Source organism: Strix aluco, chromosome 15, assembly GCF_031877795.1.
Source record: "Strix aluco isolate bStrAlu1 chromosome 15, bStrAlu1.hap1, whole genome shotgun sequence".
Lineage (NCBI taxonomy): Eukaryota > Metazoa > Chordata > Aves > Strigiformes > Strigidae > Strix > Strix aluco.
Window position 1 is genome coordinate 5,213,930 of NC_133945.1, and position 114,375 is coordinate 5,328,304.

Genomic DNA, 114,375 nt, shown 5'->3' on the forward strand with positions numbered 1-114,375 from the left:
GGTAGCGCTAATGAATCTGTATCTAAATCCATAATTACACATCTTTCCCTTCATCAAGTCTAGCTGAGTGCTGGTCGATGACTGATGGTGGAGATGATAGTGATGATGATGGCTGATGGAGCTGTCATGGAGAGCTGGTGGGGGTCAGGGGGGGCTCATGGCCAGACCGGCTGCACCCGGTGGGCTGTGTTTGGGGAGCAAAGGTGGGGGCAAGCAGGAGTTGGGACCTCCAGCCGCCGCTCTGGGCTGTGCGTCTCCCAGGGATTGCTCCGGGCACAAGCCTCGCTCTCTGCCCACCCTGGGGCTGCGCCTGTTAAGGGGTTAAAACCTTTGCCCTCCCAAGTGTTAGGTCTGTTGGTAATTTCCCACCCTGTCAGGGGGCTGGTGTCAGGAGGAGATGGCATCTGGGAAGTCCCATTAGCTGTCACCTTCCCGGTAAGCTGCAGCTAAAGCTCCCTCACACCAAAAATGACTGTGCAGAAGTTAGTTGGGGCTGCACCTCCCGCTTTCACAATTATTCATGTTAATTAATGCCTCCGAATTATTTCTTTACAACTGTATGGAACGCACCCCTCACATATTTTCTGGGCTGTTTACTTGATTCAACCCCAAATTTCCCGATATATTTACTAGTTCAACCTATCGAGTAGCTTGGCCAGGGGGTGAGCAGGGACTGTCCCCCGAGCTCAGCCCAGAGCAGAAGTCACTTGCCTGGGGATAACGAACCGTCGCATCCCCGGGGGGGGCAGGGGGATGCTCCGGGATCACCAAGGACAGGCGGGAAGCGCGTCACCGGAGGACCCGCAGCCCCTCCTGCTCCTGCAGCGCGGGGGGCTGCAAGCCCTGGGACGCCTCCGGGGCAAAACCCCTGACGACCCGCCGGGGGTCTCAGCGGCTCTCAGAGGGCGGCCGGGGGCTGAGCACGGAGCTGCCGGAACGGCCGCGCAGCCGCCGCCACCGCCCCGGGGCTGGGCCCGCTGCGACCCGCCGGGGTGGGCGGGGCCGGGAGGGGGTGGGCGGGGCCAGGAGGGGGTGGGAGCGGCCTGGGTGGGTGGGCTAGGTCAGTGGTGGGCGGGGTCAGGGGGGAAGTGGGCGGGTCCGGGGAGAGATGGACAGGTGGGGCCCGCCCCGCCGGACAGAGCCGAGCAGAGTCGGGTGGAGCCGAGCAGACCCGAACGGAGCCGAACGCAGTCGGGGCCGGCCGAGCCGAGCCGAGGTGACCTGTGAGGGGAGGTGGCTCCGCGCCGCCCCGGGCTCCCGGCGATGGGTCCCCGCAGCCGCCCCCCGCCCGCCGTGCCCGGGGGACCCCGCCCGAGCGGGGCCGGGCCGGGGGCTGAGCCGCGGCCTGGGCGGGCCCGCACGGCGGCGCGACCTCTCTGTTTCTCTCCCCCCGGTAGAGCCCCGGGACCGGCCGCGCTGCCTCATGGCTGGGAAAAAACTGATCGTGGTGTTCGGGGCAACCGGTGAGTGCTCGGGGAAACGTCCGGCCCCTGCCCGCGCGGGCCGCCGCACCTCCGGGAACCGCAGGGCTGCCGGGCTCCGCCCCGGGCCGGTGGGGAGGGCGAGAGTTGGGCCGAGCCCCGGTGCCCTGCCCGGCGGCGGCGGAGGAGGAGGGGGAGGAAGCGGAGGGTCCCCGCAGGTGAAGGCAGGGGCGTCCCCCGCTCCCGAATCGCTCAGGCTCCGGAGCCCCGTGGGGGTTCTAGGGGGCTGGAAGGCGCCCGCCTGCAGGAGCGGCTTTTGTTTTACCAGGAGCGGCTGAGGGAACTGGGGGGGTTTAGTGTGGAGAAGAGGAGGCTGAGGGGAGACCTCATCGCCCTCTACAACTCCCTGAAAGGAGGGTGCAGAGAGGGGGGATGAGTCTCTTGAGCCAAGGAACCAGCGTCAGGACAAGAGGGAATGGCCTCAAGCTGCGCCAGGGCAGGGTCAGACTGGCTCTTAGGAAGGATTTCTTTGCAGAAGGGGTTGTTGGGCGTTGGAATGGGCTGCCCAGGGCAGGGGGGGAGTCCCCATCCCTGGAGGGGTTGAAGAGTCGGGTTGACCCAGCGCTGAGGGATCTGGTGGAGTTGGGAACGGTCAGTGTGAGGTTCATGGTTGGACTGGAGGAGCTTCGAAGTCTTTTCCAACCCAGATGATTCTGTGAGCAGCCGCACAGGGAAGGGGCAGTGGGGCTGGCAGGGGCCCAGGGATGAGGGGCTGGTCCTTGTGCCCCAGGGAGGGTGCGGGGTCAGGCAGCTCTGTCTCACGGCCGCGGCTCGTCCCAGCTCCCGTCAGCAGCAGAGCCCTGTGCGGCGTCGGGGCTCTGCACGGCTCTGAACGGCTCTGCACACCCAGGGGCTCAGGGGGGCTGCGTGGCCCGGGCTCTGCTGGAAGATGGGACCTTCAGGGTCCGCGCAGTGACACGGAGGCCCACAAAGAAGGAGGCCAAGGAGCTGAAGCAGAGGGGAGCTGAGGTTGTGAAGGCGGATCAGGACGATGAGCCATCGCTGGAGCTGGCCTTGGCGGGTGCTTACGGAGCCTTTGTTGTAACCAACTTCTGGGAGCACTGCAGCAAAGAGAAGGAAATCGCGCAGGTACCAGTGCTTGCTTTAACTGGGACCACATGTGGAATGGCCTGGGAGGGGGGGATCAAGGGACAGCTGTGTGGCATTGGGGTCATGGGACAGCTCTTAGTGCAGCCATGGCAGCCCTGACAGTTCAAGTGGCCGGTCCAGAAAAGTCCTGAGGCCTCACAAACAAACCAGGTCCCAGTTCTTGCAAAGCCAGAACTTGTTCCCTGTTCCCTCGCAGTCACGTGGCTCCAGGATCTGGTGCCTTCAGGGAGTTGTTAAATGCTACAAGACTTGGCATGGAGGAGAGCACTGCCCAGGAGCAGGAGTGGGAAGACTGGGCTCCACAGAGCCTCCAGGGGCTGAGCCAGGGCTGCCTGCGGTCCTGTAGTTCTCTGCACTTGCAGCTTTGGGGCCAAATGTGTATCAGAAATGCCAGGGCCTTCCCCAAGGGCAGTGTTCACCCCAGAGCAGATCTCGTAAGGTGGCATGATGACCACGCCTGGATGGCAGCAAACAAAAGATAAGCATGTTAGGGCAGGTATGCTGGGCCCGGCAGATCTTTAGGGGTGGTGTTTGTATGCTTGTCAGAGGAGCTAGCATCAAAGCTGGGGAGGGTGTGACCTTTCTAATGTAGGATGGTGTAAGCAGAGGACTCTGCCCCACCTGGCAACTCACGGGGCTCGCTGGGTCTGCCCAGCCCTGGTTCCAGCTGAGGGGCTTGCTCAGCTGGCACATGTCGGATCCTGCCCAGTGCAACAGCAGAGAAGTGGGGGGGATGATGAGAGCCCCTGCGCATCCCATTCCCCTCTTCATGGCCAGCTTCACCCTTCACCCAGGGAAAGCGACTTGCTGACCTGTCGAAGCGCCTGGGTCTGCGCCACGTCGTGTACAGCGGCCTGGAGAACGTGAAGCAGCTGACGGGGGGCCAGCTGGAGGTGCTCCACTTTGACGGCAAAGGTGTGGTGGAGGAGTACTTCCAGAAGGTTGGTGTTCCCACCACAACCATCCGACTGCCGTTCTACTTTGAGAACTTCCTCTCCATCTTCAAGCCACAGAAGGTCCCGCAGGGAGATACCTTTGTCCTGGGTAAGAGGGGACTTCTTGCTCTCCTGGTCAGTGTCCTGTAGTTCTCATCTGCTCCCACTGTGCAGAGGCTCACTGAGAGGTGGAGGAGCCACCAGGGCTGCAGACTGGTGGGGAAGAAAGGCCTGTGCCAGCTTGCGCACAGCGAGTTGCAGCTGCATTATGGTCCTTCAGACCTGTTTGGTGGCCTGCAAGAATTAAGTGGGATCCCAGTCCTGTTTCTGGCACTGAGGGCTGCTCTGCAGGTCCCAGAGTGTCTCTGGACAGCCCAGCTCCCAGCAGTTGGGATGTTGGGGGTCAGAGGTGGGGCTGCAGATCCAGGCGAGTCACAGTGCTGCTCAGGAGCTCAGCCCTGGAGGTGCTCTTGTGTCTTGCCACACTGATGGGTGCTCTCGGCTCTTCCTCACCTCATGTTCAGAGGCTGGGTGCCCAAAACTCCAGCTGCACCTCCTCAGAGCTGGGCTCCCTCAAGCAGGGCTGCACTCTGGCTGGCATCAGTCTCTATCCCATACAGAGTTGCCCATGGGGGACACCCCCATGGATGGGATGGCGGTGGAGGATATCGGGCCTGTTGTACGTTGCCTGCTGAAGTCCCCAGAGGAGTACGTAGGCCAAGTGATCGGGCTCAGCACCGGCAAGCTCACCGAGGCAGAGTACGCTGCTGTCTTCTCCCAGCAGACGGGCAAGACAGTGGAACCCAGCAAGGTAGGAAGCGTCCCTTGGTGGTTTTGGTGTTCTTGAGGTGAGGGGAAGCTGGCTCAGGGTCCTGCAACCTGCCTTGAGGTGGTGGGGGGATGATCCTTGCACCTTCCCAACAGCTTCACGCTCTGCAGGTCCCTGCCCAGGCTGGGCTGCTGTTGGCTGCGGGTGGGCACCCTGGGGAGCAGCACACCCAGCCTCTCCCGTTGGTCTGGAATACTGGGGGGGTCTGTACAGGGGCTGAGCACACACAGCAGTGGCAAAACGAGCACTGCTCTGCCCTAATAGCAAGGTGGGGAGCTGTTGGGACGGAGGGCCCTCATAGCTCAGTGTACAGGATTAGTCCCGCTGCCCCCGCATGCGGCTGGAGCACACATTGGCACCAAAACTGCCTTGTTGGTACTGTTGAGGAGGCAACTTGTGCTGATGGAGCACGCGGTGCACCCAGGCGGGTCAGTGCCTGGCTCTGGGGAGTGGCTGAAGTGGGAGGTCTCCAGCAGAGCCAGGGGCCAGGCAGTCGCTGGGAGGGCTGGGCACCTCCAGAGCAGGTCTGCTGCTGCCCCTCCCTTCAGCACGTCTGCCCCGAGGGCCTTGCTGTGTCACCCTTGCAGCACTCCTGGCCTCTCAGTGTTCCAGGACTTCTTTTTTGTTTGTGCTTTGGCTGTGCTGCTCCCCTCGGGCGGCTGATACAATGGAGAAGGGGTGCAGCGGCACTCTGCTTTGAGAACAAAGCACGTTTCAGCAGAAACGAAACACCTCCAACGCTCCCTGCAGGTTCTGCTCTCCCAGGGACAAATAAGAAGCTCTTTTCTTCCTGGGGCCCCAGGGCAGTGCAGAAGCAGTGGTCGACCCTTTGATTCAGGCAGGGAAGGAAGTGCTGGGGTGCCAGGTGGCAGCCTGTGTTGCTCAGGCTCTCCAGAGCTCTCCTGGACCCCCCAAGCCTGTGTTTCTAGAACCCCTCAGCCACAGCTTGTGCCCTGGTGCAGGGAAGGGCTCCCTTGGAGCTGCTTTGGTCCTCTGCCACTGGGGAGAGCGTGTTGCGTGCCAGAGCCGGGTGCTGGCCCGAGGCAGGGTGGGCTGTTTCTGCCAGGCAGGGCTGCTGGGTGCTCAGTGGCACTGCCCTGCCCATGGCTGTGGCTTCGGGGAGTGGCTGGCTCGGGGAAGATTCAGAACAAGCTCCTCAGCATCTCTGCAGCATGATTTCCCCACCGTGACCCCTTCTCACGCTGCGCTGGAGGAAGGGGGGGGGTCAGCTCTGACTGTCAGACAGGGCTCTGCTGCATCCCGCCTCCCACCAGCGTGCTCAGGCACAGACTTTCCTCCGCCTTGCCCTCACGCCGCAGGGCTGCTGCTTCCTTTACACCACCCTGACCCAAATGACTTCCAGAGCAGCAGAGCTTCCTCACCAGTGGAGATAACGTGGCTCTAATGCAGCCCTCTTCAGCTTCCCTGCATGCTCTAAGGGAAACACCCCAGCAGACTCTGCCCTATGACAACACTTTTTTTCCCCTAAATTTTTTTTGCAGATCTCCCCAGAGGAGTATGAGAAACATGACTTCCCTGGGGCCAAGGAACTGGCTGCCATGTTCCGTTTCTACGCCCTGAAGCCAGACCGCAACGTGGACCTGACCATGAAACTCAACCCCAAGGCCCGCACCTTCCCTCAGTGGGTGGCAGACAATAAGGCTGCCTTCTGACCCTCCCCTCCCTCCTCTGCTGCCCGACTGCCTCCAGTAGTGCCCTGGTGAAGGGCTGACCCTGCAGGGCTGGGCAGAGCTTTGGTCCCTGGGTGCACTCCAGGGCTCTCCTGCTGCCCTGGTGAGACTGTTCAGAGCAGTGCGAGAGGAAAGGCTGCACAGCTGCAGGCAGACGGGCAGGAGAAGCGCTACCTTTGCACGCTGTCTCCAGGGAGGGGTGTGTTTAGTGATTCTGGGTGTTTTCACAGCTGTAGGGTGGTGGTGGGTTGTTTTCCCAGGATCACGCTTTCCCCGGCAGCTCTGACACATGGCACCAGGCCGTGGGCTGAATGCCTCATGCCTCTGGCCCCTGCAGGTACCCACGGCCAGCGCGGGCTCCTGAGCACCCACAAAACACGGGGGGTTCTCCACAGCTCAGGTGAGGCAGGGGGCAGAGCGCTGTGTTAGCACCACCCTGGCCATGGGGCACTGTGTAACACAAAAGCTGAGCTTAATTCCTAAATCAGACAGCGCAGAGCTGTGGCCTGGCCTAGAGCTAATCTCAATTGCTGCCCCACCCTAGGATTTAAGACTCACTTAGACTCCTTCCCCCACCCCACCCTATGCTTTAGGTACTGCTCAGATAACAGCTCTGGGATGGGGCAGTCTCTGTCCATGCTTAAAGGCCCTCACAGCCCCCAGAGCTGCTCAGGACATCCAGCCCTCTCTGCTCCTTGTCTGAGAGACCTTCCTGTTACAGGGGAGGGAACGGGGGTGACAGACAAGGCTGGGAGAGTAGACAAGGCAGCAAGGCACAGCACGTGTTAAATATCTTTATGAAGTCAATCTTATTTACATGGATACAGAATCACTTTACAGACAGTTTAATCAGGAGGCAACACGTGCTTTATTTCAGCAAATTAAGAAGGGCAAGACTATGACATGTCCTTGTTTAGCTGGTCGATTAGTATGTGGGCTGATGGTACCTGCACGGTAGAACTAACAACAGCAGGCTACAGTAACCATGAAAACACTCACTGCAAGAGCTCGACTCCACCTGGAAGGAGTGATCCACTTCACTTGTATTCTCACACATGTAGGAACAATGACTCTTTGACCAATCATTTATGCTACGGGTGTTGCACTAATGTAATAAAAGACTTTGTCCCAAACTGACAAAGGGCTTGGTGATAAACTTGTACCCATTCAGAAGCGACAGCATTTGTGTTGTAACTTCAGTTAATTCGGGGGGTAAGGGAAACCCGTGGCAAAGCCCCTTTTTGTGGAGGAAATCAGCAGGACTAAGAAACCCCAGGGCTGCGGAGGGAGCCAGACAGCTGGGCGGGCAGTCCCAGCCCCAGGGAGATCTCCCCTGAGAGGTGTGCAGGACAGCGAGGAGAGCTGTCGTGAGGACAGGGCTAAAACCCACGGACCCACCAAGTCTCCTGGGAGAAGAGAAGCAGTGCTAAGTTCGCCAAGCACAGGGCACCTGAGTGAGCAGCAGCCATCTTGGACTCCACCCAACACTCTGTGCTGGGAGGACAATTTTTATTTCACATTTCCAATGTTTCAGATTCTAAATAAAATTTCAACTTTAATTTTTACCAAATAAGCTTCCAGCAGCAGTAGGGACTGTGGAGCAACCCCAAGAGAGCGCCGCGTATCTGCAAAGCTGGCCTTTCCCTTCATTACCAGTGCCTGGGGCGGTGGGTGGGTTTTCTATCACGATGCTTGTTGGTGCCTCAGTGGTCTGTAGCCTCTCCAGCTGGGATCCACACTGTGCTGCTGACTGACGTCCTTCGCTCTCCGGAGCCCGCTGCCAGAAACTTTCATTCAAAGATGATCTGCTGCTGCTGGCTCTTAGTTTCCAGTAGAACGTTTCCCTGCAGTTGAGGCAAGAGAGACATTTGTTTCCTGAACGAGTCGGCCTAAGGCACAAGCGCAGGCACGAGAGCACTTCCCCCCCGCCCCGCGTCACGCTCTGTCAGCCACACAGAGCAGACAAGTTTGAAGCCCGTGGTGACAGGAAGCCGAGCCCCTGCAATCCAAGACACCAGCGTCTGCCAGAGAAGATTTCAAGCCCGCAGCGCTGCCTCAGAGCAGGCCAGTACCACTGAAATGCTGCCCCGAGTTCTAACACTGCTCGTTTGCGTGGCACAGGCTTTGCAGTGCTTTACAAGGACTGATTCCTTCCAGGTGCTGTAAGCCCGTGGCAGGAGCAAGTCCAGCCTGAGCACACCAGCCCCTCCTGCGCCTCTCAGCAAGCCCAGGCTCTTTGTGGGCAACAGAACTGCCCAGTCCCAGCTTTACCAGGCCAGTAACACCCTCGGTGCTTTGAGTCGGGTACAGCCACTGAGTGGACATGGAAGCAGAGCTGCAGGGGAGGCCAGCAACCTCCCTGAAGACATACCCAGCATTTTTGCTGCTTTTTGCTGTAGCAACGATGCAATTTAGTCCCTGGCTTTTTGCTCCAGGTCACAGGGGACAGCTAGGGCTTTTCACACCAGTGGCTGGAAGGCCTGAGGCTAAGTGAGAAGCAACACTGTGCTTTTGCTGCTTCTACCTCCCAAGAAGTGCAAATTCTGCTCAGTGTGTGGGAAAGACGACGATAAAACACAAGAGGCCTCCTACCTCAGATAGGGTGTCAGGAGCTAAACATTTTCTTAAGTTTGGAAAGGAATCCCTCCTTGTTCTCCTCAGCCTCAGGCCTATCCCCGCCTGCGTCAGCGCTAGCCGTGGCCCTGCCACCTGGACACAAACAGCAAAGGGCTGCAGTCAGATACATCTCCCACCTGTAGCCACCACCCCTGACAAAGTGAGCGGGTTATTTTAGACAGGGAATGGTCAAGGCAGCTGTGAGGGAATTCTCATGCTGCAGAGTCAAGCCAGGGACCCCACAGGCTTCAGAAACAAGCACTTGGAATTGAGAGTCTGCCACTAAAAACAACTTGACCACAGCCAGCCATCCAGCCATGACTTTACAGACAAAAAAAAAGCTGCATTGGTGTCCCTGGAACAACCTCTCTTCCTGTTTCATGGTCATATCATGATCCTTTAGAGCAAAGCAGTGCAAAACCACACTCGGACCCTGCTTCATGGAATTTCAAGCAATGCTCAGACAAACAGTATCAAGGAGAAAACGAACTCAGGCTAGAATGAAAAAGGCTACAAGTATTTCAGAACAAGCGTCCAGATAAGGAATCTCACTGGCAGCAGCAAGCATAGTTCTCCTGTATAAACAGGTCCTGAGAAGTTTGTCCCTCCAGAAGTGGCTACAGCAAAAACAAAGGAGACCTCTTTGCTAATCTCCTTTTATTTGACAGTAAAACTGTCAATAAGAGGACCCCCAAATCCTCCTCAAGCTTTCTTCACGCACAGAGAAAACAAAGTCCAGTCCTCCCCATCCTCCCCCAGCTGACTCCTGAGCTGCCTGATGCAATGGTATGAAATACTGAGGCCTGCAGCAGAACACGCCTCCAGCCACTCAGCGTGTTTCTGCTTCCCAGAGCAAGGACATGCTCTGAGCAACAGCCTGTCTCTATATTGCAAACTGCTGGCATTGTTTGTAATCCACCTTGCTGTTTAATTGTAAAAAACAGGGAACGTTTTTGTCCTTTGGCACAGAAACGTCTTTAAAAAGCTGGAACGCACGTTCTGTGCTTGGAGATCTCTCCCCTTCCCCCAAGGCTGACCTTTAATGCTTACCCTCAGCAGGAAAGATGTAACTTCTGTGTTAGGGAAGCACTATAAGACATAACATTGGTAAGTATTTGGCAGATACTGCCTTCCAATATCCTGAACTCCAGCATATATTCCTCAGGCTTTGGCACGTGTAGTAGAGAGGACTCGAGTTCCTGGGATCATTTAGCAGCTTTGAAAGACTCTCACCTTTGCCTAGCTGTACGCAGTCATAAACGCCCTTTTTGGTTTCAAGTGTAAGAAGAAAGACAACCAGCTTTAACAAGTTCACTGTTCCAATATGAGCAAAGAAAAAACTGTTTTCCAGTAACAAAAGACAAAGCTCTTGCCTTACTGTTCTACCATGTTTTGCCTTTAGCTGCCACTGATGCCAGGTACCTCACCCCTGAAACTTAAAACAATTGCTGAATCAGAATTCTTGATCCGGAGCCGAAAGAGCAGCTTTGCAAAGCTCCCCACTGATGTTGTTCCCTCTGTCACACTGACACTGTCTACTGACTCAGCACCAATGAACATTCCCATCCCAGGTTCCCCCATGTGCACAGGTATGGCTTAGAGCAGCTCTGACAGCAGTGCTCCCCTCCAGCTTTTAAGGAGAAACATTCCCACTTCAGTCAGAAGCACAATGGATTAGCTCACACAGAAAGTTGGCCTGAAGCACATTCTTTTTCTACCTCTGCTACTAAGACAAGTTACTTCTGGCACGGGGGCAGGAGCAGGGAGCGGAAGGCATTCATCACCACAGCGACTCACCACAACCTGTCAGGACCCCCAGTACCTCAATACCCACACTCTAGTCATGCACAGATCTGCCCAGCAAGTATTTGAGTGAAGCTTTCTGGAAAGAGGCTCCCTCCTTGCTTTGTGCTACAGCCTATTAACGCCAGACTAGAAGTATTTCCAAAGGAGCACTAATTCCCCCCACTCACCCGATGCTGTATTTGTGACCCCGTTCACTGTGCCATCCACATCTGCCTCGTCCTCGGCATAGCTCATCATCAAGGCTCTCTGGCGATCTGTCAGCCTCCTGCAGGTCAAAGACAGAGGTGTTGGTTCTGCCTGTCTTTAGGGACAGTGTCTCTACAGACCTCCTTAACCTTCTTCAGCAGCATGCATGAGAGGCAGCAGCTACTGGAAGTACAAGACAAATACAGCTGGCAGACGCTGAGAATCCCTACAGTGCTCTTAAAATGGGCCATCTATAAAGAAAAAGCCCCAGTGGAAGAGGAGATATGCATTTCACCAAACTGCAATGAAAAATCAAAGTATTTTCAAGTGCTGAGAAGAACCGTGTGGAGCTGCAACAGAACACACATCTGGTGGGGAGACCTCAGGAAATGAACTCCCTTGCCAAGTGCAGCAATACAAGCTAAAAAGTTTCCTTCACCACAGGAGCCAAGGGTGGCCAAGCAGTCTGAAAAGCAGCTGCCAAGGACTTCGGTTCCTTTAAGCTGTAGGTGTGAGAGCACAGACACTTTGTAAGCCACAACACTGAATTTATGTAACCGGGATCCAGACAGAATCACAGATAGCCGGGCAAATACGCAGGTGCAGAACTACTTATGCATTTGCAGGGTTTAGGATTTTTAGAGCTGGGTTGCCAAATGGTATTATTAAAAAAATGTACCTCACACTAGAATAAAAAGCAGAGCGAGAAATTAATCATCTTCATACAGCAGGCATTTTCACAAAAATCTTTCTGAACAACATGTTTTGCAAAAAGTTCAAGATTTCACAGAAACTTGCATTAGCTCTACTTACTGAGGAACTTTTATCTTTATGTGAATGTAGTGGTCTCCGTAGCCATAACTGTTAACCTTGGGAATGCCTTTCCCACTCATTCGAATTCTCTGGTCTGGCTGAATACCAGGGGGTATCTACAACACAGAGGTGTCACATTTATTACTTTAGTTTAACCATTTATATAGTAATTACATGTCTATAAAAGTTAACTACTCCAGCAAGCTTCAAAGTAGGATGGGACAGATCTGGTACGTTCATGCATCTGGACACATTCAGAAGCTGTCAGTAATGACAGAAAAGCTTTTGAAGGAACAAGTAAAGAACCTCGCATAGTCTGTAGAGCTTGGACGGGATTTGTCCAACAATCCACCAGCCCTTCCCCTCCCTGTCCCTACGCAGCAACAGGAAAGGAGGCGTGACCAAGCAGGTCACAAACTACCTGACACTCAATCCTGAACAAGTCCGAAACACAATACTGGCAGACTTAGGAGATTTGCACCATCTTTGCAGTAAAGGGGAAGTCTCTGCTGTCCCACATCGAATTTATGCCCAAGCTTTTCCACATCAGCATACTTACTGTGATATTGATTGTCTCGTACAAGCCTTGACATCTGGCTGTGCCTCCCAGAACAGCCTGTGCTATTGAAATAAGGAGGTCTGAATGGATATCTGCTCCATTTCTTCTGAACACGGAACTTTTTTGAACCTAAAAGGCAGGCAGTTCCAAAGAGAAGTGAGCACACCACCACAGAGTTCTCACAGTAAACAGCTTTGCAGGTTCTCAGAAGAAAAACATACCAGAATGCTGTAGTCAGACCCTTACCATCCACAGACTGCATGGCTAAAGAAGTGTAAGTTAACGCTCAGTCTTTTAGAAAAATAATCATAATTAGCCAGAGGCTTAGTAGGACGCCCGCTTCCTACCTCAGCAACTCCCTCCCCTAATCCTGGTGTCAATTTATCAGTGTCAGTATGATTCTGCGGAGACGGAGAAGCCTTGCCCAGTACCCCGAACAGGGGAAAGCCAGAAGAGAAGAGGGAGAGAGGCACCTCTGCAGCAGCTTCACAAGCTGGAAGAGAATTAAATCCTCCCGCACCACTAAAAAGGTGCTGAAAACAATTCTCTCCTATACAGACACATATGACAGGATACCTACAGGAGAAGAGGGCCCCAGCTACAAAACGTGTGCTAAGCAGCACTTAATGCGTGTCTGAAAAAGGACACTTGACCCACCAGCCTCTCACGGGCGCTCCCGCTGCCCTCTGCAGTGCTCCCACCTCTGCCAGCAGACAACTCCTTCACATTTCCAAGTCAAAACCTCAAGGTATCAAGAACCTACTCTGCATTTTGATGCACACTACCACAAGGGCCTCGTCCTGGAACAGGCAGCACAATTCTTCATGAGCAGACTTCACGTTACACTGCTTGTTACAATGCGGATCTCCTGCTGTCTCAGAAAGTTCACGTGGATCATGTTACCTCGGCTGTTTCAAAGGATCACTCGCTCTTCCTCCTCTGTCCCTCATTCACACAGTCGCTTCCCAGGCAGTTGTGAAGGGAACAACCAACCAACTTAACTAAGGAAAACATCTCACGATACGTACCCTAAATGTAATGAAAATTTCTTTCTTCCCCACAGGCATCCGAACTGTCTGCCCATCCTCAACACCTGCAATCAGAAAAAAAAGCGGTAGCGTTACCTTGCGTTCTAATCCACGTGTTACCTGAGCACCTCCAACTCTTGCCATCCCCAAAAGCCGGCCACCACAGCAGCACCCGCACATCCAGGAGCACGAGGCACAAGACCTACCAGCGGGCAGCACAGCAACGCTCTCCACAGGAGCCCAGGAGCTGTGGCCAAAGGAAGGAGGTGTCAGCACACGTTTATACCTCTGAGGTGATCACTACGCCCCAAGCAGGCTCATTACAGAATCACAGAATCGTCTAGGTTGGAAAAGACCTTGAGGATCATCCAGTCCAACCATTAGCCTAACACTGACAGTTCTCAACTACACCAGATCCCTCGGCGCTGGGTCAACCCGACTCTTAAATACCTCCAGGCATGGGGACTCCACCACCTCCCTGGGCAGCCCATTCCAACACCTGACTACCCATTCTGTAAAGAAATACTTCCTAATATCTAGTGTAAACCTTCCCTGGCGCAACTTGAGGCCATTACCTCTTGTCCTAAATCTTACTTCAATCAATAAATTACGTCAATCAATAAATTATTTCAATTCAATCAATTACTTCAATCCCTACGGAATTCTTTAGGGAACCGCATCAGACTAAGGATCACTGAGCAGCCTCCACAAGCTGCAGGAAAATTCCAGGCTGCTCATCCAGGGTGGTCTCATAGAAGCAAGTCTTCAGCCCCACCACTCGCTGTACCCTCCCTGGTGAGGAAGGCCATCAGCACAGTGTTCTGAGCCAGGCTAAGGCTTTCAAGATTCCCACCCTCTCCCCAGGCTTCATCAAGAGCAAACAGAAAACCCAAGGCAACAAAACCTTTTGAGCATTTCACTCTTCAAAACCTGACTAGAAGGATCCATGCAACAACCAAAACCTCACTCAGGAAGGGCAAAGCGACAATTTATATCCATGGCCAGGAAGTTCACCTCATCACTAGCCCTTTGATCAATTGCCAAGTTATCAACCTGCTTTGTTCTTAAGGTTGCTTCTCTGCAGCAAAACTTGTTACGTTGCTGTCACATTCGTACCCGGCAGGGACCGGCCATGCTTTGGAGGCAAGTTGCTGTTGGCCAAGTGGAAGCAAATAACTACAGTTCTTTAACAGAGAGCAGCACACAAGTACACCACTAACCAGCTGGCACAGGGACCATCACTGTCTTCTTTTGTTTGGTTTGCCCCGTTCCTCGACATACTACACACGGTGTTGTTATGATGGAACCACGACCACCACATCGTCGGCACGTAGATCTCATTACAAAAGGGCCAGTATTTATTGTCTCCTAGTGAAGAAAACACAGAAAGTACAAATATTTAGTACAGAGATGGTACTTTTCACTCCACAAAACACTGCTAGCAACTGGCCCAGCACATCTGAGTCCTCCTAATCGCACATGCAACCTGATAGGACAGCAATATCCTTTAGCAAGAGGAGGAGCAGAAAACTGGCTCAGAAATCCAGAGGATGCTGCTTGTGAGATTCAATTGCCATCACATTCTGATTTCCACTGAAAACCATCACTACTATAGTATGGCAGGGGCAAGGGAAACGCAACACTTCCCGTCTCAAGGCTTTAATGTGCAAAAAGGAACAAAGCTCCTTACAGTGCCATTTCACAAGGGACTATAAAACATCTGTATTTTGAGGAATCTAAGGACAATCCATTTGCATGAATTATTGCCAGTGTCCAGGAAAACGTTATAGAGACTCAGCCATGGTCTGAACTGTGAAAGCCACCTGTCAGACTGAAGCACACAAGGAAACAGTGGGAAGAGCTCGCAGTCTCCTCTCACCAACTACATCTGTTCTGCGCAGAAAGACACTCTGGTCACTGACTGATTGCTGGGACCCATTTTGATGCGTGGAAATTGAAAGCCTGAAGCTTGATCATTACTTACTGTAAGTAACTTGAATCTTCTTATTTCATAATTATGTGTAGGCTATCATCACCCTCCTCCTCCCTCCACCCCTCAAAGTAATGCCCAAGTAATTTCAGAACTGTTACATTATATAAATGTGGCTTGCTGGATGTAGGATACCGGATGACCTAGCCCTGAAGGCTAGTGCTTTTAGCTGGGTGGAGCACTTCTTTAATACAGAGAAAATCCATCTAGGGCCTATTAACAGCAAGTCCACATTAACTCAGCTTCACCCAAGATAAGCTGATGACTGTAGTGAGAATTTTTCACTGTGGAGGGGACTGAATTGCCCCCATAAGGAAAAGCACAGCAGAACCTGTGTCTTAAAAAGCACTTACCATGCCAGTGCCACTGCAGTAGTGACAATGCTGCGCTTTGGTACCAGGTTCGTGTCCTTTACCATTGCATCGCTCACAGGAGTCATTGATGTTCACCACAATCTGCTTGTTAACACCTTTTGCAGCTTGGGTGAATGTCAGTTCCATGATATACTGTACAGGAAACACGGACATCAGTCTGCAGCCAACATGTGACGGGGTCTCAAGCAGACTGAAATTGGTTTAGGCCAAATAGCAAACAATGCTTAAAACACATCCAGGTAACAGAGGGTGGGAAGAAACAGATCCAGAAGGGTTCTGCCTCACTTGAGGAAGCAATAATCTCTCATATAAGTAAAAAGGGGTACAGAGGGATAGCAAACATAACAGGAATGATGATCACACCAGTCTGATGAGCAGCTGTGTAGCAGAAATTAATTTAAAAATACAAAAAAAGGAAGTAAAAATAGAAGTCAAGCATTTTTCTGCACTCAGGAAAACTCTTAATGCTTCTAAAGGCTTTGCTTAATGGGAATTCAGCAACAGGTGAGGGAGAAGGCTTTCAATCCCAAAAAATCCCAAGCTCTTCCTCATTAAACTCTTTACATCAGCAAAGATGACTGCACAAAAATAGGAAATTCTGTTTATAATAGAAATTCTGTTTATAATAGAAAGGCCATTTTCACTAAAGCCAGAAATACTGAATACCAAACATTTCTGAAGGCAGCACATGAACCAACACTGTCAATACTTAAAAGAGCATTTAGCTGCAGTACAAAGAACAAGACATAGGTTTTATTATGGGCTCCACTGCAAAGTTAAGCCAATTAAGTTGCAAAATTAAGCCAATTAAACTGCCAAACCTAATGCTGGAAGGCTTGTTTTCTAGTTAAAAGGTGTTTTGTGGTTTTTAGCATTACAGATCAAAGCAGACATGTGTAAATCAATGTACAGCAGAAAAGACACCTCTACCATGACGGAATTGTTTGGCAGCACCAACTGGTGTCAGTAAACACCAGATGAAGCAGCTGAAGTCCAGAAAAAATATTCTACCTGGAGGTGTGGAGAATGTATCTACACAGCTTATCAAAAATACCTGACTTGCCCACCCATACAACGCAACATTCCCAGAAACAACTTCTTTGCTTAAGCTCGCTCCTGGAATGATCTGAGACAGACTAGTGTCCCTCTCTAGCTTTTTCATTTCCCATTTTCATTTCATTACTTGAAAAATAAATGCACTTCGTACCTCCTGCGGCTGGTCAAAGACATTCTGAAAATCACCAAAAGGGGATCCCGAGAACTCTCCAAAGATTTTTCTGAAAAGCTCTTCTGGATCAATCGATGGACCACTGCTCCAGTACTGCCGCCCAGCACCAGCACCTGTGGCGCCAGGATCAAAACTCGCCGTGCCGTACGCATCGTATTGTTTCCGCTTCACTTCATCACTTAACACCTTTGGGGCAAAAGAACGATGCCATGAGGACACTGTACAGATCCCGAGCAACTGGGCAGCCTGGATCTGCAGAGCAACGTCTCTCGGGAGGATTCAAGGCTACTGGCATTACAGCCACAAGCCCACGTTCTCAAACCTCACTGCCATCAGGAGGGTTATCCCAGCTCTCAGCAGCATATGAATTACCAAAAAGCTGCTTCTTCCCTGGTATCTCTCAGCTCATCATCAGGAAAATGACAAGATCTTACTAATTTCTAACAAGCAAGAATAACGTACATCATACAGTCAGTCATTAATATATCGGGTGAAAGCTGGTAATAAGAGTGCTGGGGTAAATTTGGAAAACCTTGAGAGCAAAAACCAGCACAAGATTTTTGAACGAGCTGAAGGGCAGGAAGAAACGGGACCAGAGGAGCACAGTGTAAGGCACCTCTGTCTCAAACGGCTGATAACAGCTGACAGGTTTTCTGTTTGTTTATTTAAGCTGACCAATAATTCCACAGCAGCGACCACAGCATCTGTGCTGGTCACTCACTGCTGAGAAGGAGCACACAAAAGAGCCCAAAACACATTCAGGTAAATCAGATACTTGGGCTAAGTAATTTCTGGGAGACACCGCTGGGACAGAGACACTCAAGCCTGAAGTATAAGACATCAAAAATTAGACATGGTTTTACAGGAAATGCACACAATAAATGTGTGTGTGTGTCCCCCTCCAAGTCTACTCTCCAATCTTTCCTCCTTCGCATGATGATAAAATCTTGCATATTACCTCATAGGCTTCTGCCAGCTGAGAGAACTTCTCTTTAGCTTTAGGGTCGTCCTTATTTGTGTCAGGGTGGTATTTCTTTGCCAGCTAAACAACAAAAATCAAACTATTAGCGACAGAGAGAAGCAATTTACTTTAGCATATCTCACATACCAGGAAAAACACAATAGGCAGGGCTTGGCATTCACTATCTGTGCTTTAGGGAACTGAAAGCCTTCATTTTCCGTTATCATCCCAATATAAGGAACAACTGAAGCTGCTCCTGACTCTCAGCAATCCCAGGACCTCCTGGGAGGAGACCCGAGGTGACAGCACAGACAGACCACGCTTTTGAAGAGGTCCCCAACCCGATGCAGGAGCTTTCCCACCGCCGCCCCCCGGCCTCCAGCGGGGCCAAGCACAGGGATCTCGCGGGCGGTTTTGTTCTTTGCCCTGCAAGAGGCTGCGGGCAGCCCCGGCAGGTCCCCCCCGCAGGGCCCGCGGCCGAACGTGCCTGGTAGTAGGCCTTCTTGATCTCCTTCTGGGTGGCGGTGCGGGGCACCCCCAGCACCTGGTAATAGTCCTCCTTGGCGCGGGCCGCGGCGCTGCTGTGGAAGGAGGCGGCGGCGCGCTTCGTCCCTGCGGGAGAGGAGGGCAGAGGGGCCGGGTGAGGGCCGGGACGGCGCCGCCAAGGGCAGGAGGCGGGACAAAGCCGGGGGAAGGGGCCCGGCCTCCGCCCGGCCCCAACACGACGGCTCCGCCGCTCGCCGCGCACCCCCCTCCCCGCTGAGGCCCCGCCGCCGCCCCCGCTCACCCGCGGCGCAGAGCCCGGCGCACGGCGTCAGGAGGCGGCGGGCGGCACGAGCCGAGGCGGCGGCGGCGGCGGGCGGCGGGACGCTGAGCCCCCGGACGAGCCAGACGAGCGGCAGCCGCCCGTCCCCCGGCCCGCGGCTCCTGGCAGCGGCCACGGCGGCGGCCGCCCCGAGCCAGCGCGAGGAGCCCCCGGCCGCCATCTTGGCCCGCGCACGGCGCTGCGCCTGCGCCACCGGCGACGCGCGACGGCCCGCGCTGCGGGGGGGGGGGGGGGGGGGGGGGCAGCGCGCCTGCGCAGTGGCTCCGCTCCGCCGCCGGGCCCGCGTTGCTGCGCATGCGCGGCGCCGCTGCCGGGCGCGGTACCGTGGCGGTGTCGGGCCGGGCCTCGGCCGCTGCGGAACCCCCCGGTGTGGCGGCCCCAGCGGGGAGGCACCGGGACAGCCCCTGGGAGGGTGCCCAGGGCGACTGTGCCGGACGAGGGGCAGTACGAGCTCCGTGCCGAGGGGCCGCGGGGGAAGGGAGGGGCAGACGGGACCCTCGTCAGGAGGTTTGGGGGAGCCGGGCCCAGCCAGACCCCGCACCCCACTGCGACAGCCCCCGCCCGAGCGGCTGCGGCCGCCGGGCCTCGGGGAGCAACTGCCTCCGCCTCCGCGGTCCCCCGCCTTGCCGGGCGAAACCCGGTCGGAGAACGGCAACAAAGGCTCCTCTTGAACGCAGAGCGGCCGCGCTGTCCCACCGCCCGCGCGGAGGGCGGGAGCTGCGCCCCCCGCAGCCCCCGGTGCCCATGGCGGCAGCTGTCTGGTGACCCCGGATCTCTGTGGGAGGCGGGGAAAGGGGCTGCGCCCCCCGGGACGGTCGCCCCCAAGGGTGCGAGGGTCCCGGGGAGCCGAGGCGGGGATCTCTGCCCTGCTCACGGTGCCCTCGCCGGGGCAGGACACGGCCCTGCGGTGGGGACAGCCGGGGACACAGGACACGCGTGGGACAAGGGGTTCGGAGGGGGCGTGTCCAGCGCGTGTGGGCGTGGCTCAGTGACAAGGGCGTGTCCCCGGGGCGGGCGGAGCGGCGCGGCTGGGCTGGGCTCGGCGCGGCTCGGTGCGGCCGGGGCACCATGAACCGCTTCAAGGCGTCCAAGTTTCGGCACACCGAGGCCCGGCTGCCCCGCAGGGAGGTGAGCGCCGCGGGATGCTCCCCGCCGGCCGGGACCGGGGGGGGGCGGGGGCGGCGGGGCCGGGGCTGCCGGTGGGCAGGGGCGGGGCGGCCCCGGCAGGGCGCGGCTCCGGGTCCCGCTGCGGCGGAGCTGCCGGTACGGCGGGGCCGCGCCCAGGTCTCCCCGCCCGGTGCCCGGCCACGGTGTGGCAAGCGTCGCCCGGGCGGCCCCTCCTTGGCGCCCGCCGCTTCCCGCCCCGGTGTCACGGGCGGGTGTCGGTGGGGAACCCCAACCCTCTCTCGGGGCGCTGCAGCCCCCCGGCCGGTGCCGGTGCCTTGGGGTACCCGTCCCGTGGCGGCAGGGAGCCGGGCTGTGCCCTGGCTGGGCACGGTTGGCCCCCGGTGCGTTGCTGCCTCCCGGCCCGGCTGGGTACCTCGCCTGTGCCCGGCCCTCGCCGGGCAGCGCTGGCTCGCCCGTGCCGGCCGGGGAAGCACCCACCCGGAGTGAAATGCTGGGCCCCGCTCCTGCCACCCCGCTTCCGCAGGCAAAGAGGAAGCGCTGGGGCCCGGCGGGACGGTGCTGAGCTCCGTCACCCTGCCCACGAGCTGTGGAGCTCGGCACCGCCGAGCCCAGGCAGGTCTGGTGGGTCTTACTGGGCAGCATGGAGCCGGGGGGTGCCCAGCTCCGACCTCTGCCCCACAGATAACCTGCCCCAACCATGCCGAGCAGCGTGATCCATCTCAGCTCGTGAGGCAATACTGGGTCAGGGATGGGTTGTGCCGGGTGAGCCACGTCAGGGAGCATCATCAGGACATGCAGCTCTTCTGGGGGCTCCCTGAGCTGGACACCCTTTGCCCGGCATCTCCACAGCACCGTGGCTGTGAGCGAGGCTGTTGCTGCTCTGCCACGGTGGAGGAGGGTGGGGGGATCCTGCCTGGGTGACTCCCAGCCCATGGGGCAGACAGGAGCTGGGACAGCTGGAGCAGAGTCCCTGCCGGGGACAGTCCCACATAGAGAAGGAACAACATGGGCCAGACGCATGGCACAGGCTGCTCTGGTTACCAGTTGTGCCAGGGTGGCACTCAGGTGCGGGAAGCTGGTACCCTTTGGCATAGGCCATGTGGCCAGAAGGAGAGGGCTCAGACTGGACGGGTGATGCTGCTACAAATCATTGCATCTTGCTGCCTTTGAAAAGAATTTGAGGGCTCCCAGAGCCACCAAAATGTTCATCTCCTAGTCCTTGGATGTCAGCGCTCTCCTTCCCTGTAACTTCCCAGCCAAGCCATCCTTGCGCCAGGCTGGCCCGTCCTGTGCTCACACGCCTCTACAGACCCAGCGAGCACCCAAAACATCCTCCTGAGCTTCAGCTGTAGGAGGGGACATGGTGGCCCCAAGCATCCCACCATCCCCGTGGCGTGCTGGGCTCGGTGTGTCTGCAGAGCAGGTGGCAGATCACTGAAATCTCAGCCAGCCGAGCATTTGGCTGCAAACCTCAGGGTGCAGATGAGCTGCTGCCAACGGCTGGCGTGGGGAGCGCATGTGTCTGTGCGGTGTGGGTGCCGGGACACCTGGCCGTGGGGGGGTTGTGGCATCCTCCAGGAAGGGATGTCGCTGTTACCACTACCCTGGTGTCAGTCCCCGTGGTGGGGGAGCTCTGTGGGACACCAAGGGACAGTGTGCTCTCACCCCAGTGTGTGAGGAGGCTCCGGCAGCCTGCACCAGGCTCGGCACGTGGGAGGTGGTGGCCTTTCTGAGAGGCATTTCCTATGCAGGCATGAAATATGTCCCCAGGAAGTGAGGCCACGTCACCCAGCTCTGTGGGGCAGGAGGTGTGAGATGGATGTCTTGTCTCCAAACCCATCTTGGATGTCACAGCAGGAAGCGCTGTTTGTGTCCCCGGCTGAGCAGAGCAGCTTGTTTATGGAGGCGAAGGCAGACACTTGACCTGGCCAGATCAGGAAGCTCAGTGTCAACACCAATGATCACATCTGAGTCGCTTCTCCCTTTCAGGCAGCGTCTGCAGGGCTCTGCTGGCAGAGGCACCCTGAAAGCTTGTGATTTGTTTTAGGGACATGGCCAGGATGGTACCATATGCTTTACCGGCCACCCTGGCATGCCGCGGGAAGGATCGCTTCCCCGAGGGCTCCCGCCTGCGTGCGGGGACATTGCAGAGCCAGGATGGACCAGCTCAGCGGTCCCTCTGTGAAACCTCACTGCAGGGGTCCTGCGTGGTACTCCCTGATGCTGGGGGACAGATGTGGCCAGTGACACCCCTCACCGAGGGACCTGTGCAAGGTGACAGGGCAGATTGTGGGACCCTTCCTCCCGGGTCTTGGTTACTCTCCACACCTGTTCCCCATCCCCTCTGCGCCCCCAACCCGCTGGATGCGGGGAGAGGAACCTCCCTTCAGCAGGAGAGGGGTTAACAGGGCTGCCACCGAACAGGCTGCTGTGACAAGGACAAGAGGAAGTGCTGCAGGAACCACTGCTCTCTGTCAGGCCTCAAAAGGAAGCCGTGCAAGGAGAGGAAACCCGGGGCTCTGTCCTTTTGGGGCTGCGTATGCAGCTCCCTTCCCTGCAAAGGGCTCTGCCCTGTTTGTGGGGTATCCACCGCTCCGGACACCCGCTGCAGCGCTCTGTGATGCCTGTGGGCATACAGGCGTGGTGGCAGCTGTAAAACACTGTCGTTGCTTTAGCTCGAGGGTTGGACTTGGCCCTGGGTGTGCCGGGGAGCTCCTAATCCTGTTGGCCCCTTGAGGTCGGATGTCTGTGTCACATCTGGCTGATGCAGGGGATCCCAGTGCCCCACGGGTGCAGTGCTCAGCTGTGGAGTAGTAGTGGGAAACACTGCAAAGCAGGATTTTGGTTTTGGAGCTGTAATGAAGTTCCTTGGCTGCGTGTCCACGTGAGAATCATGCTGCTGGAGGTGTTTATCTGCCTCGGTCAGCCACAGCCCGACCCCGGGGTGCTTCGCAGCCCAAGAGCCTTTGTCCCATCCCAAATTCCCTGACATCAGTTTATCACAAAGTCCTCTGAGCCCTTCCCACTGTAGGATAGCCCAGGGCTGGGACAGTTTTGGGGAGAGGCAACACTGGAGCCGGGATGCTCCTGTCTCCCGTTCCTGGCAAAGCTGGCCCTGAAGCCTCCAGCCCCAGTGAGGGGCTGCACTTTCATGCAGGGAGCGTGAGCAGCCACATTGTCCTGGCCCTCACAGAGGACAGGGCCCTACAAATGTGCCTCCAGCACGATCCTGTCAGTGTCATCAACCTCCAGGTAGTTCCAGGTCCATCGGCGTGGGAGCTCCGTGGGGGCTGAGGGTCTCTAGCGATGCTGTGCCGATGCTTCATTGTCTCCCCTCCAGCCGTGCTCCGGCTGCGGTGTCGAGCCCCTCCAAAACAGAGGTATCTCCTTGATGTGGGTTTTCCCTCTCCATCCCAGGCCTGGATCGGGGGTATCCGAGCGGGCTCCGGTGCATCCTGTGGGAACCACGTGAAGGCCAGCTGCCGCTGGGTCGCGTTCAATGCCGAGGCGGCAGGTGAGGCACAAGGGAAAGGGTGCTGAGCATGGCTGGAGTGGGTGGGATGGATTTGCCCCTGTGGTCCCTGCAGGGCTGGGTGGTGGGTCAGCCCCACGGACCCCAGGAGGCATGAGGGTGAGCAGAGGAGGCTTTCCCCGAATTCCCCAAAAGGTGCTGGCAATCCCACACCTCTTGGCTTGCATTGCAAAGCTGGGTGCCCTCCCACTGTGTCCCAGGATGGGGGGGTTCCTGGGAGCATCTCATGGGTGGTGGGCAGGCTGGAGCACAGCTGGTGACCTGCTCCTGTGCCCTCTCCTGCAGGTGTGCTGGGCATCGTGCCACTGGAGTGCAAGGATGGAGGCAAGAGGACCGTGTCTCAGCTCTGCTGCCACTCGGGTGAGCTGGGTGTCTGCCAGCCCCGGTTCAACTTGTCCCGTGCCTCCGCCGTGCTCTGCACTGGGGCACCAAGGAGTTGGGCACCACCTCCCACCTTCACATGAGGCGTTTGGCCCTGTGTGGGCTGTGTGGAGGGGCTCAGGCGCTGAGTCCCAGCCCAGAATGCCGTGATGGGGTGTCTGTTTCCCAGGAGAGGGGCTGGGGGAGATGCTGGAGTCCCCAGGGACCGTCACCCCCAGGCAGGGTGACCCTGACAAGTCTCAGTTGTGTGAGAAGCACAAGCCAACTGCAGCCACACTGACCACACGGGGCTCTGCCAGGCTGGGCTCTTCCTAAAGAGCCAAATTGACCCACATCCCTTCATCTCTTGAACTGCAGCAAGGACACGTAGCTCTTGCTCACGCTCTTCCTCTAGCACACCCTTCCCATGTTACTCATTGCATGCCCTGAAGTTCTCGGTACACCCAGTGCCGGGCTGGCGGAGGAGCTGGGGATGGCATCACCACGGGTGCACCCGGCTCCAGCAACGGGAGGAACAGGCCAGACCGGTGGCCATGGGGCCCTGAGCAGCTCTGCTGTGGGCAGAGCGAGTGCTGCAGGCGGAGAGGCAGCTGGCAGCATTGCCACTGGCAGAGGAACACACGCTGCGGAGGCGGAGGGCTCTGCCTCCTGCCCCAGCACGGGGAAGGGGTGGTGGGGAGCTCAGGGTACCCCTCTCCTGGTGTAGGAGCAGCAGTGCCAGCCTGGGGGACACTGACCACCCATTTCCCAAAAATTGCACCAGAGCAGCAAGACGGGAGCCAGTCCCAGTGCCGCCCTCCTGCATGCGGTGCCTTGGCATCGCCGCAGGACTGCGTGATGTGCCCAGCCTGTGCTGCCTGCGCCCAGCTCGCTCCCTGCCCCGGTGGCACGGGGCTGGGCACCGGGAGCTGGGCACTGGGAGCTGCACTGGGAGCTGCACAAGCGCTGGACGGGTGCACGGGGAGCCAGTGCAACGCTAACAGCTTCTTACTGAGGTTTAGCACGAGCCCTTTGAAGCCAGCCGTGCCAGAGACGTGCCTCCAAAGCGGGGAAGAGATTTTTCTCCCCTCCTGGGGCAAATGCAGCAGACTGAGCTGCTCACTTTCCGTGCCTCCTGGGCCTGCCTCTCCGCAGCCTCCTGGAAGCGGAAAAGTACACAGTGACCTACTTTCCCGAGCGTGCCAAATGCATCCGAGGGGCTGCCGCTGACGGTGCCAGCCTTCCTCCCGCGGGGCCCTGCTGCCGGAGCTGCGAGGAGCAGCCCTGCCGCCGGCGCGCCGAGCCGGGGCGTTACAAAGGGAGCCTTGTTACCAGCACGGCCCCAGCTGGCCGTGGCCTCGCTCGCCGGCAGCCGGGCCAGCACAGATGCCCTTGTGCTGTTCATGCTTCTCCCTGTGCCTCCTGGGGATGTCTGTCCCCAAATCAGAGCCAAAGCTGGGTGGTGGTGGGTTAGACGGGGAGATGTAATTGTGTGGTGCTGCCCTTCAGGGCTCCCGTCCCCCGCCGAAGGGGTGCAAGACCCTGACAGACAGCGTGGAGGGGCTCAGGCTCTCGCAGCAAAGCTGAGCTGCTCCAAAATGCCTCGGTGGGCCCAGATCTGACCCCGGCTGCCTGCACATATGTGTGTATGAAAAGAGTCTGAGGCTGGGGAAGAGCAAAGGTGGGCAGACACGCTGCCTGCAGGGGTAAGGTGAGGACAAACCTCTGCCCTTCTCCTTCCAGATGCGGTGACAGACTTTGACTTCTCACCCTTCGATCAGCTCCTGCTGGCTACGGGCTCTGCTGACGAGACGGTGAGTGCTGGGTGCCTGGGGTCCCAAGGGGACACCCTGTGTCTCTGGGATTCACTGGAGAGCCCAGGGGAGGTGGAGCTGAAGCAATGGGAATAAGAGGAGACTGGGGAGTAGGGTGCCAGCCTTGGGGAGCAGCGTGGGGTCTCCCCAAGTTGTGGGGGACAGGGCAGATGATGTCAGCCATGGATCAGCCCTCTCCCACGTGGGATGCCCGCAGCTCTGATCCCACCGAGCCACGATGAGGGGTCACCTGGTGTCCTCAGGGTCCAAAGCCTGGAAGAGCAGCAAGCCCAGGTTGAGCACTGCTGGCCCCCAGCCAGGTCCGGCTTGCCTGCCCAGGGACTGACCCACCTCTCCCTGGGGCTGCAGGTGAAGGTGTGGCGCCTGCCCGAGAGTGGCCAGGACATGCCCAGTGGCGCGGGGCTGACCCTGGGGCCCGGGGGAGGCCCGGTGGATGTGCTGCAGTTCCACCCTACGGCGGACGGCGTCCTGGCCAGCGGCGCAGGGAAGCAAGTCACTGTCTGGGACGTGGGGCAGCAGCAGCCACTGACAGGTAGGCATGGCCGTGCCCACCAGCTCTTGCCCGTGACATGTATCTCCATCATGCTGGTGCCTGGGCTCAAGCATCAGGCTCAAGTCTGGATCTCAGTGTCACCAAACAGCCAGCACAGGTGGCTGTTTGAGCAGGGAGCACCACAGCTCCTCGTGCTTGCGCACGGGCTCCCCTACACTCTCATGTAATGGTGTAAAAGGTTCCTGTGCTGCTCAGGGTGTCTGTAGCAGCTTTGCTGGGGATCCCCTGGGGTGACGGGTGCCTCTCCCTGTGCATGGGTAGACATGGGTGCCATGGCCTGTTGCTGACCAGCCTTGCCCGGACCTCAGCTAACCCGATGGGGAGAGGAGGCTGGGGTGACAGCACAGGGGTGTAAGTGCCCTGTGGCAGGGGTGCTCCCTGCATGGACACAGCAGCATCCCAGTGGGTCCTTGCCTCTGCTCTGGCTGCCACTGGCCTTTTGGAAAGGCCAGATCATTTCCCTGGGGGAATACTCCGGTGCTCACGGGTGGGAGAGCGATGGCTCACAAGCCCTGCTTGATCCCGAGCCTGCTTTCCTTCTGCAGCCCTGGACTCCCACGGGGACCAGCTGCAGAGCCTGGCCTGGAAGCGAGACGGCCGCCTCCTCGGCACCTCCTGCAAGGTGAGCGGCTCGCATGGGTGACCTCGCTGCGGCACGACATGGCCGCTCTGCGCCCTGGTCCTGGGGGGCACACGGTGATCCTGTTTTGGGGAGAAAAGGACAAAAATGGGGTCAGTGAGCGGCGCCAGGGCCAAGGAGGATGGGAGCACTAGATGGCGCCTGCTGCTCGCTGCCCGCACGCTGCCGGACACGCAAGCGCGCGGTTGTGCGCAGGCCTCGCATGGAGGTCAAGCGTGCAGGCCAAGCGAGCGGGCAGGCTCCCAGGCTGAGCGGGCAGGCCAGCTGAGCGCGCAGACCGAGTGGGCAGGCCGACCAAGCATATGGCCCGAGCAAGCAGTCTCCCCTCTGTGCTAAGCGTGCAGGCCCAGCGTGGAGGCTGAGCGTGCAGGCCGAGCAAGCTGCCAGGCCCCTGGGCCATGCGCAGAGCAGGACGGAGCGCACAAGCCCAGCGGAACATGCAGACCAAGCCTGCAGGCTGAGCGAGCAGTCGGCCCTGCCGTGCCGAGGGCGGAGGCTGAGCATGCAGGCTGAGCGAGCAGGTGGGCCCGGGATGGAGCATGGAGGCCGGCCAAGCGTGCAGACTGGGTGTGCAGGCTAAGTGAGCGGTTGGAGCCCCGTGCCAAGCGTGCAGGCTGAGCACAGAGGCTAAAACCCCAAGCCATGCCATCTGGGGTGCGGGTCAGCCCCCGAGCCGTGCCGTGGGCCCCCAAGGCCCACAGCACCGCCGTGCCATGCCGTGTGGGTCTGGCCGGCATCACGTGCGCTCCCCAAAGAGCACCCTGGCAGCAGGGCTGTCACCGGGGCACCTCCCTGCTGCCTCTGCGCCCCGGCCAGCCCTTTCCGAAGGGCATCCCACCCCCCATTTGTCTGGGGGATGATGGGCAGGAGAGTGCTCGCTCCCCAGCCTGCAGGATGCTGTGGAGCACTGGCAGGGTGGCATCTGAGGGTCAGGCTCCAGCTCTGGCTTTACTTTGGAGGCTCCCCCCTTCTCTTGGAGCAGTTCTGAGGGTGTTGAGGTCCTGGTGAGGCTGTAGGGGTCCTGGGGGTGCACCCTTGCCCGCAGTGTGGGACAGGACGTGGAGGACTATGCGAGCCATCCATAGGGGCGGGCACTGCAGGCAGGAGAGCGATGATGGGCAGGAAGGAGCGGGGCTGCTCGCTCCAGCCTTCTGCCTAATACGGCCTGACATCCCGCTGGCCCCAAGGTCCTTAACCCTCCTTTGTTTTCTTTTTATCTCAACAGGACAAGAAACTGCGGATCTTTGACCCCCGAGCCAGCCCGGCTGCCTCTCAGGTACCGTCCCTCCCGCGTGTGCTGGGTGACGTGGTGCAGGCAGCCCTGCCTGGCCGGGATGCCCACTGCCTGCCACGAGCTGGGCTTGGTGCCCCAAACTGTCCCAGCCCTGGCACAGCTTGGGAGAGGCAACGCGACGGCATGGGCTGAGGACAGGGGCACGGGGCTCCTCAGCCCTGGTGGGGTTCGGCACGGGGAACCCCTGCCCTCCCGCCCAGGCGGGCGAGCTCCCCCGGTGCACTGGCACGCTGCTGCGGGGGCTGTCTGCCTGTGGGCAGCGATCCCAAGCCCTGCAGGCAGTGATCCCGAGCCCTGTGGGTGCTACATCAGGGCTGTGGGCTTGGGGGCTCTGCGCCGCCGTGCAGGAGCTGGGCAAAAGGCTCTCAGGGACAAGGACCTGCCAAGGGTGAGGGCTGAGCGGCTGGATCCGCACAGCTCAGCAAATAACAGCGATTAGGAAATAAGTAGAGGACTTAAGCCTTGACGTCGAGTTTAAACAGCCTCTTATTAGAGGTTTCCTGTGGCTTGGGGGCTCTGGCTGCCGCCAGCGGCTGCCGTCCCTCCCTGCAGAAGGAGCTGGAAGCCTTTGGGAGGGGAGGGATGCAGTGGAGAGCAGGGCGAGACGGCTGCAGCGGGCGCTGCCGCTTCTCACGCCTCTCCTGCCGCCGGTGTGTGCGTGCCCGGGCGCTCGGGAAGCTGATGGCCTCCGGTGCCGGTGCTCGGGCACGGCGGGAACCCCGGGCACTGACCGGGGGGAGCTGCGCTCCAGGACAGACTCTCCTGCTGCCCCTGCAACAGACCCTGGCTGCTGAGCTCCCGTGAGGGCCCTGGGTGGTTTTTTTTGTGGGTACAAGCGATGCCCTGACCCGTCAAGCAGCCTTATAAATACACCGCCACAATATATAAATATAAAACCAGCAGTTACACATGCAAGTGAGCCAGGGCAGAGTATTCCCAGCCCTCAAGTGGCCCCCGTGATGCTCCCCTGATCCGGGTGCCACTTGTCATGGCTGGAAGGTCTCTGCTCCCAAATTCATCCTGCCCCTATCCACCGACGGCCCCGCACACTGCTCCCCTTCCTGCCTGCTCCCTGCTTCTCCCCCCGCCAGACCTGTCGGCTTGTGTGACGGCGTTTCGGCGAAGCTGTGAGCACGATGGGCTCGAGCCAAGTCTCCTGGGGAGGGTGGACTCTGTCTCACTGAGCTATTAAAAATAACGTGTGAATGATGGTGGCTGTTCAAAGCAGGCAGCTCACTTCCCTCTGCTGCTGTCTGATCCAGCCTGAGGCCGGCGCTCGGGGTTTGCCAAGAGAAATATGCACCTTCGCTGCCGCGGCCAAATGCTGCCGCGCCACGGCCCTAACCCCGGCCAGCTGAGAATTGATGAAGATGTTTAGTCTTGGAGAAGTACTGTGCTGAAGGGGAAAACTTTAAAATGCCATAAATCCTCTGGAAGTTTGCACAGGGCTTGCTTAGCCAAGAGGAATAACACTCCTGTGTTTTGTTTTTTTCTTTTTTCCCCGGTTGCTGGAGGGCCGGGTTATTTGGAAAAGCTCCTTCTCCCCCGGGCCAGTGCGGTTACGAAACCGGGTGATGCCGGGGCCGCTGTGCGGTGCCAGCACCTCGCGAGCTCCCGGCTTTGAAGTCACCTGGTTTTTTGCAGCGGTGAGCGAGGTGAGCAGTGCGATGGGTTTTCCAGCTGGGCTGGCCCCTGCAGCACTGCAGGCTGGGTTTCCTCCGCAGCAGGCAAAGGGCTCGGGCTCAGCACCGCCGCCGGCTCACCCCAGTCCCTTTGCAGCACACGGTGCTGAAGCCGGCCTCGGCAGAGGGCTGCTCCTCTGGCTGGTTTTCTTAATTTGCCAAGCCTGCCTCATTAAACCATTCCTTTCTTTAGAGCAGGGGGAAAAGGATGAGAAGGAGCTAAAATAAGAGCCTCAGGGAGGAGGGATTGCTACCGTGGTGCTGTGATGCCTGATGCTGCTCTGGGGTCTTGCAGATGCAGCACGCACGGGGCTGGAGACCGAGAGTGGATGGTGAGGAGGGTGACTGGCAGGCTGCCCACACCCTGTGGCCGTGCCCCCAGCGGGGGCCCGACCCCCCCCATTCCTGGCTATGTCCGTGGCAGCTATTTTGAGCACGTCCCAGCAGCAGGCAGGAGCGTGTGACGCAGCAAGAACGGCGTGGCCGGGGTCTGGCTGACCCCACAGGGTGCCTGGTATGTACCCAAGACCATGATTTCCCTTGGGAGAGCAGTGGCCTCATCCTGCTGGATCCACAGCCCCTCTTGCTGCGTCTAGGCTGGAGCAGGAACTACAACTGTAGCAGCCCCTTTGCGAGCATTAGGGCTGTGCTTGCACCCCATTGCTGCTCAGCGTGCCTCCTTGGTGCCCCTAAACTGACAGTGGAGATGCCAGGGCCACCTCTTTGCTGCAGCGGGTCCTGCTGTGCCTCCCTGGGCAGTCGCGCTCTCCCTGCCCGGCTGGGTCTGGGTCCCATGAGTCCTGTCTTCTGCCTCGTCCCCTGCCGAGGCTGCCCTGCCCCAGCCACAGCCCACCCTCCCCTCCCACGGGTGCTGGTGGTCGCCCTCCTCACCTTGACCCTCTCACTGGAAGTGAGTCACATCCTCTCCCTTGTGGCTTTGACTCTGCTGGGGCTCAGTGCTTCACTGCTCCTGCCCTTGCCCCCCCGGCAATGCCTGGGCAAACCCCACAAAATATCCCTCCCACGTCCCCCTGGGATGTGCCCTTGGGGTGCATCATGCTCCCCGTGGCGGGGGGGGAAGGGGGACACGGTGCTGAGCAGGGGGTCAGAGCACCGGGAAGGTGCCCATACGCTGGTGCGTAACCAGGACCAGTGCAGGGCAGCGATTCGGCTAAGGCGTGGGGTACTAAGGTGGCATCACTGCTTGCCCGCTCCCCCGGCCACCCTGTCCTCTGGGTTCTGGCAAGCCCTGGGTCCCCAGGCTGGCTCTCCAGGTCCCTGGGCTTCCTTTCCCAGGGGCTGGCAGGGCCAAGATGGGCACGCAGCGCCCTGCCTGCACAGCGGGCCGGGGTCTTGCCTGTCCTCTAAAGCGTTGCTCTCCAAAGCGGGGTGCACACGGCAATCCCTGGGGGTGCAGGGAGAAAATATTAGACCTCCAGCTGTACATGCGCATCTTTTACACATCAATATACGTGGCTGAGGGTGCATCCTCAAAAATATTTACTGACAGGGCTGTGCAATCAGAAACACTGCTGGAAAGAAGGGAAGTGGCTCACGGGGGCAGAAAGCTGCTGCACGGGGCGGGGACGGTCCCACACCACGCGGGCAGCGTGGCCACACACGAGCCGGTGCCCCGGTTTGGTAGAGCAGAGCTGTGTCTGCTGGATGCAGCGTGGCTGTGGGCCGGCGGCGTGCGGAGCCAATGGGCCACATCCCACCCCTGCACTCTGCTGCGCGCTCACGCGAGGGGCTGCGCGCATCTGGCCGGCACCTGGCTCCCATTACGGGGCCGGGGTGGGCGCCGGCGGTGCCGGGCCGCGGGGCCGCCGCCGAGCACGGCCAGTGTGGGATGGAGAGGAGCCGGCTTCGTTCTCACGAGAAACTTCCTCCACCAGCGTTTCGGCAGGACCGGGGGCGAGGGAACGGCCACGCGCGCTGGGTGAGCGCACGCTCCTGCTCACGTTTTAATGAGCTGTTTTAATGAGTAGGATGGGGGCTGAGGGCACCTGGGGACAGTGAAGAGGGTGTCCCTGTGGGTTTGTCCCCACCGTGGGTTTGTCCCCTCACCTCGTGGGACATGCTGGGGGCAGAGCTCAGTGCCTGGGAGCACCCGGGGCTCGCAGCTCTCCAAGCACACCCTGTGCGGGGCAGGACCACGCTGTCCCCCCAAGGCCTGGGGTGCCCCAAGGCCCCAGCGTTGGGAGAGAGACTCCAGCCCCTCTCCCAAACCTTGGCCACCATCCCATGGGCCACATCAGCCCCCACCATGGTGGGAGAGTACAGCAGGGAGAGGGTCTCTGTGGGCAGTGTGGCCATGGGGGCAGGGCAATGCCGTGGCGAGATGGAGATCCAGACTGGGGTGACCCGGCCATGCCCACAGCCAGGACCCCACAGACCCCGACATGTCACCTCTGCCCACGATCCGATGTCATCCTGGGGCTGGCTGGGGACCGCTTGTAGGGGAAAGGCGCATCAGGACATAGAGAGGCTTTTAGCCTTCCTCCCCCCGACCCCATCGGCGTGGTATCCCACGCTGGGGTCACCCTGGGGGTACCTGACTCCCAGCCTCGGCAGCAGCTTCCTCCAGGCTGGGGGAAGGTCCACAGCATCCCACATTCCCAAGGAGACCGTGGGAAGCTTTGAAAAAGTTGGCCTGGCTCTGGGCTGCCTATTTATAGCACCGCGCGCTCGGCGCTCTCATGCTTCTGTTCCCCAGCGTAGCTGCACGGGACTGTTTATATTTCCTCTGCTCTGCTTCCCCCTCGGCCGTCCTTCCCAGGAATGCCGCTTGGTATGGCAGACATGGGGAAGTCGAGGAGGATTCGGGATGAGCCAGCGGCATCGTGAGGGATGGAGGCGCACGAGGGCACCGGCTCGCCCTCGCCTGGGTGCCCTTCCCTCCTGCTGGGGCCGCCTCGGTGGCACGAGGGCGCGGGTTGGCACCTTGCTTACCTGGGGCTGGGGCTCCGGCACAGAATTTCGGGGGCCTCCAGCTTGCTGCCCAACCTGGGGCTCCTGGCAGGCTCCTACTCAAGAGGGCAAAGGTGTTTTGGGGATTTGGTAACAGGCTCATAGCAGGGCTTGTGGGGCTGGTGGCTGCAAGAAGAGATGAGATGCAGGAGCGGAGGGATGGATGCTGAGGGGTGCTGCAGTCTGCCCAGCCCGCGGGGCCAGCGGCTCCCCCCTCGCCTGCCCAAGGAGGGAGGTCCTGCTCCCGGCCCAGCCCTGTGCCTGGACATCTGTGCCAGGGTGGGAGCCTCCACAGCCGTGGGGGCTGTCCCGGTGGGAGCCCACTTGCCTTCCTGCACCCTTGGGGACGTTGCGTTGGCCTCGCCAAGGGCAGGAGGGGCTGGCCGGAGGCAGGGGCTGTGCAGGCAGCGGGGTGGGAGAGGCAGAGCCTGCACAGCACTGACAGTGCCCAACTCCCCGGGGCATGGGGACACCGCGGCGAGGCTGCCCTGACCGGCAGGATTGGGGCAGTGGCATGGGCAGGAGGGGGCTCACAATGATCCATCCCCAATGTGACACAGACACCCCGCACCCGGCAGCGGGCAGGGGCCAGCACTGGCAGTGTGATGGGTGCAGGAGCACCGCTGCCACCGTGTGCGGTTCCTGGGGTCCCTGTGCTCCCCAGGAGGCAGGTGGCACCTCAGGGACTCCCCGAGGAATGTGCCTGGCCTGGGAGAGGCTGCTCTGCTCCCCTGGCCGCCTCTGGAGTAACCAGGATTTGGTAGTCAGGGGAGATCACTCACATTCTTGTGTCAGGAGGAGGATGCAGTGAACCCCCTCAGCTCCCCAGGAAGCCAGTCCTCCTGCCCCCACAGTCTCGTGGGGTTTGGAGGGAGCAATGGCTTCCCCCACACGCATGGACCCATCCTTTCAGTACAGGGAGGAGGAGACTGTCCCCAGAACCCCTCCTGCCCCGGCACCCACTGGCAGAGCGATGGCTCAGCCTGGTTCTGGTGCCTCCTGCGCCCACACAGGTCTCTCTGCTGGGGTTGCTTCCCACGGGGGTCAGATGCCCACAGTTTGCTAGCCATGCTCATGGTGTGCTAGCCACAGGCAGGGCTGAGCTGTCCTGGCCCCCACCAGCCACAGGGTCTCTGCCAAGGGCAGAGCTGTGTCCCCTCAGCTACTTCCCACCCATCCAGCCCCACGGCTCTGCCTTGGGCTCCCCATCTCCGGCTCTCCCTGTCCTGCATCCCGGCTGAGGGTGGCTGCTCCCGCAGAGCAGGGATCACCCCGGGGATGGCCCCGGCTCCGGAGCAGCATTTGCTTTGTGTCGGGCTCTCCCGGGCAGCCGAGGAGCTGAGGGCGGTCGCTCCTTGCGGGCAGCTGTTACCAGCTCCCCCGGCCCCACCGCAGCATCGCTGCCAACAGCTGCATCCAACACACCAGCCCTGTTCCCCAGCGCTGGCCCCCCGCAGCCCCCCACATCCCACAGGGCTCCGGGGCTGCACGGGATGCAGGGCTGGGGACCCCCGTGGGTACCGGTGCCATACCCCAGCCTGTGCTGGGAGGGATGGGTTGAAATAGGGAGAGGAAGGGTGCTGGGAAGCCCTCGCCATGCAGCCGATCTGGCTCTGAGGAGGGAGCCACAAGCTCCCCCCAGCCTGGGCTGGCTAAAACCAGCTGGGCTGGACCCGCACAATGGGTTGGAGGAGGCTGGGCTGCCTCGGTGCTGGCGCGGCCGGGGAGCTGGGAGGCCTCTTCGGCTCCCTGCATGCCAGCCCGGAGCTGGTGGGCTCCTCTCAGCCTACCAGGGGGATGAGCAGCCTCGGGCTGTGGCTGGTCCCCTTCTCTGGGGACACAGAGGGGTCCCTGGGTGCCCCAGGCTGGGTGCCAGGGTCTCTGCCCAGCTTTGCCAGCCCCAGGGACCCACAGCAGCCCCACGGCCACCCCAGGGCTCTCCGCTGACCAAACCACACCAGTATCAGTGCCAGGTCGCGCTGCCCCATCCCTGCCAAGACCCTCAGCACCAGGGGAGAGGACACAGGGTGGGGGGTCCCTGGGGACCCCCTCTAGGCCCGACTGCCATCCGGCCCCACACACTCACCTCTGGCAACATCACACAGCTGGGTGTCTGAGCCACCACCCAAAGCAGAGCGCCCCGGCCCCGGCCTCCCCGCATACTTGCTGCCATACGTACTGCTCAGCCGGGATGGAACTAATGCAGAAAACGTGGCCCCGCGCCGCAGCCGGCACAGTGTGGGCTGGGAGCGGCAGCAGCATCGCCCTGCCCTCTGCCAGCCGTGCCACCCGCGCCGGGGGGCTGCCACCCACCGCCGTCTCTCAGGTGCTGTGCTGGATGGTCAGGGGGACCCGCGGTGCGCGGGAGCCAGGGGGGCCGGCACCGTCAGCTATCGAATCTCCAGCTGTTGAGCTTTGGCTGCCACAGCCGCACGGCTCAGGTGCAGAAGTGCTCTCCCAGCCGACAAGTGGGCCCGGCTCCCGGGGTTTCCATCCCTCTCGGCACCGATCCTGGGACATGTTCCCTTCTCCAGGCCCTTCTTCCTGCCGGGAGCCGGCTCCTGTGCTGGAGGTGGGGGACGGGCCCCTCCTGCCCCACATCCTGCCCCCGCGGTTGGGAGCGCCGGGCTCGGCTTGGCCAGCGCTGCCTCTTCCAAGTGAGCCGCTCTGGCTGGCGAGGCCGTGTTTGTGCTGGCAAGGAGGCTCATGTGCCGGAGCCAGGGGAGGATGAGCTTGGCACCTCGCGCCTTCTCCCGCCCCGGCTGCGGGTCTCTCCAGAGCGTGGGCATCCCTCTGGGGCTGGTGGCCAGGACCAGGGGAGACTGCTCCTGGTGGGGCTTCTTTGGTGGGGGGGTGGGAGATACGGCACCTCTGTGTGCCCTCGCTGGCCTGCCGCGGTGGCAGAGCCTCGCTGGGAGTCACAGGGTGGTCATGGCCAGTGGTGCACGGTGCTCACACTGGGGAGCTGCAGCTCACGGGACACGGCTCCTCCAGCACCGGGGTCAGTGTGCGCCTGCCAGCCTGGGGCTGTGGACGCGTGGGCACCTCCTGTGCTCACCCCATCCCTCCTGCCCCCACGCCAGGTCCCACCTGCCCTGTGCGGAGGTGCTGGAAGTGCTGTGCCAGGTTTAGCTCTGGCAGAGCCCTCTGCTTTTCCATGCCAGCTCTGAAATCGTTAGCAGTCTTTTATTGGCTCTTCGCAAGCGAGAGCGAGGGGGCTGCAAGTTCTGGCTGCGCCGTGGGGCGAGCGCTGGCTGCCGGCTCCCGCTGGGACGCCGGGAACTGCAGGACCCATCTGGGAGCCACATGGGAGCTGGCAAGCAGCCGCCGCCAGCCCCACGGTAACTCTTCCCTTCCCGGTCTCAGCAGAGCAGCACTGGGGACGGTGGGGGGACCGGGCTGGGGACGGTGGGCAGGATGCGACGGTGGCCTGGGCTGGGGGGTCCCAGCCCTGCAGGGAGCCCAGGGCAGAGGTGGAGCAACTGCAGGGCATTAGGGCAGTGTGGGGAGCGCGGCCGGGCTCAGTTTGCTGTGTGTTTCGGTAGCATCTGGACACGTGCGGGGCACCCAGCTCCTGCAGGCGGGATTCAGCAGGGATCAAGAGCCCAGGGATGCAGCCAGGGAAGTAAGTCCCTCTGTCACCATGGCCACGACCACGGCCAAGCCTCTTCTTGTCCTTGCCAGCATGGAGCAGCTTCCTCATGGCACACTGACCCCCTTGCCCCCTTGATGGGTGTGGGGAGAGCCTGTGCCCCCTCACGCTCATGTTACCCACTGCCACCCTCCGCTCCTCGCTGGGAGCCAGGCCAGTCACTCCACAAAGCAACCACACTGGCACCAGCACAGGGTGGGGGCTCAGCACTGTCACCGCTTGCAGACTGTCCCTGCTGCGCTGTCACCATGGGCATCTCTCAGCGGAGACAGGAGCCAGCGCTCAGCTCCGTCTGCTGGGCCCCGGGGCAGCTCACGGCCACCGCCGGTGAAGCATGCAGCCCGTGCAGCGTGCCCGGCGGCGATAGTGACAGCCGTGTCTCCTGTGCCTTGCAGAGTGTCATGGGACACGAGAACAACAAGGACTCCCGGCTGCTCTGGATGGGCTCCAGCGATTGCCTCATCTCCGTCGGGTTCAGCCAGGTATGGTCCTCGCCGGGAAGGTGGCCCTGGCACCACCGGGATGTCTCAGCCCCACTCCCTGCGGCGGCTGTGCCAGAGCCCCAGGTGCTTTTTGGGTGGCCTGTCCCCCATGAAAGCGGGAGGTCCCCTCACCAGGTGACCTGGCCCTTGCTGGGGACAGAGGGAGGCTGGCTGGCGAGGGAGGTGGTGCCGTGGTGCCCACCGATGCCATGTTTATGCCCCTGCAGATGCGGGAGCGGGAGGTGAAGCTGTGGGACACGCGGCGGTTCAGCGGGGCGATGCTCACCGTGGCGCTGGACACCTCGCCCGGGTAGGGACGGGGACTCGCTGCGGGGCAGGAGGGTGGGCTGTGGGGACGCGGGGCAGCACGGCGGGGACACCGTGATCAGAGACCCGTGGGGAGCACGGTGGTGGAGCGGGAGGCGGCAGAGAGCTCCTGGCATCGGCAGCACTCAGCCACAAAGCTGGGCACAAGGCTGGGGATGGCGTGGCTGCGTCCCTGACACCATTTGAGTGGGGTGGGAGCGCAGTGGCAGTGCTGGGGATGGTGCGGAGGTGTCCCCAGCAGCGCTGGGGTGGGACGGGTGCTCCGTGGTGCTGCGGTGGGTGGTGACACTGCTGGAGACAGCACCCGGGTGGGTACGTGCACTAGGGCAGCACAAGAAGATGCTGCGGGTGACTGAATCCCTTTGGCGCCGCCTGTGTGCCGGAGCAGTTTGGCCCCCACCCCCTGCTCACAGAGGGGGCCGTGGTGCTTTGTGTCACGGTGCCGTGGTGGCTGTCCAGCCAGCCGTGGCCGGGCCGGCGGCAGTGCTGTGCTCACCGGGCGTCCCTTGGGGAAGAGCTTTTGCAGCTGTGAGGGGTCAGCGCCCCTCATCAAGGCATGGTGGAGCCGTCTCCTGTCTGTGGGGCACCACCGAGGTGAGGAACACTCTGGTTAGATCCGGCCTGGCCTCTCCTACCCCGCCCAGTGAGCTGGCCTGGTGTTACGGTGCAGCCGAGGAAGCGGGAGGAGGAGGAGGCAGCGCCTTCATCCCACCAGGGCAATGAGAGTTTGGGGCAAGGTCCTTGCTGGGCTGCGCTGGAAGCTGCCGGATCTCCCCAGAGCTGCTGGCAAAGTGCAGGGACGGCAGGACCCTCGCCGCACACCGGGCTGTCTTGGTGGCGGGCTGGGATGCCGGAGCAGGCTGGGTGGTCGGCAGCCGCCGGGTGCGGATACGGGGCCTCTGGCAAGGAGCTGAGTGAGCCGTGACAGCAGGGCCGGCCCTTGGCCGCCCTGCCAGCATCCCCCGTGCTGAGGTGTCAGCTCTGAGCCGGCGCTGGCAGCAGCCAGGACCGACAGGAGGGGAGAGGATCGGCCGCGGGCACGGTGGGGCGGTGCTGACACAGTGGCTGAGGGAGCAGCCCCGGATGGGAGCCAGCGGGGAGGCTGACGGAGCATCCCTTGCCCTTCTGTGAGCTCCCGGGGTGAGCGGCTTGCAGCTCTCCTGCGCCCCACACAATGGGCAAAGGCAGCCATGGGGTTGTCACGTCCAGCCTCAGTGACCAGCCATCATTAGTGTCCAGAGTGAACACTCCCAAGGGAAGCTGGGGCACACAGCGTGCTACAAGGGGATGCTTCGGTGTCCTTTATTGCTGTCGGCAGAGAATCCAATGGGAATGACCCCAAATCCCACTGCTTCTCAGACCCTGCACACGTGGGCCTCCCTGCCGGCGCTGGGCCGGGGCGAGCCAGCCCGGCTAAATTGGATGCAGACGCCAGGCTGCGCTCAGCCCCCTTTGCGCAGGCTGCAGTTATTTTGGCTGCTGGGTTTATCGGCCGCCAGGAATGCGGCTGGCGGGCGCTGCCTGCACGTCACGCCGGGGCTCTGCTGGGTTGCGGCTGCGCGGCAGGGCGATACGGAGAGGGGCTGGGGGTGGTGGGGGTGAGTGGGGACCCCCCCCCCTGTGCCATAGAGCCGCCAAGGAGCGGGAGGTGCTTTTTTTAGGCAGCCGCACTGGGGCCCGCTGCGCTTCCAGCCCCAACCACTCTCCGCCTGTAAATCTCGCGGAGATGACAAATGGCGGAGGGGGATTTATTTGGGCTGGCTCCCGGCAGAGGTGCCGAGTGGGGGGGCCGCACTCTCCCTCTAGTGAAGCCATCCTGATCGAGGGGTGGCAGGGTGCAATGCTCGGGAGCCCCGAAGCCGTGGCCAGGGCAAGGCGTGGTGGGTTTTGGGGTGTCCCCCCGGCCAGAGGCAGTGCACAAACAGAGGAGCTGCAGGCTCGGTGCGGGGCGGGGGGGGGTTGCCCATTGTGGCTCTCCAGCGTGGCCGTGGGTGCCCGGCGTGGGGCATCGAGGCCTGTCCGGCAGCGCCGTGGTGCCATGAGCCGCGTGCGGGGAGCGGGGCGCAGCAGCAGCAGCTCATTGAGGCTCTTTGAGGAAGCAATCAGTGGGCGGGCAGGAAACTCATACCATTCATTACTGACGCCGGGCCGGCAGGAAGGGGAGACCGCGTCCCCACCGTGTCCCCACCACGTCCCCACCGCGCCCTGCCGCAGGGGCCCGTGCCCGCCAAGCCGGCACCATGTGTCCCGAGCACCCTGTGGCACCCCAAAGCAGGGCTATGGCGTGCCCCAAGGTGGGCGGACACCCCCAGCGCGCCCACCCCCACACCCACAGCCGCACTGAACCCCATGGGGTGGCTGCGCCCCTGCCCAGCGTCCACAGGGAAAGAGGGCAAAGCGGGGAGGAGCACCGGCCCCATTCACCCCCCCATCAGCACGTGCATTTTGGGGTTCCCTCATCCCAAATCCTGAGCAGGCAAGATCTTTGCGACCGCGTAAACTTAATTTTCAAAGCACGTCAGCTGTGCTGGGGCCGTGCTCAGGAGCTGACCCCCCCGCCGATGCCCAGACCCCCGAGGGAGCTGGTGGTGGGAGGTGCGGGTGGCCCCAGCCCCTCTCCGTGCCGTGGTCCTCAACGTGCCGCCTTTGGGTACTCGCCGCTCCCTTCAACTCGGGTTTTGTCTTCCCCCCCTGGCCCCCTTTAATTAGATCAAGGAGCAGCAGGGCAGGAGCCAGGAAGGGGCCTCAATAGGTTATTGTTGCCCTAAATTGTAACCAGCACCGGTGGGGTTGGGTTACCGGCTCCGACTCGGGGTCAGCGACCAGACCCCGCTGCCGCACGCCCGGCGGCCGGCGCAGCACTGCCCGGGGATGGTGCCGTCAGCACGCCGGGGCCGGCGAGAACAGCGGCTCCCTTGTGTCGCCGCATCTTTCGCTGTCCCAAAAATGTCCCCAGGGAGGCTGGGGGTGCCCACTTGCTGAGTGGGGGAGCGGGCAGCCTCCTGCCCACAGCACGGCCGGCTCGGGGCTGCGACTGAGTCGGTCGGGCCGAGGTGACGGGGGCTGCAAAGGTCCCGGGGAGCCGTGTCCCCATGGCATGTGTCCGTGCTGGGCAGATCCCCATGGGGCAGGACGGTGGTGGGGGCTGAGAGAGGGGGATGGCTGGATCCCCACCGCCCTTCACAGTGCAAAGTCAGCCAGAGCTGGGGGGTGCCGGAGCCAGGCCCTCTCGCAGCGGGGAGCCGGCATGGCGGGATGGTTGCGGAGGGGTTGGGGACTGTTTGGCTCCTCCAGCGCTGGAGCGGGATGTGGAGGGGCCTGGGCAGCTCCCTGGGGATGCTCAGCCCCAGCCCTGCCTGCGGCTGAGCCAGCTCGTGGGGGCCAGGCTCGCAGCCCTGGCATCCCCTGGCTCCAGCCCCCACCAAGGCACATGGCCCACTGAGGCACGTGTCCCCACCATCACCCACCCTGCCACCGCTCCCTGTCACCAGCTGTAACGGGCCCCTGATGGCCGATGCTGCTCCCATCCTGCCTGGCCCCGACACCCTGTGTGCTGCTTTTTCCTGGGCTTTAGCAGCCCTTTTGGGTCGTGCTGGGCGTTTTGAGGGGGGTCTCTGACAGCACCCACCCCAGTGGTCAGGTCTCAGTGGCAGAGCTCTGAGCAGGACAAGTCCATCCCTGTCCCCATCGCCATCCCCCTGCAGACCCCTGCCCTCGCCCCCTCCTCCCACGGGTGCCTGGGCTGGCAGCACGGTGCCATCAGCGGGGAAGGGGCTTTTCCTGCTGCTCCCGCTTGGCTGCCAACCTCAGACACGAGGAGAGGGGAGAGGCCACCCCATCAGGTGCCACGCCAGAGGGACCCATCCCTGTGGAGCGAGATGCTCCTGCATGGCCGCACGAAGGGGTTAACGCCTGGCCCGGTAATTACACCGTGTAAAAATAGCCCTGTGCTGTGTGCGGGGCAGCTCGGGCGGGAAGACAGCGAGCGGCGGCCGAAATTGCTCCCAGATGAGCCACGGCCTCGGCCCTCTGTGGCCGACTGGTGCTCCCCGGCCCCAGCCTGCCCGACTTTCCAGGAAGCCAGTGGGATTTCTGCCTCCCCACGAGCTCTTGCTGGCAGCCAACGCTTTGCGGCAGCGTGGGGGGCTGTGGGACGGGCACACGCCTGCCCTCGTCCCAGGGGAGCAGGGATGGGGACCCCCAGCACCCTGTGCCAAGGCAGAATGTCCCCTGGGGCTCTGCTCTGGCCGTGGGGACCTGGGGGACCTGGGGGACCGGGATTTGGTTTCCACAGGGCCATGCCCGGGGCCAGGGGTGTTTCTCCAGAGGCCTCCAGGCTCGACAGGGTGCTGGCAGGATGCTGCCTGCGCCGGGCAGGGCTGGGCCAGAGTGGGGGCAGCGGGACTTGCCCCGGCAAAGCCGGCAGCTCCTCCCGTTGTGGCTCCCCACTGAGCCCCCCATCCTGCCGGTGGCTTCTGGCTGGGCTCTTGGTTACCGGCCCTGCTGGATCACATAGAGAGAGGGATTTTTTTTTGGGTTTATTTCAGGGGGTTTTGCAATCCTTCCCCAGCGCTGATTCAGCTCGAAGGAATTAGCAGCGCCGCACGATGTGCCGCTCGGAGCTGCTCCTGGCGCGCGCCGGAGCTGGCAGCGGCCGGGGGGACTTTTGCGCTCGGGGTCGGGAAGCCGTGGGGGCTCAGGGGCTGCAGGAGCACATTTTGGGTGCTGCCGAGTTCCCACAGAGCCACCTGGGTGCAGATGTGGGTGTCAAGGGCGGGGGGGGTCCGAGACCCACAGGGTGCCAAGCCCTGCCCTGGCCACCGCACCCCCATACCCCGCCGTGCCGAGGCCGAGCCCTGCTGCCCCCCTCATGCTGTTCTGGCCCCTTCCCCGTGCGGCCCCAGCCCGGCCCCCTTCCCCACACCGCCCGGCTCTGCTGAGCCACCCCAAAAACCTCAGCTGGGGGCTGCCCGACTGCTCTGCACCTGCCACAGCTGAACCCCCACTTTGCTCCTGCGGTGCCAGGGCAGCCAGTGTGACATCCTCAAAGCAGATGCGGTCGCTTTGGAGCTGCTGAAGTCCCCCAGGAGCGATGGGACCTGCCAAGGGGTCGTGGGGGTCCCCAGCCCCTGCCTGGCATGTGGGGGTCCCCAGCAAACCTCCAGCTAATTGCAAGTGGGGGAAGGAGCTTCATTAGGGGAAGGGCATGTCGTGAAGCCAAGCAGCAGGAGGGAAAGCAAGGGGCCAGGAGGGAAGGGGCTCGAGGGCCCCTGCAAGGTCCCTGCTGTCGGTCCCTGGCAGCCCGGTGCCGGTGAGGGGACACGCAGGGGCCGACCCCGCGCCCGGCCAGGCTCAGGGGTTGCGACAACGGCCGGCCAGCGGCACCCGGCGCGAGGCCGCAGCTCCGCCGGGGACTTTTCTTCTCTCTTCCTCGTGGGGCTGGAAAATATACAAAGCTCGCAGTGAAAATATTTACACAGCAGCAATTTTCAGAGGAATTTGGGATGTTAATTTGAAAAATCTGTGGGGAGAGGACCACAATGGGCCCTTTGAGCGGGCGAGCGTGGCCATCGCACCGACCCGCCTGCGCCGGCGAGGGGCCCCTCCTGCTGCTGCGCCGGCCCTAATGGGAGCCAGCCCTGCCGGAAGCCCACCTGGGAGCCAGGGGGCCGCGCCAGACGGCCCCCGCTGCCGCCCCGCACCCCTAATTGCATCCAGAGCCGCTCCCTCCCGCTGTCGGCCCCCGGCGAGCGGGACCAGGGCGGGTGAGGGGGGCAGAGCCGTGCCCCCTGAAGAGCCACCGGCCCTGGCGCGGCACGGCACGGCACGGCGGTGACCCTCGGCTCCGCTGGCGGCAGCCACGGCACTTCAGCCGGCTTTTGCTGATTCTCTCCAAATCAAACATACCTCGGCAGGCAGGGCCCCAACCTGGAAAATTCCAGCCCGAAAGATAAAGGATTGGAAAACGATTAAAACCAGAGGGTTGGAGCAGAAACCACTTGGCAGCGGGAACCTTTCCCGAGCGTCGGCTCCCAGCCCTCCCCGCCGGGGCCAGCGCTCAAAACCGGCTGTTCCCGGGGCTCATGGTGGGGGGGGCCCCCGAGCCTTGGCTCTGGCTGCAGCCCCCGGTTTGGGAGGGGGCTGAGCAGGCTGACACTTGTCACAGGCGCTTTGGGGGTGCCGGGGGTGCCATCAGGAGGTCTTGGAGGTTGGGCTGGGCCGTGCGTCCCGCAGGCGGCCCCGCAGCCATCTGGCAGGCGGGGAGGGATGAAGTAAGGCTGGACGATGCGCAGGGCAGGGGCTGATTGGAAACCCGTGGCCTGTTTTGGGAACACCTCCTCAGCGCCCGCGGTGGGGGGCAGTGCTGGGTGGAGGGGGGCGGGGGGCAAAGCCTCCCCAGCGCCACCGCCCAGAGTCGGGACAACTCCCCCCCTCCGCCGCCCTGACTCATCCTGGCGCTCGCCAACAACAACGGGAGGACCCAGCCGACCTTCCCGCTCCTCCGCGGGGGACAGGCCGCGCTGCCCGCACCGCTGCCCACGCTGCTGCCCGCACGCTGGCAGCGCCTGCAAAAGCGCTCGGGGCTGCACAGAGGTTTTCATTGTTGTTATTTTAATTTTTTTTTTTTTTTTTTTACAAAAAGACACCCTTCTGGTCTGCCTTACAAAAGAGATGTACACAAACCTGTACTAGAAAAAAACAATTTTTCCCAGAAGAAATGGGAAATAACCGTGTATAAATATTCTCTCCGAGTTCTTAAAGCTTCAATTCCCGGTTTGCCTGCTCGGCACTTCCTTTGGCCCGGGAGTCCCGAGGGTCCCAGCACCTCGGCCGGGCCTTATTGCTCACATCAGCTTCCAGGGAGTTGAGAGTCACAGGCCACACTCCGCTAAAGGACCCTTGTTACCAGCACGTGGACGTCCCTTAGCCGAGTCACCACCAGCTTGCTTTTAGCAGTAGCTAAAAAAAGCCCACCCAAACCCCAAATTAAAAACCCAAACCCCCTCTCTTTTGCTACCCACGTTCTACGTAGAGTCACAGAAATCAAGGCACTGAGTGGTAAAATTAGTGTCTCCTCCCGAAGCGTGGCAGCCTCTCGGAAATTGCACATTACGGGTTTGGGGTTTTTCTGCCTTAATTCAGTTAACTCCTTGCCGTTCCTCACCCCAGAGGGACACGGCTGGGTGCCGCCACTGGAGCTCAACCCTCGTCTGCCCGGGGCAGCCCTGTCCCACCGGCTCAGAAATAGGAGGGTTTAAGCCCTGGGGTGTTGTTGTTGCTGGGGTAGTGCGACTGCATGAGCGGGACCTCGCACTCGGAGCCGCCAGAAAGCATCGCCGCCTCCGGCACCTTGCGGCCGTGGCTGCTCAAGTCCCCGTTTTCCAGGCAGGCTTTCACCCCTTCCAGCTCCAGCGGGCTGGCGTCCACCCCAGTGCCAGCGTGCGCCTTCGCCCGGCGGTAGTACATGCCGGCGGTCACCACCACCACCAGCAGCAGCATGGCGGCCAGCGCGGGGACGATCATCAGGGTGAGGTTGCTGTCCTTGCTCTGGGTGACAGGGGAGTGCTGCTGGTGGCTCAGCGGCAAGGTCTGCGCCTCGGCGCAGTGCTCCTCCTTGGAGACCTTCTCCCCCAGGGGCCCGATGCAGACGCGGTAGGTGCAGTTGGGCTTCAACGCCCGCACCGTGTACTCAGAGAGCGAAGCTGGCAAACGCAGCATCACCGGCCGCTTGTCCGGCCCGGAGAGATTTCGGTAGCTTAGGCGGATGCCCTTCAGCTGCGCTTTGGACTGGACGTAGTTTTGCAAGTCCACTTTAAGGGAGGTGCTGCTGACCTGCGCGATGCTGATCCGCCGCCCGGGCGGCGGGGCCTGCGTGGCCGGGGCCGGCGTCGTCCCCCTCACCTCCGCCTCGCAGTACGCCCCGGCAAAGCCCGGCAGGCACAGGCACTCCAGGTGGTTTTGGGCACCCAGGTGGCAGGTGCCGCCGTTCAGACACGTGCGAGGGGGACAGACGGGCGGCGGGGGGCTGGTGGGGGCCGGGGGGCCGCTGAAGGGCACCGGCGTGGAGCTGCCCTGGGGGGCCCCGGCCGCCGGGGTGGGAGCTGCAGTGCTGGGCCGCGGCGCGGGGCGGCTGCTGGTGGGGAGCGGCGCGGGCGGCGGCAGCGTGGTGGTGCGCAGCGTGGTGGGGGGGGTGGTGGTGGTGGTGGTGGGGCAGCCGAAGTCGGTGTACTGCAGGTGGTGGAGGAGCTTGCCAGAGTTTTTGGGGGGGAAGTGGCAGCGCGTCTCCTCGGGCCGCCGGAGGACGACACTGCTGGCGTTCACCCACTGCACCAGCCAGCTCATCTGGCAGATGCAGTTGAAGGGGTTGCCGGCGGCCGTCACGGCCCGCAGCCTGGGGAAAAAGCCGGAGAAATCCCGAGGAATGGTGTTGATGTTGAGGTTGCTGATGTCCAGCTCCTGGAGGTTGTGAAGGTTGTGGAAGTCCTCGGCTGGCAGCTGGGAGATGCGGGCGTTGCCAGCCAGGCTGAGCTTGGTGAGGCTCCCCAGCCGGCGCAGCACCGCCGGGACACGCTCCAGCAGGTTGTCGGAGATGTCCAGCTCGTGGAGGTTGTTCTGGGCCTGGAAGAGCTCCTCGTTTAAGCTCGTCAAGCCCAGCCCCGCGATCTTCAGGGACTCAATGTTGACGGCGTGGAAGGCCCCCGGTGCAATGGTGGGGATCTTGTTCCAGCTGATGTCCAGCAGCAGAAGGTTGGGCAGGTCAAGGGGGGGCACAGCCCAGAGCTGGTTGTTCTGCAGCTTCAGCTCCAGCAGGTTCTCCAGCGTGTCGAAGGCAGCAGCGTGGATGTGCTGGATCCTGTTCCTCTGCAGGTAGAGCCGCTCCAGCAGCCGCAGCCCGTGGAAGGTCTCGTTGGTGATCTCCTGCAGCTGGTTGGAGGACAGGTCCAAGTTGACGAGCTCCGTCAGGGGCTGGAAGATGTTTTTCTGGATGCTGGTGATCTTGTTTTGAGAGAGGTCCAAGAGCTGGAGGGCGGGCAGGCCCGCAAAGCTGTCCTCGCTGAGCATCGTGATGCCGTTCTCAAAGACGTAGAGGGAGAGGGTGTTGGGGGGCAGCCCCCGGGGCACAGTCTGGCCCCGTCTGGCCGCGCACAGGATGGTCTTGGGGTCTTGGCACTGGCAGCCCGCAGGACATGCCCCAGCCAGCTCCCCGAGGGCCAAGAGGAGCAGCGTGCAAAGGACCAGCTGGTTCATGGTGTCAGCTCTGTGGAAGAGAGAAGCCCAGGCAAGGTTAGGGGCCAGGCCCTGCCAGGGTGGGGGACCCTGGGCTGGCAGGGCCATGGGGTGTCTCAGACCCCCCACTGCTACCCCTGCACCACTGCTGGGGTGTGAGAGTCGTCTCCCCATGCCCTGCCCAGGACCCTCCGGCCCCAAAGGGACCACGGAGGGAGCAGGAAGGTCCCCGCCGCACTCCTGCAGCCTGGGACAGAGCCGGTGAGAGCGCAGCAGCCGCACGTGGGCTGCCGGCTCCGTGCACTTCCCCTCCCCAGACCCCCCCGGATTTAGGGACATAGTACCTTTGCGCACCCCAGGCTCTACCGTGAGATGTGTCCCAACGGCTTGGGCCTGGCCTCTTGGTACTGTCTCCAGGGGGGCACCGGGACCCCCGGTACACAGCAGGGCAAGGGCCCCTATCTCCCCGGCTGCTCTCTGCAGGGTGCAAATCAAACACAGGGGCTGCGGAGCAGAGGCACCTCGCGGGGTGGGAGCCTGGCCGGCCTTCCCCACACGCTAAGCTCGGCTTAACCCTTTGCTTGTGCCGCCGTCCCAGCAGCTGCACCCACGAGGTCTGCTCCTGCCTGGATCACAGCAATCCCCCTCGGGGATGGGGGCACCCAGGGGTGGCCCCCACCATGGGGGGGCCTGGGCACAGGCTGCAGGGCCAAAGGAGCCAGGTGCTCCCCTGCCCCGTGGGTCCCCCCTGTGCCCTTCAGAGCCGGCTGCGTCTCCGTAGAGTCCCAGGGGCTTGTAGTCACCCCGAGCTGGCTCCTGTCCCCTGGGGGCCACAAGTTGTCTTGCCGCTCCCCTCCCTGCTGGCACCCAGGGACTCGGCACAGCACCCTGGGTGGCATCCTTGTACGCTGGGGACTGGGACAGCAGGGACGGGGAGGGGAGGATGCTCTCAGGGAGAGTGAGGCTGTAACCGCCCTTGCCCCAGCGTGCCCCATGGATGCCCTGGCTGATGTCACAGCTGGCTGTGCCCCACAGCGCTGGCTGCTCTCCCAACCCCATCTTTCAGCCCTTTTAATGACACCCCTAATGAGCACAGGCTGGGCTGGGCACCCACTGTCTCCTGCCACCCCATCTCAGAGGCATGTGGGGGTGGCAGAGGGGGGTCCCCAGGCAGGGTAGAGGCGAACCCCACCAGGCTGCTAGAGGTGAGGTGCTGCCGGCACCCTGCCCCACCAGCCCCTTCCACCACCTCCTCCCCTGCTCCGGGCTGCTCATAGCTCCAGGCAAACGCCCCCCCCTCCACCCGCGGCTCGCAAGGGGCCCCCGCCCTGTGCGGGGGGCTGCCGGGGTCGCGCAGCAGCACGTGCCGCCTGCCCCGGCCGCCCCTCCGCTGTGGGGGGCCCTGTCCCAGCCACACCGGCAGTGCAGGGACCCCACATCCAGCACCGGGAGGGTCTGCACCCATGCTGTGTCCCCCCAAGCTGTGACCCTGGACAGCAGAGCCCCCCCGTGCGCAGAGGCACCGGCGCTCACCCGCAGCCAGACGGGGTTAACTCGGTGGCCGGCTCTGTCCTCGTCTCTTCTCCGGGTGGGCCCCCCCCAGGGTGGGGTGCACCCGAGGGTGGGGTGCACCCGCGCTGCTGGGCAGGGTCACCACAACCGCCTGAGTCACTTGGCCCGACCAGCCCTGCCCCGCCGTGACCTGTTGCCGTCAGCCCCCCAACGCCAGGGAGGAGCCGTGCCGCATCCAGAGGGTCACTGTCACCGAGTTCCCTCCCCAGCACCCCCGGCTCAGCCCCCAGCCCCCTCACTGATGCTGCTGCCGGGTCCCACTGCACCCCCACATTATGGCCAAGCCGTCAGCACCCGGCACGAGAACCAAGCAGAGCTGAAAAAGCATCATGGAGCCCTCATGAAGCTCTTTTGGGGGCTAAGGGGGCAGACCTGACACCCCTCACCGCCGTGCCAGCCCTCGAGGTGGCTCCGGCAGCCCGAGGGTGCCGGCTGGCGGGCAGGGCCCCGGGCACGGGGTGCTGGGCATGCCCGCGGTGCTGCCGCCGTGCCAGGCCACACCGGGTGGGCAGCGCCGGAGCGGGGCCAGGCCTGCGGGAGGCTGGCGAGGCCGGGGCTGGTTTTGCAATGCCAGGGTCGGGTTTCGCTGACGTGTCCCATGCTGCAACCAGCTGCTGACTCCAAGTCTCTCTCGTCCCTTTAATTACGCTGGCATTTCCTCCCCGCCTGCCAGGCTCCCCGCTCCGGGCAGGTTTGGCCTGCCCGGCCACGGCCGCGCATCCCCGCCTGGCCACGAGCGCCGGGCAGGCTGGCACGGTTGCTCCACCCGCACGCCTCCGCCACCTCTCCCTCGGCATCACCCCGCTCCGCCGGCACACGCCAGCATCCCGCCCGCACGCCCTGATGCTATTTCAAGGCTCCGAGGGGTTAACCCAGCCCAGGCTCACCGGGTTGCTCACCTCTCTGAAACGGGGTGGGGGTGGGGGGCAGGGGAACAGCCTCCTCACAAACCCGGGGGGGGTCCCCAAGGGTGGAGAGGGGGCCCTGGTTCTGCTGGAGGTGTTAGGACTGCCCTGCCAGCGGCCTGCTGCTGCCTTGGCTGGGCTCCCCTGCGCCTGCACCGCAGATATTTGCCGAATTATTCATATTTTCCGGCTGCGGGGAGGATCCGGGCTCGGATTCCCCCAGTCCCAGCTCAGCCTTTCCCTGCCAGCCTGCTGGGGTGGGAGTGCCGTGTCCCCCCTCCCTGCCTGCAGCCCGCCGAGCCAGGCCGGACTGCTGCCTGCCCAGGGCAAGGGACACCCCACTTCACACCCGCCACGTGTTTTAGGGACGAGACCGATGCTGTCCCCATGCCAAAATGTGACACCTGTGCAGGAAGGGCCAGAGGAGCCCTCCCGGGGGTCTCTGCCCTTCCCCACCACTTGGGGATGTGGCCTTTCTCCCTGGGGAACCCAGCACGGCCGGGATGTCCCTCCCCACACCAGCGAGCGAGGTCCCACCACTGAACAAAGCCACCGTTGTTGCCGGCAGGCAGCCAAGTCGGTGGGCTGCCTCCTTGGCCAGCGGGCACCGGTGTAGGCAGGACGGGGGCCCTGCACAAAGCCGGGCCCTGGGCTCTGTCCCCGTCACCGCACGGAGGGACACGGTGCCTTCGCCAGGCAGGACAGAGGCGCTGCTCCCCTCCCTTACGCCTCCCCCCCTCCAAAACAAGCCGATGTCAGCATGTGCCCCCTCCCGAGACCCAGCCGGGGGGATGAAGGATTAAGCCCTTAATCCTCCTCCCCTTCAACCCACCCTGCGCCGCCACAGCTCCCACCTCCTCCCAGGCTCCCCTCCCTATTTAATTAAAGTTTCCGCAGCAGCCCCGGAGGAATGCAGGCCTGGTTATTGCATTCCCCAGGGCACTCACCAGCCCCTCCATCCCGCTCCTGCCCCTTTGACCCGGCCGCGCTCCCCAGCTCAGGTGCCGGCAAGGAGAAAAACCAGCAGAGCCGCTTTACCGTCAGCCAAACCGCCTCCAGAGGAGCCGGAACGGTGGCGGAGGTTGGGAGGAGGCCGGCGATGCTGCCACGCGCGGCCCCGGCAGCACGGGCAGATTCCTACGGCGTGACTGGGGCAGCCGCGGCTGTCCCCAAGCGCTTCCTCCTGCCGCGTCCCGCCGGCAGAGCCAGCCGGGCAAGCAACGCTTGCGTCAGGGCCACCCGGTGAGGCCACCCGGCCTTGGCGTGGTGCAGGGAAAAATAGTAATTAGTGTCATCCTTGACGGCGGCACTGCCCAGCGCTGTGTGGGCAGCGGCACGGCCCTGGCTGGGTCAGGCCAGTCCGGCTGCCCTGGTCCCAGCAGAATGAGACCTGCTGGCGTGGGGTTGTTGGCAAGAGTGAGTGTATGAGGGGAACACGAATGGGGGTTTTTGGTTGGGAAGCAGTGTCTTGGAAGTGGAGCATCTCTGCTGGGATGCACTGGTTCTCATGGCAGATACCAGCCCAGGAGGAAGCCAGGCATGGACAGGGACACTTACCCCGTGGTTGCCCAAAGTCATACCTAGAGAGGGTGACGGGGGCCAGCACCCCCCAGTGCACGCCGGGTGATGATGAAGTGCACAGGGAGCTGGCGGCAGGAGAGGCTGTGGGGTATCCCCACTGGCCAGCAGCCAGGCTGGCTGGTGGCCCTACTGGCACCCGTCCCTCTGTGCCAGCCGGGGGACAACCCTGGCCGGCACTGCCCACAGACCCCGTTCAGCCCCACAGCGGGTCAGCAGCCCAGGATGCTGGCCCCTGAGGACAGGCAGGATGAGGGCAGCCAAACCCCACCCCAGCCGAGCCCTCTACTGCGGAGGGTGGTGGTGGACACCACTGCCAGCAGCTCCCACCTCTGCCCGACCCCAAAGGGTGAGCCCTGCCGCCACGTTTGCCGGGACAGGGTGAGCATGGGATGGGCCCAGGACCATGCCAGTCCCGTGGGGGTCCTGGAGCCTTTCTGCTGGCAGGGTGGGTCGCAGCCACCTGGCCATGGCTGGAGGGAGCTGGGCTCCACGTTAGCCCCAGCCACATGCCTCCCCTTCCCCGTGACAGAAGCAGCACCAGGCTGAGGTGCCCAGGCCAGACGCCAGCACATCCCATGGCAGGATGGGCAGAGACAGGGACAGGGGGCCTGGGGCCCTGCCTGCACCCTCATCCCTGCCCACTGCAGCGCTGTCACCCCTGCCCGGCCGAGCCTCATCACCAGCCCCGGCGGGGGACAGCCAGGTGCCCCCGGCTCTGCCAAGGCCTGGGGGGCAGCAAGGCACACCGACCCCCAGCCAAGGCCTGGAGTGAGGTGCTGGCCCCGGGTGCCCTGCCTGCAGCCGAGGCCTTGGGTGACACCCTGTCACCCGGGGACGGCAACCGGCCCTGGGCGCCCCGTGGCCCAGGCGAGGCCCACCTGGCCCCCTCGGCCCCGCCACCCCTCGGCCCCACCGGGTGCCCAGCAGAGACCCCCTCTCGCCCGTGGGCTGCCGCCCCACGAGCCCCTGGCCCTGTGGCGAGGGGAAGGGCGCGGCAGCGGCGCCCGAGGACGCGGGACTCACCGGGGCGGGCCGGGGCGGGTGGGTCGGTCAGTCCATGGCGGCGGCAGTCGGCGGCCGGGCGGGCGCTCCCCTCTCTGGCGGCGCCGGGCGCGGGGGGCGGCTTTAAAACCGCGGGGGGCGGAGCCTGCCCTCCCGCCGCCTTCCCATTGGCTGCCGGGGACCGGGCAGGAGGGGCGGGGCCTCCGGGGCAGCCGCGCCCCGCCCCTGCGCACCTGGGGCCCGGCAGGGGGCGGGACCCCCGGGACCCCCGGGACCCCCCGGGGCCTCCGCGGGACCCCCGGTAGCCCCAGGAGCCCCCAGGGCCCCCCGGGGCCTCCAGCGTCCCTGGGGCCGGGGCACGTGGGATCCCGGCACCCCTGCGGTGTCCACACGTAGGCGCAGGGGTAGGTGCTGCCTCATACCCCCCCGGCGGGCGTCCTTGGCCCCCCCAGGGACCCCCATACACCCCGGCACCCCCGTGCCCCTGGCACCCACAGAGCCCCAGCCGCTGTCTGCTGGGGGATGGGGAGCAGTGGGTGGCCCTCGCAGGGCTGTCCCCATGCCCTGGTGACGGCAGAGCTGTGCCGAGTGCCGCAGGACGACGTTCCACACCGCGAGGACGGGCCGGGCTGGGACAACCAGGCGCCCAGGGTGCCCTTGTCCCAGCCCCAGGCCCCGGCGGTGGCAGCAGTGCTGGTGACAGTGACCGCAGCTGGGCAGGGGACACCGGTGCCTGCCGCGGCCATCCCGGCGGTGTTTGCCTATGTCGTGCCAACAGTCCCGGGGCAGGACTGTGCCGTACCGGCCGTGGCCGTCCCTTGTGCCACCCTGTGGGTGTCCCTGCCATGGGGTGGGGGCGCGGCACAGCCTTGGTTTCACTGTATTTCCTCAGAGCGGCACGGTGTAAAATCCCGGCACGGCACGGCATGACACGGCACAGCTCCCTCCCCTCGGCACAGCCACAGAAATGTCAACTGAAAGTAACAGATTGCCCCTCCGCCCCTGCCGAGGGAAGGCAGAGAGGTGGCTCCGTGCTCCTCATCACCACCGTCCCCTCCAGCCAGCGAGTATTCCCTGTCACAGTCCCCTCCGGCCACCGAGCACCCCCTTGGTCATCACCCGCTCCAGCCACCGAGCGTTTGCCCCAGCCACGGTCCTCTCCAGCCACCGAGCATCCCCTGGCCACCATCCCCTCCAGCCACGGTCCCCTCCGGCCACCAAGCACACCCCCAGCCACACACCAGGACAGGGTGCAGGACAAGGAGCAGGGACACGCTCCAGCTGGCACAGCCCCGGCCACAGGGCGCTCCCGGGGCTGGCACGGCAGGTGCCGGGTGAGGCGGGCAGCGTGCCGGGGTGTGCCACGTGCCCGCCGCCAACCGGCCCAGCCGGCCCAGCCAGCCCCGGGGCTCCCCTGGGGGTGCTGGTGGCTTCCCCGTGTGGGGCGCAGGGTGCAGGGCTGGCAGCGGGATGACCCACGGCTGGGCACGGCGTCACGACGGGCACCACGCAGCCGGGGCTGGAAGCGGCGGTGCTGTCCTGTTCCAAACGTGTCACCCCGGGGTGGGACAGTGAGAGCCATGCCATGAGGAGCAGCCTGGCCCGCTGAGGGCACCCTGAGCACCGGCAGGGCCTGATCCTGCCCCATGCTTCCCCGGGATGGGGTTTGGGGTGCGCACCGGCTGAGGAAGGGGCAGGATCCAGCCCCGCGGCCATTGGGGTGCCCCTGACTCAGCACCCTCCTCCCCTTGCAGGGCGGCCGTCCCGCTGTACGACGCCGACACGGGGCTGCTGGTGCTGGCGGGGAAGGTGAGGTCCCACAGCAGTGGGGTGCGGAGGGGCGCAGCGGGGTGAAGTGGGGTGTAGAAGGATGCATAGGAGTGCGGTGAGGTGCAGCGGGGTGTACGCGGGTGCAACGGGGCGCATGTGGGCGCAGTGGGGCATGGGAGGACACTGAAGGGTGCAGGGGAGTGTAGCAAGCTGCAGTGGGGTGCACATGGATGCAGGAGGGTGCCTGTGGGTGCAGTGGGGTGCTCCCCACAGCCCCGCTCATGCCATGTCCCCTCCACCTCTCTTCCAGGGAGAAAACCTCCTGTACTGCTTCGAGGTGGCACCCGCGCAGCCGGCGCTCACCCAGGGTAAGCAGGATGTGTCCCACACCGGGCTCCCGGCAGCCCCAGGGGCCTCGCCCCTGCCTGCGCTGCCTGCGCTGCCTGCCCCACGGCCGCCCTGCCCATCCCCCAGTGACCCAGTGCCGGACGGAGGGCAGCACGCGGGGCCTGGCCGCCGTGCCACGCCTGGCCCTGGACGTCATGGCCTGCGAGGTGCTCCGCGTCCTGCAGCTCACCGACACTGCCCTCGTCCCCGTCAGCTACCTGGTGCCACGCAAGGTAAGGGGCGGCTGCGGTTGGCACTGTGTCATGGGCACCTGTGCCATCTCATGGGTGACACCTCGCCAGCACTGGGTGACAAAGGGCACCCAGGTGTCAGGGGGGGACCCCAGTTCCCAGCCTGGGGAGAGCAGGAGAGGATGTAAAATCTGGGTGCTGATGGTGGGTAGTGGCAGCTGGAGGGTGGGTGCTGGAGGCTAAAATCTGGGTGCTGGGTGCTGATGGCGGGTAAGGGAGGCTGAAACCTGGGTGCTGATGGCAGGTAACGGAGGCTGGAGGGTGGGTACTGGAGGCTGAAACCTGGGTGCTGACGGTGGGTAACGGAGGCTGGGTTTGCTGTGTGCTAGATTTGGGAAGCTGGGTACTGCATGCAAGATGCTGGGTGCTGGAGAGTGGAACGTGAAAGCTGGGTGCTACCTGTTGGGTGCTGTTGTGTAACGGGTGCTGGGTGCCAGATCCTGAATGATGGGTGCTTAAAGCAGTTGAAATTTGGGTGCTGGGTAGTGAAGCCTGGATGCTGGAGGCAGGATCCTGGGTGCCAGATCTGGCAAGCTGGGTGCTGAAATCTGGAAGCTGGGTGCTGAAAGATGGGTGCTGGTGCTGGGGGCAGGGTGCTGGAAGGGGTGATGCTGGGAGCTGGGTGCTGTTTCGGAGGCTGGCTGCATTCAGGGGTGCACAACGCCAGGCAGGGTCTGACACCTACAGGCTTTGGTGCGCAGCTCGCGGGGACAGGGCTCCGCGGCCGGAGGGGCTGGGGTGCTCAGGGGTGCCGGGGGTGGGGCCCAGGGGGGTGCCCCAGCCCAGGCGATGCCAGCTGGCAGCCGGACAGGGGCTGTGGGATTTCAGGGACACCCACCTCGCCCCATCCCCTCTCCCGCAGTCCATCCAGGACTTCCACGAGGATCTGTTCCCTGACTGTGCCGGGATGCTGCCAGCCACCGGCGCCCAGGCCTGGTGGGCAGGGGACAGCCAGCAGGTCAGTGTCCTCGCTGGTGGCATTGCCAGGGGCTGCCGCTGGCCCTTGCCCACTGCTCTGCCCCCCAACAGGTGGGGAGGGTGAGCCTGCACCCTGCGCGGAGACCCACGGAGACCTTCACCTCCCCCCTCATCGCCTGCACCCGGCTGCAGGCAGCCGACACCGACACCGGCCCCACCAATACCGACCGGAGCGTGAGCACAGGGTGCTGGGGTGACAAGGGGTCGGGGGGCCCCCACTGCCCTTGTCCCCCAGGGAAGGGGGAGGGATGGGATGCCGGCACCCCCTGCCCACCCGCTCTCTCTCTCGTAGGAGGGCAGTGGCTACTCCTCACCATCCTCGCTGGCCTCGCCAGGCAGCACCGCCACCTCCCTCTCGGCCAGCACCGGCCCCTCCAGCGGCTTTGCCAGCAGCCCCAGCCAGAAGTCGCTGCAGAGCATTTTGGGTGAGCGGGCGGCGGGGTGGCTCAGTGTCCCCCAGCTGGGGCCACGCTGGGGGGGACCTGGGGCACTCACCCATCCCCTGCCTGCGCCAGGGCCCAGCTCCCGCTTCCGGCATGCACAGGGCAGGGTGCTGCACCGCGACACCCACCTTACCAACCTGCGGGGGCTCAGCCTCACCACGCCGGGCGAGTGCGACGGCTTCTGCGCCAACCACCAGCGCGTTGCCCTCCCCCTGCTCTCCGCCGGCGGCCAGATCGCCGTCCTCGAGGTACCCCCGGCGCGGCGCGGTGGCCGGCACGGCACCGGCGGGTGCAGTGCAGGTGACCCCCCTGGTTCTCTCCCGCAGCTCTCCAAGCCCGGCCGTCTCCCCGATGCGGCCATGCCCACCATCCAGAATGGCTCAGCGGTGGTCGACCTCTCCTGGGACCCCTTTGACTCGCAGCGCCTCGCTGTCGGTATGTGTGCCAGCCGCGGGGGAGTGTGCCGGGCTAGCCTCCCCCAGCACCGGGCACGCCAGACCCGCCATACTAACCACTGCCCATCCGTTTTGGTGCCGTAGCGGGTGAAGACGCCAAGATCCAGCTGTGGCGGATCCCTGAGGGAGGCCTGCGGGAGACGCTGCAGGAGCCTGAAGCCGTCCTCCGAGGTGAGGGGTGCTGGGGAGGGACACTGAGAACCCCACCGTGGGGACAAGCCAGCCCGGTGGTGTCCACATCCCAGCGCAGGTGGGGATGGCCACGCACCACTCAACCTTACCAGGTCACACGGAGAAGATCTATTCCATCCGCTTCCACCCTGTGGCATCCGATCTCCTGGTGTCCTCCTCCTACGACATGACGGTGCGGATCTGGGAGCTGAGCGCCGGGCAGGAAGCCTTGTGCCTGCGGGGACACACCGATCAGGTGAGGGATGACATGTCTGGGGACACCTGAAGGGTGCGTTTCACCAGGCAGGGGACATGAGGGAGGACACAATATGCATCTCCCCAGATCTTCAGCCTGGCTTGGAGCCCTGATGGGAAGAAGCTGGCAACGGTGAGCAAAGACGGACGGTTACGGCTCTATGAGCCCCGGCGCAGCCCTCAGCCTCAACAGGTATAGTCACGGTGGTGGAGATGGGCTGGAGAGCTGCGGGTGTGGACAGGTGCCCCCCTCCGTGGGTACCTGCCCGCACCCCAGCTCTCTCCGAGCAGGCAGGGTGACCTTCAACCCACGCAGGAAGGGCCGGGTCCCGAGGGGGGCCGTGGAGCACGCCTGGTTTGGGTTTGTGGCGGCGACTACCTCCTGGTGTCCGGCTTTGATAGGTAAAGAGGGGGACACACACCTGGGCAGGGGTCCCCAAGGGACACTGTGCTCCCCCCATTGTCACCTCCCTGCAGCCGCAGTGAGAGGAGGATCGTCCTGTACCGGGCGCAGGCTCTACCTGAGGGACCCTTGTCCGTCCTTGGCCTCGACGTGGCCCCTTCCACCCTCCTGCCCTTCTATGATGAAGATACCAGCGTTGTTTTCCTCACTGGCAAGGTGATGGTTTGCCCCTCAAAAAAATTGGGGGGCTAACTGCCTGCAGCACCCCAACAGTGCAGGGGGACCCTCCATGCATCCCCTGCCAGCCCCCATCTTGCTCCATCCCCAGGGTGACACCAGAGTCTTCCTCTACGAGGTGACACCTGAGCCCCCCTATTTCCTCGAGTGCAACAGCTTCACCTCCAACGAACCCCACAAGGTAAAGGGGGGGCCCACCAGGCCTGCGCTGCCAGACCCATGGTAGGCCCCACTCACGCCTCCATCCCATCAGGGCTTCGTATTCCTGCCCAAGACAGTGTGCGAGGTGCGGGAGGTGGAGTTCGCCCGGGCACTGCGCCTCGGGCAGAGCACCCTCGAGCCGGTGGCTTTCCACGTGCCACGCGTCAAGGTAGGTGGAGGGGACCCAGCTGTGTTTGGGGTGGTATAGACGATGGGGGAACACCCTCAATGTCCTTCGCACCCGCAGAAGGAGTATTTCCAAGACGATATCTACCCGCCAACCCGCGTCTGGTGGGAGCCAGCCCTTGTCGGCAGCGCCTGGCTGGCGGGGGAAGACGGGCAGCAGCGTCGCACCAGCCTGCGGCCGGCTGACATGACACCAGGTGGGTGCAGAGGGGCAGGGCGAGGGCCCGGGGCCCACGGGGACAGGCGTGGGGGGTGTGTGTCAGCTGTGGGGCAAAGCCCTCCTGCCCCATGGCGCCACCGCTCCCCCAGTGAGTGAGGCCCCGAAAGAGGCTCCGGCGCGGAAGTTTGTCCCTGCGTCCGTGTACCTGGAGGAGAAGTCTGACGAGCAGAAGAAGGAGGAGGTGGGTGCTGGGGCACTCCGGGAGCACCCTGCTGCAGGGCCCGGGCTGGGGGGGCAATGCCCTGGGCCCCACGGCTCTGCCCTGCCTCTCCGCAGCTCCTGAGCGCCATGGTGGCCCGGCTGGGCAACCGGGATGACCCGCTGCCCCAAGACTCCTTCGAGGGGGTGGACGAGGACGAGTGGGTAGGTGCAGGGGCAGAGGGTGACTCGGGGCCGGTCCCGCCCTGCCGTGCCCCTCACCCCCACCGGGCCTCCCGCAGGACTAAGCCGGACCCCGGCACCCCAAGGACCATGCCGGGGGTCCCCGCACCCGCACGGGCCCAGCAGGGATAACGAAGAGGAAGAGGAGAAGGAGGAGGAGGAGGCGCGGCGGGGCCCGGCCCGGCTGAGGGGATGCGCGGCAGGGCCGAGGGCCGCGCCCCGCTCCGGGCCGAGCAGCGGCGTTAGGCCCCGTGCCCGCCGCGGGCAGGCCCCGCTATTAAAGCCGCTGCACTTGCACCCGTCTCCTGCCGTGATTCTGGGCCGAGGGGAGGGAGGGTTAACCGGGGACCGGGGCCGGGACACAGACACACACACCCCGCCGACACCGGGCGCAGGCCGCGGCCTGGGCCTGCCCCGCCGCCTGGGCCTCGCCCGCCCCGCGCGCATGCGCAGCGCCGTCCCGCCAGCCACCGGCGGGACCTCCGCGGCGACGCGGCCGCCAGGTGGCGCTGTGACCCCGAGGGAGGGCGCTCCGCTCCGCGCCGCCGCCGTCTCGGTGGCCGCGGCGACCTTCGCTCCCTGACCCCGTGACCGCCGGGGGCGGAAGCGGCGGCGGGGACATGGTGAGAGGGGACGGGGGAGGCGGCGGGGCCGGGCGACAGAGTCCGGGGGTGCAGGGACAGGGCCCGGGGAGGCGGAGGACCGGGCTGGGCAGGGCCCGGGGGTGCAGGGACAGGGCCCGGGGAGGCGGAGAATGATGCTGGGCAGGGCCCGGGGCGGGCACAGGGCCCAGGGAGGTGCGAGGAAGCTGGTTTTGGAGGGGTCAAAGCCTGGGGAGAGGGGACAGGACCGGGTGGACCGGGCCACGGCGTGACAGGAGCCAGGGAGGGGCATGGCAGGACCCCGGGGGCACAGGATGGGGCGAGGTGACAGGGCTGGGGAGGGGTGACAGGGCAAAGGACCCGGCTGGGGACAGGGCCCGGCGTGGCTGTGACAGCAGGGTGTCCCCGCAGGCCAAGTACCTGGCACAGATCATCCTGGTGGGGGCCCAGGTGGTCGGACGGGCCTTCATGCGGGCGCTGCGCCAGGAGTTTGCAGGTACGAGCCGAGCTGCTGCCCCTGGCCTGGGGTGCTGCTCCCTGCACAGAGCGTGCCCAGGGGTCTGGGCACCACACGGCGTCCCCACCCCTGCCCGGGGCATGGCTGCACCCCCCTTCCACATCCCCTTCCTCGGGGCACCCCACTGCTCCCTGTCCCCAGGGCCATGCCTGGAGGGGGACGCTTGCCAGGCTTGACACAGGGTGACAGCCAGCACCCACGTCCTGGCACTGGCCTAATGGCGTTTTGGCTCAAACCAGGCTCCCAGCAGCCGTCCCAAGCACCAGCCTGGACCTGGCACCACTGCCAGGCTCCGAGACATCCCGGCAGCCCCAAAGAGCAGAGCAGGATGGTCCTCCGGGACATGGCAGCCCCAGGCCTGCCCTGTCTGCCTCTGCCTGCCTGCAGCCTGGCTCGCTGAGAGCGCTGACAGCAAACAAGTGCCCCTTCCCCCCAGTTCCTGCCACCTCCCCAGCACCAGGGACCTCGTCCGGGTGACCCCCATGGGCTGGAGGCAGCATGAGGAGGGCAGAGGGGTGAAACTGAGAACTGAGCACCTGGGAGCCTGCGGGCTTTGCTGCCCGGCCCCCACCCAAGGCCTGGGGTGTCCCCGGGGGGCAGCACTGGGGGGACTCACGCCCTCGGTGTCTCCGGGCAGCGAGCCGAGCAGCAGCAGACGCGCGAGGGCGCTCAGAGAGGCCCCAGTCGGCCGCTGCCTCCAGGATCATCGGCATCAGCCTCCAGGAAGCTCAGCAGATCCTCAACGTCTCGAACCTCAACCCAGAAGAGATCCAGAAGGTAAAGGCTACCTTGGAGCCAGGGAGAGACGGTGCTGGCAGGGCCCTGCCCTCCCTGTGGATGCTGCCTGGCGTGGGGGTGACGATTGGTCCTCGGAGGGAGTGTGGGTGCTGTCCTGCGCCCAGTTAATCTCAGTTTGAGGTTTGCCTGCCCCAGCTGGGGGAGTGTGCCAGCAGGTCGCGGGCATTAGCAGCCTGCCAGGCTTGGCCCCAGCGTTTGCCCGGCCGTGCTGGTCAGGGAAGGGGACGTGGGCTCCCTGTAGGTGCCTGACCAGGGGTCTGGGGACCTTCCGGGGGGCCAGACAGAGCCAGCCGTGTCCCCAAGATGGCACTTGTCACCTCCAGCACTGCCACAGAAAATGGGAGGCTGCTGGGGTTCGGGGCTGGGGAGGGTGGAGGAGAGGAATGTGACAGGGAGCTTCTCTTTGGCAGAACTACGACCACTTGTTCAAGGTGAATGACAAGTCGGTGGGAGGCTCCTTCTACCTGCAGTCCAAGGTGAGCAAAGGGAGGAGAGGATGGGGGGGCTGCGTTGGCCCCCCACACCTTCTCCTGCCTGGGATTCGGGAGAGGCAGAGCCTGAGTGTCACCACAGTTGAGGCGGGGAGGGGAGGGGAGGGGAGGGGAGGGGAGGGGGCAGCCCTGTCCCTCCGTGTCACCCTGTCCCCGTGTCCCGCAGGTGGTGAGAGCCAAGGAGCGGCTGGACGAGGAGCTCCGCATCCAGGCCAAGGACGAGAAGGAGAAGGGGTGGAAAGCTGAGACGTGACTCCTGCCACCCCCGCGCCCCGTGTCCCTCACCCTTAACTTATAGGTAGCCAATAAATACCATGTCCGTCAGCACCTGGCCTGGCCGCTCTGCGTCCCGGGGAGGGAGAGGGGACTTGCCTGCCTCTGCCCACTGCCCCGGAGGGGATCGGCCCCTACGAGGGGCTGGGTTTTGCCCTGGCGAGGAGGAGGTGGCTGGGGAAGAAGGGGTGTCCCCGAGGCACGAAGGGCTGCCAGGGCTCAAATGGCACCCGGGGAGGCTGTGGGAGCTATTTTCGTGGTGAGTTCAGATGCTTTTGGCCTGAGCGTGCGGATACCTCTGGCTCCGTACCCCAGGAGTGCCGGGAGCTCTGTGCCACTACCCTTCTCCCACCCCGGGCAGGCAGCTGGGACGGCTCCAGGGTTGGGGCGAGGGACCGTGTGGCTCGTCCCGGGGCTTCACCGGTGCCGGGGCTGCCCGACCAGGAGCGTGGGGACCCGCTGGGGCACTGGGCAGAGCCAGCTGTGCCCCCACGATTGTGCCCTTCACCTCCAGCACCCCTCTGCCCCCACCGTGGGCTCCTCACCGCCATCACCACAGTCACGGACTGAAACAGGAACTTACTTCAACTTCACTTTATTGTTTTCTTAATAAACTTCCTCTCCCCTGGAGGAATATAGTGTTATAGTCGTTAGCTTATCTCTTACTTCTGCAGTCCTTAAACGCTATGCTAACAGCGATGGAGCCCAACAGGAGGAAAATAAAAACAACCCAGAAACTACGATAGAAAGGCACTTCGAGACCGTTAAAATACTGATGTCCTGGAATGTGCAACAACAAACCGACAAAGGAGCGAGGAGACGTACACCGTACACCGGCCGGGGCGGCCTGGTCGATGGCCCGCGGCCATGCTGGGGCTCTGGCAGCGCCGGGTGGCCGCCGCGCCCCGGCCCCAGGAGGGTGAGGGCAGGGAGACCGGCTCCCCGCGGGGCGCGTGCGGCCGGGGGCTCCTTCCAACGGGGAGGGGGCAGGATGGGGGAGACCCCCCCACACACACACCGGTTTGGAGAAAGCCATAGGCGGGAGTCCTGCCCAGAAGCAGGAGGTACGCGGGACCCCCCGCGTGTGCCAGGGGGGGCTCCGAGCGCTGCCCGCGCAGAGGCCGGGCATGCTGCCCGCTCCTGGCACTGCGGCAGCGTCCTGCCCGCCCCAACGCTGCCCCGTGGCCCGGGGGGGCTCATCGGGGAACCTCGCTGGGGGGGCGGTGTGTCCCGAGGAGCGGGTGCCCCGCCAGCCGGTGCCAACGCCCGAGTCCTGCCCGCGCTGCCTGCTGCCTGCATGCGCTCGCGGTACATGGTTAGGTATGAACGTAGTAGCTAAACAGGGTGGCTCTGCCCCGGCGCGGAGCCGGCGCGGCGAGCGGCACACGCGGCCGTGTGCCTTGTCACGGGGAGGGCCGGGGAGGCGGCGGGGGATGAGGGCGGCCGCGGAGCGGGAGGGATGCGGGCGGGCACCGGGCCGGCGTGTGCCCAGCCAGCTGGGCCCGGCACAGACGTGCCGTGGCCGCGGCGCTGCCCGCAGCCGTGCCGGCCAGGCGGGGTTGGACGGCACGGCCAGGCACAGCTCGGGGCTGCGGGAGCGGTCGGTCCCCAAGCTGTCACCCCACTGTCTCTGCGGTGGGAGGCCGGGGGCTGCGGCACCCCACGCCAGCACTGGCGGTGCCGAGGCCTCGGGCAGGGAGACGCCGAGTCGGCGGCAGCAGATGAGCCCAAGCGGGACCCTGTCAGAGCAGGTGGCTGGTCGAGAAATAAATAGCGGCGTATCCGGCTGCCCAGGCTAGGGGGGGTGCAGGGGGACCCCCCGTGCCCTCGCCTGCCCCAGGGCTGCCCCCGGCACGGGGTCGCAGCCAGCTCCAGCCGCCGAGGGATTATTGCTTTTCTCAGAAGAGTCCGTTCTTCTTTCGTGACGGTTAAAAGCACGAGCAAGGCCCTGGGGGGGGCTGCGGGGGGAAGGAGGGGGCGATGCCCCCCCATCCCCAGGGAGCGGGATCTGCCCGCCGGGCCGGCAGCCGGCCCCGGGCATCGTCGGGCCCCTCAATTCACGGCGGCGGGTTTGAGCAGCAGGGAGCCGGGGGGGATGAGCACCCAGCCGGGCGGCAGCGCCTCGGGGCTGCCCCCCGAGCTCACGCCCGCCGAGAGGTCGAGCACGGCCCCCGGCAGCAGCGCCAGGCTCTCGGGGGGGGCCCGCGGCCGCCCCAGCTCCGTCCTTTCGCCCCTCTCCTTCCGGCTCTCCAGCCCCTTGCCCACCTTGGGCGGTCGCCCCTCAGCCCCGCTGCCCTTCTCCCCCTCGGCCTTGGCCCCGCCGGCCAGCAGCGACATGACGGGCAGGCCCAGCCCTGCCGCGAAGGGCGAGGGCAGCAACGGGCTCTTGGCCAAGTTCAAGGGGCCTCCGTTGAGGGGCAGGATGGGGCCGGGCAGGGCGCCGGCAGCCCCGCAGCCCAAGGCGCTGAGGTCGAGCGGTGCCGGCGCCAAAGGGATGGGCAACGCCGGCAGCCCCGGGGGAGCGAAGAGGGCGGCGGGGTTGGGGATCACAAGCTGCGCCCCATTAACGTAGGGCACCTCCGCAGAACCCAGGGGCGTTTTGGGAGGCGGGTGGACCTTGAGCATCTCCGGGTGCTCGGGGGAGACAAAATGGCCGTGGGCTTTGATGTGCTTGCGGAGGGAGCTGGGGTCGGTGTAGCGCTTGTGGCAGCCCGGCATCTTGCAGGAGTAGGGCTTCTCCACGTAGTGGGTGCGGGTGTGCTTGAAGCGGTCGCTGGAGTTGGAGTAACGCTTGTTGCAGCCTTCGTAGGGGCAGATGTAGGGCTTCTCGCCTGCGGGACGGCACAGCGCCGGGTCTGCCGGGGGGCACGGCCGGGTCTGCCGCGTCCCCGGTGTCCGTGTCCCATCCCCCCCCCCCCCGCCATGAGCCTCCCCGCTCCCCCCCCCCGCAGCGAGCGCGGTGGCCGGCGCTGACCTGTGTGCGAGCGGTTGTGGATTTTCAGGTTCTCCAGGCGGGAGAAGCTCTTGTTGCAGGTGGGGCAGCGATGCGGCTTCTCGTTGGTGTGCGTCCGGATGTGGATCAGCATCTTGTACCTGCCAGGGTCGGGGGGCTGTCAGAGGGGGTCAGCCCCGGCCCCCAGGCCATCTCCTTGGCCCTGTGCCCTGGCTGTGGGGTGGGGGGACAGGGACAGATGTCCTGTCCGGTCATTCAACCCCCCCCAGGACCTTGCACCCCATGCTGAAGACCTCCCCCTGCACAGCCCCCAGTGTGGGGCTCCTGTTTCCTCACAGTGACTCAGAGCAGCCCCCCAGGGAGCGTGGAGCCCCCCCGCTGGTGCCTGGAGTCCCCCCCGCCCACCTGGCATTGAAGCCCCTGCCGTGGCGGGCGCAGCCCTCCCAGTGGCAGCAGTACCCCGCGTCCTTCTCGGGTTTGACATGGAAGTCATTGACGTGGTCCACCAGGTCTTGCAGGAGGTCAAAGAACTGGTTGCACTGTGGGCAGGAGGCTGGGGGTGAGGGGGCACGGCAGGGTAGGCACAGGGGGGGCCAGGACCCCCACCAGGGCCAGCCCCTGTCCCTCCTGCTCGCCCCAGCTCCCACCCATACCCCATGTGCAGCACCACCAGCATCTGGGGAGATGGACATGGCCCTTCGTATGATCCCTCAGCCCCACATCACGCCCCCAGCATCTCTGCACAGCCCCCAACTCCCCATCACCCCCCTCCAGCCCTAAACTGTCCCTGCTTGCCCCCCCAGCCCCACATCCCCCCCACAAAGCTCTGTCATGGCCTTCCAGCCCCATATCCCCTCTCCCCAGCCCCAAAATGCCCCTGTGTGCCCCCATGCCCCCCCCCCCATCCTCTCAATGCCCTTACATGGTCTCCCAGCCCCCCATCACCACCCCCAGCCCCCCATCGCTCCCCCAGCCCTCCCTGCTGACCTTGGACCAGCGGCAGACGAGCTGCTTGGGCAGGGGCAGCTCGGGGGGGAGGCGCTTCTCCTTGCTGGGGGGCAGGAAGGCAGCGGGGGGCAGGTGCAGGGCCCCTCCCGCTCCCAGTGGCAGGAAGAACTGGAAGGAGCTGGGGAGGCCGTCGATGTAGCGCAGGGACTGGAAATCCTGGAGCAGAGCCCAGGGCGGGCGGTGGGGGATGGGGCCAAGTCAGATGGAGACTCCCAGAGACCCCATAGCCCCCCCCCGAACACCCCACTGCCCCCCAGAAGCCACCCTGGGGGTGCTGCTGGGGTCAGGGGGCATGGGGGGGTGAAGAGGGGGGGCAGGCGGGACATTGACCCCAGGGTGTGTGTACACACTGGGGACTGTGTCACCGGCAGCACCGGGCACGCGGCCGAGGTCGGGAGCAGCATCCCAGGCACAGTCCCCTTTGCTGGGGACACCTCACGGGGGGCACACGGCCATACTTACGTGGGGGGTGAGAGGGCCGGGCAGGTCCCCGCTGCCCTGGCGCTCGGGGGAGAGCGAGGCGCTGCCGGCCGGAGACTCCCCACCGGAGCGGGGCGAGAGGCTGAGGTCCACCACCGGCATGGCCGGGAAGCGCCCGTCCCGCGGCTCCACCAGCCTGGAGTGTGCCAGGAGGCCGGGGGACGGTGAGGCCGGCACAGCCCGCCGACCCCCCCGGCTCCCCCCTCGGCCATCCCCGGCCGGCGGGGTGTCCGGGCGCTGGGCACCGCGGGGCCGGGGGCCGGGGGGACCCCGCTTCTCCCGGGCGGCTCGCAGCTTGGAGATGCTCAGCTTGAGGTCCAGCGGCTCCTCCAGCGAATGCATGGTGCCGGCGCGGGCGCTGCGGGGGACACGCGGGGGTCACTGCAGGGGTGGGGGGCACCGCTGCCACCCGAAGCATCGCCCCAGCCCGACCCCGCGGCGATGCCCCGTCCCTGCTCCGGGCCGGAGGCCGAGCGGGTGCCGACGGCTGCGGTGCTGGCACGGGGACCGTGCCGTCCCTTCCAGCCACCCTGCCGCGGCCCCCTCCCGGCGGGCAAAGGGCAGGGCACGGCATCGGGGGCCCCCCCACCCCCTCGGTGTCCCCAGCGTGTCCTCTCCGTGTCGCCAACCCCCGGGGGCTGGCACAGCCCCTTGGCCGACTACCAAGCCTTGCCGGGGATTGCCAAATCCCCCGGGCACCCGCGGTGTCCCCATTCTGCCCCCCCCACCCTCGTCCGTCGGTCTGTCCATCCCCACGGGCCTGCCCCAGCGAGGCCTTTCCCAGCGGCAGAGGAGGGCGGTGGCGGCCACCAGCCCGGCGGTGACCCGGGCGGCCGAGCCCGCTGGCCCCAGCCCCGGAGGCGGCAGAGCTTCCTCCCCCGCCGGGGCCCCTTCCCCGCCGGCCAACGTCGCTGCCTGCCGGGGCCGGGCAGGGGCTGCCTGCCGCTCGGCACGGCACGGCCGCTGCCTGCAAGCACCCCCCCACTTCCCAGGACATGGTGGGGGACCCCAACCCCCCCACACCACTGTCCCCAGGCTGACAGCTCCGCAGTGCCAGGCCACCCCCCCATCCCCAACCCTGTCTCCTCACCAAAACTGCCGCCCCCACGGTTCGGCCGCCACACATCTGGCAGGAGGCTGAGAACGGGCAGCTCAGTGCAGGAGTGAGCGCCCGAGCCTGACCCGCGGCAGCACCGAGCCGGTCCCCTGGCTGTGCCCCCCCCCGCCCCGGGGCCACCCGCATCGCCCGGGGCAGGGTGGGGGTGGCCGAGGGGCCATGTCGGGGGCACGGCGCACCCAGCACACGTGGCAGCGGGGGCCCCCCCATCTCCACCCCACCCCGCCCCGGGGGGCCCGGCCCCGCCCTGCCCTGCCGGCAGGGCCCCCCTGCGCTGGCGGGGGTCCAGCCCGGCTCAGACGCTGAGGAATGCGGAGGAGCCGCGGGGGGCGTGGGGCCCGGCCGGCGGGGCGGGGGACCCCCCGCCTGCACCCCCCCACGGCAGCAGTGCCCCCGTCCTGGCCGTGGGGCCGGCCCCCATGGGGGGTCCCTGTCCCAAGCTCCCATGGTGGGAGGAGCTGCCCCATAGCAGGCTCCCCTGCCCTGCGGGGGGGGACATCTCCCTAAGCCCCCCCGTGGCCATGTGGCCTGCCCCATAGCGGGGTCCCTCCTCTCCAATGGGGGGTCCTTGCCTGAGACTCCACCCCCTCCCATAGCTGTGGGGCCTGCCCCACAGCAGGACCCCATCCCTTGTGGCAGAGCCACCCTCCTGAGCCCCCACGGTCATGCGGCCTGCCCCACAGCAGGGTCCCTGCCCCCCAGGGGGTCCTCACCCTGCGCCCACAGCAGGGCCAGCCCCGTAGGGGGTCCTTGCCCCAAGCCCCCCATGGTTCTTGGGCTCCAGCCACCCCCCATGTCCCCCACAGCCTGGTGGCACAGCTCGAGGACAGACGGACAGACGGACGGGCGGCAGAACCCCACAGCTGGGATGTCAGAGCCGGACCCCAGCCGAGGAAGCGGGACAGAGCCCCGGCAGCCCCCCACACCCCCCAGAGACGGGGGTCCCACCGGGGGGGGGGGGGGGGGGGCGGGCCGGGCAAGGCGTCAGGGCTGGTCCCGCCATGGTGGCCGCATCCCCACATCCCCAGGGTCCGGAGCTTGGGGGGGTCCCGGGCGGGCGGTGCCGGGCGGGGGCACCGCGGCCACGGTGGGTGGGGAAGGGGCCTCCAGCCGGTGACGCCGCGGCTCCCGCGCGGCCGCGGGCAGTTGCCAAACCACGCGGCCCCGCCGCCGCCGGCGCTGCTGGGAACCGGCCCCGCTCGCAGCCGGGGCGCCGTGGGGGCCCTGCTGGGATGGGGACGGGGACGAGCCCCGCGGTGGCTTGGGCCGGACGCCCCCGCTGCCCCAGCACCTGCGGCCCCCGCGCGAGGCCCCTGCCTGCTCCTGCCTGCTCCTGCCTGCTCACCCCCCCCCCCCCCCCCAAAGGCCTCTCCTGCCCGCGCCAGGCGCTGCCAGCCCAGCCCGGCCCAGCTTCCCCTCCGGCCGCCCAGCGAGCCCCCCCCCCGCCGCGCCAGTTCAAACCAGTCCGGCGCGGCGCTGGGCCCAGGGGCTTCCCAGTCCGGGTGGGGGCTGCTGGGACGAAGCCCGGGTGTGGGGGAGCCCCCCCAGCTCCGCCAGCCAGGCTGGGGTCCCCCCGGCCCCCCACGCTGCCCAGTCTGCTGGCGTGGCTGGGGGACCCGGGGTGACCCTGGTGCAGCCGGCGGGGTGCCAGCTCTCCGGGCCACCCCGCTGCTGGCATGGCCGGGGTGTCCCCCCCCCTCACCCCGGCCCCAGCTGCAGCACAAAACCCGCCAGGAATAGCGCGGGCGCGGGGGGGGGGGTGGGGTGCCGCGGGGCAGAGACTTCCCGGCGGCACAGTGGGCTCGGGGATGGTGGCAGCGAGGGACACCAACACCAGGCCACGTCGCCCAGGAGGGGACAGTGACCCTGGAGCTTGGCGAGCTGGGAGCGGTGCCAAGCGCTGCGGGCAGGCAGCAGGGCACAGCCCCCCCCCCCCCCCCCCCCCCCTCGCCGCGGCGGCTCGGCGCTGCGGCACTTGGCAGGGCTGGCACCGCCGCGAGGCCCGGGCAGCCCCTGGAGCCCCCCGCGCAGGGGTGGCAGGGGTGGGCTGGCAGGATCTGGCCCTGCTCCCTGGGTCATTGTCCCCAGGGCTGCTGGCAGGACACGGGCCACCGTGGGACCCCGCCATCCCTTCTAGTCCCGGTGCGGACGGTGCTGGCACTGCTGCTCCTCACCGGAGCCCACGGGTGCCCGCCGGGGCTGGGAGGGGGGCCACGTCCTGCTGGTGGCTCCAGCTTGTCACTGTCCCCCCCGGCACCCACCGTCCCACACTGCCTGGGCAGATGGCAGCCCCCAGAGGTGTCCCCAGGAGTGGCCGTGGCCCTGGTCCCCGAGCTGAGGCCAGTGCCATGGTCCCCCCCCTTTCTGGGTGCGTGGTGGCTGTGGGGACCCCGGCAGGGGGCTGAGACCAGCCCCCTCCCCTGGGAACAGCCCCACGGCGGTGCCACCAGCAGCACGCACCCTGCCACCTCCGCCTGGGGACACGGCCAGACCACGCGGGGACAGGAGCAGGGCTGGTCCCCAGCCACCCAGAGGATCAGACCCTCGGGCAGCACGGCAGCAGCATGGGCCCGGGAGGGGGACACGGGGACCCCGGGTTAGGGGATGTGGTCACAGCAGGGTGACACAAAGGCGTGGGGAACGGGAGGTGGCTGCTCGCAGAGGGGTTTCTCCATGCGGGGCAGGGGACGAGCCCCTGCAGCAGTGCCCGGGGACAATTTGTGTGGCAGCCCTTGGCCCCCACTGCTGGCACCTCAGGGTGGGGGTCACCCCGGCTGGACCCCCCCAAAACCCCCCCATGCTGGCGCAGCCAGGGCTTGGCCACCCCACACCTTGGCCCCACGAGGCCACAGGACTGGCAGCCCCCCCGTGATGGGGACGGGGGGTGACCAGTGGCTGATGGCCAAAGCCACCCCTTTGCCCTCCCCACACTGTGGGGACACTGGTGGGTCCGCGGGGGTGGCTGCGGCCAGGCAGAGCCACCAAGCACGTCCCCGCCGCAGCCCCCGCCCCACGGCCAAGGTCAGGACACCCGCCCTGGGTGCGGGGGGACAGTGGGTGACGGCCACCCCCCTGGCACCCTTCGGGCAGTGGGGGGTCCCCTCTCTTCACACCCCCGGCACCCACCCTGTGTCCCCCCCGGGGAGCCCCGTGTTCCCACCGCCTCGCCCCTTCCCCCCCCGCAGTGCCCCGGGCTGCAGCGGGGCCACGTCCCCCCCGTCCCCCCCCAACCGCTCCCCACAGCGGGGGGGCCTGCAGGTGCCGAGCCAAGGGACCCCCCCGCACCCCGCACCCCCCGGGGCAGGCTCCCGCAGCTCCCGCGGGGCGGGGAAGGGGCTTCTCGGGAGGGTGTACCCCCCCCCGGTGGCAGCATCCTCCCCCTCCTTCTCCTCCTCCAGCCCCCCTTCCCCCCCCCCCCGCGGGCGCGGCGGCGCGACAAAGCGCCGGTCCCCGGTGCGCGACCGTACCTGCGGCGGGGGCTCAGCGCCGGCGGCGGGCGGGGAGCGGGGCGGGGAGCGGGGCTTGGCGGAGCGGGCCCCCCCGCTGCCGGGCCGCCGGGCCGCTCCGCCACATCTGCAGGGGCTGGGGGCGGGGGCGGCGGCGGGGCTCTGCCCCCCCCCTCCCCGGTCCCCCGGGCGGCGGCGGCGGAGGGCGGCGGCGGGGCGGGGGCTCTGCCCGCCGTGATTTATGGCCGCCCCGCACCGACCGGCCCGGCCCCGGCTGCGGGCGGGAGCTGGGCGGGGGCCGGGGCCGGCCCCTCCCCGCCGCGGGGGGCACCGGGGGGCACGGCGGGGGGGCACCGGGGAGCGAGGGAGCGGGGGGGAGCCCCGCCCCGTGGGGGGGGGGACACGCACGGACACGGGGGGACACCCCCCACTCCACCCCCCGCGCAAGGTCACCCCGGCGCTGCGGCAGAGCAGAGCGCCCCCCCCCCCTCGCCCCGGGTGTGTCCGTGTCCCCCCCCCGGGGACGTGGCGGGGCGGGGGCGGGGGGACCCCCGGCGGCGGCGGCGCAGGAAGCGGGGGCGGCGCCCACCGGAGCGGCCTCTTCCCCCCCCCCCCCTCCGCACCGGGGCCGGCGGGAGGGGGGGTGGGGGTCACACCGGAGGGGGGGGGGGGGGATCCCCCTCCCCGCAGGAGCGGCGCCGCCCGCCCGCCGCGTGACGTCACAGAGCGCAGCTGGCGTCACGCCTGGCGGGGGCCTCCGCATGACGTCACCCCCGGGGGGGTTGTCCCGGGGCGCCGGGGCCGCGGCTCCTTCCGGCGGCAGGATGTGGCGGGGCCGGCCCGGATGCTGCAGCCTCACCGGGGGGGGGGAACTCCCTCCCCGGGGCCCGCGGGGGGGGGACACACTGGCCCACGCGGGTGGCCGGGGGCACGCCCCACCTGTGGGGATTTTGCGGGGGAGGGGGGGGGGCACAGCTGCTGTGTCCTCAACAGCCCCGCCACAAAAGGGGGGGGGACACGGGGCGGGGGGGGGGGGGGGTAGCACTGTCCCACGCCGTTGTCTGAAGTCACACCCCACCCGTGGGGTTTTTTTGGGGCGGGGTGGGCCCACTCCTGCCACAAAATGGGAGGGCACGGGGGGGGCAGCACTCTGTCCCGCGGGTGTTGAAGCCACACCCCACCCGTGGTTTTTTTGAGGGGGGGGAGCTGCTGTGTCCCCAGCAGTGACCCCTTCCTCCCTAGGCTGGTGGCTGGGGGGGGGGTGAACCCCGATGTCCCTGCCCCCCCCAAAAACGGAAACGGGCTGAGCTGTGTCTTGGGGGACTGTGAGCGGGGGGGGGGGGATCTTCAATGCCACCCACAGTGGTGGCCCGGGGGGGGACGGGCACATGTAGCGTTGCCAGGGTGGCACAGTGGCCCTGGCCTGGCCTCCCTTCGGGCCCCCCTGTCACCGGCCACCAATGTCACCCCACTCCCCCCATCCCAAAGTCCTCCCAGCTTTGGGGCGTGGACCCCCCACCCTAGGGACACCCCTGTCCCCTGCCGCAGGCAGGCAGGGGCAGCTGCCAGCGCGGTTTCGGGGACCCCTCGGGCTGCTTGGCCAGGTGTGGGGTGCTCTTGGGGTGGGGGGGGGGCACGGCAGAGGGCGGGGGTCCCTTCACCCCCCCCCCCCCCAGCCCCTGACTGCGGCCAACTGCCCGTGGAGCAGCCAGGCGATGGGTGGCCTGGGCAGATCCCTGCCGGAGCGCTGGCTGCCAGCCTGGGGGGGGCACAGTGGGGGGACACGGGTGTCCCCATGCCGTGGGGGGACCCCGCAGCCCCCCCCCCCCCGCCCCCTGCAGCGAGGCCTCCCGCGGAGGGGTGGGCAGGGGGCCCACAGGGACCGGGACAGGCAGGGACCAGGCAGAACCTGTCCTGCCAGCTCCGGAGCGGGGCTGGGCTGGGGGGCTCGGCGGGGGGGGGGGGCACCCACCCTGCTCTGCAGGGCCGGATCCCGCCCACCCGCGGTGCCAGGCCAGCTCCAGGCCCCCCCGTGCCCTCGGTGGCTTGCTGTGGCCCCACGCCGGTGGCCCCAGCTGGCTTCGGCCCCATGCAGGCAGTGCTGGGGGGGTTCACCCAGGGGGAAGCAGGGATGGAGCAGCCCCCCCACAGGGCCCGGGGGTCCCCGAGGTCCCGTATGGCCCCTGCCAGCCCCCAACCCCCCCACCAACCACGTGGCTGCTGTCCCCCCCCAAACCCCTGAGGCCCCAGGCTGCTGTGAGCCCCATGGCCCCTGCCAGCCCCCAAAGCCTCTTGTGACCCCCCCCCACCCCAGCCGCTGGCAGCCATCTGAGCCCCCTGACAGGCCCCGTGTCATGTCCCACCCCCCAAGCACCCCCATACGGCAGGGCCAGGCTCCGTGGCAGCTGTGGGGCTCAGCCGTGGGGCAGAGGAGGGGGTGCAGCACCCCGGGGGAGCGGGGGCTGCCGGCCCTGCTGGGGACAGGGATGGGCTGGGATCAGATGGGATCAGATGGGATAGAACAGGATAGGACAGGGATAGAAGAGGCCAGGATGGGGTAGGGTAGGATGGGCTGGGACAAGATGGGATGGAGGTAGGACAGGATAGGATAGGATAGGATAGGATAGGATAGGATAGGATAGGATAGGATAGGATAGGATAGGATTAGATGAGGTTGGACAGGGTGGAACAGGATGGGATGGGGTCAGGATGGGATGGGGTCAGGATAGGATAGGGTGGGATAGGATAGGATAGGATAGGATAGGATAGGATAGGATAGGATAGGATAGGATAGGATAGGATAGGATAGGATAGGATAGGGATAAGCAGGATGAGATGGGACAGGATAGGGATAAGGCAGGACAGCATGGGAATAGGACAGGGTGGAATGGGCTGGGACAGGATCAGCTAAGGTTGGACAGGATGGGATGGGATGGGATGGAGACAGGACAGGACAGGATGGGATAAGGATGGGATCAGAACAAGACAGGTGAGGATAGGATGGGATAAGATAAGATGGGATGGGATAAGATGGGATAGGATAGGCTCAGATGAGGACAGGTCAGGATGGGATGGGGTCAAGACAGGATGGGATAGGATGGGATGGGATGGGGACAAGACTGGTTGGGAAGGGAAGGGAAGGGAAGGGAAGGGAAGGGAAGGGAAGGGAAGGGGCTAGGGCAGGATGAGATGGGAATTGAACATGATGGGATAGGATGGGATGGGGACAAGACTGGCTGGGATGGGATGGGATGGGATGGGAAGGGGCTAGGACAGGATGCGATGGGAACAGGACAGGGTAGGATAGGATGGGATGGGGACAAACTGTCCAGAATGGGATGGGATGGGGCTAGGATGGGACAAGATGAGGTGGGATGGGATGGGGACAAGACAGGTCGGGATGGGATGGGATGGGATGGGATGGGGTAGGATAGTCTCAGATGGGGACAGGGCCGGATGGGATGGGACAGGTCAGGGTGGGATAGGATGGGATGGGGACAAGACGGGTGAGGATAGGGCAGGATGGGATGGGGTAGGATGGGGCTAGGGCAGGGTGGGATGAGGCGGGATGGGACGGGGACAGGACGGCTCAGGACAGGGCGGGATGGGACGGGAGAGGATGGGGCAGGGGAGCCCCCCCCAGCCCCGCGTGGGGGCCGGTGCCGGGGATGGCTCCTCTCCCTTCCCCCCTCCCCGCGCCGTCCTTTGTTTACATGGGCCGGTGGCTGGCGGAGGCGGCGCCGCCGGGGGCGGGCGGGGGGAGGCGGCGGGCGGGCGGGCGGGAGCCGCCGCGCTCGCACCAGCTGTTTCCCGCCTTGAGCCGCAGGCAGAGGCCGCCGGAGCCGGAGCCGGAGCCGGAGCCGGGCCCGGCCGCCCCCCCGCCGCCCCGGCATGGAGTACTTCATGGTGCCGGCGCAGAAGGTGCCGTCCCTGCAGCACTTCAGGAAATCCGAGAAGGAGGTCATCGGCGGGCTCTGCAGGTGGGGGCGCGGGGGCGACGGGGGACCCCGGCTTTGGGGGGAAAGCGAAAAAAAAAAATAAAAGGCATTTTCAGGTTTTTTTTTTTTTTTGGGGGGGTGTGAATTGATGGCGGGGCGGCGAGGGGGGGGAGCGCAGCGCGGCCGCCGCAGCCCCACCGCCCGCACGTGGTCCCGGCCGCGCACATGGGGCCGGGCGGCCACGCGTGGCCGGGAGGGGGGAGGCGCCGCCCGCCCGCTCGCCCCCACCCCCCCCTCCCCCGTGGGGGGTGTGGGTGGGTTTTTGGACAGGGTGGGGGGTGTTTAAAGGGGTGGGGGGGGGGGTCCGGCGGGGTGTGCGTGGATGGGGGGGGGGTGTGTGTTTACTGCCGGGCCTGGCCGTGACTCTGCAGCCCTCCCGGAGGAGGCGGGTCGTGGCCGGGGCTGCCGGGACATGTAGTGCGGGGAGGCGGCGGCACAAAGCCCGGGGACACGGCGGGGGGAGCCCCGGCGGATCGGGGGACACCCCCCCCCACACACGCACCGGCCGGGGATGGGGCCGAAGCCACGGGGCTGCTCCGGGCCGGCGGGGCCTGGCGGGGAGGCGGCGGGCGGGCGGGCCCCCGCCACGCGTGGGGAGGCGGGGGGGGGGGTGGCACAGGCCCCTGGGGGCCACGCGGGGCCGGCCCTCGGCGCGCCGGGACCCGCGGGGCGGTGCAGGATCCCCCGCTCCGGGCCCTGCCCCGCCGTGGGGCGGGCCTGAGCGGCCGGGCCCTGCCGCGCGTGGGGGGCGGCGCGGGCCCCGAGGGGCCCCGTGGGGCAGCCGGGCCCGTGGAGGCCCCGTGGGGCAGCCCGGGCCCCTCGGGGCGCAGCCCCGCCGTGGGGCAGCCCTCGGCAGTCAGGCCCCACTACACGTGGGGGGCGGCCCAGGCCCCTTGGGGCCCTGCGGGGCAACCCCGGCCCCCCCCGGGCCCAGCCCCGACGTGGGGCGACCCTGCCCCAGCCCACAGGCTCCCCCCGGGGGGCAGCCCTGACCCACGGGGGTCCCGTGGCCCTGCCCCACTTCCCCGCTGCCCCGCAGGCTCCCCTGGGGTGGGGGGCTGCGCCCGGTGATGCTCGGGGGGGGGCTGCCCACACCTGAGGCCCCCCGGGGGGTGCAGCTGTGGGGTAGGGACCCGCAGAGGTGGGGCGGCCCTCACGGGGGTCCCCCACGTTGGTCACTGCGGGTGGCTGTGGCCTGGTGTGGGCTGGTGGCCTGGGTGGGAGGGCAACCGCCTGGGGCAGGGAAATACGGCCATCTTGCCCAGGGCTGGGGGGCTGCGTGGCCCCACACCCACCCCTGGCGTGGGGCAGAGCTCCGGGGGAGCCTCGCTGCCTTTCCACCGCCCCGAGCTCCGGGACACCCTGCCTGCAAGCTCCAGGAGCTGGGGGATGCCCTGCCTGCGAGCTCCAGGATACTCTGCCTGCGAGCTCAGGGATGCCCTGCCTGCAAGCTGGGGGTGCTGGGGGACACCCTGCCTGTGAGCTTGGGTATACCCTGCTTGCAAGCTCAGACATACCCTGCCTGCGAGCTTAGCGAGCTTGGGGATGCTCTTCGTGCAAGCCTGGGGACACTCTGAGCTTGGGGAGACTGTGTGCAAGCGTGGGGATATTCTGCTTGCGAGCTCGGGGACACCCTGCCTGTGACCTCAAGGAGCTTGGGGCACCCTGCCTGCACGGCCGTGCCTCCCCTGCCCACCAGTGCAAACCGCAGCACTAGTGGCGGGCAGTGGCAGACACCAGTGGGCAGAGCGGGACATCTGCCATGGGCTCGCCGAGCCCCCAGCCTCCTCGCCAGGCAGAAGCAGGGTGACAGTGGTGGCCGTGGCTGGCTCCAACAACCCCCTGGATTTGTTTCCCTTGAGGTCCAGGCGAGTGTGATGTCCCCGCCGGGCTGTGACCAAATTCTGCTCTCCCAACCCAAATCCTGCAGCACCAGGCTGGGGGCGCCCGGGGACTTCTCTCCTGTGCCGGGGCCCCGGTGGGTGCCACCTGCTCTCCCTGCCTCTGTCCTGCCGCATCCCTGGGGGTGCTGGGTGCCAGGCCAGCTTCTGAATCCATGGGTTTTTTCTCCTTTCTGTATTTTGTTGTCACTTCTCAGGTCTCTTCCCAGGAAGAGCAGCTGGGGCAGGTTGCGGGAGGTCTGCCGGCGCGGAAGCAGGCTCTTCCTCCTTCCCCGGTATTTAAGAAACCGCTTCCGTGCTGCCCGGTCCTGGGCCTCTCCGTCCCATTCCCCTTGCGCGGCCACGACTGGCAGTCCGACATCCCGGAGCGGTGCTCCAGCCACCTCCCCAGCCCCAGCGGGCATCGCTGCAGGGACCGGGGACAGACCCTGCCCATAGGAAGGGATGACGTCCCCGAGACCTGCTGGGGTTTAGCACATTTTGGGGATGAGTTTGGGGCTGGTTTTCGGCAGGAGCAGGGAGGTGGGTGATGGCCACTGCCGGATGGGAGCCGTGTGCCAGGATCCCACCGCAGGCAGCTCTCAGTCTACATGGCAGGCAGCTGCTCCCTGCAAGTGGGGCAGACCCCCAAGCACCCATCCCATCCCGGCACCCATGGGAGCAGCATGGGAGGAATCCAGTGCAGCGGGTGCTCAGCACCCAGCACCAGCCTGCACTGGGACGCTGCCTCGGCAGCTGGGAACAAACATCTTCCCGACCCCATGGACTGAGCTGGGATCCTTCTGCATCCCTTCAGGATGAGTTGGGATCCTTCCCCGTCCCCCTGGGCTGAGCTGGGATCCTTCCTCATCCCCTTGGGATGCGCTGGGACCCTTCCTCATCCCCCTGGGCTGAGCTGGGATCCTTCCTCATCCCCTTGGGATGCGCTGGGATCTTTCCCCCTCCCTGTGTATCTCGGAGGAGTCACAGTGTGTCCCCCGGTTGCAACAGGCGCTGGGTGGCCTGGGAGCCTCTGGGCGCTGCCTGGGCACCCAGCGGTGCTGTGAGCAGGGCTTGGCTTGGCTGCTTCCACCCCTGGACTCCCAAACCTCCATGGTTCCTCTATGGCCTCACCGGGAAGGCAGGAGGGCAGGATGCCAGGATTTGCTTTCCAGCCTGGCGTTGGCAAGGCGCTGGGTGGGACGGTCCTGTCTCCCCATCTTGGAGCCGTTCGGCACCTGGGAGAGAGGCTGAAGCCTGCCTTATCTCGTCTCGCGCCAGCAGCCCGGCCGTTGTGTTTAGTCTTTGGTGCCTTGCAGCATCCCCGGCGCCAGCGGCCTGACTTGCAGCCGCTGGGTGCTGGGTGCTTGTGTGCACCCTGGCGAGAGCTGCTTTTGGCAGCAGCGGGGAGGCGAAATGGCCGGCAGCGTGGCAGGGGCTGCTGGTCGCGTTGGTTTGGTGTAATGGCCAGCTATTGCCCCGGCGCTTGGCTTATTAATTGCTGGTGCTGGCCACTGCTTGGTGGACTCACCATCCCTGCGGCCCAGAACTCTTGCCAAGATTCAGTCACCCTGCTCCCTGAGCTGTCTCGGGGAAGAAGCTGGACCCCCCCAGTGGTGGGCTTTGCTGGGGGGGCCAGTACCCTGGACCCACGGGTGTTGGCCTTGGCCAGCTGGAGCTCTCCCCGCCGCCCTCCTCGCTTGCTGCCCGTGGCGTCGCCGGCTCTGGGAGGCATTTCCCGGCCCATCTGCGGGGTGAGGGCGCGGGGGGCGAGGAGGCGGCGGCAGGAAGCAGGCAGGAGCTGCGGCTTGGGGTGGGATGGGGGCTTCTCTGCTGGGAGCTGTCATCTGGAAGCCATCAGCGGGGCGGGAGGGAGGGAGCCGCCTTCCCGGGGCCACACACGCCGGCCGGCCCCGCAGGGACCCAGCCGGCCAGCCCGCAGCCTCCCTCGCCCGCCCGGGGGTCCCCGCTGTGCCCGGCCTTCCCCTCAGCTCCCCTTGCCCAGGCTTGGTGCTGGTGTGGGGCAACTTGTGTCCAAGCCCGGCGGAGCCAGGGGGCTGCAGCGGGGGTGCCATTCGGTCGATGCATCCCCCAGAGCTTTGGATGTGGGGCTTGAGAAACCCACCTACCCACTTCGTGCTCGCCAGCGCTGCAGCCATCGTCCTCTCTGTGTTTCCCATCCCTTTGGTGGCTTGGCATTGTCACTGCAAAGCGAGGGGGGAACACGGCGGGGGCGAGCTGGTGGAAGGGGTGCAGCCCCCTCCTCCCTAATGTCGTGCCTCTCTCCCAGCTTGGCTAACATCCCGTTGACTCCGGAGACCCAGCGGGACCAGGAGCGACGGATACGCAGGGAAATCGCCAACAGCAACGAGAGACGGCGGATGCAGAGCATCAATGCTGGCTTCCAGTCTCTGAAAACCCTCATCCCACACACGGACGGGGAGAAGCTCAGCAAGGTGAGCTGGATGTCGCCGGGGCTGCGGCCGTGCGGGATGCAGACACCCGTCCTGCACGTGGGGGTTTTCAGGGTTGCTTGTGGGGCGATAAGAGTGATTGGGTGTATTTGCATATGTTAATTCAGCCAAGGCAGTCTCTCCTGTGGAGGTTTCCTCAGTGGGAGCGCGTGTGCATCGCAAACCTGGTGTCCCGGTGCGGACTGGGTGCATGTGACAGCACCCAGCGCCCCAGGAGCAGGGTGGCCTGTGCCTGGGTGACGAGGTGCTCCCGCTGCAGAGCGCAGTGGGGCGAGGAGGAGGCGCTCGGTCGCCGGTCCAGTTCCCGAGACAGGTGAACTGGAGGTTCACCATGGTGGAAATCCCATGGGACACCTGGGGGGGGTGAAGCAGACCCTGGATGGAGATGCCAGGGCCAGGCAAGGAGCGGTGCTGCTGCCTCCTGGCAGGGAGGGAGCTCAGCAGGAGGGGGGCGCTTAGGGGACACCGGAGTCTCTCCTGCCTCAGTGTGCCCCTCCCTGCTCTCCTGCAGGCGGCCATCCTCCAGCAAACGGCCGAGTACATCTTCTCCCTGGAGCAGGAGAAGACTCGGCTACTGCAGCAGAACACCCAGCTCAAGCGGTTCATCCAGGTAGCACCTGCCTGTGCACCCCAAGGACAGGACAGGAGGGGATGGGACAGTCCTGGCTGGCTGGGGAGGGGACGTTGTCGCTGTTCCTTGGGATCAGGATGAGACCCTTTGCCCTAATAAGCCAGGGAGTGGAGATATTTCACACTCTCCTGGCAGGGCAAGGGAGTCCTGTTCTACCCAGCATCCCTTGTCTGGCCAGGGGAGGAGGGCTGGGGTCCCATTTTCCATTTGGGGTGTTGGGGTACGGCCCAGTGGCAGCTCCTGGTTGAACTGTCCTGGGTGTTACGATGTGAAAAGCGTGTTTGCACAAGGCTGGGGGGTGAGGACCAGGAGGGTGGGCACACACAGGAGCCCATCAGTCCCCAGGCATCGACCCCACATGCTGCCCACGTCCCTGGGGAGACCCTTCCCTGCAGGGAGCTGTGTTGGGAGGCGGCCGAGGGGGTGGCATCACCCAGACATGGTCTGTATGGAGGGGAGAGCATTGGAACTGGTCCCTGTCCTCTGACACTGCGTCGCTGCGGCAGGAGTTCAGCGGCTCCTCCCCGAAGCGGCGACGGGCGGAAGACAAAGACGAGGGGATCGGCTCGCCGGACATCTGGGAGGATGAGAAGGCCGAGGATCTGCGGCGGGAGATGATCGAGCTCCGGCAGCAGCTGGACAAGGAGCGCTCGGTCCGCATGATGCTGGAGGAGCAGGTGAGGCCGCGCGGGGCCGGATCCGGCTGCAGCGCTGGTGCCTGTGGAGCACGGTGCTGGCGGTCTGTAGGCTGTGCCGTGGCTGTGCCGGATCCCCCTGGGGACACCGGTGCTGCTGCGGTGTAACAGGGCGTCTGCTCTGGCCACCTCTACCCCACACTTGGCCCTGGCTCCCTGGCTCTGCTTGTATCCGTCCCATGGAGGGGGACGGCCCATGGCTGCGGATTGGGGGGTGCTGTGCCGGGAGCAGGCTGGGCTCCCCACCGATGTTGGGGCTCTCTCTGCCGGCAGGTTCGCTCCCTGGAGGCCCACATGTACCCCGAGAAGCTGAAGGTGATCGCTCAGCAAGTGCAGCTCCAGCAGCAGCAGGAGCAGGTGAGGTTGCTGCACCAGGAGAAGCTAGAGCGCGAGCAGCAGATCCGAACCCAGGTGAGTGCACGGACGCTGTCCCAGCCCACCCTGGCCATAGCCCGCCCGTGGGGACACCCCGGTAGCCTCCCACCCCCCGAGCAGCACAGCCGGGTGATGTGCTTGGCACCTCCCATGGGCTCGTTGGGTCAGACAGCAATGTCCCAGCAACGCTGTCACCCTCGGGGAATTGGGAAAGGGTCAGCACATGAACCCCCAAGCGCTCAGGGGGGGCTGTGCTCACGAGCACCCCATGTTTCAGGCGGAGATCATGGCTTAGACCACGCTGTGGTGGCTTCCAAGCGTCCCCGTGTCCCAGTGCAGAGGGCTTTGTACAGGGAGGGTCACTCTTGGCAGGCAGGGATTCAGCTTGTTGCTAGCTAGCCTGCGTCTTCCAGGGCTGTGCTGGGAGGTGCTGGATGTGGCCGCCCCCAACTCGCCCCCCCGGCGCTGGGTGGGGAGCAGCTCCCACGCCCTCAGCTGTGTCCTGCTCCAGCTCCCACGGGGCACATTTCCCTGCTCTCGGGTGATGAATGGGCACCTGTCCCGTCCACGGGTGATGCCAGCAGCCACGGAGGTGACGCTCCCCGTGCCGGAGCGGGTGGTTCGCAGCAGTGGGGAGGCCAACCCCTCCTCACCTCTCCCTGCGTGACTCCCACTGAGTTTTGGGGACCCCCAAACCGCTCCCTGCCACCCGCCAGGCTGGGAAAGGGGAGCGGGCGAGCTGGCAGGTGGTGCTGCCAGGCAGTGGTGGCAGGACTGCAGGGACAGGAGCCTTCAGCCTTTTCCCTCGGTACAATCGGATTTGCCAACGGTGGGGGGAGCCTTAGGCCAGCCCGGAGCAGCGAGGAGGCAGCACGGTGCCAGCACGGTCCTTGCTCGCTGCCGCCCTCCAGCTCAGCCCGGGGGCACGCCGGCCTGGGGAGCTTCAAAGGGAGGGAGACAAACCAGCTTCCTCCCTCCTTCGGCTTCTGTGGAGCTGCCGGCCGCCTCCCGGGGAAGTTCAGCCTATTTTTAGGTGAACTCTCCTTAGCCTCCTGCTAGGGCGGATCTTCCCATCCGCTGTTTTAATGAGGATCTGCGAGGGGTGCGGCGGGTTCCCAGCTGCGCAGGTTGGGGCGATGGGAGGGCTGGCACTTGCCTCTCCTGGCTTAAAAGCCCAAGTCTTTCCCCATTCGAGTTAGGGGGAATCCTTCATGTTCTGCTCTGCCAAAGCTAAGGTGATGGCAGCTTTCAGCTGGCATCCTCTCATGTCTGTCCAGGACGGGTGAGCGGGAGCAGCCGAGCTGCTGCTTCAGCTTTTTTGGACCCTCAAAGGAGTTCGGGCTCCACAAACAAGTGTGATGCTCTCGCTGTCGCCGCTGTGCCCAGGGCCCTGCTGACTGGGGGGGGTTTTGCTTCTCTCCCCAGCTCCTGCCATCACATGCTCCCCCAGCGCCCACCCACCACCCCACCGTGATCGTTCCAGCGCCGCCTCCCTCCCATCACGTCACCGTGGTCACCATGGGCCCATCCTCAGTCATCAATACAGTCTCCACGTCCCGGCAAAACCTGGACACCATCGTTCAGGTAAGGGGGGGACTGGGGGGTGGTTCTGGGGGGGGTCCCTAACCCCTCAGGGTACGTCAGAGCAGGGGGACCTGATGTCCTGACGGCGGTCGGTTGCCCTCGGCAGGCGATCCAACACATCGAGGGGACGCAGGAGAAGCAGCTGCAGGAAGAGGAGCAGAGACGCGCCGTCATCGTGACGCCGGCGCGTGCCTGCCCCGAGCCCTCCGCCTCCGACACCGCCTCCGACACCGAGGGCAACGACAGTGACTCCATGGACCAGAGCAAAGAAGAGCCCTCGGGGGACGGGGAGCTGCCCTGACACCCCCCGGCCAGCAGCCGGGGAGGGGAGCCGGGGCGGGGGGGGGGAAACGTCAGAGAATATGCTGAAATTTTTAAAAAATACAACGCGATTTGGGTCTCTTTTATGACCTTTTTCCAATACTGTAAAGCAGAGTGCTAGAAGCAGGCAAAGGTCACCCTTCAGCTCTTGGGGGGGCGGCTTGGGGGGGGGCGGGCGCTCGAGGGCGGCCACAGTGGGACGTGGGGGGCTCGGGGCGCAGCGGGACGGCGGCGGGGGGGTGTTAGGGACAGGGGGGTTGCAGCCCCCCCACCCTATTTTATCAGCACCCTCCGCCGACCCACGGGGAATCCTGCCAAGCCAGCAGCAGCCCCAGTGTTCCTGATGGCGTTCCCTTGGGACAGGGCCTTTGGTTGGGATCTTAATTTGTTTTTTCCTCCTCTTTTGTGTTTTTCTTTAATTAAATGTTCGTTTTTAAGCAGGGGGGGATACCAAGTGACACAGCAGCAAAGGTGGGACAGGGATCCCCAGCTTTGGGGTACAACCAGCCCTACCATGGCTCCCACACCCCAGGTGGGGCATGGAAAACCCCTTTGGAGAGTAAAAAAATCCTGGGATTATGCCACCCTCACACAGGCAGGAGGGCTGGCATGGGCCACCCCCCCCGTGTTTCCAACGCCCACCTCCTTAGCCCGGGGATGGCAGTTTGGGGGGCTGATTTTACACCCCCATCCCTGTCCCCATCCCTGTCCCCGTCCCCCCATCCCACTCCTATCCCTCCTTTAAGCACTTAATCCGGTTCGCGGGGTCCGTCAGCTCCGAAGAGCTTTTCTATTTTGTGATTGTGTTGCTTGGGTCTGTCGTGGGGGGCGGGGGGGGGGTTTTCCCATTTTGTTCGTCTCCCCCCCCTTGCCCCCGCCACCCCCTGCCCGGCTGTAGGGTTTTAGGCCAGTTGTGTGTAGAGCCTTGGTGGTATTTGGTAGGTTCCCCCCAGCCGCAGCTGTTTCTCGGTTCCTTTCCCTTTTTTTTTTTTTTTTTTTGTATTTTTTTTACGATTTTCAGGTCTTTGTGTTGATTGAGAAGCTATTCTATTTTGTTAAGAAAGTGGAAAAAAAAAAAAGAGGCTCGTGCCTTTGTAAAGAAACAAAATAAAGTTTGTACTTGGTTTTTTAGAAGCTCGGTCCCAGTGTTACTGTTTGTGGGGAGGATGGTGACAGGGATGGATTCGGCCCCTGCAGGACCCTGGTCCCTCCTGAGGGCAGGGGAGTGCTGCCTGCATTGGGAATCGCAGGCAGGGAGCGGCAGGCAGGGATCAGGCACAGGCAGAAGGATGCCGGCCCCGGCGAAGTTTCCCGCTGAGCGGCCAGGCTATATTTAAAGGCTCAGCCCTGCCAGCGCTGCCTGCATGTGCTACGAGCACGTCGGGGCTCAGCTCGCTGCCGAGATGGAGAGGCGGGGATCAGGGACGGGTTTTAGTGAGGCCGCTCGGCTGTGGGGCGGCTGGGGTCAGGCTTTGTGTCCTCCTGCCCTGCGGATGGCACCTGTGGGGTGCCAGGAGGGTGGTGTCCCTGTGGCTTGGGGTGGGGGGTGCCCATCTCTCCATGGGGGTGCTGGCTTGCCTCATGGCTCTGTTGGGGTGGGGGAACCCCTCTCTGTGGTGTTTTTTGGGGGGGCACCCATCTTTTCTGATGGAGCACCCACCTCTTGGCATCCCCCACGGCCATGGGTCTCCATACTGTGGCCCTCCACGGTGCCCAGCCAAGGGCCAGCTCCTGCCTGCTCCCCTGTTGTCTTGGGGCTGGGGGCTGAGCTTGGTGGGGGCCTCTTGTTTTCCTCTTCGTTTGGCCCCTTCCCAATAAAAAGCCGGATTGTGGCCCCCCGAAAGTGGCTCCTCCAGTGATGGAGCCATTCTGCCACAGCCAGGCTTTGGGGCTGAGTGTCCCCTACAAGTGAGGGTGACAGGAGCTGGTGACCCTGTGCCTCCAGCCACCGCCATCCCCTGTGCCATGCTGTTGGGGTGGTGCCAGTGACAATGGGGACATGTCCCCTTGTGTACGGGGTGCGTGACATTGCCTGGAGTTGGTGACCTGTGGTGGCTTGAGCGGGCCCCAAATCAGCCCAGGATGAGGTGCCTGGGGACACTGCCTTTGGGGATGGATGGGGGACACTGCAGTGCCATGATGCTCAGCTCTCCCCCTCCATGAGATCCTGCTCCAGCCAAAAAGGGGCTGCAGGAGTTTGGGGCAGCCTAAGGAGATCCACTACCCCATGCCAGCAGGATGCCGTGACGGGGACTGTGACCCCGCGTGGGCAGTGCCACCCCAGGGACCCCATGCCAGGAGGTGTCCCGTGCCATCACACCCCTGGCATGAGCTTTATCCAGTGCTGCTGCCGTGCCCCATCCCAATCCCCGTCCCCATCCCCAGGGCCCCCTGGGAGCGGAAGAGCGGCGGTGGCAGCATCTGTGCTGGCCCTGCCGGCAGCTGCCTGCCTGCCTGCCCTGCCCTCGCCCGCTGCCGCCGTATAAATAGAGGCAGCGAGCGGCAGGGAGCTCCTGGCAGCCACCATGAAGGGCCTCAACCTGCTCTGCTGCTGCGTGGCCTCCCTCCTGCTCCTCAGCACTGCAGGTACGGCTGCCCGCCGGGCTGTGGGGCCCCATGGGGCTGTGGGTGCCTGTGGGGCTGCAGGGTCCCTGTGGGGCTGTGGGTCCCTGTGGGGCTGCAGGGTCCTCGTGGGGCTGTGGGTCACTGTGGGGCTGTGGGTCCCCACGGGGCTGTGGGTGCCCACAGAACTGTGGGTCCGCATGGAGCTGCAGGTTCTCCATGGGGCTGCAGGTGCCCGTGGGGATCCCCATGGGGCTGCATGATCCCCATGGGGCTGTGGGTGCCTGTGGGGCTGTGGGTCCCCAAGGAGGCTGCAGATCCCCATGGGACTGTGGGTGCCTGTGGGGTAGTAGGTAGGTGCCTATGGGGCTGTGGGCACCCATAGGTCTGTGGGTGCCTGTGGGGCCATGGGTGCCTATGGGCTGTGGGTGCCCACTGGGGCTGTGGGTGTCTGTGGGGCTGCAGGTACCCGTGGGGCTGTGGGTGCTCACTGGGACTGCGGGTGTCTGTGGGGCTGGGGGTGCCCTGCAGGGTTGCAGGTACCTGTGGGGCAGCAGGTGCTGGCAGGGCAGTGGGTCCCCGTGGGGCTGTGGGTGCTGGTGAGGTTCTGGGGTGCCTGGTGAGCCCAGCCTGCGCCCCAGGGCTGGGTGGGAGGCAGGAGCAGGACAGGGTGGCAGGGGTACAGTCGTGCAGGCTCCTTGGCAGCTCTGCCAGGGCTGCAGAGTCACCCCAAAATGTGCAGGGACACACAGTGGGGGGGGCATGGGCAGGAGGGGCTCAAGGGGGTCATGGGGTGGGGTCCCCCCTCTGGAGCCAGGGTGGGCGCAGAGGCTGTGCAGCCGCCAGTGTGCCCAGAGTCAGGTGGCTCGGTTTCGGGCTGTGAGGACTTGGGGGGGGGCTGCTGGGGTGCTGGGGCACCCCATAGTCAGAGCAGGATGGGGTGGGCTGTTTGCCCTGGAGGTCTCACACTCCCCCACACCCCCCCCCAAGGACCTGCCAAGCAAGATGGGACTTTGGGTGACCCTGGACCCCCTTCCCCGGGCTGTCCCATCCCCGCTCAGCACCCCGGTGGCCAGCTGGGCGTCCCCTGGGGCCGTGCGGCGGGGCGGCATCGCTGGTACCCTTGCTTGCCCTTGAGTTAATTTGGGCCGGTTCTCTGCCTGGCCGGGCTCCGGCGGCCGCGCTGCCGGGAGGGGGGCGGCTAAGTATGGAAACAGCCGTGTAAGGGGACACTGTGCTCCCTGCAGCCACCCTGGCCCCCCCCGGCCGCCGGCCCCCCCGGCCCTGCGCTGCCGCGGCCCCGCGCACGGGCACCCGCAGCTGCCGCCTTCCAGCACCCGGCACCCCCGGCCCCACCGAGTTTTGGCCTTTTAAGGGCATTTTGCACCATTCTTGTGAATAAATGGGTTTTGGGGCTGGCGACTCACCCCGCTGGTAGTGGGGTGACTTCTGTGGGGCTGCGGGTCGGGTCTGGGGAAGGGGAAGGTGGAAGGGTCCTTTACAGGCATGGCTGGTGGCTGGTGACACCCCAGGATGGGAGGTGGCCCTGTGGGCCATCAGGGGCTTGTCCCCATAGTGGGTGACCACCAGCTGAGGCCGGCACAGAGGCTGGCAGGGCCTGAGCTGTGGCAGACAGCGAGGGAGCAGCCCGAGGGATGCCGTGGGGCTGAGATGGCATTGGGCATCGGCACCCTGCTCAGGCCAGGGCTGGGATCCCCCATCTCGGAGGAGGCTCCGGGGCCAGGAGGCAAGTTGGGGTCTGCAGCCTCAGAGCTGTCTCTGAGGGGCAGCCGGAGTCCCCGAGTCCCCACCCTCGGCACCTCCTGCTTATTGGCAGGTCCCGTATTTCAGTTTGGTCCTGCAGCTTTGGGAAAAAGATCTAAGCAGCGGCACATCTCCTGCCCATGGGTCTGCTCCACAGGGACTGGCGGGGTTTGCACAATGAGTTTTGCTTTTCCCTTGGCGCCAAGCTTGGCTCTTCGATCTGGGCTCCTTTGGGGTGCAAGAGGTGGCTTAGTGGGGTTGTTTTCCCATTTTTGGGCCTTGTCTTCCCCTTTTGGTGAGAAGAAGGCAGGGGCAGCCCAGTGGGGAACTGGAGGCTTCACCGATGCGTTGTGGAGAGGTGCAGCCCTCAGGGCGAGGGCAGCATTTAGTGATGCCTGGGGCTGCTGGGATTCTGTCACCACTCCCAGAGGCCGGGGATGGGAGGTGCCTTGCACTTGCACTCGGCTCATGCAGTCCTGGCCAAAACAGCCCTTGGCCCACGTGGCCAGGGCTGGCGAAGCTCCCCGGCATGGCCAGGAGCCCTGGCAGGGGCCAGCTCCCACCACGGGACTGGGCGATGGCTCAGGCCGAGGGCACTTGCCGGCTGCTCCATCTCTGCTCCTGCCCGGGGGAAGGTGTCCTTCTCCCCACACTCACACCTTGGGCACAGCACAGCCATCCCTTCCAGGCTGGGTGGCCATACTGAGTCCTGTGGCCACTAGGAATGGGTCACGAGGATGCCCAGCCATGGCACTTGGCAGCTTTGCCCTGGGGAGCCCTCGCCCCCCTCCAGCCATCACGGATTTGAGTGGGAGGGCTATGCCAGGCTGTGCCATCACCACCTCCAGGCTGGGCGAGGAGTTGAGGAAAGCCCTGGCACATCCTGCAGCAAGTGCAGGTGGCACTGTGGGGCTGGCACAGCCTTCTCCTGGTGACAGCAAGTGTGGGCCACCACCCCCGGGACTCCTCAGCCACAGGGTGGCTCCATCACCATGGCCTCATGGCATCTTGGGATGTTCCCCATCACCCAGGACATGTCACCTTGGGGTGGGCTCCAACATCTGGAATATGTCACTTTAGGGTGGGCTCCACCTCCCAGGATGGAACATCTTGGGGTGGGCTCCACCACTTGGGTTGTGTCACCTCGGGTGGGCTCAGGATCTATGGGGACTTCCCACCCCGACCAACCTAGGGCAACCAGGCTCCCCAGAAGTGGGGGACCACTGTGTCCCAGTGACACCCCACTGGACTCACTCCATGCCCCCCCCAGCATCAGCACAACCACGGGTACCACTGCTGTTGGGTGCAGGGGTGGTCACAGTGAGGCAAGGGGCTTGGGGTGCCACAGGCACCCACAGATCTTGGTTGCTTGTGACACCTACATCCCTGTCACACACCTGGTACCTCGCCTGGAGGAGATCCCGGCTCACATGAGTGCCCCATCTCTCTCCCAAACTTAGCTGAACACAGCAAGGCAGATGTCAGGCAGGTTGGCTGTCCTTGTCCTGGTGTGTAGGTGACAGCCAGCTGGGCAGGATGGCCAGGACACCTCGTTTGTGCCTGGCCCTGGAGGCACAGGGGCACCAGCAGGTCCCTGTAAGATGGCACCGGGCTGGGAGGGCTGCGCTGTGCCCAGGGGCAACGCTCAGTGGGCTGCACTCTTGCCATGTCCCTGCCGTGTCCCCACTGTGTCCCCCCTCGCATCCACCAGCCCCACGCAGACGCCCACTCCCTGTGCTGGGCGTGTGGGCTCGCTGGGGTGCCGAAACCCCAGCCCGGCTGGTGGGTCCAAGGGTGACCAAATCGCTCATAAAATTGCCCGTTCCCCAGGCGCCGCAGGAATAACAGCAGGCCCTGGTGCTCTGGCAGGGCTCCACCGGGCTATTTTCAGCCTGCAGGGACATTTCCCTTGTAAGCGATAGCCCAAGGAAGCCGGCGAGCTCCGTGGGGGCTGGCGGAGGGGCCGGGGAGTCTCCGGCTGGGCACCCCGAGACGGGCTGGGGCATCGGCAGCAGCAGCACAGCCCTGGTGCCAGCTGGGTGTGTGGCTCGAGCTTGCCCACATCCCCGCTTGTGGGGACATGACGTGGAAAAGGGCTCAGAGCCACGTGGCTCCATCCCTGTGCGATGGCTGAGCTGGGAACCCCCGTCCTGCTGCTGGGGGTACGGGTGAGACCCCCGGGGCTGGGTACCACTGCTTGGCACAAGTGGGCAGTGTCTCTGCCTGGACATTCCCAAGGGTTTCAGGATCTTGTGGGAGAACAGATCATCAGGCATTAAAATCCAGGCTGACAAGTCCAAGGGCTCTCCCTGTCCTGCCCAGGTGACCAGGAATCCTTGAGATGACCAAAGAAGAGGGATGGGGAGTCTTCACCCAGGAAGTCTCACACTGAGTGCATGGAGGATATTCCTTGGGAAGCCCAGGGAGGGTTGGTGAAGCCTCCATCACTGGAGGCCCGGGGACAGGACTGGGGACTGGAGGAAGGGACTCCCCCAGCCCCAGCCATGGCACAGCGCTTCCCTCGGGTCCTTCAGCATCCTCCTGGGCTGCGGAGCCCACAGGGGCCACCACGGGTAGGTGTTCCTTGATGTACAGCCTGACAGCTGCCTGTGCCAAAATACCTGCTGTTTTCTCACCATCTGCTCACTTACGGACTCAGATCTCCCGTGGCCAGGGAGTGGTGGCTGCTTTATCTTCCACCGCCCTGATCTTTGCGTCTTCTGCAAGTCAGGAGTGCAGGTTTTCTTCCAAATCTTTAGGGTGGGCGCCCTGTGGGGAGACAGTTGAAAAAACACCCCACAAAAGTGATTCCCCATTTTCATCTCTATATTTAGAAAGTTCCAAGCCTGGTTTTAATCCCTTTGGTGCACCCTGGTGACATTTCTTTACCCTTTCTTAATCAAAATATCGTGCAGTTCTAGCCAACTATTTATAGAAATCAAATACATTTATATTTTTTTCAACTAAACTTAAAATTTGCTCCACAAATGAGGTCAAGGTTAGTCTGACAAAGCTGTTTCCTATATCCCTGCTGGGCTCTGCATTGAAAAACTGGAAAATATTTACTTGTTGCTGATGCCTTGGGATCACGAAGCCTCTGGGATGGGATGCTGTGGCTTTGGGGTGCACAAGGGTCTGGAGAGCTAACCCCATCCTCAGCTGCTCTTGTTCTTGTGTCTCCTGGGCTTCTTGAGCCACTCTGGGACACTTTCCTCTCCCAGTTGGTGAAGGTGTTGGCCTGGCCGGCTCCAAGCTGGTGCTGGAACCAGGCTCCTGCCTGCCCCAGCTGCCGAAGAGCTGCTGTGTGAAATGTGGGCAGTAAAACAACAGCACTTCATCTGCGGGGCTCGGCAGCGGCACGGGGCTCTGCCAGGTCGGCATAGAGTGTGAAACTGAGGCATGGGAAGAGCGGGAAGGAGATGCCATCCACTGCTGCGCTCCAGCCAACACCCAGGGGTGGGTGTGCAAGGCTGGGGTGCCCAGGCCTGAGCCTGGGTGAGGGGCATGGACCCTGCTCTGGGCTCCCCTGGCCCTGCCTCCCACCTAGGAAGGGTTAGTGCTTGCAGAAAGGTCAGGCTCACAGGGCTAATCCACCTTGACTTACTTTTTCCAGAAGCCAGGCTGCTGTCTGGCAGCAGCACAGAGCATCGTAATCCCCAGGCGCTGCACCCCCTCCCAGGCAGAGCCCCTCGCGGGGGCAGCTGGTGGCCGGGGCAGGCTGGGGCCGACCCTTGCTGAGGGCAGGGTCAAGAGTCCCAGGGCCACTGCTCCTTTGGGTCCAGCCACTTTCCTCGAAGTTTTAAAGGGTTTCGGCAGCGCAAAGCAGAGCCTTTGGGCTTTGTTCAGCCTTGCCTTTCCCTGAAAAGGAAGGGGCAGACAGATTTGGGGTGCAAGCTGTCCCCAAAACCTCACTGGGAGGACAAGGGGAGAGCAGGACTTGCAGGAGCCGGTGGATAACTCCCCTGGGTGCTGCAGGGGCTGGGATGTGGGCTGGGGAAGGGGGTGTGTGAAAAGCCATCCCCGAGGCACTGCACATCACCGGCCCCACGCTCAGGGCTCCGATTTCTGCTGGAGGGGGAGCGCATCCCTCCCAGGGCCACCTGTGCCCATCTGTCCCTCCTAGCCAGCCCCTGCCCCGGCGCCATCCCTGGGGGCTGTCCCTCCTGCTGGACCCATTTCGGCACCGGGACCTTGCTGTTCCATACGGCCCCGCACAGGGATGGAGGGGACACCGTGGCAGCATCATGTTCAGCCTCTGGCGGCCATCCCTATCCTTTCCACACGGGTTTTTCCTGGGTGCAAACCAGCCGTGGCATGCTGTGGCACACAGACCCCCGCCATGAGCTCTCTGTCCCTGCAGCTGTGTCCTGGGGTGCTGTCACCTCTAGGGAAAGGGTCCCCAGGCAGCTGACAGCCCTCCCAGCCCTGCAGTTGGGGTGTGAGATTTGGGGTGGGCAGGGACAGCGCAAGCCAGGGACCCTCTGGGAGGTCAGGTCCCCAAGGGGAGTGGGGCAAGGGCTCTGCTCTGATGCCACCCGGCTGCTTGGCACATGCAGGGTGCGAACAAGGGGAGCCCCGGTGTCACTTTACAATGTGGCTGTCCCCAGTCCCTCCCGGAGTCCACAGAGACCCACAGGACAGGCCCCAGGTGTGGATGTCACCCTTGGCTGGCAGCAGGGTGAGGGGCTGGGGTCAGCGGCCGAGGGGGCTGGTGCTTCGCCGTCCACACCCTGCTGAGTTCCTTCTGATCCCCCCGTACAGTTGCTGGGCCGTATTTTTAGCCTCCAGCAGACGTGTGGAGGGTGTTAAGCCCATAACCTTCGTCCCATTTTGCTGCTCATCGGCCGGCCATCTGCAGATCAGCACAATTTGCCTTGGGATGGATTTGGAGACCATGTAGGGGAAACAGGAGGGAGAAGGAGGTGGAGAGGGAAGAGGGACTTTACGTAAGACCTTGAAGGTCACAGGAAATAAAGTCTGTGACCAACACACAGGCAGAACCATCCCAGTTGGAGCGCCTGGGGAGTATTTCCCTTTTCCCACAAGGGAAGGCTCATGTGGGTGCTGGGGTCGCCGTTGTGCCTGAGCACAGTGGGTGATGGCACTTCTGTCCCCCTGCATTGGGACAGAGGGGACACACAAACCCTGGACAAAGCCCTTGGGATGCGTGGGGTCTCCTTGCCTGGCTCCGCTCTCCCCACTCCCCAGCCTTGACCCTCCCTCAGTCCTCCAGATCACCAGCTATTTTGGGGCCAAGCTGAGAATATCCCTGCCCCTGTTGGCCGAGAGGACCCTCAGGAGACCCAGGCTGGTCTCCAGGCCGTCAGGGCCTGGCAGGGGCATGCTGGCCCCCAGCCACCTGAGGCTTTGCAGGTCAGACATAGCACGTTCCTCTTCGAGTGGCTCCCAGGAAGCTCCGCACCCCTAAGGGGTCCCAGGGGTCCCGCAGGAAGGTGACCTGAAGGAGAGGGGTGCCCTGGGTGGGAGGGAGGCGGGTGGGAGCTGTGCGGGGCCCGTCTCCCTCTGGCTGGGAGATGAATTTGGAGCCTGGAGGCACCTGCGAGCCGCGTGCCAGCAAAGGACGGGGGAGGTCAGCGAGGGCAGGTCAAGGGTGACCCGCGCATCCGGTTTTGGCAGGGCAAGGGGCCGCAGGGACGGCTCCACCGTGCCAGGCTGCACACGAGAGCGACTGCAAACCCTGGCAGGCCGAGGCACACCCCGTCCCTCCCAGCCGCCTGTCGCTGACACAGCTGGTCCCCCGGTGCGAGCCCCCCACTGCCGCCTGACTCCTGGCTAACAGCACCGCCAGCCCCAGCACGGATAGAGATGCAACCGCCTGCCCAGCATCCCCAGCCACGGCAAACTGGCTGCAGCGGGCAGAGTGGTCTGGGGGTGGCACTGAGCCAACCCTGGCTCAGCTCCCTCTGCCCTCAGCCACCGCGGTCCCCCGTGGCCAAGCCCAGCGAGCCCCAGCGCAGGGGCCGGAGGAGAGGGCTGGTTGCCAGCCGGCTGGCTGTGCCCAGCACTGCCCGTGCCCAGCGCTGCCCGCTCGCCTCCCTGCAGCCTGGGTGGAGGTGGCATTTTTTTCTGGTTGGCATCTGCTTGCCAGCTGGAGTACAAAGGAATTATTTTCCTCTGAAACGCTTCCCTGGTATGCAGGCATTAGACGTTTCGGGGGATTATTTAGACTAGCAGCAACTGTTTGTAATGGAGACAGTATAGCCGGTGATCTTTTATTTTTGGCACCCGTTGACTAATGTTAAACTGCAGTTGGAGGCCTATGGAAAATACGGATGGCTTCTCCCAGGCCGCAGAACAAACTTATTGTGTCCCCGCCAGCCGCACAGCACGGCAAATGCTTTCCTAGTGAAGGGATGCTCACAATAAATAGCTCCCGAGCCCTGCTGCCGGGGTCAGGCCCTGCCTGCGCTCGCCTGCCTGTGGAAAGGCAGGGCCCCGCGCTGGGGAGCACCTCACCCCTTCCTCCCCGTCGCCCCGAGGAGCACCTTGTCCCTTCCTCCCCCTCACTCCTTCCTCCTCCTCCCCCTCACCCAGCCACCCGCCATGGCCAGCGCGATGCTCTCCCGAGGCAGGGCTGGGGAAGGACCCTTTTAACCTGCCAAGTGCCCGTGGCCCCCCATTCTTATTCCTTTCCCCCCCATTTTTTAGGGCTGCTTTGCCACCTTCCTGCAGCGCTTTGCAGTGGGTGGCAGCCACGGCCCCAGGCAGCCATGGCCAGCGCAGCCATAGGGCCCCCTGCTAGCATTGGCTTTGCTCCCTCCCAGAAACCACTCTTTGCACCCAGCTTCTTGCAACAGGGACAGAAAATTGAGCTGCAACTAGAGAAGGTTTAAGAAAGAGTTTAAACCTCTTTGTAACAGCCACAAATCTTCCCTCAGGGCCCCCCCCCCCGGCACTGATGGGGGGCCAGTGGGTGCCCCGGTAGCCACATGCCGGCGCGGGTAAGACTGACTAAGCTGTTCTCATCGTTTAGAGCCACATGTCCCCAGAACGGACCATGTCGGCAGTGCTGCCGAAAGCCCCTTGCCAGCCACAGAGCCCAGGCTGGAGGAGAAGGCAGCTGACAGCAGCCCTGAGGAGGACAAAGACGGTGGCCCTGCCAACACCTCCTTGCCTGGCACCGCTGAGGAGGGACACAGAGAGGGGGAGGAAGAGCTGGCGGGTGGCCTGACCAGGGACCTGGGGCCAGGGGATGGACAGCTGGAGGAGACCACCATGGAGAAGGAAGGGCCCAGCAAGGTGCAGGGCCCAGGGGCAGACACCATGTTGGGCAACCCTGAGGCAGTGCATCATGAAGGGAAATGTGGGTCTGGCCCACAAAATGGCCTCTGTGCCCGAGAGGATGAGGAGCCAGGTGTCAAGAAAGGAGCCTCTGAGGAGCAAGGGCAGCCTGGCGAAGAGAAAATGAAGGAGCCAAGAGCAGTGTCTGCTCCCGAGGCAGGAGAGGAAGGGGGTGAGCAGAGCTCAGAGGAAGATGACGAGCAGGGGGAGTCTGAGGAAGATGAAAATGATGAGTCTGAGGAAGATGAAGGTGGAGAGTCCAAGGAGGAAGGAGAGTCTAAGGAGGAGGAAGAGTCTGAGGAAGATGGTGCTGGGCCAGTGGGGCCCGAGAATGGAGCTGAAGGGAGTGACAAGGAAGCAGTCGGCGCTTCTGGCAAAAAGGTCCGTGGCAAACCAACAGCTGCCAGCAAGGGAGAAGCCAGGAATGGCCCTGCCAGCTGCCATCACCCACCCTGTGACAACACAGCAGAAGACCTGCCAGCAGCGGTGGAAGACCCATCAGCAGCAGAAGACCTGGCAGCAGTGGTGGAAGACCCACCAGCAGCAGTGGAAAACCCACCAGCAACAGAAGACCTGTCGGCAGTAGTGGAAAACCCCCCAGCAGCAGAAGATCCACCAGCAGTGGTGAAAAACCCCCCAGCAGCAGAAGATCCACCAGCAGCAGAAGACCCTCCAGTAGCAGAAGACCCACCAGCAGTGGTGAAAAACCCCCCAGCAGCAGAAGATCCACCGGCACCAGAAGACCCTCCAGTAGCAGAAGACCCCCCAGCAGTGGTAAAAAACCCCCCAGCAGCAGAAGACCCCCCCGCAGACAAGCCATCACTGGCAGAAACAGAGAGCCCACCTGGCCACAGTGCCCACTCAGCTGCCACCGAGCTCCGGCACAGCCAGATAGGTTGGAGTCTTTTCTTGTTGGTGTGCTGTAGCGGCGAGAGTGACCTACTATCAACCCCTGGCAGAGCTGAGCTTGGCACATTAAACTGCGCCTAGTGCATGGCCCTCTCCTAACGCTTGTGCTTCCCACGCCTGCCCCTAACCGCTGCACGGCTGGGCCGGCTGCGGGCATCAAGGGTGCAGGCAGGAGCCCACGGACGCCCGTGATGCAGGCGCTCGTCGCAGCGATGCCAAAGCTGGCTGACATTTCCCTCGCTGCACTTTAAGTCCATGATTTCTGCTCTGGGCCATGGACATGGATAAAATTTTTAACACCCAGACCCCTTTCAGCACCTGCAGACCTCTTAAAGGCAATTTTAATCTCCATCCTCAGAGTTCTCCGGTCCCGCAGCTTTCTTGATGCAGGGGCAGGATGCTGCCTGGGCTGGTGGGTCTCTTGTCCACCAGTCCTTGCCTCGTAGGGAAGGTGTGAAGAGCTAATTCAGCACCGGCTCTGGCCACATTTGGTCAGTGAAAAGCTAGTTAAAGAAAAGGGACACCCCTCACCATGATTTCCTAGAAATGCTTGTGGACTTTGGCCCATGGGTTGGGCAGTGACCTTCAGACCCAGCTGTCTTTTTCTGCTTTCATCTGTAATGTCCCAGCTCAAAAAGTTCCCATTTGTGCAGAAAGGGAAACCCAGTTTGTTCTCTGTGGCTTTACTTGGCAAGTCAAAAGGTCTTCCTCAGCCCAACACTCGGTAGACACTCAACACAGTCCCAGGGTTTGGCGGTGCACCTCTTGGCCCAGGCATCCCCAGCCCAGCCAGCCAGCCCGTGTCTGTCCCCAGACCTATCCCCAAGTCCCCACTAAAGCCCGACCCAGCTCCCGATATCAAAAAAACCACTTGGAGCTGCATGGGACCCCCGGTGTGCCAGCACCTCCAGGGTGAGGACTCCTCTGTCTCCCTGTCTCATGGACACCAGGGTGCCTACTGCAGGTGGAGGCAGCTGCCTCATGCTCCCTGGGCCTGGCACGGAGCCGTGGGGTCCCCAGGGCCACCCTGAGCCAGGGCCTCATGCAGAGGGCTCCAGCCTGGTATGGGGGCAGAGGCAGGAGAAGCGGGAGGGGATGACCTCGCTGGCAAAGGTGAGGCAGCCAGCATGGGTCAGGCTGGCCAGTCTCTCAAGAGCCAGCCCCAGCCTTGCACATCCTCATGTCTCTGGCTCCATGCGTAATTTTTTGGGGGAGCGGACAGACAGAGAGGCAGAGCAGAGCGCGCCTGCAGCCGAGGCTTAGCCCTGCAGGAGCCACAGCTGCGGGGGAAGCGCCGGGGCGGGCAGGGGCCCCTCGGGCTCCAGGTGCCACGCGTGCTCGCACTAAGTCCCAGCCCCGGGAGCCCCTTCCAGGCACGTCCTTCGCATTCCCCATGAGCGGCCGGCCCTTGCTCCCCCCGGGGAGACACGGCATGCCTCGCTTGCCGGCCCCCCCTCGGAGCCAAGCAGTTGCCCACGACGCTTCCCCAGGCAGCCACAGCCCTGGCAGCCCCCGCCAAGCCTCCAGGAGCCTTTGCAAAAGAGAAACCCAGCGGGTCTGTGGGCTCGGGGTGTGTGTGCTCCCCCGTGCCCTCTCACCAGCAGCAGCTTGTGTGAGCTCCTGTGTGGACTCCCCCCTCCAGCAGTAACAGGTCTCCTTGCCTTTTTCCTCCAGAAGAGGTTGAAGATGCCAGCGAGCCGACCAAGCGTGACCGGTCCCACTTGGAGAGCACCCTCAAGCTGAACGAGGACAAACCTGCTGATGATTTCTCAGGTGAGGGGGCCTGGGTGGCACCGAGCCATGCATGCCCTGCTCCTTCAGTCCATGCTACCCTGCAAGACAGGCTCCCTGGCAGTCTGCTGCACCAAGAGCATGGATAGGATTTTCTTTCCCTAGAGTGTTTTAGGTTTAACCTCACTTCTTATAGGTCCAACAAAACCATTTCTTCAATAACAGCCCTTTTGCTGCTCTTGGGGTAACATATTTTAGGTGTTTTAAAGACAGCCCCAAGGGCATTCAGAATTAGGAGGATAGAGAGGCTGAAAGATGTAGATGGTGAATCAGCCCAAGCCAGCCGCATCCCTGCCCAGAGAAACCTGGGGCAACTATAATAAAGGGCTGGGATTTTTATTCCAATTATTTATTGGGTTTTGTATTATAAGGCTTGCTTCTGCTGGCCTCATGAGCAGTCTGGACTGGAAAGAAAGTATAAAACCTGCTGTGGAAAAGTCTCCTTCTTTCTTCTAGCAAGCAGTTCAGGGGCTGTGCCAGTGGTCCCTGGCACCGTGGTGGTCTTTTGGGATCATTGGTGCTGAGTACTAAACAGCATTAATGAGAGATGTTCCTTCCATCAACTGCTGGCACGTGCAAGACTGGCAGCAAATGGGGACAGTGCCCAGCAGGAAACGGGTATCAAAATGTATGACTGGGATGAGTTTGGCCAAGATTTCAACTGTGAGCCAAGTCCCTTGATCCACAGCTGAGTCACCCTCGAGATTTGCAGGGAATGCCCAGCAGCTTACCTAGGAGGGACTAGGTAAGGGTGGTGGGGGTTGCCTTTCACCCATCCGCACGCTTCCACCCCTGCAGGAGCACTGCAGCGGCTGAGGAAGATCTACCACTCCTCCATCAAGCCCCTGGAGCAGTCCTACAGATACAACGAGCTGAGGCAGCACGAGATCACAGGTAATGCCACAGGCACTGGGGTCTCTGGCACCATCGGGTCATTGGGATGCAGATAACAGCACGGAGAGCAGATCATGGAAAGGCTCGGATAGTTTGTCTTCCTTTGCAGCTTCCCAAGAAAGCCACGAACATTCTGGGCTTAGAGGACGTGCCCTAGTGAACCCAGCGGCAGGCATTCCTGCATCTGCCTTAGCCCATCTGCTGTCAGGACCATCTGTGTAGGCTGAGCATTGAACTCTGCCTGCTTCAGGTCCTCCACCTGCTCAACATCAATGCCCTGTACCCGTGCCAAGCAGAGATCACGGCCCAGTGAAACAGGCTTGGCAGGGAAGCTTAGGACCTCTCAAGGCTGGGGATGAGCTTCCTGGAAGTGGCTGGAGCTGGCATCCTTCCTGCTCAGTACGGGACACAGCCATGTGGGCCGGGTATCCCTCAAGCTCAGCAGCCTTCACTCATCCTGGGAGTTAGATTTTCCAGCCCTTGGCAATTAGACACATTGGATCAGGTGAGCAGGTCCCTGTGGTCACAGGCATTGTCTTGGGCTGAGCCCCAGCAGTGCACGTGTCCCCCCAGAAGAGGAAAGTGCAACCCTGGTCCCAAGATGCTCACAAACTACAGGAAGCTCTTGTGACCCATAAGACACAAGCAGCCTCATTTTCCAAGCACAGATGGCTCAAGCCCAAGTCTGAGGTCCCTGTTCACTGGGGTAACTCTCCTGTGAGCCCCCACTCGTGCCCTGTCTTGAGCCAGGGCCAGATGCCCCCTGTGCCTTGGCTGGGCAGGCAGGGGATGCTGGAGTCCCTGCTGCCTGTGTCCCAGGGCTGCATGCTCACATCAGCCTCCTGCCAGGGTCCCTCTTTGTCCTGAAGTTCTGCTTCCCTCCCCAGGTTTCCAGCCTCACACACCCTGGGGCCAAGCCCTCCCTCCTGGCGAGGCAGGACCTAGATACATCCTCCACGCAGACCTTCCTATTGCAGCTGGACTCTGCTCATGCACCCACGCATGATTCCTACATTCATCTGGGACACATCTCCTTAGAGCAGAACCCCTGTTTTACAGGCACCCCCACTGCAGCCCAAATGCAACTCCTAAATCCGTGTCAGACATTTTGTAAGTGGGCTGGAACATCCCCATACCCAGCCAGCCCATCTCCAGCTTAGAGCCAGTGGAGAGCACGGGGGACCCATGGGGCAGGGACAGGGCTGTAGAGTCCTCATCACCAGCCCAGGTCCTGTCACCTCAAGACACAGAGCACCCTGGACATCATCCACCACGCACCCACAGGGGTTCTGGAGGGGGTGTTTGTAGGTCTCATAAAACCCGAGCCGTGCCTAGCTGCCTCCCTCAGCCAGCCCCACGTTGCTGCTTTTGCCTGCCTCGCTCTGTGCTGCTCGCCAGCAGCTGGGGACCACGATCTCTTGCTGTGTGGGAGGGTAACTGGGGGATCACAGCAACATGCCACGCATCAGCCAGCATGGGAGGAGTGCCCAGCAGACCGTCACCCCACAGCTGCTGTCACCCACCCAGCCTGTCCCCTCCCTCACGCAGCCAGCACAGCACTGCCATGTGCCTGGGAAAGGAGCACCACGAGCTGTAGGGTCGGCACCCTGGGGTGCATCCCCACAGCCTCCTCAGCTGGGGCACCGTGCAGCGAGGACAGCCCAGCCGTGCCCTGTCCCAGCTGTCTCCATCTGGGAGCTCACAGATTCAGCGACACCCCGACCTCCTCTCCAAGCTGCTTTGGTCTGTGTTGGTGGCATCTGCATTTACTGTCAGCTCAACCTGGGACACTGTTTAGGAGAACATTTGGGGTTACAGGGGAAGCTGGTGGGCTCCGAGCCTCTAATCCTCACTTTGTTTTCCACTGCCAGAGAATGTAGACCCCAGCCTCAGCTCCCAGCACACAACCCGTTTCCTGGCTCAGGGCATCCCACCCTGCCCTTCAGTCATCCCATGCCCAAGCAGGCATCTCCTTGCTCCCTTTTTGGGAGGAAGCAAGTGTTTCTCCGGCCCCTGCTGGCTTCCTCCCTCCTAGCTCCTGAGGAAACAACCACTAACCTTGTGTTTTTCCAACCTGAGGCCCCTCTCAAACCCAGCTCCTGAGCAGGACTCACCACAGACAGCAGGTCCTAGTGTTCCTCACAGCCTCATCTCACAACACTCCACTTCACCATGAGGAACAACCACCCCTCAGACTCACAGTCGCCCAGGTCAGCTCCCAGCACACCCTATTGTGTCCTACGTGGCACCCTCCCTGTGGTGCAGACGCAGCCCCAGAGCTGGTAACCCACAGTCACAGCCTCCTGGCCCCAAGGGAAGGGCACGTGGGTGCTGTGTTCCTTGCAGCCCTTGGCTCAGCCATGAGAGGCCCTGACCATGCTCCCCTCAGAAAAGTTTCTCCTGCCACCAAACACCTTGAAGCATCTCTGGCACCCCAACCATACCCTGGCACACACAGCCCCATCCTGGAAACCTAAATCCCTCGTTAGCAGTGTAATTAGAGAAACCTGCAAATTAGTTAGAGGATTGGCTCAGGGAGCCTTGACCTTGCAAGGCAGGTGAGGACATAGTGGGGCTGAGGGAGCCTTCTCAGCTGCTTCCTCTGCATGGTGCCTCTGTCCTGAGTGGGTTTGTTGCACTGGCGGTGCCCCTACAAGCTGGGAGAGGCCCCCAGCCTCTCCCCTGCACCCACCCCCCATGGCAGGGGGGAGGCTGGAGGGCACAGAGCTGCCGTCTCAGCTGGCCGGGAGGAACGGGACAGCTGGGAGAGCAGTGGGACAGGCCTGTCATGGAATATGTGTGACCTTTGGAGGTGTAAGCCAATATAGAGGGGTGCCGTCGCAAGCACCTTCGCCCCTCCATTATGCGGCAGCCCTTCATTTTGTCTCCCTTCCCATCAGCTCTGCTCGTACACACCATCCGGTGTAATCCAAGGAGCCCCTCTGCTCCCCACGGCTCACAAAAACACCCGTGTAGTTGAGTGTCACCTGTCCCGGCGAAGCTGCGACTGCCACCATCAACCTAAGACTCTGACATGTTGGGGTGCATCTAAAAACTCACCCCACATCCTCTGCTTGCAGCGGGCTTAAGCCTGGCAGGTGCCATCCTCTGTTCCCTGCCTGCCACCCTCCTGCACCTCCTCTCTGCCATCCCACGTGGGTGTGGGCACGCTCTGTAGGGGCTGTACCTAGCTCAGGGGTGAAGGACTCTCCCAGTCTGGTGATGGGAAGCTTGCTGTGAAGTCACGCCAGTCTGTGGTGCATGCTGGTGACCCTCGTAACTGTGTATGTGCTGATTACCGTGCCTGGATAGGGACTGACCTCGCAGTTGCCCTCACCAGCCACCCCGGGGCTGGATACGGGTAATCTCACCACTGGGGTGGTCAGGGCACTTGTCGGGGATGGTTGCTGTCCTAACCATGGCTTGTTGGGCTCCGTTTGCTCCGTGAACATTGCTGGGGAAAGCAATAACTCCGCTAAGTGGGGCAGGAGGGTTGGGGTGCTGTCTCAGATGCGGCAGCTCTCCTGGGGCTGCTCCCCCAAGCCACATCTCTGATGTACAGGGCAAGTTGGGGTTCAGTGCTTGTCCTGGTAGCTGCGGGTCTCATTGCTCACAGACTGTAACTCCTTCTCTCCTGCTGGGAATGTGGCCGTCGCTGGCTTTTCCTGCCCATGAGAAGGCCAGGGCCAGTCTTTAGCTCCCTCCTCGGCCTGGGACAGACCCAGGCAGCCGCATCCCTCCTTCGACTCACGGTACCTTTTCTCTCTCCCCGTGTCCCCTGCTAACAGCTTACCCTGGACGCACCCTGGGTTCCTCTGCCACAGGTTGGTATCGCTGCCTGCTACCTGCATGCTGCCAGCGCTGCCTAAGCTCTTCGCTGGCCTCCAGCTTTCCTATTCACCTGCCCCAACAGAGCCACACTTCCCAGGCACCAAGCAGACCCCGGTACTTGGCATCCCATAGCACCCACCGGAACCAGTGTCCCCAGCCCTTCCAGAGCTCAGCACATGGGTCGCTGTGCTTTGTCCCTGACTCTGCATCCTGACAGCCCCCTCCCTCCTGCAGTCCCCAGGCTTTGATACCTTTCCCTCTTGGGTTAAGACTCAGGAGGTTGCGTATTCCTCTAACCATGTTTAAAGGCATTTGTGGTGGACCTGTGGGTTGATCTCTCACCCCGGCATGAACCGGAGGAGCCCAGCAGATAGCCCACCCTATGGAGGGGAGCTCTTCCCACCCTTCACCCTCCTACGTGCAGAAACTTTCCCGAACCCTTGATCCACCCCCCGGCTGCAGTTTAAGCCCATGAGCCCACAGCAGCTGTCCCAGTAACACAGGCTGGCCCCTGCGCAGCGGCCTCAGCCCCCTCGGGAGCCGGAGCTGGCTTCTCTCCCTGCCTGTCCTGCTCGGGGTGTGCTGTCAGGTCCTCCCCAGAGAAGCAGGAGATGGGAGACGGGCCAAGAAATGCCAGCCAACACCCAGCCCTTCCCCTGGGTCCGGTGCTGGGCCACAGGGACAATATCTCTGCTGAGATATGAGGCAGGGAAACCCCATCTTCTGCCCCTCGTGTCCCAGCCCACGGCCCTGCTGCCAGATCCTGCTGAATCGGGCTCCTCCGCGCCCCAGCCCCGGACACGGCAGAGCCCTGCCAGCACCTGGAGGGCCTCTGGCTCCCTGGTGTGCCAGCGTGCTGGCAGCGGAGAGGGTTGTAGATATATATAGCATATTTCAGAAGCTGTCTTATCTGCATCTCTAGCTGCAGGCGCACACACGCGTGCTGCTTGTGTGGGCGTACGAGCACGGCGCAGAAGCAGGCGCAGGCAATCTGCAGCCACGTGTGGCTTGTCCCTCCGTCTGCGGGCACACGTGCTGAGTGGGTACTCGTGGCTTTTGAAGCTTCGGGAGCGAGCTGGCCAGCCCTCCAAGGGCTGCTGGGTGGCGCATCCCTGCCATAGGCAGAGCGGCTGGCGGGGTTTGCGGTACAGGGATGGGGTGGCAGCGTGGGTGATGCTGGGAGAGTCTCCCCAGGTGTTTTAGCCTTCCTGGGTGGTCTGAGGACAGAGCAAGACCTTCATGCCCATAGCTCAGTCTGAACCAGGAGAGGAAGGAGTTTTAGCTATGTCCACTGCTTGGTCTAACATCCTCAGGACTGACTTGCATGGTGGGGGTGAGCCAAGACCAGGCACTTCTGCTGGGTGTGAGGACAAGGAGGGAGAAGACCCAGCCCAGGGTTAACCCCACCTAAGAGCAGCAGCGGTCCCACCCAAGGGCAGCCTGGCTTTGCAAGGAACCTGGAAAAAACTCCCAGAAAGACACTGCTTTAGGAAAAAAAATCTATTTGGACATCCAGATTGCTCCTACCCCCATATCTGAACAGTCCAAGGCAAATGCAGGCTCTGTGGAGAGAGATGTGACCTTCCTGGCCTTGTTTGCCAGGTGCTTTGAAGGATTGCAACATGCTTTACTCTGCAGCTTAGAGAAGCTCTGTTTTAAGCTGCTGTGCTTTAAACAGGACCACGGACCCCCCTGCTCACAGGCAGGGCCTGATCACTCACCAGTGTGCAACTGCTCCTGCAAACGCCACCAGCACTTGCCTGGCTGGAGCTGGGATGAGCTTGAGCCGGGATGAGCTTGAGCTGAGAGCAAGGCAGGCTGGGCTGGGAGCGAGCAGCCACAGGGTGGCTGGAGAGAGCTGCCGTGATGGAGCTGCCGCCATCCCTGCCCTGCAGCTGGTGAGGACTGACTCTTTTATCCTGACTGGACCATCAAGGCGACCCAATTCGGTGCTGACAGAGACAGTGCGGGGACGTAGCAGGGACAGACACCAGGCCAGCACCCTCCCGGGTGGGAGATGCTCTCTGCTCTCCCAGACCCTGGGCAGCAGTGAGGAGGACCCATGCATGGCCTCACATCCTTGGGGCTGCTCTGCTACCTGGAGAACTGCACGGATCCAGTGCCTGGTGCTGCCCACAAAGCCCATGGCGTGCCAACACCCCGCTCCCAAAGCAAGGGTTAGAGATGGGCTCGACGAGCTGTCGGTGACCCAGCCGGGGGGGCTGCCTGCATCGCTGCCCGCCCCGGCAAGGCAGGGCGGAGGTGGGGACGTGAAGCGGAGCCGGGGTGTTCAGGCTGCCTGTGTTCACACAGCCACGCCTGGCCAGGTACGTGTTACGAAAGAGCACGCGGGGACCCGCCTCAAACCTCTGGCACAACATCACAGGGGATAATAATAACAATCATCATCCGAAACCCAATTAAAACCAGCAAGCGAATAGAGCAGCAGTGATAGAGTGGCACAGAAGAATGAATAATAACAAAAGTCTGAGGTTTCAACATTTGTTTTTTGTCCCGTGTGAGAAGACAACGCTGGATCCCCGCGGCTTGCAGGCAGGGAGCAGGCAGCAGGCAGGGCCATCGCCTTGCTTTGGATGTGGCTGCCCTGCTTTGAGGAAGAGAGCTGAGCTGCATGGACGCAGCTGTGCCCCGTGGAGAGATGTCCCCAGCCCATTCCCTTCCCCAGCGGTGACATGGTGGCCCTGCAATGGGCAGATGCAGGCAGGAGAAGGCTGGCACGCTCTGCCCAAGTCCGGCACCCATGGTTGGGTGGGTTGGGTGCGGACCCGCCATGCAGTGCCTCCGGCACCCTTGGGAGCAGGAGCTCAGCACCATGTGGGCTTTGCGGCTCCCCCAGCCTTGGAGATGGATCCCTGGCTTGCTGGAAAGCTGCTGGCTCCTGCGTGGGCAGCAGCCACAGAGCATCAGGGTCTCAGCCACGGCAGGGAATAGTTCTGCCTTAGGAGCAGGGACAAAGAGAGGGTGTCAAAGGCAGTGTGTGTCCCCCAAGGGCATCTCCTCGCCCTGGGCCACAGGGGAAGGCTCAGCTCTGGATGAGAGACAGCAGATCCCAGCTCCTTGAGAACTCACTCATCCAGTTTTCACTTCCATTTCTGGCCTGACTTGGGCTTGAGCCGACTTGCAGGCTCCCGGCTGTCCTGGGCACAACTCGGGGGCTGGTATGGGCCAGAGGCTCTCTGGCTCTACCGACTGGCTGCCCAGTGGCTTGGGGGCTGGGTCGAGCAGTGTGGACATAGGCTGACTGCTCGAGTCCCACTCGAGCAGGGATTGCTCCTGGAAGCAGTGGCTGCGAGTATCCAGGGACCTCCATGCTCCTGGACTGATCATGTGGCAGGGGGACAGGTCCTCATGGGCCCACCACCAGCCTCCTTGAGCCCCTTAGCAAACTGCAGGACTTGAGGAGTGCGGGGTGGGGACTGTTCATTCTCCTTCTGCCTTTCCCCAAACCCAACGTGGGGCCGTTTGCCCAGCCTGCCCTCCCCACACCGGGCTGGAGCCTCACACCCAGCCCACACGTAGGCAGGGACCTTCTGCTCGTCTAGAGGGCTCGAACCACAACCTGGGGGCAGATCCCTGGGAGGTTATGGTGGGAAGGCTTGCAGGCAGCTGGCACGAGGCTCACACCACGCTTACCGCGCACAGTGCCATAGTGTTGCTTCTCAAACCATGCCAGCTCCTTTTGCACGAGGCATTCGTCTGGTTGCAGCATGGCCAACCTCCTTCGCATGTCCCGTGCTTTGTGGCAGCTGCCTTCAGACAACACTCCCCACCGCAGCCAGCCCCAAACTCACTCCAGCTAAACCAGAACCAGAACGAGACAAGATTTAAAAGATCTTCAAGTCCTCTCATAGTCTAAGAAGGGCCAAACCTCAGAGAATGTCAGACAGGTGAGGTGAGGTCTCCTGCAGAGCATGGTGACGTCCCGCTCCTATAGACACCGGGGCCTGTCGCTGGGCGATGCCTTGGCTGGCGAATGGCTGGTGGCCCCAAAAGGGTGGCTGTTTCCCCGGCAGCATCACCAAGCTGCTCAGATGGGATGCTCGTTACAGCTGGGAGTTAATCGCACGGCGGCGACAGCTATTGTTTCTTCACTTCCTCTTGTTATTTCCCCTCTCCGCAGATGGGGAGATCACTTCCAAGCCAATGGTGCTATTCCTGGGACCATGGAGCGTCGGCAAATCCTCCATGATAAACTACCTCCTTGGGCTGGACGACACTCCCTACCAACTCTACACAGGTACCACGCTCACCGCTCGCTCCCTGCTCTGCCAAGGGCGTGCTGGCACCTGCATTTCTGCATCCAGGCGGTCAGTGGCTCCTGGCCACATCTCTTTGATTCCCCTCGTTATGGCAGGGAGGTTGCAATCTGGTCCATGTTGCCTGGCTGCGGTGTCACGTGGAGGGAGAAGTTCTCCACCACCACTCAGGGCCTGTCCACCCTCCCCCAGGAGGAGGAGAGGATCTATCCCCGCAGCGTCCCTGTCCCACAGCACAGGGCTCACTGCCTCCGACCCCGACCGCGAGAGCAGCAGTCACACCACGAGGGCAACTCGCCTTTGTCTTCTCCCCTTTCCTCCTCACGTGGACCCAATTAATTCATCTTCCCAGGAGAAAAGTCATTCCCCTTCCCTCCTCCCTGCTCCCACGGATGTCATCTCACAGCTGAGGGCAGATGTCCGTGGCCAGCTCTGCGCTGCGGTAATGAGGGTTCCCAAGAGGTGTTTCTTCAGGGCGCCTTGTGCAGTCAGACCACTTCCAGAACAACCAGTCCCCACAGAAAACAGCCCTGCTGGCATTTTCTCAAGAGGTTTGGCAAGAATTTCATAGGCCCGCTGCTTGCCTTCCCCCAGCATCTCTTGGCAAGCGAGCAATGCTCCTGAACTCCCTGGCTAGTCTCAGGCCAGGCCTGTCATGTCCGTTGCCCTGCATGGATTTCACAGCTCTGCTGCTCCTCTCGTTGCTGGGCAGGGGCAGAACCTACCACCTCCGAATTCACTGTCATCATGCACGGCCCCAAGCTGAAGACCATTGAAGGCATTGTGATGGCTGCTGACAGCGCCCGCTCCTTCTCGCCCCTGGAGAAGTTTGGGCAGAACTTCTTGGAGAAGCTGATAGGGATCGAGGTGCCCCACAAACTGCTGGAGCGAGTCACCTTCGTGGACACGCCAGGCATCATTGAAAACCGCAAGCAGCAAGAACGAGGTAGGGGTTTACTGGGTTCATCTAAGGGACTCCAGAAAAGGTGCCATAACAATGCGAGATGACAAAGATGGCTGAAGCACAACGGGGAAGAGCCTGAGGCTAGAAAAGGGGTCTTGCATTGGAGGGGATGGCGACGTTTGTCTGCCCACGGCTATGGCAGCAGCAGCTGACACCTGGGAAACATACCCAAGTGTCATCAGTCAGAGCAGCCATTTCTGCTGTTTGGAGGTGGGACAGACAGGCGTTTCAGCAAGGTGTCTCTTGGGGCCTCTGTGGGCTGTTGATTGTCTGCCTCAGCTCAACATTTAATGTCCCGTTTGTCAGCCCTGGAGCCAGGCTTTGCCAATGGTGGGTGCTACAGCAGGGCCCAGAGAAGCACCAGTCCGTCCCCACAGCACCTGGGCTGCCAGGACAGATCAGCAGGGCTTCCTGACCCACTTGGTGCCCACTGGGGAAAGCAATGATGTGGCCAGTATCTGCTCACAGGAGCAGCAAGAATCTGTGGCCAGCAGCAGGGAGAAAGAAGGTTTGGAGGTGAGGCTGAGGGAGACACGTAGTCGCAGGCCCAGACACACAGGGATGGGTTTTCATGCCAAGAAACTCTGAAGTGTTTTCAGCACATGAGAAACAGGTTCTAGGCTGCATGGGAAGTCTGCTGGGTCTCACACCCTGTTCAACCCAGACAGGATGTGAGGCACGGCAGGCTCAAGGTTTATCTGTCCCTTGACCTGAAGGGACTCATCCTGTGCTGGCCATTTCTGCTGGATTTCTTTCTTTCCTCTCCTCAAGGTTACCCATTCAACGATGTGTGCCAGTGGTTCATTGACAGAGCTGATCTCATCTTCGTTGTCTTTGACCCTACCAAGCTGGACGTGGGCTTGGAGCTGGAGATGCTGTTTCGCCAGCTGAAGGGCCGCGAGTCTCAGATCCGAATCATCTTGAACAAAGCCGACAGCCTGGCTACCCAGGAGCTCATGAGAGTCTACGGTGCCTTATTCTGGAGCCTGGCTCCTCTCATCAATGTCACAGAGCCACCCAGGGTGTACGTTAGCTCCTTCTGGCCCCAGGAGTACCATCCGGATACCCACAAAGACCTGTTCCTCAAAGAAGAGATATCACTCCTGGAAGATCTCAACCAGGTGATTGAGAACAGGATGGAAAATAAGATCGCCTTCATACGCCAGCATGCCATCCGGGTGCGCATCCACGCCCTTTTGGTCGATCGCTATCTACAGACCTACAAGGACAAAATGACCTTCTTTAGCGATGGAGAACTGGTGTTCAGGGACATTGTGGAAGATCCTGACAAGTTCTTTATCTTTAAGTCCATTCTGGCAAAGACCAATGTCAGCAAATTTGACCTCCCCAACCGCGAGGCTTACAAGGACTTCTTTGGCATCAACCCCATCACCAGCTTTAAGCTGCTGTCTCAGCAGTGTTCCTACATGGGAGGGTGTTTCCTAGAGAAGATTGAGAAGGCCATCACTCGCGAGCTTCCCGATCTCTTGGGAAGCATCGGCCTGGGGAAGAAGCCCAATGTTCTCTCCTGCGACATCACTGGATGTGGTGAAACCCCCAAAAATCGCTACAGGAAACCCTAAGGTGTTCTGTAATATAACCATCCACGTGTTCCTACCGGTGAATGAGCTTATGTCTTATCTGTCCAAGAAGCCGTGGTTTGTTAACCCTTTGAGTGCCATGCTGGCAAAGGCTACTGTACGATGAGGACTTTGAGTCATTGACATTGATGGCAGGGGAAGATGGGTGGGCATAAGAAAGAGAATAAAAACTGTGAATTCCTGACATTTTATCTTTGTTCTTTTGAGTAGAAGGCAATGTTTAAGCTGTAAGTATGAGCAATGCACAGTGAGCTAGAACTGTAGCTGCTTTTTCACTGGCGCCAAGAGTGCGTGAACAGGAATTTCAACCTCTGCATCCCCGAAGCCGGCAGGGAGCGAGAATGAGGGCACAGCGTGAGAGCACAGGGGAGAGCAGTGACACACTAACCCAGGGCATCACCAGGAGCCCTGGGGGCAAAAGCGCTGGGCAAGGAAAGAGAGGCCAGGTCCCAGCTGTTGTTTTCAGGCACAAACATTCTACAAATCTCTGCAAATATTGATCTTGTTTTTCTTTCTGAGACTTTTAGGTTGCCCAGTGAGTTTTCCTTTCGCATAACAGCTGAAATGAACTTCTGCAGCCTTCACCTGGGTGTTTGCTTTAAGAAGGGGCTTTTGCAGGGGCATTTGTAGCTCCAGACAGGTAGCCGTGATGGGATTTGCAAGTCCATGTCAGAGGAAGCAGTGGGCCAGAAAGGATCTGAGCTGTGCTGGAGGAGGAGGGCCAGCTCCCCAAATCACAAAGTTCCACAAGGAGTCGTGAGCAGGTTTTCCTCCCCCTGGGCCAGCATGGGGACAGGGCACTTCATCTCCGTGTGTGCCATCAACCGCAAAAACCCATGCCGGCAAGTCAAGCCTGTGGAACAGCAGGGGTCCGAGGATTAAGGGTTTGGTAGTTTGACCTTGTTCAAGTCCATGTTGCTGTTTTCTCAGTCAAACCCCTGTGGTTTTGTGCTCTGTGGAGGGAGGCAGGAACAGGGGGCTGCATCCTTTTGCCCATCTGCTAATCTGTTCTCCCTAGGAAAACCCAGGCAGGTTTCTCTGGCTTGTTCACCAAACTTCCCCCATTTTAGCCACGATTTTGTTCTCATCTCTGTACATCAGCAGTCAGTCCTGGGAGGAGAACGAATACTGCTTTGGAAACACCCAAGCAGGGTGAGGTTCCCTGTGAACAGCCGACCTTGAAACCCAGCAGTGAAAGCCAGGGGACTAGGGGTGGCCTCATCAGTGGGTCCTCACGGCCAGCACAGCTGGCTGCTGAGCCAAGCACAAAACAGCCAAGAGGTAGATGTTGCTCTGGATGGAGACCGGCGCCTTCAAGCCCACCAATAACCTGCTGAACATTCTTTCTCCATTCTCCTGCCAAACGACGACAGCTAGCACTGTTCTCCAGGAAACCTCTGGAGCAGAGGGACTTACCTTTGACAGGAACAAGAAGATGTGCAGGTGCTGGGTGAGGCAAGAAAAAGGCAAAAGGATTGAAAGAGGGAAAGAGAAAGGTGGGAATGGAAGGCTCTGTTGTGATGGGAAGGGTGTGAAGGGCAGCGTCCCTCATCTCCACGTGCCCAGAGGGATGTGAGCTAGGGCAGAAGGTTCATGGAGCTCCACGTCCCCCAGCACTGAGGCCAGGCACTGTGAAGAAGAGGGCTCCTCAAGCCCAGGTGAGTCTGGGGGGATGCGGCCCCAGGCACTTCCATGCTCCTTGTCTCTGTTTCGAGGTGGGACTCTACCTTTGAACTAATGAAGACAAGACCCAGATCTACATCCAAGCATGGGAAGGGGCATGGCTTGTGCAGAGGGATTTTGCCTGCAGCGCAGAGAGGACCAGAGGTACAAGTGAAGGCAAGCAGAGTGTCAGAGAAAGCAGCAGCCAGAACAGCCCGGAGAGAGGTGATGTGCTCGTGAGTCAGTGCCGTGAGGTCTCAAACCTGCCCCAGGGCTGCTGCCCCCCTCTGCTGCTGTTCCTTCTTCTTTCATGTACGTGACCCCATCGCTCACTGGCGTCCCTCTCTGTCTCACCCACTCCTCCTCACCTCTCACTCTCCTCCACAGGGCTAGTCTGCATGGTTTTCTTAAGAGCTAATGGAATAGAGACACGACAGAAACGTGCTAATAATGTCACTGTTCCTGCTGCCACAGTGTGTGTCACTGTCACGGCAAGCAAAGGCCATCAAATGTTTCTATTTACAAGCACCGTATTGTGCCATCTCTTTCCTTGCTGCCCTGTTCCCCCAAAACCCGTGGGCTCTGGGGTACCCAGGGAAAGGCTCCCCATCCCAGGAAGGAGCTCTGACTCTCCCTTATGCCCTTGAACATGAAGGCACCTTTGCTCTGCTCTCAGGCCGCTCCCATTGTTCTCCTCATCCCTTTTCTGTTTTCCTTTTGTTCTGCTTTATCCTCCAGCACTCGTTGCCTCCTTTCCTCCCTTTTTCTTCCCTTCAGCACGCGCACGCCCTGTGCAAAGCCCTGGTGCCCATGTTCTTGATGGGGCTTCCCTGTGACAGCCCAACCCCTTTTTCCCCTCCCCGATATCACACGTTAGAGTTCTCTTCCCAAAGCGATGGCAGCAGTGGTCTGAAGCTGGGGCTGTTTTCTGCTCCCTGTGATGCACGCTGACCTGGCTCCTTGCTGGCTTGGGGAGACACCGACACCAAGATGTTTTCTCTCCTGCGGATCCAAGTGGCTGTCAGTCCCAAGAGGATTGAAGTCCCCAGCCCAGCTATCTCCAAGCTTTCTTAGGGGCATTCTGGAAAGCTGGGACTGGAAATGGGGAGCAGGGAGAGCTTTACATTTTGCCAAGAAACCCCAAGCCCCCGTGCCCATGGCACTGACGGGGGTGAGCGTCTTGCCCGAGAGCATTGCAGGAGGGAGGGAGCTGGGACACAGGCCCACATAGATGCCCATGATCGTGTGCATTGGGCTAAAACTGTCAGCTTGAACATCAGCCTGTGTAATAAAACCCGATATTTTCCAAACATACTCCCTGGAGATGCTTGTTTTGTTTCTCCTGCTGGTGTGGTGTGAAGCACTGGGGCTGGGGTGGCCGAGGGGGTGCAGCTGCAAGAAATGAGGCAGGAGCTCCCATCTCCTTCCCCGTACCAGGGTCTCGTACCCGTCGCTCTCACTGGGCCTGCTGGCCACACCTGAGCCATTTGGTTGCATTTTCCAACCTGGCTTCCCGTGCCATAGGCACGAACCTGCAAGCTGAACGCCAACTCCTTTGCTTTGTGCCTCAGGGCAGCACAATCCTCCCTGGTGGGACAGATCCTTTCTCCCACCTGCACCAGGAGATGCTTTTTAAACCTCCTTTGTGTGCGGTTCCCCTCCTCCTCCTCCCCTCGCAGAGGCCCCCGCCATGCTGAGCGCTCAGAGAGAAAAGCCAACCCTCCCCTCCACCCTGGGGACCACAGTCCCCCGGGGCCCGGCACAAAGCTGGCTCTGATTCACTCGCGGGGGCTCCGACACAAAGCCCCAGGAGAAGCAGGAGCCGCGGGGCTGGCGGTGAGCGCTGGCAGCCGTGGGGCTGAGTCACGGCCGTGGGCCCACGCGCGCCATGGCAGGCACGCCGCCCCGTGACTCAGCCTCGGCGGCAGGGTGGGCCGGCAGCATGCAGGGATGCTCTGTGCGGCTGCTGCTTCTCCTCCCTCCAGCATCACGTTTGCAGTCAGCCAGCCAGCCCTGGCCGCTGCCTCGGGGAGAGCCCCGCAGGGATGCCCTGGCTGAGCTCTGCAGCGCTGGATGTGGCCTCTGTCCTCTTCCTGGCGTCGAAGGCACCCGCAGCCGGGCAGGAGCAGTGCTGCAGACCAGAGCCTGCACCACTCGGCTCCAGGTCCATGGTGGAGGGAAGGGGATTGGGGACTGTGGCAGGAGGCAGGGGGTTGGGGACCACTGCAGGGGGCAGGGGGTCCAGGACCATGGAGGGAGGCAGAGGGTTCAGGTCCACAGCAGAGGGCAGGAGCTTGAGGGCCAAGGAGGAGGGCAGGGGGTCAGGGACCATGGAGGAGGACAGGAGGTTGGGGTCCATGGAGGAGGACAAAGATTTGGGCACCATGGAGGAGGACCAGGGGGTTGGGGACCGCAGCAAACAGCAGGGACTCTCAGCAGTCTCCCAGCAAGAGGCGGATGGAGGCACCACCCCATCAGAGGCTGGGGCTCATGCAAACTGCTTATTATAACCCTACTGCCTGGCCTGTCTGTCTGTCTGTCTTTCCAACTATCTGTCTCACTCACTAATCAAAGAAGGTTGTTCCAAGAAAGCTGGAAGAGGAGAAGGAATGTCTCACTTGGCTGTGGCTTCCTTTGGAAAGTCTGGAAAAACTGTGGCATCTCAATGTGCGTGAAGGTCTGCCTGGTGAGAAGCACATTTTCCTTCCAAAGCTGCTGTAAAGATGTGAATCATGAGCCGGTAACGCTCCTGGCAGAACGAAAACTGATTCCACTGAGACATGGTGCTGGCAGCAGCTCTGCTGTATCTCTTGGATGGAAAAGAGAAACATTTATCTTAGAGACATCGCTGGGGAAGAGCCACTGGTGCTGCTGAGAGCCCAGCGGTGGCCAGATCCTGCCTGTGTCCAGGGTGCTCCCGCCAACGGGAGCCTCGAGCAGGTTTCCCAAAGGTTTCCCAGAGCCCGGCAGTGGCATTGCCAATATTCAAACACAAGCCAAGGGGTTTACAGTCCCCTTTGGTTGCCCTCCACAATGTCAACCCCTCGGCAGCATCACTGTCTTTCAAGGATGAAAATATTCCATATCCCTGTGGCTCATTTGTGATTATGTCAATTTGATTTCTGGGTTTTTATAGGCATCACACTGCACATTGCAGGGAGAGACAAGGAGGGGATGCCTGAGCAGATTGGTTTTTCTTGCTGTGAGCTCAAGGCCAGAGATTCTTACAGTCATGAGCCAAGCTCCGCACCTGTGCAGCCAGAAGCACTCTGTGGCAGAGCACATGCCTTTCGGTAGCAGTGACTGCATATAGGGAACGTGGGGATTCATTGCCCCTTTCATAGGGAAAGGACTTAAAACCTCTGTAAAGGTCTGCTGGGAGCCAGGGGGAGCCCTGCTGCTCCACCTGCAGCACAATGGAGGTCTCCCTGTGCCACCATCCCCATCCATCCTGTCCCCTCCTGTCCCCCTGCACCCGATGCTGGGGCCAAAACCCCACCAAGCCTTGCCCCGAAATGCCCCGTGCTGCAATTGCAAGACCCTAGTGGACGTGGCTTCCCAGGTGGCCCCCAAAATCTGCCCGCCCGGGTGTCCAGCACAGTGATGGGGTTGGTGCCGTCCCCGCTGCACCCACCCCACTGGCAGCAGCTCACCTCACCAGCTCAAGCCACTGTTTATGGATCCCGGAGCAAACAACACTCTTGTCATGCAAGTCCCTCCTTTTTAGGACTTTCAAGCTTTCTGCGGCCCAGAGGGCACCCTGGCTCACACCATCCCCAGCCTTCAGGCCCCAGGTTTCATCACCACTTCGCTGCTCGGAGTTGGAAGAGTTTCAACATTAAGCATCGATGTGCAGCATGTGGCTTCAGGTCATATCGGCCGCACATCCTCCACCTCAAGTCAGAGTACTACAGCCAGTTTATGTTTGCAGAGAGCCCCAAAATCTATACATTTTACCTAAGACATACATGTGCAGAACACTGAATCAGGAGGGGAAGTAAAGCCTTGAAGAGTGCAGGTGCTTTGGGGACATTTCCCTCAGTGGATACCCATGGGAGGAGGATCACAAGCTGCAAAGGGGTTCGGACCCAGAACTGGGATTTGCATGACATCAGCCCTTCCTGGTGGAGACAGGGTGAAGGATGGGGAGCAGATCCACCACTGGGCATGCCCCCCTTGGGAAGAGCCTCAGGCTAGGGACCAGTGATGCCCCAAAGGATCAGCTGCTTGAGAGAGAGGGATATTGGCCCCAACAGGTCACCGTTTGCTTTAGCATGTCTGGGTGACATTCAGGGCAAGAGGCAGAGTAGCCGGGGCAGCCTGGAGCCCTGGGAAGGATTTTTTTGCCCCATGGAGTGTCCAGCAAATGTAACCGCTGCAGGATGGGGGGGTGGAGGGCTGGTGGTGGGTGGTTCAACCGAGAAACTCTTTTGGATGCTGGAAATGAAAGAGGTAAGAGGGAAGCGGGTGGTGGGCCAGGACCTAGGGGCGTCCCTTGAAGCAGAGGGGAAACCGAAGAGATTGCTGGGTGCTCGCACGCTGCCTTCTCCCGGGCAAGAGCCTGTGCAGCACAGGAGGCAGTTCGGTGTATGTTATAGTGAATTCCCATGCAATTATTATATATATGCCCAGCAGTCCCGCACGGGTTATCTCATTTGGCTGCTCCTTATACAGCGTGTTCATTAGTGGTCATTTAATTACAGGATGCAAAAATGAGCTGTTCTGAAATACTAATATATGTATGCAAAATATGCAATGAGCAGTTAGTGCTACTAATGAGAGAGGGAGTTGTGGTACCAAGAACAGGAAAAATACAGCAATGTCCTGGCAAACCTGAGATCTGACCTAGCTCAGCCAGCCTGCTGTGACCTGGAATTATCCCAGCTGTCTTTCGGGACACAGGGAGAGAAAATGAAACACGGGTGGGTGAGCTGATGGTGAGCAGCCATTTCCTACTCACAGGGAAGACACAGAGTGTCCGAAACCACCCGTATTTACCCGTATTGTCAGAAAGGATGGGCAGGGCGTGCCAGTGCCACTACCACTTCAACTCTGAACCCACATTCAGCAGGATAGGGAAGCCCCTTGCTTCCCAGTGACCCTCCAGTGCTGTTTGCCTGGAGATGGGAATTAATGGGGCTGAGCATGTGAATCCTGGGGGCAGGGAACACTGCTGGCTGCTTCCTGGTAGCTGTGATTAATTGTTGTTAATATTAAATTCAGAGCTTTTATGCAGGACGGAGAAGTGCTTAGGCAGAAGCCCAGCTCCTGTCCTACCTGTCATTAAAAAACATTGCAATTAAGCCATAGTGGAAGGAAATAGGAGTAAATGCATCCTCTGTAAGTGGCTTCAGCTTTCCATGGACATCTGTGTCCCACCATTTCCTCTTCGGCTGGCCAAGCACTTCTGTTTTCCCTCTTCCCATGACCCATACGTTGCTATTTCTTCTTAATCGTGCCTGCAGCTCCCGACAGCGGGGGCTCGAGCAGGGAGGAAAGCAGCTCCAGCTGCCTCTGACCCATTGCAACCCATGGAAATTTCATGTCAGCTGCAGCTGCAGCCCCAGCCGCGACTAAAATCAAGGCTGTGCTCCGGGTACTTGCTCACCTAGTTGGTCCCTGATGCTTTCTTCACTCCTTTGCTCCTTTGTAGCCTGCACT

General features: G+C 63.0%; 8 protein-coding genes across 17 annotated transcripts; 5 read left to right on the forward strand and 3 right to left on the reverse strand.

The window, feature by feature from the left end:
* Positions 1-1,156: 1,156 nt before the first annotated feature.
* NMRAL1 (NmrA like redox sensor 1) lies at positions 1,157-7,187 on the forward strand. The gene is made up of 6 exons (XM_074841168.1): positions 1,157-1,216; positions 1,398-1,463; positions 2,332-2,570; positions 3,386-3,635; positions 4,147-4,337; positions 5,858-7,187. The coding sequence occupies exons 2-6, from the start codon at positions 1,424-1,426 to the stop codon at positions 6,026-6,028; spliced, it is 891 nt and encodes a 296-aa protein (XP_074697269.1). The 5' UTR covers positions 1,157-1,216; positions 1,398-1,423; the 3' UTR covers positions 6,029-7,187.
* On the reverse strand, positions 6,827-18,600 carry DNAJA3 (DnaJ heat shock protein family (Hsp40) member A3). 2 transcript variants are annotated; one of them, XM_074841166.1, is made up of 12 exons: positions 18,395-18,600; positions 18,095-18,219; positions 17,605-17,688; positions 16,626-16,832; positions 15,398-15,550; positions 14,275-14,422; positions 13,055-13,119; positions 12,027-12,155; positions 11,468-11,583; positions 10,636-10,733; positions 8,639-8,755; positions 6,827-7,890 (listed from the first exon to the last, which is right to left on the reverse strand). In XM_074841166.1, exons 1-11 carry the CDS (start codon positions 18,591-18,593, stop codon positions 8,652-8,654), a joined length of 1,428 nt encoding a protein of 475 aa, XP_074697267.1. In that variant the 5' UTR covers positions 18,594-18,600; the 3' UTR covers positions 6,827-7,890; positions 8,639-8,651. The 2 variants fall into 2 exon arrangements, with proteins under 2 accessions (XP_074697267.1, XP_074697268.1); XM_074841167.1 differs by lacking the exon at positions 8,639-8,755.
* Positions 18,601-19,439: 839 nt separating this feature from the next.
* Positions 19,440-57,811, forward strand: CORO7 (coronin 7). 4 transcript variants are annotated; one of them, XM_074841158.1, is made up of 28 exons: positions 19,440-19,561; positions 22,979-23,075; positions 23,379-23,453; positions 25,197-25,267; positions 25,637-25,820; positions 26,387-26,463; positions 27,707-27,757; positions 35,973-36,052; positions 36,475-36,561; positions 52,931-52,985; positions 53,257-53,314; positions 53,421-53,566; positions 54,447-54,542; positions 54,614-54,736; positions 54,855-54,987; positions 55,078-55,253; positions 55,332-55,440; positions 55,545-55,631; positions 55,745-55,887; positions 55,975-56,079; positions 56,203-56,288; positions 56,364-56,505; positions 56,618-56,707; positions 56,780-56,896; positions 56,975-57,110; positions 57,223-57,314; positions 57,410-57,496; positions 57,574-57,811. In XM_074841158.1, the coding sequence occupies exons 1-28, from the start codon at positions 19,502-19,504 to the stop codon at positions 57,577-57,579; spliced, it is 2,769 nt and encodes a 922-aa protein (XP_074697259.1). In that variant the 5' UTR covers positions 19,440-19,501; the 3' UTR covers positions 57,580-57,811. The 4 variants fall into 4 exon arrangements, with proteins under 4 accessions (XP_074697259.1, XP_074697258.1, XP_074697261.1 ...); XM_074841157.1 differs by lacking the exon at positions 35,973-36,052 and adding an exon at positions 36,789-36,871; XM_074841160.1 differs by lacking the exons at positions 19,440-19,561; positions 22,979-23,075; positions 23,379-23,453; positions 25,197-25,267; positions 25,637-25,820 and adding an exon at positions 36,789-36,871 and having other exon boundaries at positions 26,416-26,463.
* On the reverse strand, positions 43,480-51,253 carry VASN (vasorin). 2 transcript variants are annotated; one of them, XM_074841161.1, is made up of 2 exons: positions 51,198-51,253; positions 43,480-46,147 (listed from the first exon to the last, which is right to left on the reverse strand). In XM_074841161.1, exon 2 carries the CDS (start codon positions 46,135-46,137, stop codon positions 44,128-44,130), a length of 2,010 nt encoding a protein of 669 aa, XP_074697262.1. In that variant the 5' UTR covers positions 46,138-46,147; positions 51,198-51,253; the 3' UTR covers positions 43,480-44,127. The 2 variants fall into 2 exon arrangements, with proteins under 2 accessions (XP_074697262.1, XP_074697263.1); XM_074841162.1 differs by lacking the exon at positions 51,198-51,253 and adding an exon at positions 49,632-49,771.
* Positions 57,812-58,086: 275 nt separating the features above from the next.
* Positions 58,087-60,246, forward strand: PAM16 (presequence translocase associated motor 16). Its single transcript, XM_074841169.1, has 5 exons — positions 58,087-58,137; positions 58,528-58,612; positions 59,271-59,410; positions 59,842-59,907; positions 60,089-60,246. Exons 1-5 carry the CDS (start codon positions 58,135-58,137, stop codon positions 60,173-60,175), a joined length of 381 nt encoding a protein of 126 aa, XP_074697270.1. The 5' UTR covers positions 58,087-58,134; the 3' UTR covers positions 60,176-60,246.
* A 528-nt stretch (positions 60,247-60,774) lies between these two features.
* On the reverse strand, positions 60,775-69,348 carry GLIS2 (GLIS family zinc finger 2). 2 transcript variants are annotated; one of them, XM_074841163.1, is made up of 6 exons: positions 69,221-69,348; positions 64,619-64,994; positions 64,136-64,312; positions 63,554-63,687; positions 63,170-63,288; positions 60,775-63,026 (listed from the first exon to the last, which is right to left on the reverse strand). In XM_074841163.1, the coding sequence occupies exons 2-6, from the start codon at positions 64,976-64,978 to the stop codon at positions 62,248-62,250; spliced, it is 1,569 nt and encodes a 522-aa protein (XP_074697264.1). In that variant the 5' UTR covers positions 64,979-64,994; positions 69,221-69,348; the 3' UTR covers positions 60,775-62,247. The 2 variants fall into 2 exon arrangements, with proteins under 2 accessions (XP_074697264.1, XP_074697265.1); XM_074841164.1 differs by lacking the exon at positions 69,221-69,348 and adding an exon at positions 65,727-65,783.
* Positions 69,349-72,994: 3,646 nt separating this feature from the next.
* Positions 72,995-81,278, forward strand: TFAP4 (transcription factor AP-4). The gene is made up of 7 exons (XM_074840731.1): positions 72,995-73,179; positions 77,368-77,533; positions 78,063-78,161; positions 78,689-78,859; positions 79,151-79,288; positions 80,678-80,836; positions 80,943-81,278. The coding sequence occupies exons 1-7, from the start codon at positions 73,091-73,093 to the stop codon at positions 81,135-81,137; spliced, it is 1,017 nt and encodes a 338-aa protein (XP_074696832.1). The 5' UTR covers positions 72,995-73,090; the 3' UTR covers positions 81,138-81,278.
* Positions 81,279-83,564: 2,286 nt separating this feature from the next.
* SRL (sarcalumenin) lies at positions 83,565-110,028 on the forward strand. 4 transcript variants are annotated; one of them, XM_074841120.1, is made up of 8 exons: positions 83,565-83,743; positions 92,478-93,680; positions 95,369-95,467; positions 96,284-96,379; positions 100,168-100,203; positions 104,352-104,468; positions 105,200-105,433; positions 106,223-110,028. In XM_074841120.1, exons 1-8 carry the CDS (start codon positions 83,683-83,685, stop codon positions 107,032-107,034), a joined length of 2,658 nt encoding a protein of 885 aa, XP_074697221.1. In that variant the 5' UTR covers positions 83,565-83,682; the 3' UTR covers positions 107,035-110,028. The 4 variants fall into 4 exon arrangements, with proteins under 4 accessions (XP_074697221.1, XP_074697222.1, XP_074697224.1 ...); XM_074841121.1 differs by lacking the exon at positions 100,168-100,203; XM_074841123.1 differs by lacking the exon at positions 92,478-93,680 and having other exon boundaries at positions 83,576-83,743.
* The last annotated feature ends 4,347 nt before the right edge of the window (positions 110,029-114,375 follow it).

Coding starts and splice junctions, on each gene's coding strand:
- NMRAL1 (XM_074841168.1), top strand. CDS start 1,424: ATGGCTGGGAAAAAACTGATCGTGGTGTTCGGGGCAACCG. Junction 2,571..3,385: donor AAGAGAAGGAAATCGCGCAG/GTACCAGTGCTT, acceptor CCCTTCACCCAG/GGAAAGCGACTTGCTGACCT. Junction 4,338..5,857: donor AGACAGTGGAACCCAGCAAG/GTAGGAAGCGTC, acceptor TTTTTTTTGCAG/ATCTCCCCAGAGGAGTATGA.
- DNAJA3 (XM_074841166.1), bottom strand. CDS start 18,593: ATGGCGGCCGGGGGCTCCTCGCGCTGGCTCGGGGCGGCCGCCGCCGTG. Junction 17,689..18,094: donor TCAAGAAGGCCTACTACCAG/GCACGTTCGGCC, acceptor TTTGTTGTTTAG/CTGGCAAAGAAATACCACCC. Junction 8,756..10,635: donor GGTCACAAATACAGCATCGG/GTGAGTGGGGGG, acceptor GTTTGTGTCCAG/GTGGCAGGGCCACGGCTAGC.
- CORO7 (XM_074841157.1), top strand. CDS start 19,502: ATGAACCGCTTCAAGGCGTCCAAGTTTCGGCACACCGAGGCCCGGCTG. Junction 54,737..54,854: donor CCACCAATACCGACCGGAGC/GTGAGCACAGGG, acceptor TCTCTCTCGTAG/GAGGGCAGTGGCTACTCCTC. Junction 56,506..56,617: donor TTGTTTTCCTCACTGGCAAG/GTGATGGTTTGC, acceptor CTCCATCCCCAG/GGTGACACCAGAGTCTTCCT.
- VASN (XM_074841161.1), bottom strand. CDS start 46,137: ATGAACCAGCTGGTCCTTTGCACGCTGCTCCTCTTGGCCCTCGGGGAG.
- PAM16 (XM_074841169.1), top strand. Junction 58,613..59,270: donor GCTGCGCCAGGAGTTTGCAG/GTACGAGCCGAG, acceptor GTCTCCGGGCAG/CGAGCCGAGCAGCAGCAGAC. Junction 59,411..59,841: donor ACCCAGAAGAGATCCAGAAG/GTAAAGGCTACC, acceptor TCTCTTTGGCAG/AACTACGACCACTTGTTCAA.
- GLIS2 (XM_074841163.1), bottom strand. CDS start 64,978: ATGCATTCGCTGGAGGAGCCGCTGGACCTCAAGCTGAGCATCTCCAAG. Junction 63,289..63,553: donor GGCAGGGGCTTCAATGCCAG/GTGGGCGGGGGG, acceptor CGACCCTGGCAG/GTACAAGATGCTGATCCACA. Junction 63,027..63,169: donor CCACAACCGCTCGCACACAG/GTCAGCGCCGGC, acceptor GCCGTCCCGCAG/GCGAGAAGCCCTACATCTGC.
- TFAP4 (XM_074840731.1), top strand. CDS start 73,091: ATGGAGTACTTCATGGTGCCGGCGCAGAAGGTGCCGTCCCTGCAGCAC. Junction 78,860..79,150: donor GCATGATGCTGGAGGAGCAG/GTGAGGCCGCGC, acceptor CTCTGCCGGCAG/GTTCGCTCCCTGGAGGCCCA. Junction 79,289..80,677: donor AGCAGCAGATCCGAACCCAG/GTGAGTGCACGG, acceptor TTCTCTCCCCAG/CTCCTGCCATCACATGCTCC.
- SRL (XM_074841120.1), top strand. CDS start 83,683: ATGAAGGGCCTCAACCTGCTCTGCTGCTGCGTGGCCTCCCTCCTGCTC. Junction 100,204..104,351: donor CCTGGGTTCCTCTGCCACAG/GTTGGTATCGCT, acceptor CCCTCTCCGCAG/ATGGGGAGATCACTTCCAAG. Junction 105,434..106,222: donor CCGCAAGCAGCAAGAACGAG/GTAGGGGTTTAC, acceptor CCTCTCCTCAAG/GTTACCCATTCAACGATGTG.